At 47.7% G+C, this 113658-nt stretch overlaps 1 protein-coding gene across 3 annotated transcripts; it reads right to left on the reverse strand.

The window, feature by feature from the left end:
• Nucleotides 1–3742: 3742 nt before the first annotated feature.
• On the reverse strand, nucleotides 3743–84230 carry SCN10A (sodium voltage-gated channel alpha subunit 10). Of its 3 annotated transcripts, none has more exons than XM_037014325.2 (27): nucleotides 83964–84230; nucleotides 82499–82617; nucleotides 79566–79646; nucleotides 63773–63901; nucleotides 63164–63255; nucleotides 60927–61122; nucleotides 60444–60533; nucleotides 57417–57558; nucleotides 57102–57296; nucleotides 56260–56430; nucleotides 52871–53161; nucleotides 51226–51337; nucleotides 44022–44260; nucleotides 41316–41489; nucleotides 31739–32098; nucleotides 29851–30297; nucleotides 28359–28496; nucleotides 26655–26775; nucleotides 25555–25709; nucleotides 22534–22707; nucleotides 18479–18601; nucleotides 16992–17276; nucleotides 16211–16264; nucleotides 15243–15380; nucleotides 13259–13363; nucleotides 8097–8367; nucleotides 3743–5422 (listed from the first exon to the last, which is right to left on the reverse strand). In XM_037014325.2, the coding sequence occupies exons 1-27, from the start codon at nucleotides 84228–84230 to the stop codon at nucleotides 4218–4220; spliced, it is 5874 nt and encodes a 1957-aa protein (XP_036870220.2). In that variant the 3' UTR covers nucleotides 3743–4217. The 3 variants fall into 3 exon arrangements, with proteins under 3 accessions (XP_036870220.2, XP_036870222.2, XP_036870221.2); XM_037014327.2 differs by having other exon boundaries at nucleotides 28359–28499; XM_037014326.2 differs by lacking the exon at nucleotides 52871–53161 and having other exon boundaries at nucleotides 28359–28499.
• Nucleotides 84231–113658: the final 29428 nt, after the last annotated feature.

A 113658-nucleotide genomic window follows, 5' to 3' on the forward strand; every position in this document is an offset into this window, starting at 1 on the left:
TAATTTGCATTTCCCAGATTGCTAATTAGGCTGTGCACTCTTTCATGTGTCTACTGGTTACCTGTTTCTTCTTTTGGGAAGTGTCTCTTCAGATCTCTTGCCACTTTTTTGTCCTGTGTTTGTCCACTTTGTATTGATTTGTAGAAGTTAGTAAAAATCTCTGAATATTAGACTTTTGTTGGATGTAAGTGCTTTAAATATCTTCTTCCACTCTATAGGTTGTCTTTTCATCCTTTAAATTACATGTTTGAACAGATAGACATTCTACATTTTAATGCAGTCAAATTTGTAAGTATTTCTTTATTCCATGGTCATATAGACATGTTCCTCTATTACCTTCTAAAAGCTTTACAGATTTGCCTTTCCCACGTAGGTACACCTGAAATTGATTTTTAAGTACATTTTTAGGCAGAGGTCCAATTTTTGTTTCTCTCTTACAAGGACACAATTATCCTAGCACCATCTGTAGGAAGATACTCTTTCCTCACTGCTGTGCAATGACATCTTTGTCATACGTTATGATTCTCAGCTAAGTCATATGATGGTCTGAAAACATGCCATGTGCTTTGAATCCCTTGGAAACTTTTTGAATCTTATTCTGTGGTCATTAGAATTAATGGACTATTTTTGTAAATGTTCCCTAAGTTCTTGAAAAGAACATTTATTTTGCAGCTGTTTGATTAATATTTACCTGGTATCTCTTTCTCTCCTTCCATTTTTACCCTTTTGGTAAACTTAGGTTTTAGATGTGTCTCTGTATAACGTCATATATTTGAATTTGCTTTATTCTGCCTAACAATCTTTGTCTGTTTTTTGGAGTATTTAGTCTATTTACATTTAATGTATTATTGATATATTTGTGTTCCAATATACTACATTACTTTGTCTTTTCTACATATTCCATATTTCTTTTTTATCCCCTTTCTTAACTTACTTTTTTGATTATCTAATTATTTCTTAGAATATTCCCCCTGTCCTCTTTTGGAAATTATGTACTCTGTTTCTGGTGGGTTAATGACAATTCTTGTAATGAAGTCATGCATTCTTAACTTGCCAAAGTACATTAAAAATAAAAACTTTTACTTTCTTCCCAGATAAAAACAAAACTTTAGAGCCCTTACCCTTTTACATCCTTCCAACTTACATATTATTGCTGTTGGATATTCGTCTAGCATTTCTACTGTTTTCAATGCCAGGTTGATTCAAATAACCTAGCTTGTCACTACTGAAAATTTTGGAATTGCTTTCTTTTTTTTTTAACCTTCAGCCAGTGTTTAGTTCCAGGATGAAGCTAGGTCTTCTTGATTTTCCATCACATCACTAGTACTTGGGAAAGTGACACCATTTTTGTCTTAAGGTAATTGCTTTAGCACACCAAGGCTCAGTCTACATCTTCCCGTCTGTGTTGGTTGAATGTCCCTGAAAGTTCTTGGCCATCTATGTCTGTGTGTTACACTGTTTAATGGATAAAAAGTCAGGGTAGTGTTTATGGTGGAGGTATATGTTAAAGAACTTGCAGGTTTCAGGTATTTACACCATCAACACCAGTGTTCTGGCTCTTCTCTCCCTTTGGTGCTAAGGTACACTCACATATTCTGGGCCAGAGAGTCCACTGCCACCTCGTGTGGGTGAGGTTGAGAAGGCAGCTCTGGCTCTCCATCTGACATGGACCACTCAGATTTGTGCCTCTACAAGTCTAGTTCCTGCCTTGTAATTGGACCATCAGGTAGACTTTGGAACTAGATCTAGTGAAATTTTCAAGGGCTCACCGAGCGTTGTATTGGAGACATTTCTGAAAACACTGTGTAATACAAGATGCATATATATAATGCATCGCTTTTCCAATGGTTCCCATTATAATTTGGGAAATGCATCTGTGTGGGGAAAGATGTGGGATATGTTAGCTTCCTGGGGCTGCTGCAAAAAAATACCACAAACTGGGTGGCTTAAAGTAACAGAAATTCATTTTCTCACAGTTCTGCAGACCAGAGTTATGACATCAGTGCTGGTGGTCACCAGCAGTCCTTGGCTTGAAGCTGCACTAGTCCAGTTTCTGCTCTGCCTTCACACAGCTGTCTTTGATCTCTCTCTCTTTCTCTCTCCCTGTGTGTCTCTGTTTTTGCTCATATTTTAAAGACAACAGACATTGAATTAGGGCCCACTTTAATCCAATATGATTACATCTTAATTTGATCACATCTGCAAAGACCCTATATCCAAATAAGGTCACACCCACAGATACCACAGGTTAGGACCTCAACCTATCTTTTGAGGGGAGCCAATTCAGCTCACAACCTGGGGCAAAAAAAAATGTAACAAGAGTATCTTTGAGAAAAATATCACCTCCTTAATAAAACTAGTCTGACAGTTGGGTACATTGAATTCATCCACACGTAAATTAAACCAGCCCCTGAGCTCTCTGTTCACCCAGCTGTTGTGTAAACGCTTTGGGGTAGCATCCTCTCAGATGGCATTTCATCAGCTGCATGAGATTTAGATGCTTCAGAAGTGGCAGTCAACGTGTGTACACCTGATTCATCGGAACTAGGGAAGAAAAGCCTTTTTTTGCTAACCTCATCTTTTAGATACAAACCAGACATCTGGAGGACATCTGACATGTACCGATACACAGAGACTGTGCCTTCAGCTATCCCATCACTGTCTTGTTAACCTCCATCTGTGGGTGCTGGCAAACCCCACCAAGCAGCTGGAAAGCCTCTTTGGCCTCTGATGGGCTAACAGTGACAGAGAAAGGAGAGCACGGCCCCAGAAAGTCTGCATCCATGAGACACATGAGGTGGACCAGCCTCTAGGCTTTGTAATTATATAAATGGTAAATCTCAGGAAGTGATTGAATATATGCCAGTGAATTGACCTGATTCTTGTCACTGCGGCCAGGAATGTTCCAAGATACAATAGAAGATCATGGCTGTCCTTCAGATCCTTCTGTTTTATGAAGACACATGAATTTCTTGCTTTCCTTCATCTAAAGACCTGCCATATGCCTTTGGCCTGAATATTGTCCTCCAACAACCTGTACTCCCTTCACTACAAAAATCCAATGACAATTTTAGGGCTCAACTCCCATTATCTTTTGTGCTTAGAGCACTTCATGTCATGTAATAGACACTTAATGACATTTGTAGAATAGATTAAAGAAAATACTGACCGTACCTTTTATCTCCCAGATTATCTTTCTCAAAATGTTTGTTTTGTTTTCTTTTCTTTGGATCATGAAGACCTGGCCCAGGGAAATATGACAGCCTTCCTCCTTGGAGTCTTTCTGTGAGATGTGAGCAGACCCTGGAATGTATCAGAGGCTGCCTCTTAAGCTACACAGCAGGAAGATCTGCCCATTGCAGCTTCAGAAGAGAGTGTCTTTCTCATCTGAATTGGGACAGAGCACCACTGGGTTCTACAAGAGATGTAAGGGCTCGAGAGAGTGTCCATTCTGTCCCCCACCTCACCAGTTTTACAAGTGGGAAAAACGAGGTTCAGAGGGGAAAGAGATTGGCCCAGGTCAGCTGTGCAATCAGTGAAGGATTTAGGATTAGAACGAGCTCCCAGGACAGGGCTTCTTCCTGCCCCACTCAGCCTCGGGCTCCAACTGCAAAATGTCAGGAACCCTGAAAGTGAAGAAGTGACTTATGACACATGTCAGTATCAGATAATTTAAAAGATATAACATTGGTCTTGATATACCTTTAAAAATATTAATTTTAATGGATATCTCAAAGGCCTTTCATGACACAGACCACAGGTGTTTCCCTGGGCCAGAGCAATTGTCTGGCATCTCTCAACGTGCAGTCATGCAAAATCCTAAATAATATTGCCAATCTCTATGTGGCATTTCAGACCTTCAGCATTGCCCTATATCTTTGGAAGTTCTGGTCCTGAGGAGTCTGTCTCAATAAATGTAAGCGCTGGTCACAATCAAGGACCATGGACATTTTCTGGGAAATAAGGGAGCCTATCACCTGATACTGGAACTCTAAAGGGAAGTCCTGGTGGAGATGCTCTTGACTCCTGGCTCCCGTTGGTATGTGGGGGCTTCTCCAAAGGTGGGCACCAACTACATTCCCTGCCCAGTTCTGACACTGTGACCAGGCATGGGCATGCATTGATGAGGTGGTAGCTGGGTGCCACCTATAGTGGGAAAGAGTTATCACAGAGCAGGAGGTCACATCAGAACTGGTGTGTGCATGCTGGCATGTCCCCTAGGGCCCAGGGGCAGTTGCTTCCTTTCTGGTAGTTTCATCTTCATTCTGCATTGGGCTACATGTACTTATGTTGACTTGATCACTAAGGCCTCTAGTGACACTGTCATAGGATGGTGGGAAAGATGTGACAGAGGCAGTTTCAGGTTTGTCTGGGAGCACATCTGCCATGAATGCAACAAAGTCTTCATCTGGCTGTGACACAGCCTCCTCCTCAGCCCTGGGCACAGCTGGGGGGTTGGTGATTGTCTCGGAGCGGTGCAGCATATAGTTCCGATAGGCCTTCTGGATGACAGTGGCTGAAATGTCTTCTTGCTTCCACCGGAGGGTGGTTGCTATTGGTTCATAAGAGGCTTTTGAAAGATTGGTTGCCATAAACTTCTCTTCAATATTCGCCTTCAGAGAATCCAACTCCCCAGATTCTCCCAGAACATTCTTGGTGAAGGCAAAAAGGATGTCCAGACAGTGGATCTTATCTCCAGGGACCAAGGGCAGGTCCATCTGGATCAATATATTCTGATTGGGTTTTGGGATTCGCAGGGGGCCAGAGAGGGTGTCTGCAAAGTCTGGGAGGGCAGAAAAGGCAATGAACTGGGTAGCCTCCGGGTCGAACTTCTCCCAGGTCTCGTAGAACATGTCAAAGTCATCCTCACTCAGGGGCTCGGTGCTCTCCTCCGTGGCCACGCTGAAGTTCTCCAGAATCACTGCGATGTACATGTTGACCACGATGAGGAAGGAGATGATGATGTAGGTGGTGAAGAAGAGGATGCCCACGGCTGGGCTCCCACAGTCCCCATGGGAGCCGTTGCTGTTGGGCAGGTTGGGGTCACAGTAGGGGGGCCCGGTGTTGAGGATGGGGCTGAGGAGACCGTCCCAGCCCGCCGACGTGGTGATCTGGAAGAGGCACAGCATGCTGTTGGCGAAGGTCTGGAAGTTGAACATGTCGTCGATGCCAGCTTCCCACTTGACGTAAGCGAAGCTGGCCATGCCAAAGATGGAGTAGATGAACATGACCAAGAAGAGCAGCAAACCGATGTTGAAGAGGGCTGGCAGGGACATCATGAGGGCGAAGAGCAGCGTGCGGATCCCCTTCGCCCCTCGGATCAGCCGGAGGATGCGGCCGATGCGGGCCAGGCGGATGACTCGGAAGAGCGTTGGGGAGAAGAACTTTTCAAGTGATGTAAGAATTGCGGAAAACACCAGGCCTTAAAGGGGGGAAATGGTCTAATTAGTACTTGTAGTCATGCACCCTGACAAAGCTGGCTGAGCTCACACTCCCCCATCTCTGCTCTGTAGAGACCTCTGCATGAGCATGTGTATTCAGGGGCACTGGGTGCTCTGAGCCTGGCACACAGCTGGCACATATTAGGGGCTCAGGAAGTATTCACCGCATACATTCCTTCTCTCACAAGTCTGACCCTGCCTACCGTGTCCTTATCTTTCCCTCCACCCAGGATATCTTCTTCCTTAATGTCGTTGGCTGAAACCTTATCTCTGCAGCCTAGTTCAGGTGGGAGTGATCGCACCATAGTCTACATGCACACAGACCCCGTTCTTCCCAAGAATTCAGGCTGTGTGTTGTGTCTTCTCCTCCCCCAGTCCTGTGCTGTGCGAAGGCCAGGACCCCCTACGATTCATCCCCCTGTCCCCTACTGGGAAGACTGACTCAGTTCCTGACACATGGTCCTGTGGATAATTGTACAGAGCCTGATATTAATTATAATGGGGCCTGAGGAGTTGGGCAACTTGCTGACAGCTACAGCAGAATGCCTTTGAATGGCCAGCTGTCTGCAGAATGGCTTTTATTTGTTTCTTTCACTTCCCGCTGTGTCTGAGCTCCATGCTAGGGCTGGAGATGGGCTTTATAGGGTCAGTTACAGCTTCCCACCCCAACTATGAACCAAGGTGGAAAGAGGAAGAATGAATGTCTATGTGATAACTAACTTGAAGATTTGTGAAGCTTGATCTTGGGGACCTGTGGGGTCCCCTTGGGACCACCAGAGATTGGGCAAGGTGCTTGGGTCAGATGGGATTCAGAGCCTCTCAGGACAAATGGCGAGGGGTGTGGTGGTCACTCTCCCTCCTTGTCGGGGTCGCCTCGACCCTCTTCTCCTGCTTGCCTGTGGTCATCTGAAGGTGTGTTCACAGTATTGTGTGGGAAGGAGGAAGGAAGTGGGAAGAGACTTGGGAAAGAATTATAATTTTGGATTTTAAAATCTTTATGAAAGCCTCTCTTTTAAAGTCTGGGACATTTTTCATAGTATGAGGTACTTATGTATCTATACAGTTTACTAAGATTCAGCCAGCCAACTGGTCTACTTCCTCTTCATGGTGGAATCAGTCTTCAGACTTGTAATGATTACTTGGTACATGTCTTACTGGTGGGAAGGAGGAGGGGCGGGGGAAACAGAAGGATGGCTAGGCAGGTCCTTCCACTTGCCTCCTGGCTGTCTCTGCAAGTGCTCTCTGCCCTGTGGTTGGTGTTCCTGTGGGTCATGGGAATTGTGGTTAAAGTGTCCCCATCACACATGGAGAACTTTGAGTGTGTTTCATTTCTACAGTACTGATATGGGAAGTCACATCAGCAAGCTCCTTTCCCTAATCTAAAATTCAATGGTCTTTAGAGTCTCTCACTTGAGAAAGGCAAACGAGCAAACAAAACAGACCTTCCACAAAAAACAGCAGCAATGGGAAAATGAAACAAAACAAAAACAGAAATAAATTTAAAATCCCCCCCACCCCACCCCGCAAACAAATAAACACAACCCAAGGCTGTTTCAGCACCAGGGCAGGGAGATTGATTAAATGCTGCCAAGTTGTATTTAGATGCTATTAGCTCTTGACGGTAGATCAATGGAATATTAAATCTATAGCTAAGCCTTGACCTGAAAAGCATGCAGGCCATGACATAACAGATCGAGATGTATTTATAATGGAAAGTAAAGCTGGTGTGCTGGGATTTGGACTTTATAAGGCCTAACTTCAGCTAACGCACAGAAGGCCAGAGAGAGTCTCTTGGTTGTTGGTGGGAGGCAGCTAGTTTATTAGAAGAATATGAGCAAGGTCTAAATTTGGCTCCGCCCATTGCAAATGGTGTGACCTTGCATAACTTTCTTAATCTCTGAGGCTCAATTTTGAATGTATAAAATGAGGTTTTAAATGTATAAAGTGTATAACACCCCTTTGCAGGGCTGCTGGGAAGATCCGTGGAGCTCGGCCCAGTGCTCAGAGCTCTGCGAGCGCTCAGGTGTGGCGGCTCCATTCCCCGCCTCTGACGGTTAGTGTTCTCTGAACACCACTGACCCCGAACACTGGGCCTGCCATTCCCAACACCCAGACTAGGCCATAATAGCATCAATCTCCTGACTTTCCTACCCTTCCTATTCCCTAAGTGGACAGTCACACAGAGATTTAATTCCACTCTTGACTCAAGAGTGTCCTTTGAGCACTCTCCTCCCAGTCTTGCCTCCCTCTCTGGCAACCGCCTCCCTTTCCAGAAAGTATTCATGACTCATCTCACATCACAGCCCTCACTCTGCTTTGAAGAACGAAAAGATAAGGCCCACTGGAAACTCTGCCATCTTACGCTCTTGGGAGGAGTTCAGCCCCCAAAGTTCTTTCTGGCAATGGGCTGTGCACATAGTAGGTGCCTGGAAACACTCCATGACAGCATGGGGAGGCCCGAGGCCCCTTTACATTTCACGGAGAGGCCCAGGGGCATTTTAAATCTGCTGCTCTTGGTGGCCAGCAAATACTAGGCTCCTCTAACATATAACACGTGTCAACAAAGTTTCTTGGTTGTCCCCTCGGTTTTGAAGGAGCAGCCAAAGTGCCCCGAGCAGAGGCCGGGCTTCCCAACCACACGTGACGCTCACTTACTCCCGATGGAGAGGGCTACCACGATGAAGTCAAACACATTCCAGCCGCTGGTGAAGTAGTAATGCCGCAGGGCGAACATCTTCATGACACACTCGCCCGTGAAGACAGCCACAAAGAACTGGTTGATTGCGCTGAGGATTCTTGCCTTCTCCTCGCCCTGCTCATCTGTCTCCACCATCATGGTGACCATGTTGAGGCAGATGAGGACCGTGATGCTGATGTCGAAAGCCCGTCTGGTCACAATGTCAAAGACGAAGCCCTGGTACTTGTTCTGAGAAAACAACAGATGGTCCCTCAGAGCCTTTCGGCCAATAGAATCGAGGCATCTGGAGAGGCTGTGTTCTCCACAGATGGCTCTTTAAAGTTGGTTTGTTTTGCCTCCCTCACACTCCACATCCAAGTATAACCCCTGTCCTGCCCTTATTCCTCCCACAATCTTTCTCTGCTCTGATTCTACATCGTTGCCGCAGCTTGAGACCCCATGGCCTCTCCCGGGTCCTCGAAGTCACCCGGGGGTTTGTCGTTGGCCACAGCCTTCCCTCCATGCGCAGAGCCCTGCCAGTCTTGAGTGATCCGGCTTTTTCGAGCCCACTTCCTTTGGGAAGTTCCCCTTAACCACATCACACAACATTGCTCCACCTCCCTTTCGGGTTCCCACAGCTCCTACAGCTCTAGCATTTCACCTACGTCCCTCTTCTTCTCTACTAGACAACGAGCGATTTGAGGATGGGGCTGTGTCTTACTTTGTGTTCCTGAAGGCCATGTGTACAACAAGAGTTCAAGAAGTGCAAATTTACTGACTTGAGGGTAAAGTCAAGTGCAGTGCAACTTATTCCTGAAAGTGTCTCTCCACACCTGGGCTGTGCAGGTGGCCAAGCAGATGTGGGTGCAGGGTATGGGATCAGGTCTTGGTCATTGGCATTCTTGGAGGGAGTAGAATTGCCTGGACAACCAAGAAATCATTTCTACTTGGCTATTTTCATGGTGTTTTGACAAGTCCCTAGCAAGCCCTCCAATCTTTCCTGTGGTGTTAACCTCTTACTGGTCTGGCGTCCTTGATCTCAACCCCACTATCTCTCCTCACCTTCTCCCACACTCTTCTCCTAAGCTCTGTGGAGCTTACCTGCCTGGGTCTGCAAACATCTCCTCCTATGCAATGGCTACTCTTTCTCCTGGACCCTGCATAACCTGGGTTAGTGGGCAGCTGTGAGGCCTTCTCATTCCCTACTGTCACCTCCAGTCCTTTTCACCTCCTGTGTCTTGCAAAACCATTCCTCCTTTGAAGCTTGTGTCATCTAGTTAAGCCCACCTTCAGCCCTTCATCACTGCTGCCACTTACCAATATCCTAGTCCCTCTGCTTCATTACTGATGAGTGAGGTTCTCAACCACACTTGGCCACTCTTGGCTATTATCTCTCAGTGCCTTACGAAATTCCTTATGACCTAATTTTTCTTAACTTAAAGAAAAATCCTGAACTCGCATCTCCCTCCAGCTACCACCTTACGTCTGTCCCTACTTCCACAGGTAAATTTTCTGAGTTGTGTGCAATCACTGTTTCCCACTTAGCCCTCAACTGTCTCCAACATAGCCTTTGTCCCCATCCTGCCTCTGAAGTCGTTCTTGTTAAGATCACTAATGACTTCCAAGGTGCTAAACCCAAGGGCACGTGTTGGCATTGCTTGCACCCTTCCCCTGGGCCTCTCCTGTCTTGGCTCCCATCAGTTCCACTTCCCTGATTCTCCTGCCTTTCTGGCTGCTCTTTTTTTGAGTCTTCTCTACTCTGCCTACAGCTGTTAGAATTCCTCAAGACTCAGTCCCAGACACCTGTGCTTTTCCCCCAACCCAGTCTTTCTAGGCATCCTCACCAGCCTGTGAATTGACAGCTGTGGGATTTTGCTAACTATTTTCCTGAGTCACTGGACTGTGACCTGTGTTCAGGCATGAACTGCATTCTTCTGGCTCACTGCTCCATCCCCAGTGTCTCCATAGTACCTGGCATGCAGCAGATGCTCAATTAATTGGTGAATAAATGGATGGCAGAATGGACAACTCTGAATCACCCACACCTCAAATAAGGTAATAAGGCCACTCTCCTAGGCCTGATTACATTTAATTGTGTAGAGCAGTGCTTACTCAGTGTGACCACATGCAGGGCTCTGCATGAATGGTTGTGAAGAAGAGAGGAACCTGTCAAGAGTCTCGCCAGGGAGCCCCCAGGAATTGCAAGCAGGCAGAGGGGAGTGGGGCTGGGCAGAGGCTGGCTCCTGCTTTCTGCTTCATGGTGAGGATGGGTAGCTATGCTGTGGGGGTAGACAAAGAATCAGACCCAAATGGGCCTGGCTCCGGGCAGAACTGCTGGCTTGGAGGGGATTGCTGGGCCACTAAGAGCTTCCACTGTGTCACTGAAAGTGGTGGAAAAAAAAAAAGAGGTCCATTCATGGCCACATGACTTATAATTAAACTGTGGCAACATTACTAAGTTCTAGGCACAGAGTTTGCCCTGGGTATTCAGATGCTGGGGAGGGGAGCAGATTGATGGCAGCCCTTGGCTTAGCCTGCAGGCAGGCATCACTCCTTTGTAGCCCTCAGTGTCCTCAGGTGGTAAAGTTGGTGGCTGATGATGTGGTATTCCAGAGCCGTAATATTACGTGCCTATGAAGTAAAGTATGTGAAACCTGCTATTAGTGATTTTTCTATAGCAGGGGATGTTATAGAATAAAATTTCCCAGTCTGTGGAAGCCTTAGTCCTTGCTATGCATGGGCATAAGACCTGGAACATGGGCTTCGCCAGCAGTGAGGAGCAGTAAGCATGGGGAGTGTTGGAGGGTCCCCTGTCACGCAGAACTGCTGTGCTGATGCTCAGCTTGTCTGACGGGTTCAACCTGTTGGGATTCCTAAGGGGGGAAGGTGGACATTCCTATGCCGAGAATCTGGTCCAAAGGAAGCTAGAAGCTGGACCCGGCAAGGGGAACCTTAGGTGGGAGTGGGAATTTCTCTTTTTGCATGGGTTTCTTTCTTGGCTCTGGACTTTATGGAAGGCAAAGAAGCAGGCTTGTCCCTTGCCAAGATGTTGCCTTCCATGTGGATGCGGGCCAAGAGCTAGATGGGCCGTGGCTTATAGGCCCTGGAGGACAGCCATGTCCAGTTGCCGTTTGGGCTCTGCTCTTCCTGCTTCCCTTTTAGCACCCCAAACTTCTTGTTTAAATGTTCCAGCCTTGCCTCAGCTAGGAAAGAATGTTTTCTATGCTTGAACCAGCATATTAAACAGAGAGCCATATTCCCCTACTAAGGCTACCATAGTGCTGGTAGTTAATTAGTAATACACCCCTGTCCCATCCAAAGGGGCAGTGAATCTCAGCAGCACAGTTGGGCTGTGAGATCTCACATCCTTATCCATGCAGAGAACTTCCCCAGTGCCAGCCTTGGAGGGTCTTGGTTGTGGCTTAATTAAGAGAAATGGTGGTTTTATTGTAGGTCTTCCTGCCCAGCCATTGACTTCTACTCCTACTGTGTGCCTGGAATTCCCACATTAGGTTCCTAGCTTTGTATTAAGATAGTGTCCTCTCCAGGGTCCCTTTTGACATACAGTTCGCCCTGTTCCAAAGAAATTGTCTTCCTTGAGAGGAGGAAGCTCTGGGGGCCTGTGGGGTTGGCTGAGGAAAGGGGTGAAGCTGAGTGGTTATAGAGAGAGCAAACAGCATGCCGGGAAAGGCACCAAAATCTGTCATGATTGTGCCAAGAGTTGCCTAGCACAGAACAACTTGGTGCCTGGTTCAAATGTGGATTCAACATCCATCCAGCCTCTAGTAAAGACCACAGAGACTCAGCAGATTGGTCCTCAGAGAGTCTCAGCTTCCTGTTCCTATAGCTCCTGATTTGACTCTGATTGGCTGGCTCAGCCACTCACCTACATCTTTTATTCTTGAGCCTATTTCTGTGCTGTGGGCTGGTTGACAGAGGGACACTCCCTGAGGCTTAAGGACTTTTCCTCAGACACAGTCGACCTCAGTTATCTTGATATTATGGGCAGTTTGGAAGGAAACCTCTGTCCCTCCAGAAGTCTGGACATCCTTCACTCCCCATTGTAATGCTTTTGATCAGAACTGAGACTAGTAATACATTTATGATCACCATTTCCATGTAAAGTTCATCACAGGTCATAACAATTTTTTTTATCCTGTCAATGGTTTCAAGACTCTGTGCTCATGAAGTTTTTAGTAACTTATGCAAACCCCATGACTTGATTTAGAAATCCTAATGCCTTGACCAACAGAACCTATGTTTACTTCTAGAGAAAGGTTGTTTCTTTGTTGAAGGTCCTCTTTGTTTGGGGAACTCTACCTGTAGTCTTGTCATGATGCTTCATCTCAACCACAGACAGGTAATGCACAGGGACGCAGTCTCTGAAGTGGCTCAGCTGTCCGTTTCCAAAAGAGCTATGCTCCTGCTTGCAAACCTGCTCATCCACTCCCAGGAGGGACCAACCTGGGACTGATGTTTTCCATTTCCCAGCAGAGGGCTGAGAAGAACGTAGGTGATATCATGTACTGTTTGGGTGCTGCATTTAATGGGGGCATAAAAGGGCATGTCTCTTGGGGCCTTTGTGAATAAAGGAATCAAAGTGGAGCATGGCTGTAGAAGCATGGCATTCTCAGTTTGGGGCAAGAGAGCGGCAATTTTGGGTTCTTATTATGCTATCTGATTATGACCATGACTGGGCCCAGGGTCCCAGAGGGGTTGGGTCTGGGCTGTTTCCTCTCTACCTGTGGGCATGGGGTGGAATGTAGGAGGGTGGAGATCCATTAAAGCCCGATCATAATGCACAGCCACACAGATGTTTCATCTCAGGGCTCTAACCACCTTACTGTCATTTAGCCCAGTGTGCCCACAGTCCTGGGCTTGAGCCCTCACGCTGCTGGGGAACTCAGCAGCTCCCTAAGCACGTCTTTCTGGAGTGCGTGTAGGAAACACGGTCACTCCAAAGACCAGAGCTGCTTCTTCTAGACTTCTTATTCCCTGGGCTAGGAACTCTCATTACCTCATTCCCAAACCCAGCCTAGATGCCCTCCTCCACAGAGCACTGGCCGGACCCCACCCAGCACAGGACAGGCTGGCAGCATGGATTTCCAGACATGCTGGGCTAGAGGAAGTGCTGGCTCACCAGGGGCCGTGGGATGGGCTTCTGCGGCTTCTTGGAGCCCAGCTTCTTCATGGCGTTGTAGTACTTTTTCTGCTCCTCTGTCATGAAGATGTCCTGGCCCCCTAAGTGCAGAGGGACAATATATGCACCACCGTCATTAAAGTGACAGCAAACCCCAGGGATGTGGAAATCAGAGAATCTTGGCCCTTTCCCCTCTCTGCAGAGCAACATGTCAAGGCCGGGAGCAAGGAGTGTCCTGCACAGGTGCACACCTGTGACACAGGAGGGACTGAGCCCAGCTCTGACTCCCAACCTGGTCTCAGGAACAAAGCCTGTTTCTCTGCTCCAGGAACCGGGAGATGCTGCCTGACAGAGGGCAGGGAGGGTGTGAGAGCAGAACCCAAGGAGAAGATATGTATCAGTTCAATTCTGGGCCTTGAATCCAGCCCTCTTGTTCCAGGCCAAATTTATTAGGCTTCTAGAACCCCAGACTCTGCCAGGATAGGAGCTTCCCTCAGAGCTCTCTGGAGCAAAGCCCTGGACACAGCCCCCACATTCCACTCAGCAGAGGAAGAGCTAAGGGCAGTCACTGCCTTACATGAGGTCTGCAGAGGACTGTGACTGCCTCGCTAAATGCCTTGACAGTTGGACCACCCCCTGCTGCTCTGCTCAGTGCCAGGACCCCACCACTGACGGAGTGTTCCTCCTTGAGCCTTGGGCTTTCTTTAAGGTCCTTCTGGATTTCCTCTCAAGTCCTCACATCTTGCTTCCTGACAGAAGGGGAAAGCCTCATATTTCATTAGTATGTGTGTGTGAATCAGTCACTGCCAATGCTGGGGAAATAGGGTGAGATCTGTGGGCTTTGATAGGACATTTCAGGACATTTGTGGACATACAGGGCTTCCTGGGAGAAACATCTTGTGGGGATGGAGGCAGGGGCAGAAGGCTGGCAGGCAGTAAGTGGGGTCACACTGTAAAGTCTGGCCAAGGGGGCAGCAGAGACAGCTTCTTGCCTCTACATGATCACTGGCTTATCTCACTGTCACTTAACATGGCAGCTCCCCATCTGTAAAATGGGAGAAGGGATTGCTTGGATGGTCTCAAAGTCCTCTAGGGCACCTGTGACACTGCTCAGCACTTCACAGGTGTCTTTGTGGGGTAGAGAAGGGCTGCCCACTTCTCACACCCAGGGCTCTGGCCAACAGTTTCCTGCTGGTGGGACACCTGTGCCATTGGACACATACCCTAAGTGGTAATAGTAACACTGTTTTTCCAGGGCTTACTGTGTGTCCCACCTAAACCAGGGGCTTCCTCTGCAGGGTTTTACCTGCCTCTCATCAGAATCTGGGAGTAGGATTATCAGCCCCACTGAATGGATGAGAAAACTGAGGCTCAGAGAGGTTTAGCAAATGGCCAGGGTGAGCCATCCAGTGGGTGGTTGAATGGGGAATGCGAGCCCAGGATCCTATGATGCCGAAACCATGCTGCTCTCTCACTGCCATGTTATGGCTTACCCATATGACTTCTTTTCTCCCAGGGCTCAAACGGGGTCCTATCTACCCCCAAAAGTCAGCCCTGTGGAGGCAAGGGTCTTTCCCTTATCCCAAGGAAGGCTGGGGTTCTGTCAACACTGGGGTTCTGGCCCTTCTGGAGGGTCCTGACTCAGAGCTTGGGATCAGGGCGCCAGACAGAGGCAGTAAGTGCTGGAGCCCTTTATTTCCCTGCTGATTTTTCTCAAGGGTCACCTGGGGCACAGCCAAAACACCCGGTTCCAGCTGGGAACACCACGCGGCTACGGGTGGGGGAGGGAGCCCAGGCAGGGCTCCGGACCCCAGATGGGAGTGAGGGCTACCGTCAGGGGGCAAAGGTCCGTGTTGATGTTAAAGGCCAAAACTGGACTCCGGGTCAGGCCTGAGGGCTGCAAGGAGTGCTGGCTGTGGTCATGAGGCTGGGACGGAAAGTCTAAGATTCATCACTGTTGCAGGAACACCTGAACCCCACTTATCTTTCTTTTCTGTTGATTGAAGTTGTCAATTATGACCCCGACGAACAGATTGAGTGTGAAGAAGCCGCCGAAAATGATGAAGATGACAAAGTACAAGTACATGTACAAGTTCTCCTCCCACTTGGGCTGAAAGTTCACCTGTGAAGGGCAAGGTGGCCAGGGGGTGTCTCCGTGTGTGTTCACCCCGGAGGGATCCCGAGACAAGGCCCTGGGAGCAGGTGGTTTATTTGGGAGGTGATCCCAGGAAGCAGGAATGAGGGTTGGTTGGGGGGGGCAAAATGGGGTGCTATGAGGCAGGCCATCACTGTGGGCAGCTGGAGCTCCATCCACTGGGCTTCTAATGAGCCATGTGGCACCTTGGAACTGTCCCTCCAGGGGGACCCCGTGAGGTGGTGCATTGATCTACAGGCCCCCAGAAGTGATCCATGAGGGCTGCCCTGGGGACCTTCACCCCCTACCATTGGGAGGGGCTGCCAGCAGGCTGGGGGGCCTTGAGGAGAGTCAAATGCCAGAGAGACAATCGGAAAGCAGTTCCTACAGACTCAGAGGTGGGCTGAGGGCATGGGGGCAAGGGCATCGGCAGTGTGTCCACCATGGGAGGCACCCATCTGCCCCACTTGGCTGCCAGGGTGGCACCTGAATTGCCCTGTCCTGCCATCAGATGCCCCTTTGTCCTAGCTCCCACCCTGCCTGCCTCTGCCCAGGGTGCCCTCCCACAGGTCTGGGGATATCTGATTTTTCCTCACTGATGAGCAGAGGAATTGGTTAAAAAGCCTGGGGAGTGTGTGTGGAAGAGGGATGGGTGAGGCTGGCTTGAATGTCCAACAGAGGCCCAGCTGGGTGCTGCTCTAGGGAGGGACATGCCAGGAAGCTGGGCAAATGACCCTTCTGGGGCCAAGGCCACACACCCCCTTCAGGTGGCCTGGAGGCTCTCAGGTGAAGGCAGCAGGCCCAGTGGGCAGACTCACATCTCGGGAATCCACCGCCGCATACATGATGTCCATCCAGCCTTTAAAGGTTGCCTGGAAACAAGCAGAGGCCACTTGGTGTCTGCCCTCTGCCTACTTTGGGCTCTGTGCTGATTAACTTATTTGTCTGCTTTTCTCACAGACCCTGGGCCCCCTGAAGCCAGTTCTCAGTATTTCCCCAGGGCTGAACACAGTGCCTGGTATGCCACGGCTACTCAACGACTATTGGATGAACATATGGTGGAATGCAGGGCTCTGGTAACTGTGTGTGACAATTGTACAAGCAACTGCATCAACACTTGAATGAATGGAGGATGAATGAATAGGTGGATGGACACAAGGGATGAATGAATGAGTGAATAAAGTGTCAAAGTGCTTGATGGCATGTCACCAGCATTACTGATCATTACAGTGGCTCTGGAACATGGTCCTCACCCTCTAGGAGGTGATTTACAGCAGAAGACTGAACATGTGGTTATACCGCATCTATTCTAGACAAGCAGAGAATTCTAAGTCATCACCTGACACATCTCCGTAGCGGGCCCACTCTTTGCTCTGCTCTGCTCTGCTGGCCCACACTTGTCTCCTTGCACCGCTGTGAGAACACACCCACCAGAAGGCCCCCCAGCCTCATGCCGTAGTCTACAGGAATAGGGAATGATTGCAGCTCACACTGAGTGCTACCCCTTGCAAAGTGTCTATATAGTGTCTTCTGGGAGACTCTAGACCATCCGCATTGTCAAGCAGCCCAAGGAAGAGACACGCTGATCTCAGGACTCACCACCTGCAGAAGTGCGAGGTAACCCATTGCAACATTGTCAAAGTTGACCTTCACATTGACCCAGAAGAAGCTGCCAGTGTAGTTTTGATTTTCACACTCAGTCTTGTTATTCACAACAGATGAAGGCAAAAGAGAAAATCCTCCCTCGGTGTGGTTGATGCACCTCCCAAACCTCCCTGCGAAGAGGTTTACACCCATGATGCTGAAGATGAGCCAGAAGATGAGGCAGACAAGGAGGACATTCATGATGGACGGGATGGCACCCACCAGGGCATCCACCACCACCTGGGGGGACACAAAGGCACATGGAACCCCTCCAAGGCCCACCCTCCTTGCTGGATTCCTCTTTTTCCTAAGCTCTCTCTGGCTGTTTCTTGAGCCAGCGGCCTTCAGAAGCAGCCAGAAAAGTGGGTTAACTGGTGCACTAATTCAGTCTTGGAAGATGAGACACTGGGCAGCAGGAGAGTTTAGACCTTTTCCCTGAATTTCATTCAGGGCAGGTGTGAGTGTCTTTCTTCAGAGTGAGGAGATGATGAGTTCACAAGTGCACACATGCTCATGCAGGGGTGTGAGTGTGTGTTGTGTATGCAGACCTCTAGAGCGTGGCTTTGTTCTCTTTAAATACCACCCACAAGATACAGCTTGAAGTGTGCTTGGGTCAAGAATCAGCCGAAACCTAAATCCATATGCACTATTCATGACCTTGCTTTTCCTGTAAGTCAGCAACTCAGAGATAAAATAAATCTCAAACTATTTCCATTGTAAGCTCCTAGCGTTTGTAAAGGAACAGGTTAATTTTTAAAGTCCGCTTTGTGTTTGCAGATTTGACGTCTTCTTTGAGTCACCAGTGGGAGAAAGCCAAGACTCTTTCTGTACCAGGAGGCTTTTGTAATTATGAGGAAGGGGTTAGCCGTCCCTTTTATCTCATAATTCAAGAGCTGGGCTTGAGAGCACTCCATCCTGAGGAAGACAGCGAGGACAGGTGGAGGCTGTAGTGGTGGGTGCAGAAAGGGAGGGATGAAAGAGAAAAGTGGGCAGGACCCCATGGCAGTGTGAGGTCAGAGACAGATGTGTTCTGGGCGGGGTGGCTGGGGGCTGAGCTGATGCTGTCACTGCACCTAAGTGGAGGGTCTGAGGAGAGGCTCCCTTGTCATGGAAGGATGAAGAACTTGGGAAGTTCAGAGGTTTTGACAGTAAGGACAGAGCCAGGGTGGGGAGATTGAGCTAAGATTTGTGCGAAGCCTGAAGCAGGACCACCGCATGAGAGCAGGACAGAGCGAGGTCTGAGTCCTGGTGGACATGAGGTTTGAGGGGAGCTGGGAGCGAGCTCACAGAGGGACCTGAAGGAGAACTAGAAGGGTCAGGGCACTGCAGCATGCTAAGTCCCAGCAGGGAGTGGGGAGCAGGGACCCACCTGTAGGGTGGCCTGGAGGACACACAGGGAGGGGACAAGGCTGCAGACAGAACAGTTTGCAGACAGGTCTCACCCGCATGCCTTCGAATCGAGACAGAGCCCGCAGTGGCCGCAGGGCGCGGAGGGTCCGAAGGGCTTTGATGGACGCCACATCAGAATACTGCAGGGTCTTTGCTATGAGGCTTGTCAGCGAGATCTGAGTGCAGGTAGACAGCAAGAGTGCCCTGTGGGCTCCAGAAAGGCTGTCCTGGTGGGAGGAGACAGGAAATCCCTCCCACCCCCTCCTCTGTCTAAGCCACTGTCCTGGCTCCCACCTTTCTCTGGACTCCAGTGGGGGGTCTACAGAGTCCAATCCCTTGCCTTTTGTTAAAATGTCTTTCATTAACTATCTGAGCCTGTGGGCTAGATAAACTCAGTCTCTCACCTTGCCTGCCCCTAGTATGCAGGCAGTCCAGCTCCCACTGTATTAAATCAACCCTCCCTTTCCCCTGTAGGGGCACCAGTCAAAATTTCAAATGACCTTCAGAGATGTGGAAAGAAGATGACCTTTGTAAAAAAACTGCTTGGAGGATTATCAATAGAGACCCAATAGTATCTGCTCAGAAAAGGGGTGTGGAAGAGCCCCAGTCTGGGTGAGAGCAGTCTAGTTCCCTCCCGACCCCTGTTTTTGTGACCTTGGGTTAGTCCAGGTCATTCTTCCACACTTTATAAAATGTGGAAGTCAGGCTAAGAGGACTCTGAGGTCCGAGGCTCTGCAGTTCTTGGGGAAGAGTGCCTGGCTGGGTCTGTGAGGTCAGTCCAGACAGATGGCTGAGCCGTGACGACAACATCATGAGCCTCTGTTGTCTGCCACTTTTTCACTTTTTAAACTGTTGAACTAAGGACTGCAAAGGACACAAATGGGCAAGGAAAACTGGTCACACACCCTAGGAAATTCGAAGGTGCCAGGGAGATACCAGACTCACAGTCTTGAGCTTGCTGGAGACCCCATCCTGGGAGACCCCAGAAGCACAATGCCTGGTGGGCTGAATTCAGGCTTAGCTTGTCCTGGCAGCTAGGTGGGGATAGCATGTACACCAACTTCAGAAAGGGTGGGCTTACATTTGGGGGCTACAGCCTTAAACCATGCCTGTTCTCCGAATGGGGAGCCCCTCCCTTCATCCATGTTGGCTCGAGACATCAGCAGGTGGCACCTGGTGGCCTGGCTGACTGAGGGCAGGGAGGTTGGGGCCAGTTATGTGCTGGACTCTGCCCAGTCTTGCTGGACGCCTGGGCAGTTTGCCTCATGTACTAGCTCTGCACTTGGGGCAAGCGGAGCTGGGCCCCTCCACCAAAGCCCTCCCACCCAAGCCCACTTCCACTTGCCCTCCTCAGGCCATTGGCCTCTCAACTGGTCTCTAGGCCCCAGTGCTGCATCCATCCCACCCATTCTCCACTACAAATTCAATGGTGATCACATCCCTTACTCCCAACCTTCACTGGGGCTTTATCACCCTCAGGATAAGTTCTCCTTTGCCTGTATTATATGGCAACAGCCTACTTTTCTAGTCGTATTCCACCATTACACTCCACCCAAATCAAATCGCTCCCTAATGTACCTGTGTCTGTGCCTTTGCTCAGGGTCATCCTTTAATTACAACTGCCCCCCAAGTCCTTTTTGTACCTCATTGTTCTTGTTCATCTTAAGCCCTAATGCCACCTCCTGTGTGAAGCCTTCCCAACCACCCTGCCAGCAGAGTGGAAGCAGGCTCAGGTCTCTGTGTCCCTCAGACACTAGTTATTTCCAGCAATGATTACCACATCCTTTCTTATAGTATATGTAGTTCTGTCTGTGGCAGATTTTCTGGAAGATTAAAGTTTAAACTCCAAATATAGGGAGTTTTATTTCTTGGCTTCTTAGGGAGAAATGTTTCTTATTTCTCAACAATCCTATGCTCAGTAGTTATCGATAAACATGTGATAAATTGAAGAAAAGGTAGAAGCATGTTGGGATGAATGAATGGAAAGAAAGAAGGAAAAACATTTGGATGGAAGGTCGAAGGATGCTGGACAGAAGAATGGACTAAAGGATACAGATGGATAGGATAGAGAGTTGAAAGGAAAGATGAAAGGGAACAAGCAAAGGAAGGATAAAATATTGATGCATGGAATAGTGGACGGATGGGATGGACAGACGAACAGGTGGGGTAGGTGGGGTAAAATGACTGATGGATGGATGGATGGATGGATGGATGGATAGATGATGGGTGGATGGTTGGATCGGTGGGTGGATAGAGGGGTGGATGACTGGTTGCCTGATGGATTATGGATGGATGGATGGATGGATGGATGGATGGATGGATGGATGGAGGGATAGACAGTTGGATTGGTGGATATATGGATGGGAAGTTGAATGGATGGAGAGATGATGGGTGGATGGGTGAATGGATGAATGGATTATGGGTGGATGAATGGGGAGTGGATGGATGGATGGGTTGGTGGATGGATGGAAGGCAAAGGGATGAATGGACAGAAGGGTAAAGGGAAAGAAGGATAGATGGATGGGTTAAAGGGAGAATAGAAAGATGGAAGAATGAGTGGGCAGAAGAAGGCTTAGATGGAATGCATGTGAATGAGTGAATAGATTAGATGACTAGACACTTAGAAAGATGACTCAAAAGACAGAGAGAGAGAAAGGCAAAGAAACGAGTGATGGATGGATGGAAGGAAGGTTAGGAAAAACAAATGGGTGGAGGGACAAGTGTGAGAATGGAGGAAAGCAGGGAGGGAGATGACTTTGGAGAGGCCAGTGGAAGGAGTAAAGATGAGTGGATGCTTGGAAGGAGAGAAAAATGAAGGGTGGAGGGCTGGTATGGATGGAGGAAGGAGGGTCAGAAGGAAGGATTAGCTGGAGGATGGATGGCGTGAGCAGGTGGCCACCTAAGGAGATCAGAGCTGAAACTAGTGAGACCTGCCAGGTAGCAGTGAGTGTGCCCCTACAGGAGTGGGTAGCCAGAATAAAACATTCTCCCTTCATCTATGGATAATTACTTCAGACACAAAAGGATCATCGGACTCACATTTCAGGCCTCACAGCCAATCCCTGTGGCACACCCTGATGCTGCCCATACATTGGTGTTGGGAGAGAGAGCCGAGTGCACAGGGGACTGAACAGGATGCCCCGTGCTGGGCACCAAGCTTCCCAGATTTGGGAGGCAGCCCCATGCACAGACACATTTCCTGCCACCTCTGATGTGTAGGCCTGAGTGCTGGGCTGCTGGAATATGGGAGGCAAAGGCAAGCTGGTCCACCCCTGCATGTAGGGACCCTTGGTTGCATGGTCATGAGTCCAGGAGGCAGCCATCCTGCTAAGCCAAGAGGGCCAAGGCCTGGACAGAGAGGGTAGATGGTGGTGGTTAGGAAGAGGGACAGATCCTGGCTTGGGGGCCAGGAAGGCTCTCAGGAAGTCTGCTGAGGAAATCACAGGTCCAATGTGGGGAGGCACTGGCTGAATCCCTTGCTGCCCGGGCCAGTGAGGGTCTGGACACATGTGCTCCGGGTTGACACCTCCCCATCCCATTTCGTGCCCCTGGGGAGAAGCTAGTGGTGTAAGCTCAGTGGTTCTCACACTGGACATGCCCGGGAGCTTTTACAAGGTACCGATGCCTGGACTCCCCCAGGACTGGGCGGATCTGAGTCTCTGGAATAGTAGCGTTTGCTCATTGCATTCTAAAGAGCTCCCCAGGTGATTGTAAAGTGAGGACCATGGAGTCAGCAGCGGGCAGTCTCTGTGCTGCCTTTGGCCAGAGGCCCCATCAGGGAATCAAGGCCGTAAGACCCTGAGAGCCTCGCTGTCAGCTTGCTTTGGGTGTGAAGTACAGGGGGCAGTAAGGGGTCTTTCGGACGGAAGCCTAGAAGCTGCAGGCACATCTGAGGGTCCACTGGGCCAGAATCACAGACCACGTGGCCTTCCCATCACATCCCATTCACATGTGCAGGGCTATTCTCAGATTCTCAGACCCTTGTTGAGTGCTCGAGACATTTCTTTGCAGTCGCCCTTGAGGTCAGGCCTCCATGCTTCCTTTCTCTAGGGGCAGCCAGCAATCAGAGGTGACCCCAAGCCCCACGTGTGCCCACTGAGCCACTCACATTCACAATGAGGAAGTCCAGCCAGCACCAGGCGTTGGTGAAGTAATTTGTGAAGCCGTAGGCCACCCACTTGAGCAGCATCTCCAGCACGAAGATGAACGTGAACACCCTGTCTGTGTACTCGAGCAAGGCCTGCACCGTGGGCTTCTGGTCAAGGTAGTAGTCTTCGAAGGCCTGGGAGGAGGGAGAGACGGCCGGTGCCTGGACCCATGGCTTGGGGCCCAGGGGCAGGGAGGGTCCCAGCAGCCCTGCCTCGGCCCTGGGTAAGCTCGTGTGGCCAGCCTGCCCGTACGGTTTTGTGTTCTTTGTTCTGGGGAGGTAAGGTTGGGTGGCACAGGAGCCTGTGGGGTTCCAAGTAGGACATCCTTGGAGCCAGTGGGGACACACAGCCCTGCCTGTACTTTGCAGGGGAGCTGAATGCAAGTGGGGAAGGAAACTTTCTCCAAGAGGGTTTGGAAGTGAACCAAAGGGATCTAACAGAGTCTTGGTTTAACAATAAAAACATCAAAGTATGTTCACAAAAGCGGAATTAAGAATCAGCAGAGGACTCTGACAGGAATGGTCCATCTCACCGGTAATCAAGGAAATTCAAATGGAAAGAAGATGCCATTTCCTGTTATCAGATGGTGAAGATGAAAATGATGGGTGGGGGTGCCCAGGGTTGCTGAGGCTGTGGGGGGTGCTGCTTTTGTCCTTGGTTGGGTTGGGGGAGTGAAAACCAGTTCAGGCTTTCTGGAAGCCAAGGTGGTGATATGATCTAAGGTTTTAGGAACCCAGCAATTGTGCTTTTGAAAATATATCTCCAAGACACTAGATGCTCTGGGTGCCCCCCCAGACCATGTTGAAGGGGCTGGCATGCCTGTGCTGGGCTGCTGGGGTGTTGGCCCATCCACAAGCCTCCTGGGGCTGCAGGGGACTGCCTGCCTGCAGGTGGTGGTGTGCCGCTCGGAGGCAGCCTGCCGCCCAGACTGCCTGTCCCAGGGCCCTCGGCCTCGGGATGGGGCCACTCTGTGAGCCCTTTAGGCTTTAGAGCTCCCATGGGGTCCAGCTGTGGGGACACCCTTTCCCAGCGCCTTCCCATTCTGTCCTGCCTCCCATGAGGCCGGCTGTGCAAGCACCCTGCTTCCCTTCTGCTTCCAGCCTGAAGAGGGGAGATGAGCCAGACTCCAGGAGAACACAGAGGGAGGGCAGCGACCACCACAAGTAAACACAGGGATTGCTTAAGCGAATTAGGGCACATTCCTGTGATGAGATGCCCTGCTGCCCTTCATGGGGTAGGAGGAGCGGGCTCGCCGAGGGGCTGCAGAATGCGTAGTGTGGCTGCAGCGCTGTAATATTTATGTATTATACGCTTAAGGAAGGTGGGAAGAACACACGCCAAAATGTTTCAAAGTGAGATTCTCTTTGAGTGATAAGAAAATGTGTAATGTTTTTTTCTTTGCATTTCCCATAATTTCCAAGTCTTTTTTTTGCACTTTGCCAGATGAAAACTCATTTTATCTTTTAAAAGTATGCAGAGTAAAAGCGTAAGGAAGGCTAAACTTGGTGCCTGCCTGTTCAATCCCTTGGGGAAGGAGAGGGAGGTGAGGGGCCAGCAGCTGGTGCAGGATCTGAGCTCCCTGCTGGGAGGAGGGGAGCAGCTGGGGCGGGCAGAGGGGAGAAGTCCATGGGGAGACCCAAGCCAGAGAGGTGAGCAGGAAGCACCCAGTCAACAGCCAATGTGGGCACTGTTCTCATCAAGCAGGACAGGAGGGAGGGAAGGCTGGGGATGGAGAAAGCAGGGCCCAGCCCCCAACTCCCTACTCCCTGTGCAGCAGCCTCTGCACCCAGCCCTGCTCCAGCACTGCTGCCCCAGGTGGACAGTCACCGCCCTGAGCTGGCAATGGGCACCTTCGGACAGCCCCGCCCCCTCTCCACTCACCACGCCACTGGCCAGCCCCGCTCCCTGATGCTCTGCTCACCCTTGGCTGGGTGCCACTGCGGCTGAGTTTTCCTCCCCTCTCACTGATCGTGCCTGCCTCTGCTCCTCGTCAAGGCTGGGGCTGCACCCTGAGCACCATGGGCACACCCCCACCCAGGAAATCTGGCATTCAAGTGGGTGCCCAGATAGTCCACTGTTTTCTGGGAGTAAAATGCCACATGAGCAGGGCAGGTGAAAACACTTGGAGCTGTGAGTCAGGAGGGTGGGGCTCTAGCCCTCCTGTAAAGGGTTAGCTGGGAGCCTGGGCAAGGCCCGTTGTGTGTCCTGGCTGTGACTTCCTCATCCATAAACTGCAGACAGCTGGGATGCTTGGTCCCCTGGGAACATGGATTGAGAGCATGTGGCGAGCCTGAGCCGTGGTACAGAGGGCAGTATCCTTCCTGGCCCCATAAAGCCAGCATGGGGCAAGGGGCTTAGAAGGGTCTCCTGGCTCAGGATCTCTGCGCAAGGCAAAGCCTTGTTATTAAAGCTGTGGTCTCTTGACTGACAGCATCAGGATCACTGGGGAGCCTGCTGGAAAGGCGAGTTCTGCTGAACCAGAACCTGTACTTTGACAAGCTCCCTACATGAATACATTTTGAGAAGCGCCTGTAACGACTGCTGAGTTTGAGCAAGCAATAGTATTTGCAAGCAGCTTGATATGGTGAGGAAGGATGGACCTCGGTACTAGGCCTTCAGAGAAGACCAGCATGCTTGGGAGGCCAGCAGGTGGAAAGTGATGGGGCTTTGGGATCAGAGGGCAAAGTCCGGTTTACTGACACACTGGGTAGCCTTGGACAAATCCTTGAATGCCCTTTGAGTGTCATCTGCAGAGTGGATGCACGCAGCTACTGTTTGAAATGCTCGCAGCCAGGCTCCGCAGGCCACAACAGGGACCTCAGGGGCCACCGTGCCCGCTGCCAAGAGGAGCTGCCGAGCTGCCGCTCTCCTCCCCACACAGATGGGGACCTTCTGCTGGGGCCCGGGGCAATGTGCTGCTGCAGCCTCAGCCCGTGGGCTTGGGAGACCCCTGTGGTGACCGTGGGCACCAGGGCCCCTACCAGAGACCCGCTGCTGAGCAGGATCATAAAGATGATGAAGCTCTCGAACCAGCTGTGCTCCACGATGCGGTGGCAGGTCTTGCGCAGCTGCCAGCCCACGGCCCACGGAAACTCGGTGGTGTTCACTATGCAGCAGGGACAGTGGCGGATGCAGCCTGTGGGGAGTGTGGCTGAAGTGACTGATATCCCCCTGGGAAAGGGGCAGCATTTCTGCTGCAGTCTTGCAGGGAAGGCCCCCTACTAGGAAGGAGGCCTCTCCTGGGGGGGTGAGGGGAGCTGGCCCCTCTCAGCACCCTGGCCTCCACTGTCCCTCTCACCTCCCCAGCCGTCTTCCATCTGACATGATGCCCATGGCTACCCTGAGGCCCACCCATCTCTGGAAGCCTTACAAGCCACAGGGTCCCAGCCTGGTGGTGTCTGAGGGGCTGAGCCCAGAATCTGTGCTCAACTGAGGGGCCACCCCATGGCTGGGAGGAGCCCGGGTCCAGCCCAGCTGGGTCACGTGGAACTAGAAACTCAATGAAGTGTTTTGTGTTTGCCTTTTAAAAAACTTTTACTTTTCTGTCACTAAGGCCAGAATTACTTTCATAGTGCAAACTGTATGTATAACCATTTATTGCCCAAATATCTATTGAGGGTATAAGGTGCCTCTCCATCCAAACTTTGAGGACAAACAAGAATAAGAGGCAGCCTCTGCCTTTAAGGGTTACACGGAAGACTGAGGGACACAGACTCATCCTGGTCCCACTCTGGGTCCTTTGTGTCCCCAGCTAAGAGGGTTTATGGCAGTGACTACCTTTTCCCTTTTCAACCTCAGATGAGCTGGTTTATAATCCAGGGTGGTGTTTTCTGGGCCATGCGTCAGGCGCCATGTCTGTTTGCTGTCTGGGGGACGTAAGGTGCAGGTCCCGCTGCTGCGAGTGGTGGCATCTGTGTGATGCTGGTCCCATGAGCCTGGAGTGAGGCCTTGGGGGGCCCTGTTTATCTGTCCCCTGTGGACCCCAGGCCAGGACCCTGGACACAGAGGTCCCTGGGCACTTGCTGAACTGGATCCTGTCCTTAAGTAACATCCTCGGGAGGGGGGCCATGCTGTCCTTTACCTGCTGTGAAGCAGTCATCGGGTACTTTGAGGTCATCCACCAGCTCAGAGAGGTTCCTCAGGGCCTCAGGATCCAAGCAGTCCACCGTGCTGCCTTCTGAGGAGCTTGTGCTGTCCACTCCCTGCAGGGCAGGGGCCCAGGCAGTGAGCTCAGCTCTCCGAGGGGCCTAGTGAGTCCCCCTACAGTCCCTGCAGCTCTGAGATGCAGGGCTGCACCCCCCATGGCATCCCAGCAGAGGCCCAGTGATGCCCTCTGCAGAGTCCCAGAGGATCAGCCATGCGAGGCTTTAAACCTCTGGGCCCCTGATGGAGTGCTGGCGACGGCCTGAGACACTGTAATTACACCCATAAAAGCTCTCAACGCTCACTGGATTTGAATATTTCATCACGGAGCGATGCTGGGTGGGGGCTGCCGTCCTCCTGGCAGCTCCAGACTTATAATGTCTCCAGATGGATTCAATTAGGAATTGAGGCTGCTCTCATATTAGTAAACCTGATAGCTTGGCTAATGGACCAGAATGGTGGATGGGTCCCCATCTGTCACTTCCAGGCCCCGCCCTGGCCAGGGTCATGGGCAAACCCAAAACAAAACCCAAAACAAAGCAAACAGCCTGCAGCTGTGTCCCAAAAACATCCAGTAGAGAAAACTAGCCCATGGAGTCCTAGGAATGCTCAGCTGGAAACAGTGTCCACGTGCAGAAGGTGGCCTCCCTTACCCAGCCCGAACCAAGAGCTGGTGCTCACCCGGGGCCCCGAAATCCCATCTCAGCCCGCCCTCTTATCTTCCCCTGCTGTGGTCGGCCTTGCCCAGGGGCACACAGCCAGCAGCTGACATTCCTCCAGCTGAAGGGCTTGATAACTTTGGGCACAAATGATGCCAATGCCACCCTTATCTTTGCCCAGCCCAGAGCTCAGCCCTTAGTGGCTAGGTGTCAGGTTAAATTCCTGAATTTAATACAGTGCTATTAAAGACGCTAAATCTTTATACATGCTTCTCCTCCTGTAGCCTGTTTTCTTTAAAGATTTGTCATGAAAGCACCGAGTTTATTTTTACCCCCATGAGACATTCCTGAACCCCGATTTTTCTTCCCGTTCAGTCTGTGGAAGGCTGTCAGGGACTCTCACTGCAGATGGCCTCTCCAGAGAGCCCGGCTGTTTCTGGATGGAGAGGATGGTGTGGACAAAAGAGAGCGGGGGCGGAAGTCACAGGGAAGACTTTCTCACTCACAAGCAGCTCTGATTTTTATCTGCTGGCTCAGAAAGATCCTTCAGTTTCTCTGAGCACTGCCTTTTGTATCCTCTTCTCTTGGCTGTCATTTTCTGGGCACTTATTCCATTTCAGGCAGGAGCTAAACACTTGACAAGCAGCATCTCATTTAAGCCTCAAAAGAACCCCACCAAGTAGGCATTACCACTCAGTGTCATAGATGAAGACACCAAGCTCAGAGAAGTGGAGCTGCTGGGCCTCTGTCCCCGCCTGTAGAACCTACTCTTCCTGCTGAAATCATGCCCATTAGCCCAGAATTTGTGTAGGGGGGAGTTCAAACAACCCCAGGATGAGACAGGAGATTATGCAGTCAGCTGCAGTCTGGAGTCACCCCCTGATTCTCCAACCCCATGGCAGGCCCCCACCCTCTGGCCCCACTAGCCCAGTGGCTGGTGTCTGGGAGGCTGTTCATCCTCTCCAGGAAGCTCACATACCTACCTCTGCAGGGGCCTCGGCAGCAGCCTGGTCTTTCCACTCCTCACCCAGGTACGGAGCCAGATCCTGGGAGGATGTTCCAGAGCCTGGGCTTCTGGGTGCCAGGGGGTCCTGGTGCCCCCTGACATGCTGCAGCTGCTCCTGCTAGTGAGAGAGGGTCCCAGCTGGGTAACTGTGTCCACCCTTGGCTGACCACCTCTAAATTTGAAGAGATCTTGCACCTTGTAGTCTGTCAGAGTGGAGGACCTAATATATGCCACTAACATATATACATACCCTGTGGGAAGTGAGCATAGAGACTCTGCAGACAGGTAGATCTGTTTAACTCTTGGTTTCATTACTTAGAAGCTGTGTGACCTAAGGCAAGTTAGTTAACCTCTCTGATCTTCATTTTCCCATCTGTAAAATTGAGAAGGCAAGATCTGCTTCATTTAGTTCTTTTGATGACTATGTATATTAGTGTTTGTAAAACACTTTGCTCAAAGTGCTTGGCTCAGTAGATTTTAGCCATGACTTTTATTACTTGTCCAGAGGTAGAGTGACAGTGCATTTGGTCATCTGGAATCCCACAGGAATCCCAAAGTAACTGAAAATGCCTCTGAGTGGAGACAGCCATCACAGAGTTCATGTCCTTTACTCCGGGAATGGTGTCGCCCTGCCCTCGGCTGTCACCCAGACAAAGGCATGTAAAATATGGTAGCTGATAACAGCAGCTGCTGGAACACCAGAGAAAGGACAACTGCAGGAGAAGGCTCTGGAAGGGCTACAGACTCAAAGCACAACTGTCTGAGGCCACTTAGTGGCCTGGCCAAAGCTCTGACTTCCCCAGTCCCGCAGGGTTCCTGGCCTGCCACACCGGGCACAAGTGAGTGCCCCCAGTCACTGAAGGCTAATGAGTGTTGATGCATCAACTTAAGAAGGGGGGCTGTGCAAAGTGCTTAACAATATGTATTACCAAAAGGCTTCAATGTGCTTCAGATGCTGTAATGCCAAAAGGAACAAGCGTCCTTTCCCTGTGTCATCCCTTGTTGGGAAAAGCTGGACAAATGAGTCACACAGTGATCAGGACTCCCCAGGCTCCTGGGGGCCATCAGGCAGTCTTGCTCATGGATGGCTCTCTGTTCCTGGAGGAACGTCATTAGCATCTCAGGCACAAAGCCCAGGCTGGGTGGAGCGAACGGGGCAGCTATGTGACAGACAATCCTGAGCACCTCAAAGTGGTGGCCTGAGCCCCAGGCATGGCCCCATTCCCCGCTTGCCTGGAGGACTTCTGCCTTTTTCTTCTGGGCCCTGCTCCAATGCCACCTCCTCCAGAAAGCTTGGCCTGGCTTGTGCTTCCCTACATCAAGGGCTCCTATACCCAGCTTGCCCAGGGCTCTTCAAGGCTGTGCCAGCCCTGATGTTGGAAAACCTTGTTGTCATAATTTCCCTCAGCCCAGCCTAGCAGCCTGAGGTCCCTCCCTGCCTCCTGTGGCTGTTGCATAGGAATGCTCACCTGTCCTGGGGGGATGCTTTCCTGACTGCAGCTCCCAGCCTCCTCTTCCCCATCATCCTCCTGGGCATCAAGGTCAGGCTCACCCTCAGCAATGGGCACAGAGACCCATATGTTTGGGTTGGTGATGAAGTCACTGTTGTCACCGGTAGCATCCCTGGGAGCCGGGGGCCTTTCGGGGCTGCCCCCAGCTACGCTGGCAGCACCAGTGTTCTCAGCTTTGGAGCTGGACAATGGGAGTTTCACCACCAGCTGGGGCTCTGCCTTGGGCCACGGCAGCAGGCGGGGCCAGCCAATGGTGCTTTGAAGGGCCTTCCGACGGCAACGACCAAGCGCCCGGATCCGAGCCAGGGCCACATGCAGATTGTGCATCTCCCCGTCATCCTCTGGGGCTGTGAGGCTGTCAGCGCTGAAAGAGTTCAGTAGCAGAGCGATGAACAGGTTGAGCACCTGCGGAGGGGCAGGAGGGAAGGCTGCTCAGCTCCACACTGAAGCCCTCCCTGGCCCACTGGGAGGCAGCTAGAGGGCAGGCCAGCCACACCTGGGCCCCTTGCCACCCACCCAGGGGGCCTTCCCCTGTGGGGGAGTGGGCTTTCAGAGAGCAACTGAGGGGAGCCCTGGGGGTGCCCCAGGTGACGTGCCTCATATGGATAAGGCACACTGTCTACCAAAGGAGGGTTATCTCTGCTGAGCCAAGGACACTTAGGGACAACAGAGGAGCAGGCACAGACCTGCTCTGGGACCACCCTCATCTGCCCAAGCCCTGGGTTCCACTCCCCACTCTGGAATCCTGGGCATATCTCACAGCTCCCCACTTTGCATTCTTCCCCTGTGAGCAGGGAGTCGGGGCTCCCTCCCCTTGACCCTAGAGATATGAGTGCTCAGAGAGGTGGGCTTCCTGCCTGAGGGCCAGAGGCCCCTGTGGCTCTGCAGGGATGGTGAGTTCTGCTAGCAAGAAAGAAAGGAATTTTGGCCATCCCCTACCCAGGAATAAGGGCAGGGGGCACCCTGGGCTTGGGGACCCAGATGGGAAAGACTTTGAAGAATCTGGATTTGTTGTCTCATCTCCTCTCTTGGTTTGGCATCCTCTTGTCCATAAAACTATTACGGGAAAAGAACCCAAGTTGGTTGATTCCAGGGCCACAAGAAAGGGGCCTCTGGAAGTCCACATTCCCCTATAGCTAGCCAGGTCTGGGAAAGCAGCGTGCCCAGATCTACAGTGGGTGAAGGAAGGGTGCTGGGCCAGGTGGCAGGGAGGTCTCCAGAGGGGGTCCCCCCCCACCTGGGAGAGGATTTTGTTGTTGTCACTGTGTGTTGGATGTTGCCCACGACCTAGCCCCCTTCTCCTCTTGTCCCAATGTGCCCACCCCACTGCTCACAGCTGGGACCTGTGGCTTGGAGAGAGCGTCAGGTTGTACTGCCCCGAAGAGAAATATCTTCTGAGACCTCTCAACTCCAGAGTGGGGAAGGAAGTTTTTCCTTCAACAGCTTAGAGCTAACATTTATGAGTTTCTGCCAGGGCCCAGACACTGACTAGGCAATTTGCATACATCTCATCTCCTATACCTTAATTCTCCCAGTAAGCCCATGAATAAGCACTATTTTCTTGTTTTAAGGAAATGAAAGCTCAGAAAGATTGTCTTGTGCTACAGATCACCCAGCCTCACTAGCAGTAGATTTTCCTTCTCTTTCGCATGTGCCCATCCTAGCAAGCCAGGCTGCCTCCCAAGGGACTGTCCTGGTGTCTCCCATGTGACTGTGGGGAGTTTGAAGACTTTCCAGTCAGGGATGTGCCATGTGGACATGAAATGTGCCAAGTCCCTGCTTTTTAGGGTAACCTGGAAGTGTCTGCCCTGCCCATGAGACAGTTCCTCAGGGGTTCGGCCCTCACCACCAGGTTCCCCAGCACCAGCACGGTCAGGAAGAGGATGAGGCATATGGACTTCTGGCCGACCTCCATGCAGGCCCACATGTTCTCGATCCACTCCCCACAGAGGATCCGGAAGACAATGAGGAAGGAGTGGAAGAAGTCTATCATGTGCCAGCGCGGCCACTCCTCTCCGGGCGCGGAGATGTTGCGACGGAAGTCGCGGTAGTTATCCCCTAGGATCTGCTTGCCAACCAGCGCAAAGACGAAGACGATGATGGCCAGGATGACGGTGAGGTTCCCCAGCGCCCCCACTGAGTTTCCGATGATCTTGATGAGCGTGTTCAAGGTTGGCCAGGACTTGGCCAGCTTGAAGACCCGCAGCTGCAGAGGGACAGAGACGGTCAGGTCCTGGCGGCGTAGTCATCACCTTTCATCTCAGTCTCGGCCAGAAACCGAGGGCGAGGGCCCGGGAAAAGCACAGGCAGCTCAGGGCATTAACTCAGGAGCTCCCAGGGAGCTGCATTCAGAGGCCTTTCTTTCTATGTCAGTTATGCAAAAACGCCACCAGCCTTCTATGGCACCCATGTACCAATGTGCTTCACTGACTGGGGCAAAGTCAGGGGCCTTATGCTGGGATGGCAGTCCTGTCACATGTATGTTGTTCTGTAGCCTCAGGCTTCCTGTGTGGGGGCCTGGTCTATGAGTGAAGTGGGTATGGGAGTGGGTATGGAGCAGCAACACTGAGCAAGAGCAGCTGCTTCTGACCTGAAGAGAGGCCAGCCTCCTGCAGGTAGGGCATGACCCACCTCATTCAGGAGGCACTGGCCAGCGATCTCTTAGGGCATTTCTCATCTTGGGGCTATGGACAACATCTGTGGCTCCTACCAGCTCTGAAATGGCAAGCATTTATGATTTCATGGGCCCAGAATTCATGTTCATTTAATTGACCAACCAAGCTACTCACCTTAATGGACATCAGCCATGCATGTGCACGGCACTGGGCTAGCCTTGAGGGGCGTGGGAGGAGGTAGGTGGGCCCCTGCCCTTGTGGAACTAATGATTTAGTTACAGACACAGGCAGGACACCAAAGTCTTCATTGTAAACCCAAACATGCTAAGTCCCCCAAGAGAGCAGAGGTGCCATGCATAAAAAAAACAAAAAAATCTCCAACTTGTTAGAAAAAGACATCTGGACTTAGCTATCAGGGGTGTCATGGAGCACTTATTATGAGCCAGGCTGTGCCTTTGGTGCTAGAATGCAGAAGGGCAGCAGCAGTTTTATCACCGCACAGCAGCAAGCAGTCCCAAGGGAGGGGGCTTAATGCTCTTATGCAGGAAGTGCCATGTCCACTTCTCTATGTGAGAAGGGTTCACCTGCGACCTAATCTGGAGTCATTCTCCTTATACTAGAAGAAAGCTTAAAACACCTGTTCTGTGTACTGGACATAGATGCAGCTAGCAAGTAAAAGCTGAGTGCTAGCCACTAGATGGGGTCCTCTAGTGGAGGGTATTTGGCGCGTGCAGTTTCCTTAGCAGCATGACTGATAAAAGTTGCCATTCTCACAGTAAACTCTGGGCAAGTGCAAAGGCAGAGGCTAGAGAATGGCCCAGCGGGGATGGGGCCACCCACCGCACCACAGAGACTTGAGCAGCATGACTGGGGATGGCAAGAGACAAACAGGACACAGAGGCATGCTCAGGGCCATCTGAGCAAAAGCGCCAGGTGTTGACTCTTGCCTCGATAGCATCTGGCCATCTGTTTCCACTGGTCCCTCATTTATTTGGGGTGAGGGGTGGAGAGTTCAGAAATTAGTGTAAGCATCTCTTTAGATAGTACTTTCTTGTCCATAATTCAGCTTAGGCTAAACAGTAAGCAAATGGTGTCTAATTCTCATTATCTTGCATGAAGCAAGTCCTCTATTACAAAGCAAGAAAACAGAATCCCTCTGCTTACTGTTCCAGAGATAGCTGGTCTGGGGGTCCCCTCCTATAAGCTGGCCAGTAAGCATACATTTACAGAGCATCTGCTGCTGGGCTACTGGATAGAGCCTGTGTGGTCCAAGACAGCAGCTCCCCCGGGGCCATGCTCCCTGTGACCCCTGCCTCCACCCCATCCAATTGCTTGCTGAAGTCTCTGCCAGCTTAGCATTACATCAAAAGAATTTCTCTATATTACCATGTAATATTTACAACTATTCCTTCACATTTAATTAGCTTTTCTCTAGTTAATCTCATAATCAACATAAGAACTTCCATTTAAGAGAGAAAAAGACTGGAAAGAAATAAACTAAGTTGGTAAATGGTTATATTTGTATAGAAATATATCCAAATATTTCTAATCTTAGAGTTAAACTTTTCTATATTTTTCACTTACTTTAATGAGGATGCTTCACTTTTAGAATAGAGGGAAAGGTAAATCTAGTATCTGTCCAAGTGGGGAGGTCACCACTTAGTGATGAAATTGGCTTTACACTTATGAAAAATATCACAAGACAGGGTAATATGGTAGACTATGCTGGGTCCCCCTTAGGTTTCCCTTTCCCTCAGAATATTACTAAAATTGCTGGGCAATAAAATCTTAAGTGTACTGATGATCTGTCAACAAAGTAATTAGAATCTCTAGCCAAAAAATTAAATAAGTATGATAATTCAGAAATATAAATGGATTACTGAAGTCAACTTTTTCTCCAAAGACATTTGCAAAACTGGAAGAATCTGAGCATAGGTTTTCATGGTCTCATTAGGCATGGGGAGCATGAAACACATCCAGAGCCTGCCTAAGGTAGAGAGTCTAACAGGAATTTCTCTCCCAAGTAAGACTAGATTCCAAAGAGCTATATCATATAGAAAAAACAGAACCCAGGAAAATGCAAGGAAAATTAAATGTCTGGTGCCAGATACCAGATAGAGGGGAAAATTGACACCGAGAATAAAAACCAAAGTGGTGTTTATGCAGGATTTTAGATGTAATTCACAATATCTAGGTAGTTCAAGTGAGAATTTAATTTAGAGCAACCTTACAAAGGGCCCTGCAGAAGTAAATGCAAATGTTCTCTGACAGCCTGCATCCCAGTCTCAAGGCATTCCACACCAGAGTATCTAAGAGTTCCAGTAACAAACAATAAAAACCAGAAATAATGAGGCATCATGAGTGACTGAGATCCAAGAGAAACCACATATGTGGAATGGCCATTCAGTTTCTTCAGGTGATTAAATTATTAGCCAGAGATGATAGCATAATTAAATATGCTATGCTTAAAGAAATAAAATACAAACTTGAAGGTATGTGCAGAGAATAAGAAATTCCAAGTAATCCAAAGTTTTTAAAATTAACTAAATGGAACTTACAGAAATGAAAAATGTAACATATAACATTAAAAGCCCTATGGAGGAGTTTCACATCAGATTTGATACAGCTAAAGAGAGAGTTAATGAATTGAAGATATGTCAGAGGAAATTATCCAGAATGCAGCTAAGATATACATTGGAAAAATATCTAAATGATGTAGAGATATGGATGATAGAGTGGGAGAGTTTAACATACACCTGAACAAAGTCCAGAAATAGAAGAAATAGAATGAAGTGGAGGCTGTATTTGTTTAGATAATGTCTTGGAACTTTCCAGAACTGAAGAAAATCACAAATCTACAGATCCAAGAAGTCACTGAGTCCTAAGGATTATAAATAAAAAGAAAACCATACTAAGACACATAATAATGAAATTATAGAACAAAGATGGTGATTTCAAAGCATCCAGAAGGAATGGAGCAACTGTTAAATTGAAAGCCTGACTGCTCATCAGCAACAACAGAGGCCAGACAACAAGGAAATGGATATAAGAGGACTTAGAAAATATGGATCTGTGTTGCAGTAGCAAAACTATTGTCTGAAATTCTTCTGGGGCAGATCAGGATCCTCATGAGCCAGCAATCCGAGGAGAAGAGCTTATGAAACAGAGCCTTAGTACTGTGCATCAGATGTGAGTGGTTACACTTATGAAGATGTTACAACAAAGAGATGAGCTCAGAGAATATTTGTCTGATTAATAAGAAATAGTAAGAAATAGAATCCAGAAGTTTAGAACCTTGAAGATTTAGGGAAATACACTGCTTTAGATCCCCCCAAATAAGCAATGGGATTAAGTCTTTAAGTGTTGAAGAACGGTTAAATTTTTCAATGAAATGAAGCACATCTGAGCAAAGATTATATTAATGGTGTAGCTACCATTTGAGAACCAACAGCTGAAAAAGGCATGGGGATAAAGAGAAAGCAGAATTGAGGATTTTGTCAGAGAAAGCACTGTAGATGTGTAGGTCACTGAGGTCCGAAGCCAACTAAGTTCTGAAGGGATTGCGTTGCAAAGAAGCCATGAGCCCTGAACTGAAAAGCCTTTGAGTGTTTAAAGCTTAAAACAAACTTGGCCATCTTTCCACAATAAACTTCAAAGCATTAAAATCACACAGGATACGTTCTCTGATTATTATACAATTAAGCTAGAACTCAACAGCATAAAGATAACTAGGAATACCACATATGTTTGAAAATTAAGAACCATGCTTCTAATTAACCTTGAATCAAAGAATAAATCAAATTTGAATTTAGGAAATATTTAGAACCAAACAATAAGGAAAATCCTACTTTTAAAGCAGTTCTTAGAAGGAAATTGAAGTCTTAAATGAATGTGTTGGAAAAGAAAATAGGTTAAAAATTCCATCTTAAGAAGTTAGAAAGAAATAAAATGTATAGAAGGGAGGATGTAATTAAAATAAGATGTGGGATTAATTGAAATAAAAAACACCAATGAAGTAGAGGGGACCAACTGGCTAAAAGTTGGTTCTTTGAAAAGGCTAATAAGTTGACGATCTCTGGGAAGACTAATGAAAATGATGACAGAGAGCACACATCACTATTTTGAAAGAAAGAGAAGTGTAACATAAGCACAGGAGATGTGGACCCTTCAAAGATAATGGCAGAATATACACAACTTTATGTCAATCAACTTGAATATTTAGACAAGAAGGAAACCTTTTCAGAGAAATACCTTACCAAAACCAATTTGAGAACTAGAAAAACTAACCTGTTCCATAGCTGGTAAGAAAATTAAATCGGTAATGAAAAATCTTGACCTCCAGATGGCTTCATTTGGAAATTCTACCAAGCCTATAAGGGACAAGTAATATCCAAAGATTGGGTGTAGAAGAGAAAAATTTCTCATCTTTTTTTATGGAAACATGCATAACCTTGGACACTAAAGGACAGCTAGTTCTGGCAAAGATGATGCAAGTGAGGAAAATTGCAGGCCAGATATTACCCATATCAATATGGATGCAAAAATTTTAAACAAAATATTAGCAAACTGAATCTTCCAGTGTATAAAAAAGTCCATCAAGCTCAAGTGGGTTTACCCCAGGAAGGCAAAGTTGATTTAACACTAGAAAATTGATTAATATAATTCACTTTAACAGGTTAAAGGAGAAAATCATGCGATTATCTTAATACATGTAGAACAATTGTCTGATAGAATTAAATACCCATTCATGGTAAATATTAACAGAAGAGAACTTCCTAAACTGATGGGTTTTTTCTCATCTTAGAAAAACAAAAAAATAAACCTATAATGACCATCTGGTTTGGTAAAATACTGAAAGCATTGAGATGAGGAAAACAGCAAGAATGTCTTCTGTGCGTACTTCATTTCAAGTGTCTGCTGGACATCCTTAGCAGTGCAATAAGGAAATTAAAAGAACGAAATGGCATGAAGATTAGAAAAGAAGAAATAGAACTCATGATTTGCATATGATGGGATTGTGCTCAAAACTTTCAAAGATCGTAGAGATAAATCATTAGAATTAATAAAAGATTTTGGATACAAAAATATTAAAGAGCAAAATGCTAGCAAGAAAACAAAAAACAAAAAGCCAGAAAAGGACATTTAAAAAGTTTTGTTTAGAATAGCATAATGAACTAGGGAATATCTAGGAATAAATCTAACAAAAGATATGGAGAAAATTAAAAAACTTTTGAAAGATTGCTATAAATGGAGAGCATGCTATTTTATAGGTCAGATGACTACACAATGTAAAGGTCAAATTTCTCCCTAAATTGATCTATAATATTGCAGTCTGAATGGAAAAAAAACAACAGCTTTATGTGTGTGTGAGTATGTAACTTAGCAAGTTGATTCTGAAATGGATATTCTTGAAAACATGAAAACAAGGTGGTGTCTTGCTGTACAGACCCAGACATATGCAAGGCAAATGCAGGAATTAGGACGTGTGATGTTGGCTCAGCGACAGACGGATGGATTGATGGAGCAAGGCTGCAAAGGATGGGAAGAGAAGCCAGGTGAAGCCTTTTGAGAAGTAGGAAAAAGCAAGACCGATGACACAGAATTCTCATTCCTTCCTCCCTCCCTCCCTCCCTCCCTCCCTCCCTCCCTCCCTCCCTCCCTCCCTCCCTTCCTTCCTTCCTTCCTTCCTTCCTTCCTTCCTTCCTTCCTTCCTTCCTTCCTTCCTTCCTTCCCTCCCTCCTTTCCTTCCTTCCTTCCTTCCTTCCTTCCTTCCTTCCTTCCTTCCTTCCTTCCTTCCTTCCTTCCTTCCTTCCTTCCTTCCTTCCTTCCTTCCTTTCTTCCTTCCTTCCGTCAGCAGGTGTTTGTTGAGTTCCTGCTAGGTGCTGGACCTCAGGCCAGGTCCTTGGGATAGAATGGTAAACAAGAAAACTCTGGTTCTTGTCTCATGGAATATCAGGATGATTGGAAACTGACAGGCAGGTGAATTTGATGAGAGACTCCAATGTCAGAGAATGTGGTTGGGAAAGACCTCTCCGAGGAGTGGTGTGTGAGCTAAGTCAGGAAAGATGAGAATGAACGTGCAGAGAAGGGACCAGGGGAAAAACATTCCAGGCAGAGGGAATGCATGTGCAAAGTTCCAGAGGCAGGAAAGAGAAAGGAGGCCTCCCTGGAGCCAAGTGGGCAGGAGGAGATTGTTGGGAGAGGCAGGCAGGCCCTGAGTATGCAGAACTGTGTAGACCATGGCAGAGGCTCTGGATTTTAGTCTTGGAGCAATGGGAAACCACTCAAGAGGTCCTTGTAAAAAATGCCCAGCTGGATGTAAGATAACATCTTACCTCTTACAACAGAAGGGTGTGTATGTGCGTGGGGTACCACAGTGTGGATGCTTGCTCCCCCAGTGTTTGAGCATGGGTGTCTGTCTTATATGGGGGTTTCATGTGGTGTCTTACATTGACCGTTAGCTTAGGTGCCTGCCTCTTCTAGATACTTAGGGAAATTTGTCCTTCTGAAAGTGTGATTTAATTCTGATCTCATGTTTTTAGATTGTGGATAAAGAACCCTTCAGGCTCACTCTGCCTTCTCCTCCACGGACTGATGAGAGGCAGATGTCATCAGTCAGTGGTACATGGCACAAACGTGTCCCAGGACACACTTTGTTTGGTCTTTAGAGTGTTTTTTTTTTTAAAAAAAAACTGGATTAGGATCCAATATTGGAAATATTCACATAGCAATCTGGATTTCTGGGTTCTTATGAAAAATTGGATACTAGGACAATCATGGGTAGAGCCACCTCCTTGGTCTAAGTCACACTGATGGCTGTCTAAATGCCCCTCCCTGGTTTTGAGCTCTATGTTGGGTCTGTCTGGCAAGACTGGGACAAATGTCCACGGCCGCATCTCTTCCTTGGCCAGCTTTATTTCATCTCCAGCCTGTCCCTCTAGGCGTCTGAGCTTGCCACCCTGATGTGGGCACCGTGTCCAGCTCAGTGCTATTTCACCTGCTCCCGGGTCAGACCCCAAGCAGGCTTCCTGGCCTAGAAGTGGGCTTGGTGAGATGGCGGGGCACCTTCTCCTCCCTCATCACCTCTCTCCAAAGCTGGACTCTGGGCCCCAGTGGGCCGAGAGTATAATGAGCAAGGGGCCCACGTTAACAAGCCACGCCATCTCCTCAGGCACTGCCCACTCCCTGGAGCCAGCAAGGTGCCACATGTCCTCCAGATGGGGCCTTGGGAGACCCTAGTGACCCCAGACTCCCTTCTGGAAATTTGACAAATGTGGCAGATGTGGCTTTTGCGAGAGTGAGTGGTCCATGGGTGATGGGGCACCAGCCACTCGAATGGGGGACTTCTCCCATGGAGCATGTCCTGGAGCTGAGTTTCCAGAGGAGCTGGGCCGTGAGGCTAGCAGGAGGCAGTTTTTGAGGGGCGAGAGACATTGGGGCTATGACTGGGGGCACCAGACTCTCAGGTGGGAGGAGCTGGGGCTCGAGCAGGCAACCTGGCTTGGAGATGCGCGTCTGTGTTCTCTTGGCACTGGGAGATGTTGGGTCTCAGTTTTTCCTCATCGATCCAATGGAATATTAGAAACAATTGTCTCTCAGGGTTGTTTAAGCATAAAATGCGGTGTGTTATGTTAAGGGGTTAGCACGGTGCCTGACACTTTGTTAGTGCTCAAGAAACAGTAGCCAATCTGAACAGATATTTTTCTGAAGACATACAGATGCCAACAGGCACATGAAAAGATGCTCCACTCTGCTAATCATCAGGGAATGCAAGTAAAACCTCACACCTGTAAGAATGGCCATTATCTAAAAGACAAGAAATTACAAGCATTGGTGAAAATGTGGAAAAAAGGGAACCCTCCTATATTGTTGGTGGGAATGTAAATGAGTGCAGCCACTATGGAAAGCAATATGGAGGTTCCTCAAGAAAACTAAGAAATACCATATGAGTCAACAATTCTAGGAATTTATCTAAAGAAAACAAAATCACTAATCTGAAAAGATACATGCACCCCTACATTTATCGCAGCATTGTTTACAATAGCCAAGATGTGGAAACAACCTAGGTACCCATCAAAAGATGACTGGGGAAAGAAGATGTGGTACATATACACAATGGAATATTATTCAGCCATAAAAAGAATGAAATCCTGCTATTTGTGACGACATGGATGGACCTAGAAGGCATATGCTAAGTGAAATAAGTCAGACAGAGAAAGACAAATGCCGTATGATTTCACTTACATGTAGAATCTAAAACTGAAACAAACAAATGAACAAATAAACAAAACAGAAATAAACTCATAGACACAGAGAAAAGACAAGCGGTTTTCATAGGGGAGGGGTGGGGGGATGGGTAAGACAGGTGAAGGGAGAAAAAAATTAGTGAGGAGGTCTGGCATCTCTATCTGGGTGAAGGTTGCATGAGTGTACATACATGTCAAAATTCACAGAGCTGTACACTAAGAGTTGTGCATTTTATTGTATGTGCCCCAGTATAAAAAATTTAAGAATGTTTAAAAACAGTAGCTGTTATGATTATTGTTGGCATGGTTATTTGATAAGAGAGCAGGAGGATACTGGGAAGCCCCCTCTTGGTGCATATGAGCAGACCCAAGCCTGGAGAGGAGAAGGCCCCCACGGGAGAAGGGGAAAGCACCAGGTCCAGGCTCCCAGAGGCCATGCCCTGTCCTTCCCCAGAGACAGGAGAGGAAGAGGGAGCTGGCTGGCAGGGCCCTGAAGGACGGCGTGAGGCCAGAGGTTTGCTGCCTGGGTGGGGGTCTCTCCAAGTCAACAGGAATGCCTTACCAAGCGGAAGGTCCGCAGCACCGAGAGGCTTCCCTTCTTGGCCGCGCCCAGCTCTATCAGGCTCACGGTGACGATGATGCAGTCGAAGATATTCCACCTTTTCTGGAAGTAATAGTAGGGGTCAAAGGCAATGATTTTGAAGACCATTTCAGCAGTGAAAAACATGGTGAAGACCTGCAGACAGAAACGAGATCTAGTTCAGCGGGGGGCCGTGGAGCCAGGGGCAGTGAAATGCCTGGTTTACTAAATAGCAAATACTTTTGCCTTGTTTGTACTCATTTCTAAACTATCTATGGGCTCCTTTCTGTGTTACTGGGGTTGGGAGCACTCATGTGGCCGCAGAGGGAAACCTCTGGACCAGCGCTCGGGGGATGCGCATCACAGCCCCGCTTCCACGTGAGAGGTGGTAGATGGAGTAAGTGCGTAACCACTGGGATAGTAATTATCGTATGATCATATAGACAAGAAGTCAACCCAGTTCAGTACTTTAAAAGCATAGATTGGGGGACAATGCAGACCCAGATAAAATCCCACCTCAGCCACTTCCTAGCTATGTAAACTTGGGCAAGGAAGCATCCTCCCCACCTCAATCTGCTCACCTATATAAGGGGCATAAAATGAGATAATGCGCATACAGTTTTTAGCAAAGGCCCTGGCAGATAGCAGTTCAGTAGTAAGTAACAGCAATTAGCAAGAATGATAGTAATACACCATGTGCAGGATTCTTTCAGCTCTGAGTGTCTTTGTCTTTACAGGAGAGAGTGCTGACGCTGAGAGAGGTCAGGACCTGGTTCAGGTGATGCAGCCAGCAGGGGAGGCGGACAGGTGGGAGGGAAGCCAAGGCCAGGGTCAGTGCCTTTCTCTCATTTGCTCTCACCAAAGCCTCGGCCAGCCTGAGAAACGGGTGACTGATCCCCTTCACAGAGAAGGGAAGACTGAGAGCTTAAGCAACTTGCCCTGGCTCCGCCTTCACCAGCTGTGCCCCTGGGAGGGGTTGTAACCTCTGAGCCTTGGGGCTCTGTAGTGACCACCCTGCAGGCTGTGATGCGGAGGAACGCATCAACACCTGATCCGCTGTAGGCACCGAACAATGCCTGCCTGTCTCTTTCCTTTGAGAAATAGCACTGTGCTCTATTACAGCAGCAAAGGCCTTTTGTCTTTGTGCCTCAACTTCCCCAACAGTGAGAGGAGGGCGTGAGTCAGGGGCTTTCTTCCATATGGCCCGCTGTGGCCTGTGCTGACACCTTAGAAATAACCTCCCCCTTCTATTTCCATTTCCCCGTTTCATACCAACTTTAAATCAAAAGGGACCTCTGCCTAGGTGGCCCCCAAGCATAAGGCATGCTGGTTCCACAGTGTTCCAGAACCTACTGGAATCCTTTTCATGTCCCTGGATTCTGGCGAGGGAGGAGATTTCTAGAGAAGAGTAGTTGCATTTCCTCTGGGACCCTACTTCTCCCCAAGTCTGCAGGCTACACAGTCAGAGACGCCAGACGGCTCTGGCAGACATGGCAGACCACTCTAGTGGGTCCTCAGGGGTGGGCATGCAGGTGGGACCCTGACCTCCCTAGCTCCCATTGTCATGTGTGCACCCCCTGCCCTTTGCTCTCGTGGACCTTCTCATACACTCACACATGCAGATTCACGTGTCATGTGGACAGGTCCTGTGAGGGGGTTCAGCTCAGGAGCCCAGACAGGTGAGCTCTGGAGCCTGGGTTCAAGTCTTGAAGCTGCCACTTACTCAGTTCTATGACCTTGGGCAAAGTATTTAACCTCCTTCCTGTGCCTCATGTTTCCCTTCTGTGAAGGGGATGATAACAGTGCCTACCATATTGGGTTGTCACGGAAACAAGCTGAGATAGTCCCCGAGAAGCGTCTGAGGACACGCTGGCGTGCAGTGTTGCAGTATTCACATGAAGTTGGCTACCACTACTCGGGACAGCACAGGCTGAGGACAGGCACTCTCCCTCTGAGTCAGATACTTTACTCAGCAGGCAGTGAAACCCAGTAAGGATTTTGTCTTGTTAAAAGCAAGAATACTAACCAGTAATGGAGGAAAACCTTAAGTAGCATCATGTCTTCCCCAGATACAGTAGAAAAGTTCTGGCTCCCTGAGGCTTCTGTCACAGCAGCGGCCATGCCTCGGTGTTCCCTCCCTCTCGCTGCACCACTCCCCTCCCGACTCTTCTGCCCTTAGATGACAGCATTGGGAAACTACAGCTATGTGTTTTGTGGTCATAGAACAGAGTGCACCAGGAGACTGCAGGGCAGGCAGCTTTATTCTTCTAATGAAGCTGGAATGAAGCTTGCCAGTCCATAGTTTGTTCTTAGATAGAAAAGTGACATTTTTCCTCATTTCAAGGTAGAGGCAGCTGAGATTCAGAGAATTCAAGTGGCTGCCTTAACTTCTGCAAGGGAGCAGCCAGCTGCCCCCAGGCCAGGGCTCTCAGTCCACTCCCTGGGCTCCTTTGTCCCAAAGCAGCTGTTACCAGCTCGGCCTGGTCTGGGCCTTGACTTCTGGCACTCAGAGTCCAGAAGTGCTCCTATCTGCTAGTGACCATACTGCAACGACTGAGCGCTCACTGCCACCCTGCCCAAAGTCCTCTGTGACAGCCCAGCCAGCAGCCAGTGAACTCACAGTGTTGCCTACCTGGAGCATGGCTAAGCCCCCCGTGACAGCCCGGCCGTGGCTGCCAGCACACTCACGATGTTGCCTATCTGAAGCATGGTTTCAAAGGCGAGGCTCATGCCGTGGTGCTCCATGGCCATGAAGATGGTGTTCACCACGATGCACAGGGTGATGGTGAGCTCCGAAAAGGGATCTGTCACAGCCTTAAAGAGAAGTGTCTTGAGTTTTATCCATGTGGGGCAGCACTCCCAGATCAGATACTTCTGTGCCAACCTGGTGAAGCAGGGTGGGCACCTCCGCTCAGACTCCTCGAGTTCTGCATCACAGGTGGGGCAATGAGAGCTGTCAGCCATGCACCCATCACCTCAGACCCCCATCCCTGGCCATCCACTGGTAACTACCACCCCAGCCTCCACTTCAGCAGTGTCCTCTGGTGACCATTTCCCATTTTTTGAGCCCCTTGTGACAGCAACTGCCATCCAGTCTCTGTCCCCATTTGGTCCTCTAAACCATGGAACCTATGCTTATTAACTGCCCATCACCTACATCATGTCCTTCTCAAGTACCCAGCTTAGACTTCATGTCCACCCTCTGTGTGGTCCCTTGCAGATACCCTCAGTTCCCTGTCCCCCTTTTCCTCTGTCATTTGGCAAAACCCCAACCCTGAATAACACAACCTGCAGCCGCTCTGTGTCAGCACACAACCCCCTGCTGCACAACCTGGTTGGTAGAATGCACAGCCAAGCTGCCTGGTGCCCCTGGGCAGCCACAGTCCCTGCTCCTCATTCCAGAAGTCCTGCCACGTTTCTCTGTTGCCATCCACTCTCTCAGTCTTCAGACAGCCCGGCCTCCAACCCCCAGCCCTCGCTGTCAGGAATGAGCTCCTTCGCTTTCCCTCAGATATAGCCACGCTCACAAAAACACTTCCTCTTCTTTGCACCCTGGACTAGTGTAGCCAAGGAATCTGTGGCCTGGTAGCTCCTGATCCCCCGCCCAGTGCATGGCCTCACCCCTTTCCTCCCTCCTGGGCGCCAGTCCCACCTGCATGTGAACTGCTGTGCTGATCTCTCCACTCTGGAAGGTCTCCCAAGACCCCGTGCTATCCTTCATCTACTCTCTCCTTAGCAAACACCCCTCTCCACTTCCTCATGTACTGTTCCCTCCTCAAGCCAGGAACCTGGCTTCTACCTTTCAAATCCAACTCCCTTTCCAGTCCTCACCTTGCTCTGCCTCCCACCGCATGCATAGGGTTTCTATTGCTCTCCTGGAAACCCTTTGCCTACCTGGCTTCTCCCAGGTCACTGACTGCTCCTTTGTGCTTCTGCTTCCTGTCTTGCTGTAAGGGTTGGGGAACCCACAGGCACTGGGTGCTGGGTCTCTATCTCTCCCTCTATATCTCATTGAGCCCCGTGGCGTTAAAGCACCATCTCTATGCTGATTCCCCTCTAGTTATGTGTCCTGTTTCTGATCTCTTCCTTAGGCATCATGCTCATCTCTACCTGCTTCTATTAAATGTCTGCTTGGATGTGCAACTGGGGCCGTCTCACGGAAGGCATTGCGCCACTGGAGGTCTATCTATGAAGCCCACTGCAGAACACGCAACCTGCCCATGCGGCACAGAGAAATGATGCCCACTGTTTATAATAATTTTTAAAAAGGGAAACAACTGGTAAAGTACATTATGAAAAAGGAGGTGGCAGATTTATTTATGGAGATATAAAACTTGATTTATATATGCGATGTGTGTGTGCTTATATATGCATAGAATACTGTGTGAAGGGTACAAGAGCGGGGTTTTGGGAGTGCCCTGGAAGACTCAAGGACAGGGAAGATTGTCTGTGGGAGGAAGACACAGTTTTCAGCGTATACACAGTTGTAATATTTGAATTTTTTAATTATATGCATTTTGTAAAAGAAATGAGTTTAGAGAAATAAATGTATGCTCTCAAATTTTGCTGTTTCTTTTTTCCATAGGTAATTAAAAAGTTAATATGTAAGCAAACTAACCAGATTTGTTCTTTGCATTTTCTTGCCTTCATACTTTTCTCACTGCAAGGTTTTAAAAAGACCTATCAGTGTCTTCCTCTACTTTTGTAGTTTCAAGCTTTTCACTCAAAATTTTGGTGCATCTGGAGTTTATTTTGAATAAGGAATAAGACAGTGATCCAGCTTATTTTTTCCAATCTCTGGTTATTTATAGCAACACTATTTAAGGTCTAATAACTCATTTTCCAAAGGATTTGAAATTTCATTTGGTCGTAAGTTGTTGCCTTATTTGTCTATATATTTTCATACACACATGTCCATTTCTCTTCTGTAAGCCAGACTACTTATTTTCACTATCACACCATTTCCATGACTTGCTGGGGATTCATAAACCTTAAAACATTTGGTCAAAAAAAGCAAGAAGATAACTAAGAGAAATAACCATAGCTCATATCACAGAACAAATGCTGATTTTATTAACATATAAGAACTCTCAAAAATCAATGAGAAAAAGACTAACCCAATAGAAAAAATGATCAGTTTCTGAAAAGAAAATTCAAATGGTTTGCAAATATTTGAAAAGATGGCCAAAAATACACAAAATAGAAGAAATGCAGAATAAAATTGTACTAAGATAGTATTTTCACTGATCAGATTTGCAAAGATAAAACAGTTTGATAATCGTGTTCAGGAGAGTGTGACTTGAAAGGCAGTGTCATCCATCAGGTGGATGAAAGTTGGCACATGTATGGAGAGCATCCATCATCTTTCAAAATTAAAAATGCATGTCTCCTTTGACAAAGAAATTTCACTTCAATTCCCAAGCAAATTCCCATCAAGAAGTGAAGTGGCTAAAAAAATTATGGTCCATTCATATCATGTAATACTAATAGTTACTAGAAATCATAAGGGTCTTACCTAGAATGATTTTCAAAATATGGTAATCGAACAACTTGTGGAACAGAATAGTATATGTTATATGCTGTAAGTTGCAAAGAAGAAAAAAGATTATAATTTTTGATTGCACATACATAGAATATTTTTGGAAGGAAACACAAAAACAACTGGTTTGCATATTGTTTCTAGGGAGGGGAACTGAGTGGACAGAGGGATATGTCCCTTTTTTCATATGTCCTTTTGTATCTTTTAAAATCTGTCTAATGTATTGCTTACTTAAACAAAAATGTTCTACATAGAAATGTGATATAGAGATTCTATTTAAAATAATGGAGTAAAGAATGTACTGCTCTTTCTGCTTCCAGAAATCATCAAAGGCATCAAGGCTACTGAGAAATACAAATGCAAACTCTTGGAAATGATTTTTAGATTTGACACCAAAAGTAAAAGCCACAAAAGTAAAAGTAAGCAAGTGGGATGACATCAAAAAAGAGTTTCTGCACAGCAATGGAAACCATTAACAAAATGAAAAGGCAGCCCACTGAATGGAACAAAATTTTTAAAGATCATATATTTGATAAGGGCTTAGTATCCAAAATATATAAAGTCATGTAACTCAATAGCATAAGCAAAAACAAAAACAAAAAAAACAACAAATAATCTGATTTTTAAAATGGACAGAGGACCTGAACAGACATTATTTTCAGAGATGACATGCAGGTGGCCAACAGGTACATGAAAATATGCTCCACATCACTAATTATCAGGGAAATGCAAATCAAATCACGATGAGACACAACCTCACCCCTGGTAGAATGGCTATTATCAGAAGACAAGAGGTGCCAAGTGTTGGCGAGAATGTGGAGAAAGGGAATCCTTGTGCACTGCTGGTGGGAATGTAAACCGGTACAGCCACTATGGAAAACAAAATTAAAATTAAAAAACAGAGCTACCATATGACCCAGCAATCCTACTTCTGGGTATTTATCCAAAGGAAATGAAATCAGGATCTCAAAGAAACACCTGCACCCCTACAGTCACTGCCGCATTTTCCGTCCTCCCCACTGCCCTGCCCTGGAGTCCAGCTCTGCCATCTCCCACCTGGCTTCCACCTCCCTGGTCTCCCTGCCAACACTCTCCCCACTTAATTCTGTTCTCTATACAAATTCAGAAAGAGCAAAAGCAGCTTCCCAGCCTGCACTCCTTCAAAGGCACCTCACTGCTTTTAGGATGACGTCCAGACTCCCTCTGTGCTGCCAGAATTTCTGCAGGCAGGCCCAGCCCGCTCGGCCTTGTTTGGGGCCCTTTTCCTCCTCACGCTCTTCTGCTTCAGAACCCCTGTCCTTTCTGCCACTAGTTCCTTAGCCCCAGGATTGACTTACCATATTTCCCTCAGCACCTGAATGCTCCTCTAAGGCCCTCAGCACTAGGTGAGGAGTTGCCCGTGTGCTTCTCCCCCCTCCCCGCTCAGCACTAGGGCAGAGGCTGGTTGTGTCCACTGTGGTCCCCGGCTTCAGGTCTCCTGTTCGCACTGCTATCAAGTCTTAGCTTGTACACCCAGCACAGGCGGTTCCCATGCCCTGAGCAGGGAACTGCCAAGTTGTCCCTCAGGCACAGTCACTCCCAGAGAGGCGGCCTTTGGAAATCCTGTCACGACTCTGACAGCATCAGCACCCCTTGTGTGCTCCATGGCATAGTGGGTATAATGTCCACCTGGACTCAACCACACATCTTCTGCCCCACACTCAGAAACTCTGACCTTCTCCCTAACCTGAGGTTGTCTTTACCCAAATTCTCTAAAGAATGTCAATGTTTCTCCTGCCTTTCCCTCTTGGAGGGATAGTCTGTCCTGCTTCAATGTATCTGACTGCTCTTTAGTGTCCACCTGTTCAGGTCATCATGACTAACAACAGCCAAAATATCCCCCTTGTGCATCACATTCATTCACCATTCATTGGACAACTGTTTGTTGAGCGCCTACTATATGCCATGCGCTGCTCTTCGGCTGTGAGCAATAGGCATACCTCTGCCCTCATGGAGTTTGCACCTGGAGAGTGAGAGCAATGGAGTGCCACCCATGGATCTACATGACAAGTGTAGGCTGCCCCATCTAATCCTCACAAAACATTGCAAGCACATTTTCACCATCTACAGCAGAGAAAACTGAGACACATAGCAGTTGATGGAGCTCTAAGGGTGTCCTGTTTACCCTATGTGGAAGAGCCAGCAGCCCAGGCAATTTGGGGGTCTGGGTCCTAGGCTACTACCCTCTCACTTCTCATCTATCCCAAGGCCTCCTTGTTCTTACCTCAGTTGGGATGTGTTTAGGACACTCGTGTTGTTCATTCCTGTCTCCTGCCTGCAAAATGCATTGGAGACCAGAATCTGAATGAGAACCTGGGGGTCGGGGTAGAGGCCAGATTCTCATTCAGATTCCGGTCTCTGTAAAGAGAATGGCTTTCTGCAACTACCTTAGGTAAAATAGACCCTTCTGCAGCCCCCTATTCACCATCTCCTTCCCTGCTTAATTTTTTCACTTACTTTTTATCACTACCTAGGTATCTATTTGTGTTTATCTGTATATGCTGGGGCCCAGGCTATAGATTCCATGAGCGCAGGCTTCTGTCTGGATCCCTAGCACCTGGGACAATGCCAGACATGGAGTGGGTGCTCAATAAATGTTTGTCAACCAGTGAATACATGAAAAAAGGAGAGAACCAGGAAGCCTGATAGTTCTGGGGTATAAATGAAAAAGCAAGCTATTTTATTTAACATTTACTGTCTGAGGGCTGATAGAACAAAAAAATCCAAGCAACCCACTTGGCCAAAAAAATCATGGGTATAGCACATGGTGGAATTCTACAGACCATGCGAAATGCTAGGCCATGCAGACACTGTTACAATGAAAGTGATTATTAAATAATTACCAATGAGGAGAAATAATATAAGAGAATATATACACATTGCTGTTACTGGAATGTGCACCTTTCTCAAAACACAAACTCAGGTATGTAAGGAATGCGACTTCAGGGTTTTTTCTCCCCTATAACTGAGTTCAGTTTATACTCCCAGCCCCCAGTGTGGGGGCTTTTTTTTGGTTAATTCAGTGTCTACTACTCCTTCATTGTCTGAAGCTGTGTCTGAGTTCTGGGGGCTCAGGGCTGGCTGGCTGAGGGTTGAGCTGGCCCTTAGCCACTGCAGGGTATATTGCACAAGTCCTCACGGTCCCTGTCTGATCTTTGGGGGGCGAGCCATGGGGATATGGAACCCCCTTTGCCCTCCAGGTTCCCTCTCTGGCCCTGAAGGGTCTCCTCCTTCAGTGTTGGTGAGCTCACCCTCCAGCTAGTCCCTAGGGCTTCAGGGCATGCTCTGAGGCTGCCTCACACCTCTACCCTGTGCCAGCCTGTCCTACTCAACAGTTTCTGTGCCGAGCCGGGTAGGTGTGTCTCTTCCTAAGGCTTGCCACCTCAGGCTTCACCTATAAAGTAAGTCACAGATTGGCTTTGTTTTTAAATCCATGAACCCTTTTTGTTCCTATTACCCACCACATCCTGCCCCCCAGTTAGGGTTCAGCCCAGGGCTGGGAGGAGAGCACACTGGGCCTTCTCAGGAACACACCAACATCCAAGCTCCCTCCTCCATCCTCCAGCCCAGGACATTTGAAATCTGCCCAGGGACTATCAGTAACAGGAAATGACCGACACCATGTTTTCCATACCCTGAGGCAAACTAAAGGCTGGATAAGAAGATAGGCCTTATATGGGGGTGAGAAGGATGTAGCCATGCTCTGTGGGAACTTGAATGTCAGTGGCCAGGACCTAAGCCATTCTCTTCCACTCTTGGCCTGGTGTAAGCAACTGGAACTTAGATGCACCCATCAGGTAACTGAGTGGCCTCCCACTTGACTGATGGAACCCTGAGTTAACAGGATTTAAATTGGTTGAATAATTTACTTACATTGTCTTCCAATGCTCAGCATAATGGGGGCTTGAGATAGAAATTAGATTGTAACTATAAAAGTTACAGCCATGAAAAAGGTCAGGATAATTTTGCCATGCTTAAAAATTGAAGACCGCAAAGTTTTTTGTATACCCAAGTGGTAGCTTAAAATACTATGGTGCCTGCCTGATCCCATTTAAGATCTAGTTTTGTGAATACAGCTGAAGCAGATGTTAATTTGAACAAGAGGTGAACTAGGGCATTTTGTTCATTGGATTCGATTGTTTTTGAAAAATTATCCACATAAAAAACCACATTGATAAAGGGTATGGGACCAAGGGCATGAAAACGGGGAGCAGTCAGGCCCCTAGGAGACAGAGATGGATGCTCTTTGACCCCTCTGCCAGTCACATGGGACTCACCGCAGCCAGAGGACACATTCCAATGAGCAGGACTCACCCTCGAGGACAGAAGTCATGATGCTGACAACACTCATTGCCCTTTGGGCGGGGAAAGGTTCATTCAAGTATTCTGCAGATAAGAAAGCCGCCTTCTGTCCTGCATCAGCCTGCTGGGACACAAACAGTCAGGACGCTGCCTTACTTGAAGTCCTCAGGGGCAAATGGCCTGCTCAGCCTCCGACAGAGCTGGAGCACAGCCAGGGCCTGAGTTTGTAGCTAACAGACTGACTTGAGTTCACCCAAAGCTCTGCAAGCTCCTGCCCCAGGGCAGGTACCTGGGCACCAGGGTGGGCACGGGCTGCCTCCAGGGCCTGGAAGTATCTACCATAGGTGGGTAGGAGCTGCAGGAGCAGTGGGCCAGGTAGTCATGAGATCCCCTCTGGGCTGTGCACAGGATGTGTACAGAGTCCCCACTCCACTGTAGGCCCTCTTGACCTCCCTTCCATCGGACCAATATTCCTCCTTGACCTACCACCCAGTTACGATTCCATGGTCTCTCTCTCTGAAAAATATTTGTATATCTTGATCATCCATTTGTAAATTGCCTTACAATCCTTTGGTCCCTTCCCTCTGGGCCGTCCCTGAAAGCTCTGTCTGGGTTCTGTGCTAGGCCCCCACTTCTAGTCATGCCTGCCCTGCAAGTGGGGGGCCCCAGGCCCACCACAGCTGACTGAGCACTGCACAAGCTATCCAGAGTCCAGACTCAACAAGCATTTATTGAGCACCTGTCACAGGTGATGCTCAGAGGTACAGAGTAACAGCTTAGTGCATATAAAGATAGTTTAGAATGTTCCAAGCATGAGGACTCAACCTGGAGCCTCGCAGCTGCTGTTATTATCTGCCAGACAAGTGCATGTCAATGTAGACACCTCATGGTTCCATTGGACTCTCCAGCTATCTGGAAACCTCCTTATAAGGGGGGACATGGAGGCTTGAAGAATTTAAGGGACTTGCTGAAAGTTAGTCAGTAAATAGCCCAGCTGTGATGGAAACACAGGTCCAAGTGACACGGGAGGGCTTTGAGAGTTCATCTTGACTAGCCAAATAATTTAGCTAAAATGAACACCACCTCAGGAAGCACTTTGTTAAAGCCGAGCTCCCAGCCCAGTGAGGGGTCCAGGCCTGCCATTGCAGTCTGTGATGGTTCCAGGAAGAGTGCTGGCCAGTTAGTCACATTGCCTAACTTGTATGTTTTGGTGAGTTACTGCTTCTCTGAGAAAAGCAGGGGGACTTTGTTCTGTTAAGATCTTCCCAGGGCACCCTCAGGGTTTCTCTGGGTCCCCATTAGCTCAGGACAGTTTTCACAGAGCTACAGGCAGGAAGACGAGAACTTTCCATTTTTCTCATACTCATGCAGGAAGCACGCAAGCCTAAAGCAGTGATAGTGAGTGGGCACAGAGAAATGCTGAAAAAAAAATATGGGATCCCCTGAAAAATAATCTGTGTCACTGTGTTGCAGAGAAAACCAGAAGACCCGTGTGAGCGCAGGAAAACCCAATCTCTCTCTCTGGGTCTCACCTGCCCTGTCTGTAGGATGGGAGTAGCTGGCAGGCGTTGACAGAGCGCTGTCTGAAGGGCCCTCCAGGGGCACACTCAGGGCTGTGGGGGCAGCCCAAGAGAGTCAGGAGCATTCTCAAACTCACCGGGACATCGGCGACTCCAGGGCCAAGCTCACCGGTGGGCAATGCGGGCTGTCCTTCTTCATGCACTGAGCCAGGGGTGGAGGGCTGGGGTAGTGGGCTCCCAGGGAGGGGGCCTTGCTGGTTGGCGCCTCCACCCAGCAGCAGGGAGCCCCGATGGCTTCCACTGTCTCCAAGAAAGACTTCATCATCTGTGGGCCCCTCAGGGAGTGAGATGTCTTGACCAGGGGCCCGGAAACGGAACACACTGCCATGGCTAGCCCGGCGTCTCCCAGAGGCACGGCCTAGGAAAGACTGGGCCTGGCCAAAGGATCAGGGAAGGAGGTGGGCTGGAAGCTCATCCTGTAGGCAGACCTGGACCTCAACACCTCCCCCCATGCACTCCCAATTTCCCTGCCATATTCTCATGACCGCCCAGTTGAAAATTAAAGACACAGACCTAAGGGGTATTCTAGGTGAACGTGGGGAGAGAATGGGGAAAAATAATATTCTTACTACAGCCTGGGAGAAGACCAGGAGAGATGAGTGATTACTGGTGCTTAAGATCAGCATATAGGTCACCATGGCCAATGACATGTTAGAGGACAGCCTTGTCACCGGGGTGGGTCAGCTGCTTACCAGCCTTTGACTGTAGGGCTAGACAAAGCTGTCTTAAGTTCCTGCTCCACATGCAAGTTGTGACCTAAGAGGTGAGCACGTGCCAGCCCTGGAACAAGCTTGGTCACGGCTGCTGGGTGACTGAGTGCGCTCATTGTCAGAAAATTAGGTTCTGCGACTTAGCAGATCCGGCCCCTCCAGGCAGAGAGCGTGTGGAGCAAAGGAGACAGGAGCTCTGTAATTTAGCGGGCTTCCAGGGTCCCCTGAGGCCAACTTTGAACAGTCAACAATGGGGAGATTAGGGGAGAGCTACAGCTTAATTTCCTGGAAGGCTAATGCCATTCCTCCAAATCAATAACCATTTCCCATCAGACTCTTCCTCTGAGGGGACCATGTGGCTTCCAGCTGCAGAGGGGAAGGGCTGATTCATAGGCCAGAGCCCCGGGGAGTTAGCGTGCAGGCTGGGCCAGTTCCCGTGGCCACCATGGGAACCTGGCCATAGCAGGGTGGTCAGTTCTGTCTCAGGTCAGATAAAGTACTTCTGAAAACATTGGCTTCTTACCAAACTCTAAGCACACTGCTGAACCCCCCTCCTTTAATCCCTCTTATTATTGAACTACCAATATTGGGACATCTTGTCCATCAGAGTCCCCCTTACTTACCCCCTACCTCACAGAGCCATAGTTTCCTTTGGTGGTGATTGGAAGCCCAGTCCTATCCAGCAAGCATCATTGCAATTCTGCTATTGTAAACAGAGCACTCTGCCTAGAACATATGTCTGAGGACCATGGAGTTCACAAAAACCCACAAATCCTTCCCACTTTTGAAGCAAAGCAGCAGAGCTAGCAAATCCATGTTAAAAACTAGGCAACTGAGTTATTTGCACTTGGGTGCTAAGTAAACCAGTGAAGAAACTAAGGAGAAAATTTGGGTCCCATTTTGGACAGGTAGTGCCTCCCTGGCTACCTACCAATTAATGTTTCAGACTTAACTTACTTGACAAATGGTGGGCAATGACCTCTGAATCTAAGTATTAGACTTCCCTTAAAATGCATCATCCTAGCGGGCCACCAGGTTACCATGGGTTCCCTGAAACCCCTGCCATGTCTCTCCTAAACTCTCCTCGCTGCTGGTTGGAAAAGGGTTTTGTATGAAAACTGCCCACGGTCTATTTACCACACGGACGGACCTGGGCAGAGAGGAGGGGGTGCCTTCCTAAAGGGACTGAGCTCAATCAGCACTGAAGAAGTGCCCAAAGAGGGCTCCCTTCCTTCTGCCTGGAATGTACACCTCCCCAAATCCTCCCAGCCCTCAATTGCTGGAGGAACCCCACCCACCCATGTACTAGGCACTTCAGTTTTCAGTTTTTCCCTCCTCCATGAAGCTTTTCCTGATATATGCCATAGGAATGGAGGTTTCCTCTTCTATTCCCAAAGCACTGTGTCTGTGTCCTGAATAAAGTATTTAACACATAGATGTTTTTTGTCTGCCTCCCCACCCAAATGGGAGTCCTCAGGAAGCAGGCCGCGGTTCAGCCATCTCCTGTACAAGGCACCTAGGACTGCTGAATTAACCCACAATGTGCCTCTTTTTTCCCTTTTAAGGGAGCCTCACTGGAGAGACAAACACACGTGCTGGATAGTTACTGGCCATGCAGGTGCCACCTGTGTGGGGCTATTGCAAGGGGGGAGGTAAAGCCTGATTCACAGTGACATGACATTTCTGCGGAAGCTGTGAGTCCTGTTCCAGGTCAGAGCCTCGTCAAACCCCCTCTGAAATGTCTTCTGAACTGGGCCCAGAGTGCGCCAGGTGCTGCTCAAAAGAGGCAGAGCAAGGAAGGGGGGGGTCACAGACCCCGAGAAATGCTCCAGCGTGGTGTGGGGCCAGTGTGTACTGTGAGTGTACGTGCCATACGTGCACACACAAGCCTGGGTTGTAGAGATGGGATTCCCAAAACACCCTTCAGATGAGCACAGAGCATGAGCCTGAGGGAAAGTGGGGGTGGGGAGGCCTGACGGACAGCCAGGCTAGTCCCCTGTCCCGCATGACAAGTGTGGGAATTGCTGCTCCACAAAGGGGCTATGACCTCTTTGGCCTGTGGAAAGGGCATATTTGGGGTACACAGGACTCCCAGGGGAGAGGGAGGTGGTGGGAGAGAGCTCAGGGTGTTCAGGGAGTCTTGGAGTAGCAGGGAGAAGGTCAGGTGGCAGGCAGAGCTGCCACAGCGTTTGAAGTCATCCCCCCTGGGTGTGTCACGATGGGCCCGCAACAGTGAGAGTGGCAGAGGCGGACAGTCAGAAAGAAGTTTGTAGATGTCAGCAACAAAGGCAAGGCTCCCCACCTGCTCCAGAACCTCAGATTTGAGGTCAGAGGGAAGCTGACCCCTGATGGCCACAGGTGCACAGACACCTCAGAGGTTCCCATGCGGGCTCGACCTTCCCTACAAACCTGGCTCTGCCTCCAGTGCTCCTGTCCTGGCATCACCATCCAGCTGCCCAGTCCTGAGTCCTGGGGAGTGCCTTTGAACTCCTCTCTCCTTCTTCCACCCTGAGTCCCAGTCTCGTTGAGCCTCCCATGAAATCTGCCCCTTGACCATTCAAAAGGTCCCTGTCCTAGTTCAGGCCACCATGGCAGGGGGTGGGTTGGGAGAGATCCTGGATTGCTAAAACACCCTACTAATCTCTATGCCCCAGTTATCTCCCTGCTACATGCCTCTTCCCACCCCAACCCACTGTGCATGGCAGCTGCAAAGGTGGGCAGTCTTTAAGGCACAGACCTGAGCCCTTACCCCTTACCTTTGTGCGCTGGGTGTAAGGGTCAGATTGGGGTGACCTGTTGTTGTCTATGGAGCCCTCTGACACCCTTGGCTTCATTCTGTGCGTTTGCTCGCTGGCATTTTTGGAGCCTAAAGGTGACCCATTGTGGGAGTGGAGAGAGGCCGCGTCAATCCCTAGGGCTGCCAGCACCTGAGGAGAGAGCACAGCTGCTGAGGCAAAGGTATCTGGTTGAGCTTAGCATAAATGTGTCCCCCAGACACACATGGGGTGTCATGGTGATGGCCCCTGAAACAGAGGACGTCGGGATTAGGAGCTGGGGGACTGAGACATGGCAGGAAGAGTGACATCTGGGTCACGTCTCCCAGGTTCACCCTGCAGTAGACTCTGCCCGCATTCCTTTCACCAGATCAGGAGGCTCCTCTCCAGCTGCGTGAGCGGTAGGTGCTCAGGACCACAGCTGCAGCATTCTGCAGAGATTTCCTGACTGTACGTTTGGCTGGGGCAGTGGAGGGGCCCAGAGGCTGGCCCTCTTGCCTCAACACAGGGCTAACTCTGTAACAGTCACATCCTAGAGTGTCCCTGGCCATCGGACGTCAGGTAGTCCAGCTGAGGCCACTTTCCCATTTAATTCTTCCCTCCCGTCCTGCATCCCTCACCCCTCCTGAGGGCACCCCCTTGACAAACTGCTTGCATGAGGGCTTCACTTAGGTTCTCCTTGATAAAACCTGACCTAGGATGGTCTCAGATACTCTCCTTGCAGTTCCCTAGGATGACAGCCTTGGTCTAAGAAGCTGGTCCAGACCTCTGCCAAGAACACACAGCCTGCAACAGACGTCACCGAGCTCCCACCCTTCACAGACCTCCTGGTCCTTCCGGATCATATCGAGGGTCTCCAGGAACTTCTCCTTGGCTTCAATTTCATCAATGGTTGCCTGGTTCTGCTCCTCATAGGCCATGGTGACCACAGCCAAGATCAAGTTGACCAGGTAGAAAGACCCCAGGAATATGACAAGCACGAAGAAGATCATGTACATTTTCCCAGAAGCCCTCAGGGTCTGCAGATTGAAGAGAAAGAAGAAAGAAGACCTCCTCAGGCTCCTGTGAGAAAAATGGAGCCATGCAGCTGACCCCCCAGGCTCCAACCCAAGTCCGTGTGGAGACATGCAGATCGACACCTGCTGGTAGAGGCGTTCCCAGGAATCCTGTGTCATGAGGCGGAACAGGGAGAGGAAAGCCCAAGCGAAGGAATCAAAGCTGGTGTAGTTAAAATCCGGGTTGTCAGATGTTTTAAGGCACAAATAACCGGTAGGGCAGCGGCTGCAGCAAGAACACAGAAGGTCATCAATTGCACTGTCCCCTGCTTTTGGGGGGCAACGCTGCCCCTTCCTTCCCTGCAGCATTGGGACTCAAAGATTGGAAGACTTCCTCTTTGCTGGATGACCTTTGACTGTCCCTTTAGTTCTCAGCTTCTCTTGCCATTAAATGTGGATGATAATACTTCCACTTCTGAGTTTCATGCAGAGGGGAGTGGCCTGGGGAGGGCCAGCCGACTGCCCAGACGTGGCGTCACAAGCTCTTTGCATGTTCGCATGAGGGGAAGAGATTCAGGGTGAGTAAAACCTGAGCCAGCTGCATCCCCTGCAGAACTGTCTATCAGAGGACAGCTCACATGAGCCAGGCTCACTGACCAGTTACACAGAACGTTGAGAACCTTTCCCTTTCCTGAGTTACTGGGTACATCTTTCTCTCCTAAGAGTTTCACAAACACCATGATTCAATCATCCCAACAACCCCTTTTTACAGATGTGGAAGGTGGGGTTATGAGAGAGGAAGTCCCTTGCCTAAAACCACACAGATACCAAGATATTTATTTAGAAGGTGAAATATAACTGTCCAGTAGCCTGTGAAGACTGAGTTTTGCAGGAAAGCCAAATGGAAGGTGACTGCTTGGTGGTGTTTGGGGTGGGGAGGGCTGGGCTCCTCTTTCATGTAAGCAGGTAAGCTGATGTTGAGATAAGCTCACGGCGGCATGTGGGTTGCTCTCACCCACCCAGCCCAGAAGGACAGCCCGGTTGAGGACATGGTAATGCTGAATTCAGAATTCTACGACTCCAGGATTCCTCCAGTAACACCAACCCCTGGGCATCTCCTTATTCCAGACACCCACGCAAATGAACAATCCAGGGACCCATACAAGTGAGGACGGTGTTGGCACTTTGATTACATTCACTCCCAATTCTTTCTCCAGAGATCTGTGAGTTCCCAGACTCTGTAGACTCGCACTTAACGATTGCCTCTTCCTTTTCTCCACATGCTTGCCAACACCCGTTCGGTCTGTTCTCCCAGGGAATCAACCCATTCCCTGTAGGTTTGCTGGTTAACTGAGGGCAGCCTTGTTTCTATGTCTTCCACAGAACCTGCTGTAGCTGCCAATCAGCACCGAACTGCTCGAAGGATTGCATGATCCCTCCGTGCAAAGTCTCTTGCATAGTGCCTTCAGCATAGAAAATGTCCTATGTAATGCAAATTTTAAAATTCCTGCTGTTTTTAACCTGAAGCTACAAAGGGATGGGCTGGAATAATATGTGTGAAAGAATGTTGAGAATTATTTAAAAAAAAAAAAAGAGAGAGACCAAGGAGCCTGTGTTGATCAACTTGCATATTGGTCTCACCCCTCAGCTCCACCTGTGATGGTTTTCCTACGAGCTGATTAAGGCAGAGCTCCATGCGGGTCCCACCCAGATCCACTTGGGCCATACGGGGTTTAGCCTTTCAGGGAGAGGGGTCATGTGAGCACAGGGTTCCAGACCCGCAGCCATGGAGACTTTCTGATCTGTTGCCTGAACTCTCTCTGCTCACTCCTGCTCCAGTGGCCAAAGCAGCAGACAGACTGAAGGGTCCCCTATCCCGTTGCTTTGTGTCACATTCTGTTCTGTCACTTGAAATGGCCTCCACCCAAACCACCTCTTTTCCACCCAGCCCGGAGACATTGTCCTGACCCTCAGTCCTCACCTTCACCACCTCCAGAAAGTGGTGACCTCCTGCCCTGCCTCTCTACCTCATTGTGTTCCTCAGCCATGGAGCCATGGAGCTTCCTCAACAAAACTGGTAGGAATGTAGCAGCTTTATGTATATGCATCAGAGCTCACCGATTGGCCGCTTGCAGGCTGAATCGGGCTTGCAGGAATATTTTGTTTGGCTCACAATATGTAGACTTTGTTTTTTGGCATTGGTAGCCAATGTTTATAGTTGGGAGATTTCACATAAAAATATATTTCCTGTCTCTGTTTTAAAAGTTGGAAGAGCTGAAAGCAGTGGACCCACATTTCCACCTGGCAACCAAAAAGCCAGACTGAGCAGTGGCTGCCCTCTTTAGACAGGCCATGAACTCACATGGCCATGGTTCCTGCCCAGCCTACTCTTCTCATTTGTTGTTATGTGCCTGGCCCCTTGCAAGAATTCGCAATCACAAAGTCTGATGCACGTGTTTCCTCCTCTGTTCTGTGAGATCATGAAGCCCTGTAATGGAGTTGTGATGATTCAATGTAGAGCATTTGACACAAAACACACTTACGTTAGTTCCTTCCTGGGTAGCTTGTTTGCAAGAACAGCCACAGTCATTCCCATCCCTGTGTTCACACTCTCCCATCAAGAGATGGAATCTATTTCCCTGTCCACTTGGAACCTTTTCTGTGATTCGTTTGCTCAATAGAATAGCGACCGGTGCCAGTCCTAATCCTCAAGGAACCTTGCACACCAGCACTCTTTGTCTCGGAACTCTGCCTCTTCTGCAAGAACAAGACCAGGCTGGGGGATGACAGACCATGTGAAGGAGAGAGGCTGCCCCAGGGAGGCCATCCCAGATGGGCTGGCCCTCAGCCAATGCGTCCACTGTGGCTGTGCAAACGGGCACAGTCAATGCCAGAACACTTGGCTGATCTCAGCCCGATGTGCTGACGTGCTGAATGCTGCACTAGGTAAATGGCTAATGTTGTAAGCCACACAATCTTGGGGTTGTTTGTTACAGGGCAAAAGCTAACTCATAGATGCCGTCCTCATGATCCTGGAGTTGTCAGAGACCATGACTTATTCATTTCTACATCTTCCTCAGGACCTGCAACCCAGTCTCTGCTCAGAAAGTGATGATGGCAAGGAGGAAGGACTGCAGGGCACTGGTGCTCTGTCCGGGGCGGGGCACTCACCCTGCGTCAGATCCATTGCCACACAATAAGGGATCAGCAGTGCCATTCTTCTTGAAGTAGAAATCTGAAAAAGAAAGGAAGACATGAAGCCTTGTGCTTGGTGCTGAACCCTCCAGCTCAAGCCCTGTGCAGTGAAGGCAACAGCGTCTCAGCCTTCTGCCCGAGCAGAGTGGGCCCTTGGCTACACGAACCCAGCGGTTGCATTGGGACACTTGCGAGGGGAAAAGTCCCATGAGGGAAGCTGAGCAGTGGATGTAGCTCCAAGCCTCCCCCAGGAGAAGCAGGAAGACTTGTTCTTGGATTTATAGTTCATTTCCTTGTAAAAGGGACATTGGGCCCCAGAAAATGGGAGACCTGGAAATAAGTCACAACTCAAGAGAAGCGTTTCAGCAGGAAAAAGGAATCAATATCTGTCTACACAGGTGTGCAGAGATTTCACACCCCTCGCCAGCCAGACCTTCATCTAGGTGGCAGGGATTCCACTTGTCTTTTCTGTAAGAGGAGGAATTGGCTGTCTCGTTGAGAACTATGCAATTCTTGACACATTTGTTCTTGAGGTTGCCCTTGAAGAGCTGCAGGCCCACCAAGGCAAAGACACTCAGGCAGAAGACGGTGAGGATGGTCACGTCTGCCAGCTTCCGCACGGAGTGGATCAGGGCCCCAACAATGACCTTCAGTCCTGTGGAAAGACGACAGTGAGAAGACCATGTGAACAAGTGCCACACAGAGCAAGTGCATGCCCACACACCTGCACCTTAGGGTGCCACCCCCACAATACAGACAGTGTGGGGCAGTTTACAAACTGTCAGGCAGCTCCAAGCCCAGTTCCTCCTGGGAACCTCACGGTCAGCAGAGAGGGAGGCGGGCAGGTGAGATTACTGTCCCCTTGTATAGATGAGGCACCTGAGACCCAGCGATGTGTTTTTCATCGTGCTGCGGCTGATCAATTCCTGACAGTAAAAGTTCAATTTAAACAGTAATCATCTGGTACCTGCTCCATTCCAGGCACCGCACAACTGCCTTTCTGCGCTCACCCCAGCTCTGCAAAGTCGCTGGAGGCTGGGGTCACATGAACCTCACTGTGTGTGAGAATGAGAAGTTGGGGCAGGAGATGCTCAGGAGAGAGAAGGAGACAGAGAGAGAAAGAGACAGAGACATGAAGGGAGATGAACAAAGCAACAGGGAGAGACACACCATGAGTGACACTGGAGTCATGAGACAGAGACAAGGAATCTGAGAGGCGGGGACTCAGAGCCGAGTTCAGCGGGCATCACAGCTGGAACCCTGCATGTTTAAGGGGGTGGTTTGTTGCTGGGGCACATGAAACCACCTTAGGAGAGCAGAAGGAGCTCTGACTTGGGAAGCAGTCTGGGATCCATCCAGTCTTGTCACCTGGAGCACCAACTGAATATCGGAACCCACTGAGCACCACCCGTGCAGTCCCTGGCTGGGGCCGAGCAGGGGCTAAGGTGCGGGCCTGCGCCGGGGTTGCCGGGCAGCTGAGGGGCAGTGCCACAGCATTATCTGGCAGGTGAGCATACCTGGGAGCAGCCCCTAGCCGAGTTTGAGGGATGGTGGGATGGGGGGAGTGTGGTGAAGTCAGAGAAGACCAGGGCACCTCCTGGAGGAGACCAAACCTTGGCCGGGCCCTTAGGACCGAGTCTGACTTGAGAGAGGAAAGGAGCAGAGCTGTCCTGGCAGAAGGAGCAGCTTGGCCTGGGAAAGGCTAGAAGATGAGCAAAGGCATGGGGTCCTTGGGGACTCACGGGAAGATCCTGGAGCACCACGCAGGGCAGGTAGAGGAAAGAGACAAGGCAGGAGACAGAGCCTGGGCAAGCCAGGTCTTGGAAGCAAGACTCAGGAGCTTCCTAGCTAAGTAGGTGAGGGTGACAGCAAGTGGTGGGGCTGAGCACCTATTGGTAATGCTGTCCCATGGAGAAGCTTGTCCAGTGCAAGGGGTGATGTTCCAACCTGCCGTGCAGAACCAGATGGAGAACAGCAGACAGGGCTTCCGCTCCACGCACAGGCTGGTGTTTTCCAGGTGAGGGAATGGATTCTCAGGGGTGGGGGGATGATCCTTCAGCCACGGGGATGACACCTGGAGTCCTGCCTTGGTGCTAGCTGGCCTCTGCCTCACCGTCCCCCCACCAACCTAGGGCCGGATGAGGATGTCACTGGGCTACTGGTGGCAACAAAGATCTTGGAGGCCCAATAAGATGAAGCTGACAGACCACTCTTGTTTCAGAATTCTCCATAATCAGGAATCACCCAATTCTTTTCTCCTCTGTGGGATCTGTGGATCCTGCCCTCCTGTACTCACCTCAGTTCTATGGAAGGTGAAGATGCTCCTAGAGCTCAGGGCCTTCTCCCTCCTCCTTACTCCCAAGTTGACACCTTTGGTTTAAGGTTAAATGAGAATCTGTCTGGAGGCTTGCCTGAACCCCACCACAAGAGCATAGAGGAGGGCATGGCCCCTTGTCATTCAGTGATAGCAAGGCTGTAAGCAGGGGCCTAGGAACCCCAGCATTAGTGTTCCAGGCAACACTTGGCCTCTTACTAATGATGAGGACTTGGGATGGGTTTCTACTCTCTGGGCCTCAGTTTGTCCTTAAATGGGGACAATAGCCCACACACTCAACTCTACAGGGCTCTTGCGAAAACCACAGGAGGACATTAAGCTGTATGCTCCGTGAAGTGATGTGCTGGTTAAAGCAGCTCACCCGGGATCACAGAAACAGTCTTTAGAGCTCTCAGAACACGGAACGTCCGCAGGCCCGAGATCCCTCGGAGATCCATTGCTTCACCAATGTACCTGGAGGACCAGAAGTCGGTCAGCATCCCTGCCAGGAGAGGGTCCTGGGGATGCAGGCACGTGAATAAGGACAATCTGGTGGCACATCCACCTGTAGATGGACACTAACTCTGGCTTAATTATGACCGTATCTTCAGAGTGGCCCCTTTGAGAAGGCGCTTTGTGATCTAGAGGGTTCCGTGTACTACATGTATGGATGGTTATTCAAGCATGTGGGCTTGGCCCACCAGTCTGCTGGCTCCTCAGGGAAAGACCTTCATGTCAGGCAGACAAGGTGGAATCTTGTCTGATCCCCCAGACAGGCCCGTTATCAGCTCAGATTTGAGGTCTCTGGCTTCTCCCCGAGCGTGTGAGACTAACTTCAGAAAGTGATCCCTGGGCAAGAAAAACCCAGGCTGTGCAGTTCCAAGTGAAGGAGCTGACGGAGCCAAGGGATGACCCCCAGAGTGAGCCTGGACACACGCGGGAGCCCCCCCTCACCTTTGGACACAGTGCAACAATTTTGAGAAATACTCACGCCAGGGTGATGACGCTAAAATCCAGCCAGTTCCAAGGATCTCGCAGGTAAGTGAACTCATTTAGGCAGAATCCTCTTGCCAGTATCTTTATCAAGGCTTCAAAGGTGTATATGACAGTGAAGACGTACCTGGGAGGGGAGTGGGGAAGAGCATTCACCGTGCGGGGGAGACAGCACAGAGGGAAGGGCAGACGAGGGCTCCAGAGGGAGGCCACAGAGGTCACCAGAGGGCGGGAAGGGAAGGGGCAGCAAGGAGACCAGACACAGACCACGGAGCTCAGAGCGGCTGCCAAGCGCACGGGGTGAGGAGGCACCGCGAGCCCCTGACACTCCCCATGGCATCTGCAGCAGGAAGGCAGAGGGCAAGAGCAGGTGAAGAACCTCCGCCAGGTTCAGAACAAGGTCCTCCTGTCCCCAAGGCTCCCAGAGTCCCTGCCCTGAGGGAAGCCGGAGGCTCCTCCTCAACCTGGTGATGGCTCGAGGGGGAAGGACAGGCCCTGCTTCAGCCCTCCTCTCCCAGCCTCTCTACCCCACCTGTCTTTTCTCACACTGTGCCTGCGTTTCTGGGATCCCAGTCCAACAGCTACTTGAGGCAGGAAACAACTACGCGTCATGGAAGAGAAGCATGCCTAAATCCATAAACATTTTCTCAGGACGATGAAGCCTAGTGAGGAAGTCGTCTCAAAACAGCCCTTTTTTGTCTGCTGGGCACTTTGTGTTTGAATTTGACAAGACAGATCTGGAGCTGAGGTTGAGAGTAAGGTTGTGTTTTCCCTGATCACCTATCTACTGCAGTAGCTTTCAAACTCTAGCAGGCTTCTAAACCACCTCGGGGGCTTGTTCAAACCCAGATTTTCAGACTCTGTCCCCAGAGTTTCTGATTCCACAGACTTGAGTAAAGCCCAAGAATTTGCATTGCTGACACATTCCCAGCTAATGCTAATGCGCTGGCGGGAGAACTATGCTTTGAGACACTGACCCAAGAAATGCAAGTGCACATGAAAATCATATATAACTTTAGAAACATTAAATTGTTTTAAATTATGAAATTATAAACATAAACACTGATATTAAATATGGGAAGACATTTGATTAAATATGACAGACTGAACATATACAGTTTCCCCCATCATTTCTGAAATCCTTCTTAAGTGATAGTACAAGGCTTATTTTAAAAATCATAAGCCCATCAGGACAAACATAATGAAGAACACAATAACACATTCTGGAAACTAGAGAGCAGATAAATGAGTGGTAACGGACAGAGCAGAGCCAAGAAAGCTGAAACCAGAGCTGGGGCGGGGAGTCCCCTGAAGCAAGCTAACCCACACTGCAGAGCTGCTCAGGACCTAGAGATGCTAAAGGCCTCTGAGGAAAGCAGGGTTTGGGGAGAGGTGGCAAGTGAGACAGAAAGAACAGATTGTAGGTCCTTACAAGAAGAAGCTGGGCTTTTTAGATCCCAGTCCACGCCCCCTATTCAGTAAGGGATTTCCTCCTCTGCTCTAGAATAAATTGAATGTTCATTCTCCCAAGAACTGAGCGAAAGGAGAGAATTGCATACTGAAACAGGAGAATAAAGGAATGTACATACCAAAAAGCAGACAACCCTCCCACCCCCTACTTCTGCCTCTTAGTACATTTCTAGAAGCCTGGCAGTCAGGTTAATAGCCCAAGAAGTTGCTTTACTTTTAATGTGGACAGCTTGTCAATGGGCATCAGGAATTTGAAGGATGCTTCCAGCACAAGACTAAATTAACCAAATAGAAAGGAAAGAAAAGGAAAAGAGACAATGCAGGGAACAAAAGAAAAGTTAGGGGAAAAAAATGTCAGTATTTTTAGAGTTAAGAGATGACACTATTCTAAATACATAAAACAAGACAGAAGGCTATAAACAAGCATATTCAAAGAGCAAAACAGAATTTATAAAAACAAAAGCTATGACAGTAAAATTAAAACATTAATAGGAGTAGAAGAAATAAAATGGAAGAAATCTCACAGAAAATGGAACAAAAAGAGAAATGGGTAAGATGTGATTAAAAAGTATGAAAATTAGAGAATCAGACCAGTGGATACAATGTCTGACTAATAAGAGATCTAGAAGGAAATCAAGATATAACTAGAAAATTACCAAAGAAATATTTCAAAAAAATTTCTCCAAACTGAAGGATCTAAGTATTTAGTTAAAAACACACTTAAGTGTTCAGGAAAACAAATGAAAAAAGCTCATATCAAGGCAGAACATCACAAAATTTCAGAACATTGTGAACATTATAAAGAAAAGAACTTAATCTTTCTGACTGAGTGAAAATCACAGGTCATATGCAAAGGACTGAGAACCAAAATATCAGATTTCTCAACAGTAACCTTGGAGGTTATAAAACAATGGGACAACACTTTCACAATTTAGGGGGAAAATAATTTTTAATTGTAGAGTTTTCTCCCCAGCTAAACTGTTAATAAACTGTTAATAAAGACAATTATAGATTTAAAAAGTCTCAGAAAATTTACTCCCCCTCAACCCTTCTTCAAGTTACTAAAGGATATGCTCCACCAAAACAAGGAAGAAACCAATAAAGAGGAAGATCTGGACGCTGGTGAGAGACAAATGGAATCCAAATGAACTGGGAGAAGGAAAAATCTCAGGAAAAGAGTTGTGCATAAGGCCAGGAAGACCGAGGCAGGAGGTGGAGGACTTCAGGAGTGATTCCCACCCTATCCCCAGAAAAATGAAAACTGATGGATAACTTAATGTGTTTGAATAAGTTGAACCTCTGGAGAAGAGTTTGGGAACAAAGTAATGATAAGTATATAGAAAACTGAGCAAATGAAGCAATTAAATCCTTATTAACTCCAGAGGAAACAAAAACATTTGTACAAAAAAGAAATGCAATAAAAATACACCACCTGACACAACTGTGAATACTCTATGCTTAGCAGCACTATTTTGTAATCACATATGTAGTCAGATAATGCACACATTATCTGGTTCTCTACCCCAAAGCTATGATATAATGGCAAGATGAATGCAGAGGAAATGAGTATGGATATGTGGACCTAATTCCTTCCTTCATTCATAGAAAGTGAATAGATAACATCTATAATGGAAAAAAATAGTAGTATGACTATAATATTAGAGACAGGGAGGTATAGAAGAAAGATAAAAAGGCTGAGTGTGGCTGCCTTTGGAAATACGGGATTAGGGTGAGGAGAAGAGGAACAAGAAACTGCTGTTTTTGTTAGAATATTTATAGAACTCTGTGAGCTTCTTATCCACAAGCCTGTATATCTTAAATAAAAGTAAAAATCAAATTAAAAAGTGAATAGCAGATGGTAACTACACTAGGCAGTGAGCACTTAGGAATGTTTGTAATTGTCAAATCACTGTTGTACAGCTGAAACCAATATAAATAATATTGTATGCCAACTATATTCCAGTAAAAAAGTAAAAGAAACAAAGTAAAATAAGAAAATTTTAATGGAGAATAGAGTGACTAGCAATAATGTGTTTTCATTTCTGTGAGAGCAGAGGCAGTATTTGAAATCCTTCCCAGGGAAATCTGTAGCTCTCTGGGTAGCTGCTTGCTGTCAGCTTCCATATCTTATTGGTTCCTCCCACTCTTTATATTTTCTAAATTAGAAAATCTTAAGTCAGAATTACAGGTTGTGGGGAAGGCTTACTGGATATTTCTGGCTTCTGAAATCAAACACAGACCCAGATTATGCAGGGGGTTCTCTCCAGGCTGTTTTCAGTGTTTCCCCAGAGTGGCCCACCTGGAAGACGGCCGCTGGTAGAGTCACGTTTTCTCTCTGGTGGCATTTGGCTCAGAAGGTGTTTCTCCACGTTCAGTTGCAGTATTTGGATGTGATTTTTAATATGTAAGACATATCTGGAGTGCTTGTCCTGATGAACGAAGATATTGGGGATTGGAAAAAAGTCAAGCTCTCAGCCATTGAACTTTGGGCACCACTGGTCACCTGTAAGAAATCCTGATGTCTAGTGACCAGGGGCTGGAGGCCGCGGACCCCCACTGTTTCCCGTGAAGAATGTATGAAGTATGTTTTGAAGCAACGTTTTTCATTTGTGTAATGGTTCCTTTCTTGCTAATCATGAGGCTGGAGCTTCTTCAATACCAATTTAGCCTATCTTTTTTCAGTGTGGTCAAATACGCACAACCAAAAATTTACAACTTTAACCATTTTTAGTATACAATTCAGCGGCATTAAGTACAACACAAATTTGTGCCTCCATCACCATCATCCATCTACAGAACTTTTTCATCCTCCTAAACAGAAACTGGATTCAATACACACCACTCCCCACTATTCCCTGGAGACCTCTATTCTACTTTCTATCTTCACAAATTTGCCCATTCTAGGTCCTCAAATAAGTGGAACCATATAGTATTTGTCCTTTTGTGTCTGGTGAGTTTTACTTAGCCTAACATTTAAAAGGTCCATCCATGTTGGAGCAGATGTCAGAATCTCACTCATTTTTGAGGCTGAATAATATTCCATTGTATGTATGGACCGCATTTGGTTTAATCATTCATCTGTTGATGGACAGTTGGATTGCTTATACCTTTGGCTACTGTGAATAGTGCTGCTATGAACAGGGGTTTACAAGCTAACAGGTCTTTGTGAGTCTGTTTCATAGCTTACAAACTAAGCTTTAAGTCAGAAGTCTCTTCTTTTAAAATTAGCTTCATGATAAATAGGACAAAAAGTCATTGTTTTTCACTTCAGGGTGAATATATACTGACAATTGACTTATTAATAGAGTTAATTCAACTCTAAAGTTAAATGTCTGCTCATTTACACACATAACAGTCATTGATTTTAAATGCCAATCACATTATGAGAAATCCAATAGTTCTGATACAAGAATTCTACCAGTTGTTTCCTGCTTTCTTTCCAACAATAATATTTGTCATTGATTTGGAAGCTGGTTTTGTATTTTACCAGCAAGACTGTAAATGTACTTGTTTTTGCTATGAGGACAAATGATGATTTTATACTATTCATCTTTTCAACCTTTAACATCAGATTTTGACAGCTTTATACTAGAAAACCTAATTTTGTTTTTGTACTAGCAACAGTCAATTGGCTTAACACTGAGGTTGATAAGCCTTATTGGAAAATAATATGGAAGTTTTCATAGCTTTATATTATTATTTGATCAAAATGTGAACAGATAATAAACTGGGTACTGGGACAAAAGGGTCATGGATCCAATAAAATTTCAGTTTCATTTTTCATTGTCATGCTCCCTGTTTTCTATTTTTTTTTATCTGCCTTTGAGAGATTATCCCCATCCATTGTCCACTTGTCTCAGGACATACAGATTCAAGCTTTATATTTATGACAGAGCCCACTTATATTTGTGACCTTATTTCACATTCTATGATTTCCTGTTCTCTTTTCATCATTATTGTTTTATTACTGAAAGCCACTTTTGAAATAATGGCTTATTTTTTGAATTGTGATATTATGCCATGCAACAGTTACAATGACAAATTCAAATTTAACAAATGTAAACAATAACTGTCAGAGGACAATAAAGTACATTAATTAAGATAAATTACCATGATTAACTGCAGGTTAATCCATAACAACTGAGTCAGTCCTTGAAGCACATAGACTGCTTTTAAGAACATAAAAAATAAATTCTATAAAAATTATGATAAACCTTACATTTCAAATGTCTAAATTATCTGTGTATAAAATGATTGCATTTGCTTTTCCTTCTGAACCTGTCCAGTGAGCTAGAGACTACTGAGATCCTTAGATCACTTTTGAGAAACATGGTACGGGAGGGAGAGAGCTGAACTGCTCTGCAAAACAGATTGAGAAGAATTGAAGTTCACAGAAGGAAAACACCAAAGCAGACAGATGGCAAAACCACCCAAAGGAATAGTTTGTGAGAAGATCATAGGTCAGTCTCACTTACCAACACAGATCAAATGAAATACTGGCAAATGGAATCCAGCAATGATGAAGCTGGAACCATTAAAAATTGGCCAATTTATTAATGTGACTTACTGTATTAACAGATTAAAGACTACAATAATCTTAATAAATAGAAATATTGATAAAAACCAACACCCCTTGATAATGAACCTCTAAGCAAACCAGAAGTGGAAAGAAATCTCCATAACTTGACAAAGGGTAATGAGAACTCCATAGTCATCATGATAATCATGAAACATTAGAAGCATACTCTTTAACATCAAGAGCAAAAGAAATGTGCTCACTATTGTAGCTTTAATTCAGCATTGTGCTGAGGCCCTGGCCCATTTAATAAGGGAGGAAAAATAAACAAGTAGTATATGAATCATAAAGGGAGAAAAATGTTCATCATTATTTTCAGATGATGTAATTGTTTAAATAGAAGACCCAAGAGAATCCACAGAGAAAGGCTGTGAATTGTTAAGTTCAGCAAGGCTGCTGGATGCAAAACCAATATACAGAAATTAATAACATTAATATGTCTTAGCAATCAAAATGAAAAAAATTCAGAAGGACAATCAAAATGATAATATACCTAGGGATAAGAAAGAAATGTCAGAACTTTACATGAGGTGTTATAAAATGTTATGAAAGAACATAAAAGAAGGCTATAGAAACTGAGAGATATGCCATGCTGATGTGTGGTAAGGCTTGTTGCTATAAATGTGGCTATTCTTCCTATGGTCGTAAATCAATTAAATGCATTTACAAAGTTTCAACAGAGTTGTAAGAGAAAAGCTTGAAAATAGAAAAGCTTGAAAATATGACCCTTAAATTTATGTGGACAAGTAAAAAACTGGGAGGAAGCAATACAATATTCAGAAGACAAATAATGAGAGTTGCTAAGATCAACCTGGCCAAATCTTCTTACAAAGTGTTTAGATCAGTGTGGTGTTGACTCAGAGAGTTAACAAGTAAATTACTGGAAGAAACAGACTTCGATATGCATGGGACTCTGGTGCATGACAGAGGGAATAACTCCAAAAATGATGATCTATTAAAACTGGAATTGGTATAACCTATATAGGAAAATATTAGAGGCCTACCTCATGCCATGCACACCCACAAGTCTAGGAGAATGCAATAGCTAAATGTAGAAAGAGGTAGTATAACTTTCAGAAGAAAATGTGAGAGAATACCTTTGTGGAATATTATATGCAGTAAAAACCAAATGAAATAAGCCTACCTGTATCCATTTAGACAAATCGCAAAAATGCATTGATTTTAAAAAGCATCAGTTAAAGCATGCAGACAATATGGTATCATTCATATAAATCTTGAAAGACACACACTTTCTGTACACAGGGCCAGGCACCCACTGCCCCATTTGCCATAGATTCGTCTTCATTTCACCTGTTCTCTTCAGGCAAGAAAACATTTAACTTTCCACTGTGTCCTTCCCTACGTCCAAATTGAGGCTTTGTGTTTTTGTCAGATGTTTCTCCAGATTCTTGGTTTGGGTAGGGATGGCATCCAAGGGCCATCCCAGGGCCCCTTCAGTGATTCCCTGTGAACTCAGGGAACAGGGCTGGTGGAAAGCTCTGCTCTGGTCACTGCTGACACTTTTTGCACCTCGTGCATTTTTCATCTTCTCCTGGGACCCGATCTGACATATCCTTCCCCACTATAGCCCCAGTGAATCTCCAGTTTCTTTCCAAGAGCAAGAAGAATTTTTAAAATGGAAAAAACGTATATATAAAATCTTCCCACAAGAGACAAATAGGCAGGCAGCTGGGGTCAGGGACCCACCTTTACCAGCAAGTAACAGTGCAAAGCTCACGTTCAGGGAGATACGATGGCAGGGAGGGCAGATGAGGGGTGGGAAGTGCTTGTGTCCAAAACACTGTATCTAGAACATGGCAGTAGGATTGGCTGCTGACTCCTCAATGGTTATGATTTACTTTTACTCAGAAACTCACAGCATGATCTTGGTAGCCTCAGTCTATCCCAAGGACATTTATGCTTTCTTTTGGCCTTCTAGCAACATAGTAAACAACCAATGACTGTTATCAGTTTGCATCTCAAAAATAGAATCAGGAATCTGATAATTTTCATGAGGCCAAGGATGCTGGATACCATCCAATACCTGCCACACACATTTCAGAACCAGGACCAGACAGGTGGGTTTTTATCTTTAATATTTTTTCAAACTGCATTTATAAAGAAAACTTTGTCAACAGTTTAGTTAATAGAAAATTTGAGAAAGAATGGATTTTGTAATTAGTGGGGACAGCAAATGGTACAACTTGGGAAAACAATTTGGCAATATTGCAAAAATTAAAATTGTACGTCACTTGGACCCAGAAATTCTACTTGTAGGAGTTAATTCCTCACATTTACCCACGTTCTGTGTGCAAAGATACATGTACAAGATATTTGCCAAAGAATTGTGGTGGCAAATATGAGGATTATGGTGATTGGGATCAACATAAATGTCTATCAATAGGAAATAGTTAAAATAAATTTTGCTTCATCCATGTAAGTAAGACTGATTCAGTCAATTTCTACAAAACATCTGCTGCTGGGATTTTTAAATTGGGATTTCTATAGATTAATTCAGGCAGCACTGAAATTTTAACAATAGTGAGTCTCCTAATCCATTAGCGTAAAATATCCTTAAATTTACTTAGATGCTTTAAAATTTCTTTCAATAACATTTTATCTCCACTCCTAGGAATTTACCCAAAGAATACAAGTTCTCAGAATCAAAGGGACATATGTACCCCTATGTTTATTGCAGCACTATTTACAATAGCCAAGATATGGAAGCAACCTAAGTGTCCATCAGTAGATGAATGGATAAAGAAGATGTGCTACATATATACAATGGAATATTATTCAGCCATAAGAAAGAAACAAATCCTACCATTTGCAACAACATGGATGCAGTTGGAGGATATTATGCTCAGTGAAATAAGCCAGGTGGAGAAAGACAAGTGCCAAATGATTTCCCTCATTTGTGGAGTAAAACAACAAAGCAAAACTGAAGGAACAAAACAGCAGCAGACTCACAGACTCCAAGAAAGGACTGGTGGTTATCAAAGGGGAGGGGTGTGGGAGGGTGGGTGGGGAGGGAGGGAGAAGGGGATTGAAAGGTATTATGTTTAGTATACATGGTGTGGTGGGTCATGGGGAAGAGTGTGTAGCACAGAGAAGGCAAATAGTGAATCTGTGTCATCTTACTACACTGATGGACAGTGACTGCAATGGGATATGGGTGGGGACTTGATAATATGGATGAATGTAGTAGCCACATTGTTTTTCATGTGAAACATTCATAAAAGTATATATCAATAATACCTTAATAAAATAAACACATTTACCAAGTCACAAGAATAACCAAACAGTATAATACCTAGTTTATTAAATGTGTATAGCAAATCTAAATCACCAAAGTGACATCTTTTGCACCTTCCTGTGGCATTCCACAGAAAGTGTATAAAAATATAATTGAATCACTATAACATCTTTCTATTTTGATACATTATAATTACACTAGAGGGGGTAAGGATTTAATAATATGGGTAAACTGTTGAACCACAGTGTAGTTCACTTGAAACCAATATGAGACTGTATATTAATGATACTTCCATTAAAATATATAAAAATATTCCCACAAAATTCCAGACATAGATGACCTCACTGGTGAATTCTACCAAACACTTAAGAAGTTAACACCAATCCTTCACACACGTGAAGGGCTGAATATTTCCCATGTCATTCTGTCAGCCAGTGTTACCCTGATACCAAACAAAAAAGCATGTCAAAACAAAAGAAAACCACAGACCAACATCCCTTAGAAATACGGAGTAAAAAATTCTTAATAAAACACTAGCAAACCAAATTCAACAACTGTGAAATGGTGACTGATGCAGAAATGGGGGAAAGGTTGTTGAATGGGAGAGTTCAGGGAAGACCAGTTTATAAGTTTCCTACAGCTGGCATAACAGATTACCACATACTTTCTGGCTTAAAACAGAAATTTATTCTCTTCCAGTTCTGGATACCACAGGTTTGAAATCAAGATGTTAGAAGGGCCACACCCCCACAGAGGCTGTAGAGAAGAATCCGTTTGTATTAGTCAGGGTTCTCTAGAGAAACAAAACCAATAGGATGGAGAGGGAGATATATTTATATGTAATTTATTTATTTATAATGATTTATTATAAGGAATTCCTCATGCAGTATTGGAAGCTATTAAGTCAAGATCTGCAAGATGGGTCAGCAAGCTAGAGACCCAGGGGAGCCAGCGGTGTAGTCACAGTTTCAGTGTGAAGGTCTGAGAACCGGGAGACTGATAATGTAGTACAGTCCAGGTCTGAAGGCTGGGAAGGCTTAAAACCCAGGAAGAACAAATGTTTGAAAAAATAATAATAATAATAGTGTTTTCTCATTTTTCAGTATAAAGGTCTTGTGCATATATTTTACAATAGCTTTTAGATTTGTTAGTTCCACTGTTTTTCTATTTTTTAAATTCCTTGTGTTTTTATTTTAAGTTAATTCTTCTTTCCTGCTTTCCTTTATTGTTCTTTTTTTAGTTGCATGTTAGGTACTTAAATAATTCTTTTCACTTTTTTACTGAAATAAATAAATACTCTGTACCCCAATGCTGTGGATTATCCTCTGAGCATGTCTTCAACTACATCCTATAGGATCTGATTAAAGAGTTTTAATTTTTTCTTCCCTAGAAATCAGACATTTTTAGCTGGTAGTTTGTTTCATCTAAGAGCTCTTTTAAGAGAGGTTTTTAAAATGACCAAATACAAAGGCTTCTCTTTTTTCCCCCTGGTTTTGTTATTGTTTTATTGTAATGTGTGCAAATAATGTTTTTTCTTTTATTAGTCCTATTTTTTGGAGCTTATTGAAGCTTTCTTGTGGTAGTATCTGGTTAGTTTGCATGGTTATTTGAAAAGGCAGTATATTCTCTATTTTTCAGGGAATATAGTTTGATAGATTCAGATCTGTCTTATTAATTACATTACTCAGGTCATCTATATTTTTACATACTTTTGTGTGTGTGTGATTCTGACGTTAGAAGTTTTAATTTTAGTTCTGGTGGTTGCCTTTACATGCATAAATTAATTATAGTTAAAACTATAATGCATTGCCGTTAGTCTGCTCTCTCTTTAAACAATATTTCTTATTTCCAATTGGTAATTCTCTTTCCTTCCCCTCTCACTCTGTCATTTGATTGTATTTAATAGTATCTCTTTTGGGCTTACCTTTGTAAAGTATAATTATTTTCCATTCCTTCATCAATTTAAAGAATACTTTTTAACTTCTTGCTATTACAGCAGCAGCAATAAGGGAACATACTCTGCCCTCCACCTTCTTTCCTCTTTGCATTATGTCGGCGTTTTCAGGGCCTCTGGGCTTTCAGAGGTTAAATGTCTTCGTCCTCACTCTTGCCCCCTCTGTGGGCACTGTGGGTTAAGTAGACCCGAGCCGCTGAGTTATTTGCCAGCCCTCCCCCGCCTTCAATCTCTGAGATGATTTTGACACCTCTCATCCTCCGCCTTCCTTTCTCCTTCTCTTTGTTCTTGTATGTTTACACTGCTTTTATCCCCACGCTGTCATTTTATCGGCATTTTGTGAGGTTTGGGGTAAAATGCATGCCTGCCATCTCCCGTATTTAACCAGAATCCCCAAATAACTTACTTTTGAGAGAAAATGCTTTGCATTGAAAGTTTAAAGTAAGGACAGATTTTACGTGCTGTATGATCTCGGTATATACAGAGAGAGACAGAGACAGAGAGACAGAGAAAGAGAAGCACATTAAATACTAAATATACCAAAACATTGATTTCTTTGCCTAGTTACTAACATATGATTCATATTTTTTTAGTATTCTGCATTTTATACAATGGTCATTTAAAAAAATTGTCTTGTTTTTAAGCTTTTTATTATGATACGTAACATGAATAATAAAAACCCACATGAGGCATAAATTAGGTGTAAAATGAAGGCCTGTGTAGTGGTCAGCTTGGGCTGTTATAACAAATACCGCAGGTTGAGTGGTTGAGCAACAAAATTTGCTTCTCACTGTCCTAGAAGCTGGGAATTGGAGATGCAGGGCTCCCTTCCCAGCTTGCTACCCACACTGTCTGCTGTGCCCACATGGTGCGGGAGCCCTGCTGTCCATTCACCAGCTCTGTGGGGATGTGGCCTTGTGGTCCCACTTACCCCACATCACCTCCCTGAGGGCTGCTTCTCCAGTAAGCACATGGGGGTGCAGGGCTTCACCGTAGGAATTTGGGCAGCACAATCCAGTCCCTAGCAGCTGTGTGACATCTACCCACGTCACAAAATGGAACACTACGAGGACCCCACACATCCCTTCCCAGTTACAGCCGCCCTCCTCTGCCCAAGGGGTTTTATTTCTATCTTTACCATCTAACTGTTCACCTGGAAACAAGAGTTTGGTTTTGCTTGTTTTTGAGTTTTGTGTGAATGACAAAATGGAATCGTACTTGGGTCATCTTTCGGGTCTGTTTTTTGTTGTTCATGCTCAATACAATATTATTGAGACTTGTCCTTGTTGGGTGGAGCCATACTTTATTCATTTTCATTGCTGTAATTATCTTATTTAAGACTATAACAGAGATATTTAATGTATTAAACAATTCAAGGACATTCGGGTTATTTCCAAGTTCTGGCTTTTATGGGCCCTGTTCATAAACTTCCTTGCTGCTGTACCCTGCTGCCCATAAGGGCCATTTCCCTTGAGCGCGTGCACCTGCAAGTACAAGTGCGGTCATGCGCATGGGTCTTCTCCTTTACTTGGTAATTAGTACCCGCTGCTTCCCAAAGAGGTCGCACACATTTACACTCCCCCAGGCATTGTATGAGCTCCTGTTACTCCTTATTTTTCTTAATATTTGGTATTATCACACTTTAAAATTTCCCTCATCGGATGGCTATATGATAATCTCTCAGTGTGATTTTAATTCACATTTCCTTGATTAAGAAAAAGGTTAAGACAAACAGACACAGACTCAGGGACACAGAGAAGAGTCCAGTGTTTGCCATGGGGGAAGGGATGGGAGGATGGGTGAACTAGCTGAAGGAGAAGAGAACTAGTGAGGTTGGATGTCTTGATCTGGGTGATGGTTACACGGGTGCATGCACATGTTGAAATTCATTGAGCTGCCAGAGAAATAAGTCACGCAGAGACAGACAAATACCAAATGATTTCACTTATTTGTGGAGTATAAAAAAAAAAGGTAAATAGAAGGAACAAAAAAAGCAGTAGACTCATAACACTGAGAGGGGACTAGTGGTTACCAAAGGGGAAGGGTTGGGGAGGGTGGGTGGGGAGGGATAAAGGGATTAAAATGCACTATAATTCACAGTCACAGCATAGGTAGGTCACTGGGATGGTAGTACAGCACAGAGAATACAATTAGTCACTCTAACATCTTACCACGTTGACAGACAGTGACTGCAATGGAGGGGGTGAGGGCTTGAGAATATGGGTGAATGTTGAATCAGTGTTTTGTGTATGCGAAGCCATCATAAGATTGTATATAAAAAATCCTTTAATAAAATTAATTTTTTAAAAAAGAAATTCACTGAGCTATAAACAGATTTGTGCATTTTATTGTATGTGTCTCATGAAAAAAAAGGTTAAGAATATTTGCATGTGTTTATTGACCATTTGGATTTCTACTTTTGTGAAACATATATGTAAATTTTTTGCTTATTTTAACATTGGTTGTTCTGACATATTTCCAATGGATTTGCAGGGGCTCATTATTCTGGAATATTCACTTTTTAGGTATATGGTCGCAAATATCTTCTATTCAGTGGGCTTGCTTTTTCACCCTCATTATTTTCTGATGAGCAGAAATTTGTAATTTTAGTATACTAAAATGTGTCTTTTTTCCCCTCCATGGTCCATACTGCTTGTGTGATGTAATAAATCTTTCCCACATCTGAGGTCATAGTGATAAGCTCCTTTGCTTTGTTTTGTTTTTCCTTCTAAAAGCTCTGCCTTTGTCTTTCACAAAGAAATTTGGACTTTACTTCACCTCGAACTGATTATCGTTGTGAAGTTGAATGGCCGGTGCAATGGTTCTGTTAGGGTTCCTCGTCCTTCAGCACCACTGAGACTGCCCTCTCCCCACAGCTCCCCAGTACCACCTTTGTCAGGCTCACTGTCCGACGTGCACTGGCCTATCGAGGGGCCAGCTGGTCGACCGACCTTGGCCAGAGCAGTGCTGTCCCACTGCTCAGGGCTCACAGTCAGTCCTGACAACCAGCAGGGCAGTTCCTCAGCTCCCACCTTGTTTTCCATCCGCAGAAGTCTCTTGGCTATAATTTACTCTCTGCATTTTCACATCAATCTTATAGCCAGTTAATCAAGTTATACCAAAAAAAAAAAAAAAAGCCTCATTGTGATCTCGAGTCCAGGAATATGATATATCTCTCCATTTCTTGGGTTTTTCTCTCATATTACTCAATATGCTCTCTACTTTACTCTGTAGAACTCTTACTCATGTTCTGGTGATCTTGTTTCAAGATACTCGTTATTTTTAAATGTCAGTGTAAATGTTATTTTTAAAAGCTATTTTATTTTCTGGTTGTTGTCAGTGTATAGATATACAATTGACTCATGCAGATTAATTTGTACCCACAATCTTGCTATACTCTCTTATTAATTCTAATCATTTAACTCTAGATTATATTGTCTATCTTGTGCTCACAATCATATTATCTGTAAATCACAGCATCGTTGGTCCTTCTTTTATTTTTGTTTTATGTCTTCTCCTTGCCCTGCTACACTAGCGAGCATCTCCTTTACAAAGTTCAATACAACTGATGAAACAGACATCTTTGCTTTTTTCCTTCCTCCGATCTCAAAGACAAAGCTTGCCATGCTTCACAATTAAGTATGATGTTTGCTACTTTCGTTAAAGTGGTTACCTTTTATCAGAGTACAGCAATTCCCTTCTCTTCCTATTTTTCCAAGAGTTTTTAATCATATATCAAATGATTTTTCAGCATCAATTAAGTCAACCACATGATTTTTCTCCTTTATTAATAGAAATAGAACATATTTCTTACTGTTGCATGTATTAATGTTATAGTCAGCAAAAAATAAAAATAAAAAAGTTGGAAAAGGAGAAAGCACTACAGAGCTCCTGTCATACCAAAGGTACGTCAGGCTTCAGCTGGGCTGGGGCACGTCTCCCAGATGTGTAGGTGCAGGCTGTGTTTGGAAAGGCCTCACATTCTGAAACTACAGAGCTTCCACCTTCTAACCCAGAGAGGTGGAATGATCTCAGGTCACTTGAGGTATGGGAGCCATGATCACTTAAGCAGCTTCATTCATGGGTGATTCTGTGGTTATATTCCAGAACCATTTGTTCTTAGTGCTGTCTCAATTTTGCCCATGCCTCCCTTTCAGAGACACCAAGGCTAAACTTCGTTCATGCTGCACACAGCAGGTAAATGTGTGTCTGGGGTGCTAGCTGCCCAGGCCACCCAGATCAATGAAATCAGGGCCTCTGGAACTAAGACTCAGGCGCCAATATTTTTAAATCTCCCTAGGGATGCCCATGCACAGCCAAGGTTGAGAACCACTCATCTATCACTCTTTGGAGCTGCATACCATAAACATATTTATGAAACAAAGTCCACGGAGAAGTCTCTAACCATTCCGAAGTCAGACAGTGGGATTCTGCATTCCCCAAACAAGACCTGGCAGGAAAACTAACAGGGAAGACTGCCAAGTGAAGGAAGAGGGACAAACGGGAAGGCATGAGAGCGAAGCAGGCCTACTCACTCGATTCTGTCCGGAAGTTCCGTCTGTGTCATGCAGGCACAGTTGGCCAGAATAGTGACGGTGATGAATAAACTGAACCACCTGAGAGGCCTGTGTTAAGGAAAAGGTGGGAGTCGCCCTGCTCCCGATGCTGTCTGTGATCACCTTGATGCCAAATGACTGAATTCTGAACTCTTCAGGGTCTTGTACATAGTAACGCTAATTTCCTGACATGCCCTGGCTGAGAGTTTTATCCACATCATTTCTCATGTGACTAAGCTACAGGTGGGCTTTATCATCTACATTTTGTATCTAAGAAGACAGACTGGCAGAGCTTAAATGATGTGTCCAAGGTCACACAGCTAGCCAATCATGGTGCCAAGGGGTGGACTCAGAGAGCCTATGACAGAATCCCGGGCAAGGTGGAAGGACACAGAATCCCTTTTCCAAAAAGTCCTTGGGCCCTCAAGTTTTCATCTCACTACATTTAGGGCCTGACCACTCATCCAGAAAATGTCTCCTTTTTCCTAAGACAAAGAGAATTCTCCTAGGAACTTAGAGTAAGGAGAGGCTCCATGCCTACCCGGGAGGTGGTTCAGCAGGGTGTTTTCCCAACTTGCCTGCCCCTGGGTCCCTCCTGCTGGGACAGTGGGGGAAAAGCTCTGGGATGGGAAATGCTGGCTCAGCAGAAATTCCAAGCGGGGTCAGGCTGTTGTGGAGAACCCTGGATAGCCAGGGAGGAGAAATCTTAGAGGAGGGGCTGCACAAAGGTGGGTGGGGAAGGAGACCCCGCCTGAAAAGGAGGGTGAATGGAGGGAGTAAATAATGGGAATATTGGGAGAAGAATAGAGAGATTTCTGCCACTAGACAGTTTTCTCAGGACTTAGTCGGGTTCTCAGCAATCACTTCCTCAGGAGAGACAAAACCTGAAGATGGGCTTGACCCACAGACACTGAACCACCCGTATTCCATAATTTCAATGTGAGCAGAAGCATTTCAATCTATTTTAGTTTTCTGTTTTCTGTGAATGCCTCTAATGTGCCCTGCTTTACAGTTACTTAGGAACACATCCATGTGGAAAAGGGAAATTCTACTAATTAAACTACATCTTCCTGTTGACTTGCAAGTTAAGAAATGTGTTCACATGGGGGAAAAATGTTAACCCAAGGATTAAATTAAAGCCATATCTCTGACTACACAAACCTTTAAAAGCAATATGATATGTATGACATCACTTGTGAAAACAGAGTAAATTTGATTTAAATTATAATTTTGGTGAAATATCAGTAATAGGACACTGAGAATTCCATACATTGAAGAGTATCTTTTGGGGCTGCAGTTACCAAGTTCATGAGATTTAAATATATAAATGCAGACTTTTGTGGGAAAGAGACCCTCCACAGCTCCACAGCTTTTGTGTCCAGCTATGACTGCACTCAGCAATTATTTACTTATCAGATTTCATGATGAAAAGGACATTCATTGGTCACTTGGTTTTTCAGAGGGATTTTATTTCTAATTAGTTGTTTCTTACTTTTCTGGATATAATTCAGCCAGGATGCATGGAGAGGAGTTCATATATTTACTATTTTTCTCTATTTGTAATTCTGATGTAAGTGTATATATATGTATTTTAAAACACCCAAGTACAGATGACATACTGAGAGAATAAATCACCCTAATTCACTCCCATTAACAGCCTGCTTCTAATTTGTTCTAGGCAGAAGGCAGGCTGGACCTCTTAACTAGCTGTGTGTGTGACCTTGAACGATTTACTTAATGCCTCTGTGTGTCAGTTTCATCATCTGTAAAATGGGAGTGCTGATCCGTTCTTCAAGGGTTTCTGTACCTATACAGTGTTGACCCTTAGGAGGTGGTTAGTAAATGGGAGCCTACTACTATCATCAAACACCCTTCTAAAGAATCAGGGAATCCAAGATTGAATCAGGGAAATATAATTTCCACTGATTGGCCATAAAGATAAAACACGTGAAGGGAAAATGCAATTCAACTGCATCGAGCACCGTGGTCCCACGTGCAGCAGACCATGTGCCAGGTCACCAGCTCTGAGTGCTGCCAGCCTGGAGTGGCGAAGAGGTCCTTTTATGGAGCCTCTTAAGGCGAGGCTGGCTGCCATCTGTCAGGCAGCTGAGGCAAGGCTGTTCTTGCAAATCAAACCCGGGGAAGCCAGGGCTGAATTTGTCACTAGGAATTTCCAACTTGGACAGTCACAGGGGAAGATCCTTGGAAACCAAGCCAAAGTCTCTTTTTGCCCTAGTTGGCTTGCCTTGGAAAAACAGAATCTGATGCTACTTAAGCAAATGTAATACAGACTTTTGACCAATGTGTTTCTAGTCATTACTACAGTCCTCAATGTCTGTTGACGTTTCTAACCTGCTGGTAGTTTTGAGTGACTTGTGTTGGCAGTGCCCTGGGACCAACATGGTCCTATGGAGACAACCTCTACTCTGCCCATAAGGTCCGGTCTTCTTGCCCCTGGGAGGTGCTGCTCTTGCGCCCCTAAGCAGCCTCTCCAGCACAGCAGGGACACAGAGTAACACACCATGCCTGTCCCATCTGCCCAAAAAGCCAGCGGTCCCCTTGCTGGAGATGAGCTTGTGGGAAGAGCAGCCCACCAATGAGAAGGATGTGCCAGGGCGCCTGAACCAAGCTCCCCTCACAAAGAAGACATTGTAAAGTTGAGCACCCACAGGTGTGTCCCAACTAGTCTAGGTGAGCCCTTCCACCCCCAGGCCATAAGCATCTCCTCTGTCCTGGGACTGCTTTTACATGTTTGGACACATTAAAGGCACAAACTTTTTTTTCAACTTAATGATCTCATTTTTTCAGGGTTCCACTGCAGGAGGACTATATTGCTAACTCTGAAGAAGGTATGGACACAGCAGGCAGGGCCTGATTCTAACATGTAGAAGAAGCAACCGTATGAAGGATATGAGTGGACAGACACTTTGATGGCTGTTCTTCTGATCAGGTTGAAAGGGCTGAATAAACACAGGGCCCGAGTGGCACTGAACCGGGAAATGGTCCTCCGTTTGTTCAGGACCATAAATGTCTAAAATAAAACAAAACAGAAGGCAGGCCTCCAGTGAGAAACATGTCACTTCACACAACCATGTTTTTGAGCATGAATGGTATCAGGGCGAGAAGGCCTCTGGGAACACATGTCAGTGAGAGTCAAACGGAGGGACAGAGAGTCAGGGATGTCATGGTAAAGGCCAGGCCCACACCCTCCTAGCGAGGCCACCGGCTTGTGGCTGATCGTGTGCCCCACTGAGAGTGCCTGACGAGCAGGCAGCTGACCCAGGGCTGTTACGGGCTGCTACGGCGCACTGTGCCCTGGCAGCAGGAGGATGGGGTGCTGGTTGCATTTAACTTCTCTCTTGACTAGTGGGCCAGCCCTGGTCCTGGGATGTTCCTTCTGTTCTCCACCTCTGAGGTCTCCCCTTTTAGGCCCTCTACAGGTTCCCAGCTCTGAATGTTCAGATGGATGAGGGCGCTTAGCAGGTGAGAGGAGAGACTAAAACATTCCAGGGCCTTTTCGTTTTCTCTACAAACTATCTTAGAGATGGCTGATCCAGTCCTGTGCCTCCCAGGTCCCCAAAAACGGACACGCCATTTCCTCGGCTGTGTAGAACATCCAAGATACAACATAACCAGGGTGACTGTCATGAAACAGCTCTTGTTTAAACCAGTAGTCCTCAGCCTTTTCAATTTCAGGACACTTTTATATTCTCAAAAAGTACAGAGGACCCTAGAGAGTTTTTGTTAATGTTTACAATTTTTGTTTATACCATATGTGTGTGTATTTATACATGTGTATATATGCACATGTGTGTATATGTGTGTGCATGTACACATATGTGTGTGTGTACGTGTAATACTAGAAAGTAAAAGTGTAGGGTATTTTAAAATATAGGTGTGAGTAAGCATACATCCATGGCTGTTAGGCTAATGATGGCATCTGCCACCAATTGCCTCTACGTCCACTACTGTGTATTCACAAGAGTGTGAAAAAGACAAATGACACCTAAGTATTATTATAAAATAGTATACCTCCTGAACCCACTGAAAGGGTTTTGGGAGTCTGGGGCATTCTGAGATCACACCTTGTGTTTAAACTACTGGTTTAAACCAACCTGGTTTCTGCCGTTTCCTTGTTTCCCCCTTACCCCAGCCTCTAGATCTCTGCTCCCCTCTTGCCAGGAAAGCCACCCCCTCTGGAGACCCTAAGCCAGAACTCATCCAAGGGAATAGCCAGCTTCCTTTGAAAACTCAACAGCAGTATCACTGCTTTTGAGGATTTGGGTTTAATTAACCTCTACCGTAAATACCAGAAAGATCCAAAGAGAGCATCAGAGAGGTGGTCAGAGGCTTCCTCTCCCAACCAGCAGCCCTTACCCGGTGCGTGCTGTAGAAGGGGTCCAGATCCTCCAGGGGCTCCCCGACCAGCTCTGCAGGGAGTTCACCATAGAACTTGGGCAGCTGGTTGCAAGCTTTCAAATCTAACTGGGGCCGTGGCTTCTCTTTGTGGTCCTTCTGCTCCTTGTGCTTATCTTTGGCTTTCTTGGCTGCCCGCCTGGCAGCAATTCGCTTTTCAATCTCCACCAGGGACTCTGGAGTGAATCGACGGAAGTTGGTTTCCAGGGACCCAAAGGGAAATTCCATCTTCTCATTCTTCGGGAAGAATGTATACTCTTATGAGAGTGGACATACCATGGAGAGGTAACAGCCTGCCCACCAGCCCTCTCCCTCCCAGCCCTCCCAGCTTGCTTGCTAGAACAGCCCCCCACAACCTCTCCAGTTCCTTCCTTAACTCACACTGAGCTCCTCGCAGGACCCACTGCCCCTACAGTGCTTCAGGGGAGGCCGTTTATTATATCCAGCACCTCAGGGTCATGTCTGTGTTCTCCATGAGGTGAGTCATCGCTTCTTTGCCATTGTGTGATGCACCGTCACTGCCACCATCACTGTCACCACCACCGCTATCACCGTCACCACCACAGCACCACCAGAAGTAGCTGTACTGCCCTCTCTCCTTGTTTCAGTGTCCACTGAGCCACAGGCACTCTTTTGTGGTCACCAAAGACTTTGGTTCATGATCTACTATACCTTGAATCTCACCCTACTTTCTGATCACAACCTTTTATTTATTGACATTTTTACCATTTCTTCTCCTCTCTGAGTTCCATTTGAACCCCCAGGCTACTTCCCCTGCCTTTGTCTGTGGCTGGACACTTCCCTCCATATCCAGATCAGATCCAGTGACCCACCATTTGACCACCCCCTTGTCCTTACCCCCAGTGCCAAGCCTGGGTCAATCTAGGGGAGTCTAATTCAGGTTTCTCTGAATCTAAACACTGAGGGGGTGATGGGGAACATCAGTGCTGCTTGGGAATTGTATAGTTACCCCAGGCAGCAGTTGCGCCTAGTCTGATACTTCAAATACTGCTCATCTGTTCTGACTGTCCCCTACTTCCCCTTACAATAAGACAGTAATCATGTTCCTTACCTCATGAAGGAAGCAGAATGCCCTCAACTCCAGGTCCCCAAACCTCCGGCTTACCTGCACCTAGAGTCCCCCCTCTCCCTTCCTCCTTTCACAACCGCATGTCATCCCTCCTGCCTGTGGCCGGTCTTTTCCCTCTGCTTTGGATCTTATCCCATCATCACCTCATCTCTCTCTCTTTACTTGTCTTCTGCTTCCTTCCTATGAACATTGAGAGGTTCTCAAGTCTCTCTCTTTAAAACTTACTTAATACACAGCCCACCCAGATCATCCCTCTTTTCTCCTCCCATTCTCTGCTGAACTTCATGAAGGATTTGTTTCCGCTCACTGTCTCCAGTCACTCTGCAGTCCTAGAAACTCCGCTTGTGTCCACTACGTCACTAACACACCCTCTGCAAGGACACCAGAGACCTCCTTGCAGCTAATTGCAGGGGAGCCTTCTAAGTCCTGATGGTCCTGTTAGACCACTTCCTCCTTCAAGCAGTCTCTCCCCGGCCGCTGGGAAGCTGGATGCGCTCTCCTGGTTTCCCTAACTCTCCATCTACTCTGCTCAGTCTCTCCGTCCTCACTTTCTCCTCTGTGTGACTGAATCTTGGAGCTCTGTGCTATGCTTTTTACATTTTTGAATAATGGCAGTAGTAATAACATAACAGTGCTGATGACAGCTAGCGTTCACAGGGATTCCACGATGCTCAGACTCTGGATTAAGCAATGTGAGTGTAGTGCCACGTTAAATGTCACTGTATCCTATGAGGGACTCTCTCATATATAAATGAGAAATCAGAGTGATAACATTAACTTTCCCAAGATCACAGTACTAACATGTTGCAGGACAGGTACCCAGTCCCAGGTGTTGTGATACAGTCTCCTGAGAACATCTCATTCATTCCCATATCCCATCCTTAACTGCATGCAGATGACTCCTACGTCCATCTCCAGCTCTCATTATGTCCTTGGGGCTCAGACCCTAATTTGGCATCTCCACTGGAATGTCTTGTGGGCAATCAGGCTCAGGATTGTTTCGCTGAAGGGTAAGGATACTGAGGTTTTGTCTATTTGTCCCACCCTTCCATGGTCAAGGGTCACTCTAGGAAGTTTATATCAGTAACCAAAGAATTTGTAGAATTTAAAGCAGTAACCAAAGAAAGCCTTAGGCAGAGAGAGATTCAGGAGGCCAACATGTAAGGGAAATGTCTGCAGGTGACTTCTGGGCCCCTGGAGGTAGAGGCAAGGTACAGATGCTGACTGCTACATTCCTGTTCAGCGGCTTGCAGCCCTAATCGGGAATCCTTATTTCTGGACCGTTTGAATGTAGTGGAGCAGGCATGTTGTTTGTAAGGTGGCCATATGGGACCTATGTGTTTCAGGATTAGTCCAGATTGCTCTCATCTACTTATACACAACCAAAATTATCATTTTCATGCAGGTAACTCTAAAAATATGGATCTTTCTTCTGAGCTCCAGACCTATTCATGCTTTTGGACAAAGATCCTCTTGAATGTTTCACAGACCCTGCAAAATCGTTGTCTGTCATGACCCCTCCATGTCCTCTCCACCCCAACTACTCCTCTTCCCATGTTCCCTACTTCAACAAATCTAAGACGGAACCTAGGGGTCCTCTTTTTTGTCTTTCCCCCTCAAATTTTCCTCCCTTATACCAGCTTACATTGTTTTAGACCAGAGATACAGTAAATCTGCTATGGGTCCATCACCTTTGGGAGCTTAAATGGGTCTCAGCCAACTTTTCCGGCCAGTTTCCCTGACAGACACTTTCCAGAGGAGAAAGACTGAAGTTATGATAACAACACGAGCAGTCTGGAGTCACACTTGAAACATAAACCTAAATTTATGTTCCCAGCCCAGGCCTTTCACCTGCATTCTAAATTGCTACATTCAGCTGTCCACTCATCACCTCTCACCTGGATGTCTGAGGTATACACAGCCTGACTCTTGATTTCTTTACCCCACATGGGCTCCTCCCTTAGTCAGCCTCACTCAGTAAATCAGAGCTTCCTCCTTCTTGTGGCTCAGGCCCTAAGCCTTGAAACTTCAGAATTGCCCATTACTTTTGTTTTCAAATCTCACATTGGGTCCCTCAGAAAATTCTAATGACCTTGCTCTTGAAGCATAGCTGTCCACTTCTTATCACAGCCACAGCTTCCACCACAGTTCAAACCTCTATCACCCATCTCTGCTGCTACACCCATAGCCCAATTCCCTTCATTTCTTGGTTGGCCCTCTGTTACATCCTCTCAACATGTCCCACTGGTAGCATTCTCTCAAATGCTTCCTGAAGCAATAAGAGTGATGATTTAAAAGCATGCCCTGAAATGTGTTCTCTGAGCTAATTCACCTCATTTTCTCCCTTGCTCATTGGAACCCAGTTCTATAGAGCACATTGCTATCTCTTGGATATATCAAGCACTCAAGGTTTTTGGACACATCAAGCACTCAAGGTTTGGACTATTCTCCCTGCCTTTGTCTTCTCTTCCCATTTATAACCACAGGCTTACTCAGATATCACGTTGCTAGGGAAGCCTCTCCAACTATCCTTTTTAAAACAACAGCCCTTGGCCACTCTATCACTTTACCTCTCTTCATTTCTTCTCATAGCACTTTTAACTAGTATTAACACTTTTATTTATTATCTCTGTTCTTCAACTAGAAATTTTGCCTCCTGAAAGTATGGATTTTGTCCATTTGTTTAACTATTGAAACTTTAACACTGAGAACAGTGCTTGGCACATACTAGATGATCAACAAATATTTGTGGGCTAAATAATGAATAAACTCAAGAGACCATGGATGGATATGGATCAGATATTACAGAACATTGCTGGGACTTTCCATCTGCCAGCAGGATTAAGTTTGGGGAAAACAGGGAAGAGAAGACCCAAATTCCTAAACTGTGATACCAGGGTGGATAGAAACGGATCATTTCCCATATTATTGGAAAAAGAGGCTTTCTGTTCAATACAGTTTAAGGCTTAGGATTACTAAAATTCACCATTATTTGAACAAAATTTGTTCTCTGTGGTGGGAGGAAAACATGAGGGCCAGACTCTGGAGGACTGCAGAAGAAGAAAGGCAGTGAACATTACAGGATCAGCATTAAAGAAGCGGCAGGAAGATGAGTTTTAAGAACTGTTGGGTCTTGTTCTAGACATGGGACTGGCTTTAGTCATGGGGACCACAGAGTGGAAAGAATGTGCCTAGATTAGTTGAGTTGCTGAAAGAGGGTGGTTGGGATATGGATGTAAGTGAAAACACAATAAACTCATTATGGGGGTAACAAAGAGCAGGACTGTGATAATGAGCTGCTTCAGGTTCTGCCACCATGGTTGGCTGCCATGTGGAACAGCAAGCGTGTCATCTGAGAATGTGGTTGGACTTTTCCTGGCACTGGATTAGGAGTGTGGCCGAGCTGGTCCTGAGAAATAACAAAGCCATTCACAAATCTGAGTGAAACTGTTGTGCAAGGTGCCAAGAGCTTGGCAAAACTGTCTAGTTCATGCAGTGAGCAACCAGGCTAGCTTTAGTTCTGGAAATATCACTGGGCTTTCCATGCTAATGGACACATGGAATTGAGTGTCCCTTTTTGGGGGGATGTGGCTAGACTAGTCAAGGCTTAGAGAAATTCCTCAGAAGTCAGCATTTCATATAGTCAGTGATACTGCCATGTGTCTGCCTGAGCTGTGCATTGCCCTGAAAATTTTAATCACTAGGCAAGTGATTGGAGCAACTGGGCACTGGACATGTAAGTAGGCTCTCCAGGGAAGAGATGGGATTTAAATATCTGTGACACTAGAAAAGCGTAATAAGCTTTTTTTTGATGATGAAAGTGAGACCACATGACCCTGCCCAACAGTCAGAGATTGAGCCTTGGCTATCTGAGCTACCAGAAAAATATCTCTGAGCCATCTTTGAAGTTGAATAGCCCTGAGTGGTGCCTGGTGCTAAAGGTATATGGGGCTATGGGAATCCTTGCTGAACATAATTTATCTCCAAAAAATTCAGAGGTAATAGCTACCTGATCTGTCGTCCAGGGATGGAGTACAACACAGTTAGTGTGGAAGAACATGTGTGCTGCCCATGGTTCTGAAAGAGAAAGGCCATGGCTAGTGTGTGAGCTGTCTGTGGTGCTGAACACAAACCGTGGGCTGGGTGAGATGTGGGTGGGGATGGTTTTCTGTGTGCCCTGGAGAGGAACCCATCTGTTTGTAGTGCTGAAGGAGTGTGCCAGGTTGAAGTGCTGAGAATAACAGGGTTTCTTTGGAGGCAGAAGTAGAGGAAGGTGTGATGAAAGGAAGAAAGAAAAACTGATTTGAGGAAGAAAGGGCCTAAAAGGCATTTAATTAAAACTCAACCCACCAGAATGGAGATGCAAATAAAGTTGAAAAGGAGGAAAATATTCCTTTATCAGGGATCTTTGCCTCCCTACTATTTCTCCAACCCACTGAAAATGAGATCAGAAAGAAGGAGAAGCTTTTTGGCATTAAGGAAGAAAACAAGTTCTTCATCACATGGTCTGGGACCCAGAAACTCAGAATGATGGGTTGAGTCAGCTCTAGAGATTTTGAGTTATAATTATTAAAAAACCCAGATAGGTAGTATGGTTTTGTCGAAATAGCACTGGGCTCAGAGATGGGAAGCTTGAGTTTTGACATTAACTAGGTTTTTTGAAATCTCTGACTCTCATTTCTATGGTTTGTAAATTGGAGATGAGAGCATCTGTCTTATGAATACGACAATGTTGTTGGGAAAATCAAATAATGTATGTGAAAGCATTTTGTAATCTAAGTGCTGTACAAATGCACAACATGGACTTTAATAATTCCCATTACACATGCAATTTATGAACCAACAGCCACTTAGCCTATTTCAATTCCATGCCACTAGCTCTCAGCAAACAAACTGAATAAACATGTCAGATCACTTACAATTAAACACAATATAAAGAACTCATAATGTTTCCACTTTATTTCTCCATCCGCCACCTTTAGTGTGTGAATACGTTTGAACATGGTTCAGCTGCCCCAAACAAAAGTGTTTACTTATGAGGCAATACAAATAACCATAGACTCAAGAATCTGAAGGTAATTTGCACTGTGGATAAGAATTATTTAAAACATACAGATTCTGCTTTCTTTCTCCTATACCCAATACACACCCCCAACAGAATTTCTGCACTATTCAATAAGACCCTGCCAGAATATATCATTAACAGACCTTCAGAATTCTTGGGAGAAGGACACTGGGAAGCACTGGGAATTCTTATAATTTTTTAAACTACGGCTTAACATCCCCAGGAATATTCAAGTAAGGCAAGTATTTTGTAAGGATAAAGTATAAACTTGAATCAACAGAATATTCAGGTTACACCGTAGACAATGCTTAGCCATTTATAAGGACAGTACAATTGGGCAGTCAACTTCATAACTGATTAAGGTTTCCTAGGGATGCTGGAGTCCCCTAGCATCATATTTAACTAGATGGCATAGTATCAGAAAGGACATGTATGACAAATACCTCTTATAATACATGTCATTACTCCTCAACACACTCTCACATGTCTCTCCTGGCCCCGTTCATTAAAGCTTTTACTAAATTTTAAGTGACCTCCAGGTGCCAAATCCAAACAGACTTTTAGACCTTTACTTACTAGACTTCTAAGCAGGGTTTGACACAATTTACCATTCTATTTTTCTTGAAATCCTCTCCTTCTGTCTGAGACTTCCTTGAAAGCTTCTTTTCCTCTCTGGCCATTAAATATTGAGCTTCTCTGGGTTCTGTCCTGGCCCTCTTCTTCATGCTGCTTCATGGAAATTTAATTTTCTCCTATGGTTTTAACTTCCACTCAAATCTCTCTTCTGTGTCAGACCTGACTACCTGCCTGGGTTTTCTTTTTATAAGCCCTCCATCTGAATTGGCTCCTTCTCTGTCCCCTATCTTGTTAAATGGCACCATCAAGCATATAGTTGCTTACACCATAAAGCCACAGGCTCTCTCTCCTCACTCTGCACATGTGCTCCAACCACTAAGCCATAGGCATCTCTTATCTGGCCTCTTTGTTTGCTTATTAACTGGTCTCTCTGCATACTCTCTTTGCCTATATACAGAGCAACCAACATCATATTTTTAAAATGTACATATGATCATATCATTCCTCTGATTATACCTTTCAAGGCTTCCCCAGCCCTTCAGACAATGTCTAAATTCACACACAGAGCCCATGAGTCCTGGCATGATCGGTCCCTGCCCATCACCTCCTTCCATGTTGCTCTTTCCCTTGCTTTCCTCCCAGGCATTACCCTCGTCTTCGTTCCCTTCCCCAAATCCACCCATTTCCTTTCTGCTTTGGTAGCTTCATACATGTTTTTCTCCCCCCTCAATAACAATTTTGCCATCCCTTTCCCCCGACTGGCTTCTATTTTCCCTATTTTAGTTTAAATATCCCTTCTTCAGAGCAGCCTTTCCTGGTCAGACTAGTTTGTTGCTATTCATTTGCACATCAGCACTGTGCTCACATGGTGACCATTTATTTATTGCAGCGATTATTTTTCAGTGCCTGCTGCTGTGCTAGAAAGTAAGCTCTTTAAATGCCAGGGGCTATGTCCATTTCCCCCTGCTGTCCCCTTGGCACCTGGATAATGTGCCACATGTGTTTGGTAAGTATGTGTTGAGTAATGGAATAAAGACCAATGATGGCTTTCTCAGGGACAGACTGTTTTAGAGGGGCATCGTGAACAAGACCCGTGGTTATTTGGTCTAGACTTCCTGTTGGCAGTGAACATGATTTGACCTTAGAGTAAAAAAGATTGTTCCCACTCTCCACTGAGTGGGCTTCTCTGGTGTAGAAACAGGATCCTGGAGCTGTACATGGAGGCAGGGAGGCTGCCGTGGGGGAGAGGCTGAGTGCAGAAGAGTCAGTGCTGTTGAACAGGACAGAGTGATTGTGATAGAAAGAACCACGGGCTGGGAGTGAGGAGACTGTCTCAGCCCTGGGCCTTGTGCCCACTGGCTTCCTCGTGCTGAGTGTGGTGTTTTTCAATTTTTGTTTTTGTCTCTGGGAAGCACTTACCACACACAAAGATGAGGAAGTGGTCTGAGTTGATCTTTGTGAGATCAAATGCCTTATAAATCTGGAAGTAAGGCTTTGACTTATTCTGATTCTGAGCTTGTGAGAAAACTGTGACTTTTGTCTAATTAAGGACTCTGTAAGTTCCATGGAGAGAGGTTGACTTTGCTTTTAGCAGAACTGGGGTTGACCATGCACCTGGCAGCATTTCTCCCTGACATGTTTGGTCTGTTCAGTTGCCTTCTGGGATGCAACTCCTGGAGCCCTTCATATTTATTTTGGTTCTTGACTCTGTAGGGAATGAGAAACAACGTATCTGTGTTCTCTTGGCCACAGTCAAAAGTGAACATGGCCTTGTACCTCTAAAGTTCAGGGACTTCTCTCTTGAAACTGCCGTCATCTGGATGTGACTGCCTGACCTGCCAACGTTGCAGGGTAAGTCAGGAATACAAAACTCTCCCTCGTTCTGTCAAATATTCAGGAATTCTCTCATTCTCAGTAGTCACTGAAACCTACTGTGCATTCAGCACTACCAGATGTTGGGGAAGATGGTGTGGTATGGTGGAAAGAGCCCCAGCCCTAGGTCTGCAATAAACCATGTTCAGTCTTTGGATTTCTTCTCCCTCTGGATTTCAGTTTTATCATCTGTGCAATGAGGGGATGGGTCTGGGTGCATAATGAAGCTCTTTCAGCTTGACAAGAAGCCATGTTTCTTGTTTTGGACATCTTTGTGTCTCCTTGGAAACAAAAGGAACCCTTACAACCAGAAATTAATTAGAAAATAAATAAGGGCTAAATTGTGTGGTTTTGACCATAAAGTTTTAAGCAGCAAAGACAAGTGCCTCAAAATGTTAAAGAAGGGAGGGACCAATATGGATGAGGGAAGCTGGCAAAGGCTTCCTGGAGGAAGCTGTTTGTAGAGTGTCTTTATGACTGTACTTATCACAGTGTGAATGACATGTGTCAACCTGGGAGAGGCACAAGTATGCACTGGGCTCTGGGACCCCAGACAATATGCAAATGCGCACCCAGGCTGAAGGCTCCCACAGGGGCACTTTCTCTCTGTGTCTGGCCTTGGCACCTATATGGGGCCCCTTTCCATAGAAGCAATTCTATGGCTGTTAATCTTCTTAAACATTAATTAGCTTAGAGCCAAATATGTTTCTCATGAACAATAAATCCTTTTTTTCTTTTGCTAAGTTTCTAAAGAAAAAATATGCAAAGTCTGACAGGTAGAAATGGGTTTTGGACGAGGTTCTCAGGCAAGAGCACTGTGAATATTATGTAAATGCCAATGAGTACAATGCAGCCCATCAGTTTATTCCAGGGAAGCAAAGGGTACTCAGAAAATCTGCTGCTGCTGTGTGGCTGCTGGCATTGAAGGAATCCATCTTTTGTCCACAGATCACATTCTGATTTGGTCCTCAAATTCCGCTTCCAAATGGCAAATACTGACAAAAATAGTGCATCTCCTTTTAGGCTGTCACTGAAATGTCACGTCCTCAGAGAGGACTTCCCTGATCTTGCCTTTCTAAATTAGGGGCCTTCAAGATGACCTCCCTAAAAGTCCTGTTCTTCCCTGACATGTGTCAAGCTTATAATTAATTATCTCTAAACTGTACATCCTGGGAGAGCAGAAATGAAATGTATTCTGTCCACAGTTAGGTGCCCTCAGTATAGCATGAGATATTGCCATTATAATGGTAAAAACGGGGCCTCAGGGAGATAGTCACATGTTAAAAACTATGTACCATATACTTAGTGTTTCAGACCTTTCAAAATGCATTGTGTGGTTGCATCTGATATTGGAGTCCTCTAAAGTTATTTTTCCATGTTTTTACTTAGCACATCTCTCCCCCAAAACAACAAAATATGTTCTGTTGATTAAGAAATCAATATGTAAGGAGGCGACATAGTGACATAGTGTGATGGTTAAGTTCTTGGATTCTGGAGCCAGCCTATCTGGTTGAAATCCCTTCTGTACAAATTACTGCTGTGGGACATTGGGAATTTACATCACTTCTCTGTCCTCAGTTTTCTCATCTATAAAACAGGCTTAATAATACCACTGTGAGGTGGTCATGGGAATGAAATAGTGTTTAGAACATTGGAGGCATTATATTAATTTTGCTGTCAAGGCTATTATTCCCCAAGGGAACATAACTGTTATGTAGCTGGCCCAGAAGTACTACACGATCTGCCTGATTTCACATTGAACCATACCATCTCCCTGAGGTTCAACCACCTCTAATTGGCAGGTGAAGAACTGAGACTCAGGTGGGCAATGGGTCTTGCACAAGGACTCCAGCTAGACAGGGGCGGAGCTAGGCCAAAGGCCCATATTTTCCAGTGCCTTTCAGACTCCAGAACCAAAGCCACCATTTCCCCAGGATTTCCTTCCTCCTGGCCCCATCCTGCTTTCCCACAAGCCAGGGTTGGGAGTGGACTGGAGCCTGCCACAGCGTGCAGCCTCTGGGCGAGCACTGAACCAGGGGGCTCTGAGCCCCTTTCCCCTCTCTGGGTTACAACCCAGCAGATGCTTTCTGGGAGCCTGACTTGTGCTGCCTGCTGACAAGCTCTGCAACAGCCGCAACCCTGAACACCACAGACCCACCTTGGCCTGTGATTGCCCACTGAGCCAGTCAGTACTTTTTAAAATAATTTCACTGCAACATTTTTTTTATTTGTTTAATAATTGAGTCAAAGTAAGAGGATGGTCTTACTAATAAATATGTCTTCCTGCCTTCTCTGTGCTGGGCGTAGTGCTAGGTGTTTTACGTACATTGCGTCATTTATTTCTCATAGGATCATAGGAACCAGCCCTATCACTAACCTATTTCTGTAGATAAGGCACTGAAGCCTTGAGGTTGGTTGAGCCAAGGTCATAGCTACTGGAGATCTAAATCATTATTTTCATCTCTTCTGCCCAGAAGGTAAAGCATAAAAATATTAGTGCTGATTATTCTGGGGGACTTTCTTCCCAATAGAAGGATAATATACATATACAAAGTAAATACAGTGCCTTAATCTTAACCTTAGAGTTTGATCTGACTGTGGCTCTGACTTCCGTTGTCAGCACTTTCTAGGTGCTGCTGACCCTGGGCCTGTCACCATGTGTGGGCACATGGTGACGTCCCCTATCCACATCTCCATTGTTTGATTCTCCTATGGGACCCTCTGATTCATCCTACTGACTGGCTCTGTTAGCCCCTCAAAATAGTAAAAGCAATACCAGGGCACCCACCTCCTTTGCCCTAGGGCTGTGTCTAATGCCAGGCCAAGCCCTCACACTGCGCCTGAGGGCCTCGGCCCCTCCCAAGGAGTGCGGACAAAGAGGCTCCAGCAGAGCCCCCTCCTGACACACCACCACAGGGTGAGCAGTGTGGGGAGGGGGCCTCAGGGTGGGCAGGGGACCTGGGTTACTGCTCCTCATGCCAGCAGCTAGCCATGTGACCCTGACCGGCTCACTGAAACTGAACCTCTAGGTCTAGGAGTTTGGGCATCAGACTACCAATAGGAATAGTAGCTAATCGTCTGAACCAAGGCCTTTTTGCACCCCCTGTTTAACCCTTGAGAAGGCTTGTGAAATGCTATCACTGTGGCCATTTTACAGTTGAGGAAATGAAGAGATGGGGAGGAGATTGTCCAATGGACTAATAAAGAGCAAAGCTGGAACGCTCACCTAGTCTGGCTGGGTTCACAGGCCTATGCACTCAGTCAAGGCAGTCTACACCTGCCTTGACCACTGTGGCTTCCTTCTGCTTGTCTGAACTAGTTCCTACTCTTCGAACAGCCAGGGACTAACAGGACAATGAACAGCAAGGTAAGAAGAGGGGCCGTGGGCTCTGATGAGCCAGTGAGTGACCTCCTCTCTCAGGATGAGGAGGTACCTCTCAGAATTGGTGCTGGCAGCTGGGGGAGGTGGGAAAAGAACTGCTGTCATATCTGAATCTTCTTCCCATGTGATCTAGGACACCCAACCATGATTCTTATTCAAGAAATACTTAGGAGCTGCTATTTTAGTGTACGAAGTTTGATGGAGGTATAGAAATCAGGGAGGCCAAGACCCTGCCACTCACGAGCTCACACTGCCGTGGGGAGAGAGGCTGAGAGAAGCCTCCCTCTACTAGGAGACGTGCCCCATGCAAGTAAGCGTGGAGAGGCAAGGCAGAAGCAGGGGGGCCTGTGGGAGAGTGGGGTCCACCAGGACTGTGCAGAACACGTAAGGTCTGCCTGGAAGTGCTGATGCACAAGGGCGAGCCCAGGGTGAAGGAGGCACAGGAAGGGCATGGCAATCCCAGAGGGGACATGCTTTCTTCACGGGTTTGTCAGCCATGTGCTCCAGGCTCATGGCACTGGGCTCCAAGTGGGGCCCAAGGGCGGTCTGCATTCTAAGAGCGGGGCCTAATGGGGGATGGGGGTGCTGCTCCTAACAGAAGCTGAGGCCTTAGGGGTCTTCTTGATCTGGCTGAGCTCTGACACGAGGTGACACACGACTGCACCAGCCAGTCACCACCCACTGGCTCCTGTCCCCCTACAACAGCGTTTCCTTGGCAATATTTGCTTGTAAAGACCCTTTATCAACCATTTACCATGACAGTCCCATTCTCAGCATCCTTTCCATTTCCTTCTGAGGGTGATTTTCTCAAAACCTTCTTGTCTATATGCTCTTCCATATGCCCCGGGCAACAAAAAGAATGCTGTTTTTTTCATGCTTGTTCATTATTATTATCATTACTAGCACCATTTTTCACCTGCTAAGTGAGTGGACAGGGCACTAATAAATTGCTTCTAACCACTGTAAAATCCTCCTAACATTTCAAACCAACTTTAGGCCGTTTCAAAACAAATTTTTCCATCAGACTAAAAGCAATTCACTTTCCTGTGTCATTTCCACCTTCTTCCCACACCATGTGGCTAGATAGCTCAGCCTTTTGGCTTCTGTTACTCAAAATACACACATAGGGTTGATTCCACCTGCTTCATTTTGCAGGTTCAGTAAAGCTGACTTTAAAACTACATTTTAAAATCAGAGCAGAGTTTTCTTTGCCTGGCATTGATCCAATCAGATAATCTTAAAGAGCAAAACCCTGATCAAGAATAAATTTACACCAAGTGCATTTGAGCTCTGAGGGCAAGAGCCAAACAAAGCCAGAGCCACAGACATTTCTGAATGAATCATTCTTCTAGATTACAGATTTGGGGCAAAAAACAAAGCATATGTGGCTTTGGGCCTACCTGCTGTCGCTTTTCTGAACACATATAAATGTTCCACTGCGGGATGGAAAATACTCTTGGTTACCTGAGCTTGTCTTTTTTTATCACAATACCTTAAAATAGAAGTTCTTCACATCAGAATTTTCTGGAGTGCGCTGAAAAGCCATCGATTCCTGGCTGTCACCCCGAGACATTCAGATTCGACAGGCCTGAGTGGCGGGCATCTGTGTTTCTAAAAGTTTCTCCAGTTTTTCCTGACATGTGACCAAGGGGGGAAACCACTGCTTTCAGCCTTGCCCATACTTGTCCAGAAGAGTACTCGTTGCCTTGAGTTCGGAGCAAAACTTATCTCTGAAGGAGTGTATCATCTCCTGCCTAAAGACTGGAATGCTCTGCTTTCCACACCAGTTTTTATTTAGCATTTACATTTTTATCAGTACTCTTAGGATGTTTCCCCTCTGTTGCTACAGCTTTGGTAAAACTTCTGAAATCACATCTGCTAATAAAATATCTATATCTTTGAGGAGCATAAACTTGACATTGACATGGCACATAGAAACTGATAATTTTGGGGTTTTGCTCTAATTTTTCCCCCTTATCCTTCAGAGGAAAGGAAACAATGGGAGTCTTCTATACACGTATTCATAGTTACTATTTTTCTAAGGACTATGGGTGTTTGGGGAAGGTCATAAATATATATTCAAACAGCCTGCAAAGCGTGCTTCATTTTTGGCTCATGGATAAAACCTATAATTCTTCCCATATAACCTCCATCTTTACCCCCTTAGTCATAGACTGGCCCCCGAGTCCCACAGCCAAACCTTTGCTGGCTCAGTCTTCCTTGTCTTCCTTCTATCCCAGGTCGCCTCCACCGGAAACCATGAGCTGGAACACACGTTCAGCTTAACATTCGAGCATGGCAAGACCAGAAAACTCCACCTGACATGTGCTCCTCTGAGAGGCCAGTGAGCAGCTCTGATGGGGAGCAAGTCCAAGAGCCCCTGCTCTACAAGGACGCACACTTGCTTGTCCCCCTCGGGGAGGGCAGGTCAGCCCCGCTGACAGGAACCAGGCTGCTGCTCACAGAGCTGCAGGGAAGTGTGCTTGCCTGGGTGCCATTCCCATTTCCGCCATGAGTCGCCCTCCCTACCCCCGGCTGGCTGGGGCTCCAGAAAGTACACTCCTTGGATGCCAGCTGGGTGGGAGGATTGTGGGGAGCAGCTTCTGTGTGATCAGACCATAAAGTAACAAATGTGATTTTAAATGATCTCATGGGAAATGCTGAAACCTGAGGCCGCGGCTGCACTTAGATAGCAGTGCCTCTGCGTCCGCCGCGGGCTCCCGGCCTGGAGTGAGGCTGCGCTGGAGAGCGGGGGGCTTTTTCCTACCACTGAGCCAGCAGGGCAGAGCTCTGCCCACTGCGCAGGGTCTTCCTCGCCTCCAGGCCCTTGTTCCAGAACAAACACTCACGTTTATTAAAATGCTGCTGTTTCCCTTCCCCAACTGAAACCTGCAAATGTGTGTTCTGCATTTTGGTAAAATTTAATTGCAAAACGCGTCTGAGTTGTTTTCATATTCTTCGTGTGTACTCAGTAACAGACCAGGTCGTATGAAACAGCAGTTTAAAATGAAATTACGCAAAAAGTCTCAAACCTCAAATTCAATAAAGAAAAGAGCAGGAGAAAGCAAGGCCATGGGACCTGGGGTGGGGAGGTGATGCAGAGGGAAACAGCCTGTCCCACTCCTTGGGGCCGCCTGTGCCCTTGGGGCTGGCATGGGGGTCCCTCAGGGCCTGTGCATGCTGCAGGCACCCAGCTGGTTACTTTACTGCATTCCCACTCCATTTACTCAAAACCTCCCAAATTAAACAAAAACCAACTTCTTCAGGTCAGGGTTCAGATCTTAGAAAGTGTTGACCTCTTCCTATGGGGGCCCTGACTTTCAGGGGGTCAACACCCCTGCTCCAAGATAGAGCTGCTAGGAAGGGTGGAGGCTGGAGGGTCTGGCCATCATGACCACTCCATGGGGAGCAGAGGAGCTCAACAACCTAAAATGCTTCTCTTGTGGTGCCTCCAAACGATGGCGTCCAAACTGACTCAAAAGACGGTGCTTCCAAAACATTTACAGATGGGATGGCATGATGTCCGGGATTTCTTGCAAAATAATCTAAGGGGGTCGGTGATGAAAATGAAACAAGATTGGCCATGAGTAAATAATTGTGGAGTAGGAGTAGGGAAGGATTTTCTATACCATTCTTTACAGTTTGGTATATGCTTCAACTTCTGTAACAAACAGTTTTTAAAACGTGACCCTCATGCAAAGGCATTAACACTAGACTGTTAATAGAAAGTGGATTATGACACTGTAGTGATCCTAACTCAGTGAAAAAATAGTCTAGCTATCTGCAGAAAATATTGCCTGGGAGGAAAGGCACCAGTATTTTGTGTGCTTGTGTGTATATAGTGGAATTTTATGAGTAATTTTAATTTTCTTTTTTGTAACCTCTTTGTATTAACTGTCTTCTCCAACAAACACTATTTCAGGAGCGCGGTGAGGACGCCATCTCCCAGGATCAGTGTTCTGCAAGTCTCGATCTGGGTAGTAAGGGAAGGCCTGCTGGGGGTGTGGGCTGGGGAAAGGCATCCTTTCATTGGGGGGTCCCTGAGTGCCCCTGGGGTACATTAGCTCATCATCGCCACTTGAAAGACTCTGTCAGGCTAGAGAATGGCTTCTCTCTGCCTGTAGAAATCACCTCTCCCCTTGCTTTCTCTCCTCCCAGCTTAGAGCCTGAGCTTCAGAATCCTCAGGGATGGCATCTGAGGGGCAATGGCCTTGGGGTGGATGTCAGGGAGGAGGGGCTCTGCTGCTTGCACGTCTATGTCTTTGGACAAGTCACCTAGTTTCTCAGGGGCCGCGTTTTCCCCACTGCCACACCACCACTCTCCAGGACACTCGCCACACAGAACCTAGACTGTTCTTTATAACAGACGTGCAATCAGAAAAACACCTCCGCCAAAACTCTGACTGCCTGCCCCTTGCTGTTACAACAGAGTCCCAGATCCCAGAATAGCTCGGAGCTCTCCCCGGGACTCACCTTAGTGACATGGCCCCACCTGCCCCAGTGATAGGCCCTACTTTTGATGCTTGAACCTCCCACACTCCCTTCCAGCTGGGAGCCCTTGTAGATGCCGCTCTTTCTTCCTTACATTCATTTCCCCCACTTCTCTTCCTAATACCTCGTCATCCTTCCTGCCCTCAAACTTAATGTCACTCCCTGAGGTCACATTCCCTGACCCCCCCAAACCAGGGTGGATACTCGTGGCATGTGAATTCACTGTTCATTCATTCAGCACGTATTTACTGAGGACCCAGGAACCCACAGTTTAATGTGGGAGAGAGATACTGACAAATAATTCTGAACGTGAGTGCAATGGTGTGCCCTGTGACAGCACACCTCATGATAATGCGAATTCAGGCAGACCAGGCAGCTCCCTGGCAGCTGACTCACCACGGCCACTTCATGAGCCTCGGGATAATGCAATGCACATTCTACACAACCAGACTTGGGTGTCACATAGGGCTACGGCAGCTTCACTTTGTGAACATGAGGGAGATGAAGGGCTTCTGTCACCGAGGGGATAAGCACTTCTTCAAGCCATTTTATAATAAATGGGTGACAGAGAGAGAAAGCAGTTTCCTTGAGTTGTGAGCTGCTCCAGAAAATTAATGGAACCCAAGGAGGGGGCATGAGACCCTGACTTATTCCAGTTGGTCAGAGACACAGGTAACACCCTGGGCTTGCATCAGCATCTGAAGTAGAAGGCGCTGTCTAAAAGGAGACAGCAGGCCCCACATGGAGTCCCCTGTGCTAAGCCCCCATCCACAGACCAAGACTTCATAACTAACCTAATTGCAGTTCCAACTCCCCAGGAGTGGAACCTTTAGCCAGTCGACCTGATGTTACCTATCAGCTCTAGTGACATAATCTTCCCAATACCCAATAGACCCTTTCCATTACTCTGAGGAAGGCAAACTTGCCTGAAATGTGCATTCTTTACTAAAAATTTCCTTTTTGCTCCCCCTTTCTGCCTTTAAAAAAAACCTTCCTTTTCTACAGCTTGGCTGAGCTCCCTTCTGTTTGCTAGGTGGGATACTGTCCTATTTATTAATCATTCAATGAAGCCAATTACATCTTTAAGTTTATTTGCTTGAATTTTTGTTATTTAACAGAAGGCTTGTGGACTGAGCCCTTAGCTGGAGGAATCTGATCTCCAGGCACTGCCAGAATTGAGTGGAATTGTAGGACACCAGCTAGTGCCAGAGACACACTTGTTGGATATGAGGGAACCCCACCCAACACACATACATGCACACACACATACACACGCATACACATTGGAACCTGGTGCTCAAGACACCTTAAGTGTATTAAAAGAAAGAGTTACTTTCCAGAAAGCAACATATATTGCGAAGATCTCTTCTGCTCCAGACAACTGGAGAATTATTGTATGACACAGGCTGTTTCTCACCCCCTTTGACTACACCTCCCCTTTCCATGCTGCATCCAGGAACCATCCTATCCCAAGTAAAGGCACTGGTCACATCTTCTCCCCCAGTAAGTTGCAGCCATCCTGCTGTGCTTCGTAGGTGTGTGTCTCGTGTTCACCTCCCTAAGAAGTTGTATTTGTGTTCCTTGAGAAGAGTGTGACCCTGCCTATTCAGGCATGCTTCACAGTGCTAGGCACATAGTAGGTCAACGAAGAGCCCTTCTGTGAGGCTGGAAGTCCCTCCGGGGCAGGATCCATCACTTACTGCTGGGGCTCCAGGCCCTGGTACCAAGCCAGGAACAATGGAATTGTTCCTTTAGATTCACCAGCCATTCACCCTGCGTGCATTTGCCTAATTCTTTTGAACAGACGTGATGGTTCTAGTTTGCTCTTATGACAGTCCCTTATAGGAACAAGGGCTTTCTAGCTTACATGTTACTTTTGAATAAGAACACCTGAGGGCTATCTGGTAGATCAAACAGTCCTTGTTTTATACGTGAGGAAACTGGGCTACAGAGGTTGAGAGGTTTCACTGGTAACACCTGCTTTCAAGCACAGGGATGGGGAGAGCTCGGGGTCTCCTGAGGTTCTTGCTACTATGATTTCCCAGGTGTGAATGACTCTTGCCCCTTGACTACTGCTCTTTGGGCAAGCCAAGTCCTGCCAAGCAGCAGCCAGATGAAGCAGGAGTGAGGGCTCCAGGGTCTGTTCCTTGATCCCCAGCTTCCCTGCTCCTCTGAGCCCTGTCTTCATCTCTGTTCCCTTTGATGTGCCCTGGTCACCGGCCTAGAGGGTGACAGGGAACCCAGGGCTGAGGTGTTCTGTGGTATCGGGCCTCCCTGTCAGAACTCCAAGCACCAGGAAAGGCGAGCAGCTTGGTTTCCATGGCAACCTGCCCACCCAGGCCTGCAGCTGCAGGCCCTTTCAGGCCCTGAGGCGGGGACTGCGGGTGGCGAGCCAGCCCTGTGCTACATCGGCCCCCACAGGGTCCAGGACCAAGCCAGGCTGCTCATTCTGAGCTGAGCTTTGCCTGACATGGTTCCCATGGAAATGGCTGTGGGCATACGCTGCCTGGGTCAGATCCCCAGATCAAAACGGCCGTGCAATTCAGGCAGCAACTCCTGGGCTCAGAGCCTCTGGAAGAACGATTGAGTTTCAGGTGCCCTAGTCCCTCCGCCCACCTCCAGCCGAAGGAGGCTTTAAGAACTAGGCACAGCAGGGCTTTCTGCATTGTGTACAGGGCATCCCTCTGTGCCAGGGCCTAGGGACATCAAACTGACTGAGGCCAGTGTCCCCCATTAAGGAGGGAAAAGAAGATAGCCCATTGAGCTGGTAATCACAATGCTGCATGGCTGGCAACAGTGGCTCGAGCAACAGGAGACAGGAGGGGATGGTCAACTCTGGGATCACAGGTGGGAGCAGAAGGCATTTGTGCACAGAAGTATAAGCTGTGTGATAGCAAAGCTCAGGGTGTTCTGAGAAGAGGGGGAGGAGGAGGTGCAGCTGGGGGAAAGGCCAGGAGCCCCAAGCCCAGCTGCCCTCTGCAGAGGCTGTGGCGCTCAGGCTGTCCTAGAGGGAGAGGGGAGTCATTTTACACAGAAGCCAGGTGGCTGGATTTGCAGCTCAGAAAGGCACCATGGATGCTAAGGGACTGAACTGAGGCAAGGGCACCTAAAGGAGGGGACGACAGTGAGGTAGCTGCAGAGGCCCAAAGGCTGGTGGCCACTCTCTCAGTCAGGGGCCTCCTTCCATGTGTGGGGGGTGGGTCTGTGCCTTTGTGCAGAAATGGCAGGAACCCGGAGCCAGGAGACAAGGCTGTCAGCCAACAGGTGCCTCACCCAGCTGCTGTCATGGGTCAGATTCTCAGGAGGACTCAGAGAGGGAGGCGGGCCTGCAGAAGTTCCTGAGGGCTGGCCCCCGGGGACCTGCGGAGGAGGGGATGGTGGCAGGACTGGCGGGGGAGAAGACTAGAAAGTCCTCTCAGGCCTGATCCTAACCTGTCAGCCTCTGAAGCCAGGGAGGAGTAATAACAGCTGAATAGCTACCTGAGCGCCCACCAGTGCATGTGGCCCTCTGCCCTCCTACTCTGCTTGCACCATCTCGCTTCACCCTGTGAGGTGGTGCCCCTACTAACCCATTTCACAGAGGAGGCTGGAGGGGTCTCCCAGGCCACAGCCCCCAAGAGGTAGTCAGTCCCTGGACTGAGTGTCTGTCCGCCAGGTGCTGGGGGCTCCTTCCTCACCAGCTCCCGCAGCTGCACCAGAGGCCTCTGCCGGCATGGCGCAGAGCTGCAAAAGACCTGGTGGATGAATATGTGACTGTCCTGCAAGTATGAGTCAGCCAACGAGGGTCTCCGCCTCCCAGGAGCCCCGAGCCCAGGGAGGAGGCTGGCAGCACCCTGTCCCCGACCTGCCCACCTCCTGCTCACATAGCCACATCCAGGGCCTGGGACTGTCCTTGGTGCCTCAGGGACAGCAGTGACTCAGAAAAGAAAAGACACTGCTCTCAGTCTTTAGAGATGCCCCTGTCTGGTTCCCAGGTAGACGTCCCTCAGCAGGAGCACGGCAGAGGTGTGCAGCAGATTCACTGGGCCCATCTTGCTCCAGCGCCTGTGGCCCCCTCTGCAGTTCTGTCCCCCTCTTCACCTCCTCCTGGCAGCTAACTCCTTAGCAGGCGGCCAGAACCTGCCCAGTGCATTCCAGGACCTTGTCTGACCCACCGTAGCCCAGCTCCACACAGGAGCAAATCGAGTTCCAGATGCTTCAAGCCACTTGTCTGGATCTCACAGCTATTGTCACGCAGGACTTGAGTCTGGACCCTTCTGTCTGCAGTCAGGGTGTCGAGCAGATTGGGAGAGCATCTGGATAAAGTGGCAGAATGACTGTCTTGCGCCCCCCTCAGGAAGGGGAGGAAAGTTGTGCAGAGCTGGAGGGATGTTCCAGAAGCCATGGCAAAGGGAAACCCTGAAGCGGGATCCTGGAGGGACATCCCAAGTCATGGCAGAGGGCAACTCAGACGAGCTGGCTGGAAGATTACAGCATGTCCTGGAGGGGGCTTGAAAGGCAGTGCTGGATGACCCTCGGCGAGGTATGCAGGAGACCTGGTCTCTGCTGCCTGGGTCTTGGAGTGCCCTGGTGCTGGGCTGGGGAGAGATGAGATGGGATGTGTAGGACAGTGGTTCAAATGTCAGGGTGCATCAGCATCACCCGTGGAGCTTGTTAAAACAGATTCCTGGGTCCCACCCAGTGATTCTGACCACAGGGGTTGGGGGCAGCTTGGGGTTCCCCATCCCTAACGAGTTCAGGGTGTGCTGATGCTTTGGGTCCTGACCCTGCTGTGAGGAACCCCATGGGCCCCTCTGCAGGCCCCTCCCACCCTGACGTCCCAGCTGTCTGAGACTCAGAGGTGGGCTTCCCAAGCGGGAGCCCTCTCCCTATGGGTGGCCACTGCCAGCTCAGGCAGGACAGAAGGATCCCTCTTGCTCCAGGAGCCATGACTGAGTGGCTGCCACCGTCTGTATGTTTTTTGTCCCAACATTGCAGATAAGAAGGCTGGAGCTCATGGTGGGGGTGGGTTCCCAAAGGTCACACAGCCGATAAATGCTAGAGCTGCAATTAAATCCTTGAACTTAGCTGAGATCTGGGAGATTAGCCACAGCCACTAAGGGGACTCACCTGAGACTCTTCAGGACCCAGGGTCCTGAATGCCCAGTGCTCTGGGAGAAGGTATAACAGGGCACTGGTTTGGGAGGCCTGGGGCTCTGCAGGCATGACAGTCACTGAACTACCTCCCACCCCAAACTTCTGAGGTGGGATAGGTCACTGGGAAGAGAGAGGAACATGCTGCATAGGGGTCAAGGAGTCGGCTGGAAGGAATTCCTTTCCCTTTGGGAGCTTACCAGGACCTGGACGTTCAGGTTCTTGAACTTGGCATGAGCAGACAGCACGAGGCAAGAAAGTCCCCTCACAGGGAACAGGATGGCTCTTGGAGTTGCACGGAACTGAATACGAAAAAAGATATGAGTTCATTTTGTACCTCAAGCTCCTGTTACAATAGGATGGGTGGGGGTGGTGCCGGGAGGGGAGATACACTCTTGCTCGCATTATCTTTGCAAAAGATTCACATTCGTTTAAATGACAATTATTTTAGTGTCATAACTGATACCTGTTTTCATAATTGCAAAGTAAGAGGAAAAAATAGGCAGAAGAAGAAAAGATGCCTGAATCAGTAATGGCAGAGAAATCACGGCGCTGTCCTGAGACAATAGAGTTTCATTTTACTATTCAAAGGAAAATGTGCGCTGCCTGATCTGGATTCGGTAGAAGTTAGCCAAAGAGATTTTTATAAGAGAAAACATTTGCGTTCTCAAACCTCTTAGCCCTCAGCTGGAGAAAAATCTCAGCTATGGGCTGAAAGAGGCAGGGTGTCTCTAAGAGCCATGGCATGCCCAGGAGAATCGGGGGCTCGGAACACAGTGTAATCTAAATGGACAAAAGAAATACGGAATGGATGCTAATGGATATTTCAATCCAAGATGAAATATGAGTCCAAGGAGCATTTCAATGTAATATATATTTAATTGAAATGAACTACATATCTTAAATCAAAAATGATGTTAGCAATTCCATGCAGAGTGGGAATGGCTCTGTGGCCTTTGTTTCCTGCCTCTCTGGCTTACTCTGGGAGAGAACCATCAACCCAAGTATTTGCTGAATGAATGATTGAATGAATGAATGAAGTTGGGACTGGCAGAGGGGGTTTTTGAAAATGCACTTTTAATAATGCAGTTAATTTCCTGTGCTTTCCAGGCTTTCTATAGTGAAAAGATGTCTTTGATAATTAGAATCAGATTAGAACTGGGTGGGAGGGCTGGTTTGAAGTCTGTTCTCTTTCGAGGGAGCTTTTGGAGGAAGACGACTGCTCTCCCAGGACACAGATCGTGCCCCCCTGATTCATGAACCAACCACAGGGTAAAGATGAGGGTAAAGGGTGGGCAGCACTGTGGCAGTGAGACAGCGGGGACTGAGTTTCTCCCTGTCAGGAGCTGTGCATGGACCTGGCATTCCAGCAGAGGGGCACCCAGCCTCTCCTCAATAAGCTCATAGTTTGGGCTTGAGGGTTCATACACTTGGTGCATGTAATTCCAGAATGACTTGTCTGTGTTTGTGGCCAACAGAGATGGCAATGCAGAGTGGAGCTGAAGGCCAGCTGGCAGGTGGGTGGGAGCTGTGTCTATTGAGAAATTGCTGTTGATGTAATGGAGGGTGCGTCCTGGCCCAGGACCCCTCACTGGTCAGCAACAACTGGAATGTAGTAAGCCATCTGCCATCTCCCTAGGGTACACTTACTGGCACTCAGAGCAGGAAATTCACCCAAGGATCTCACTGGAGGGGGTCAGAATAGGCTGGAGCTTTCCTGGAAGAGGCTAGGCTGTATCTGGCTCTTCTAGATGGGGAGGGTGGAAAGGTGAAGTTGGGGGAGGCCCAGCCATGGAAGGGCAGCAGAGTGTCCTGTTCAGCAGCAACTGTCAAACTTCAGGAATTGCCTGGGAGGGTCCTAAAATGCATAGTCCAGAGCCCCATTCCTAGAGATTCCTCCCAGAATCTTTCTGGGGATCCAGAGTCTCTAAGAACAAGCTAGCCACAGAACATCTGTGCTGGGGAAGGCCGGAGCCACTCAGTCTCCTCATTCAGAGATTGGCAACAGAGGCCCAAAGAGAGCAGGACTCACCCAACGTCACACGGCAGGCTGCTTACAAGCAGAAGCTGATCTCTGAGCCCCTGACTCCCACTGCTGTGGCCCTGCTCTTCTCATTTTTGCCTGATGTGCACCTGATTCCTGTGCTCCAACTAGATCTTGTCATTTATTTTGTTTTGCTAACCATAAAATTGCAATGCACTTCATCAGAAAACGCACAGTCCATCTAAGAAGCCCAAGGGAAAAACATGCACATGCACACATGCACACGCACACAAGCATACACAGCACATATACACATGTGTGCAGGCATATGTACACAAGCACACACATGCATGCACACACAAGCATGCATGTGCACACACACACATACACACACTCTGCCACTCCAGAGTAGCCACTGTTAGCATTGTGGGCCACATTCTTCCAGGACTTGGGGAAAATGCCCAGCTCTGAGCTCTGGAATGCAGTTAGGAGACCAGCTTTCACGTTTCTTCCCCACTCTCACGAAGAGTGTGGACCTCTGCATCCAGCCCTCACTGCTGAGCTCAGAATGGGAATGTGTCCATAAAAGGGATACCCCTGGACCACAGAGTTGGGGGAAGAGATCCCAGGACTCTCCTGCAGCCCACTGGGCTCAGCCGAGAGTCTGTGAGCTTTTGGGAACATGGAAGCCCCATCATTCGTATCCTTGCACCCTGGCAGCCGTGCGTCTGCCCTGGGCATGCTACAGCCGAGGTGGGAAGGCAGGGGACCTCGGGCACTGGCCCTCTACAGCAGCCCATGCTGGCTGGTGGAGGAAGGTGAGGGCAGGAGAGAATGGCTGCTCTGGTGCTCGCCAGGTGCCAGAGCCTTGTGTGGCTGATCTCACCAAGTCAGACTGGAGTGTGGACAGAGGTGCAGACAAGAGCTGGGTGCAGGGCTTAGGGGGCCGGGGTGGACGGGGTCCCAGCTGGAACAGGTGGAACAAAGGGAGCAGGGGAGCAGGGTGACCGCCCGGCCCTCTGATGAACCCCCACATGGGCTCCAGGCCTTCCCCTGAGCCACCCGTGGACCTCAGCCGGCACTCTGGAGCTCCAGGGTGTCTGTCCCACTGGTCTCGGTTCCATCACAGGGGTAGAAAGGGAGTGAGGGCACTCTCGGGACCCCTGCCTTCCTGACTCTGGCACCCAAATCAGGTGGGTGGGCAATTCCTGAGCTGGGCTAGTACCAGGAGAGGCAGCCAACAGGAGCTGGGGCAGGAGGCAGCTCTCAGAACGGGGGGAACAAAGGCTCACTCAGTCCAGTTATTTGTCCAGAAGGCAGTGCTGGGGGAGCAGATGGGCCCCCGCTAGACACTGCAGGCAGCCCCTGTGCTCACTGCCTCACAGAGAAGTGACCCATTTGTTCGGGTAAGTGTTGGCTGCCTCCTCCTGCTTCTCCCGTCCTGCACCAGAGGGCTGCCCCAGGTCCCAGCGGCCAGGGCCCTGCAGAGCAGCATGGGGGGCTGGCGGGGGGGCCCTCAGCCTCGGAGCTGCAGAGAAGGAAATCTGAGTTGGGCCGGGACTGCCAGGTCACTGAAGGAAGATGGACACAGACTGTCACAGCTGTTGCCCATAAGCCTCCTTGGGCCCTCACAGCAGCCCTGAGAGGCCAGCGGCTTTACCTTTCCCAGATGAATGCCAAGGAAACTGAGTTAGGGACACACTTTTGCAAGTCACAGAGAAAGGCCAGAGGAATCTTGGGTGGCCAGTCCTTGAAGAGCTCTGCACACAGCGGAGCGCGCTGGACAAACCCACGTAGTGCTCACGCTCGGATGCCCAGGCAACCTGGGTACGGACTTCTGGGACAGCGTCCACCCAGAGGCTTGTGGCTGGGTTCTGGGACAGCAGCTGCCCACAGGCTTGCTTCTTCCTCAGCTTCTGAGTGATTCCCTGGCAAAGCTTCAGCAACTCTCTTCAAGGAGTGACTCTGGGGACTTCTTGGAGGAATGGGCCTTCTCTTTTGTTATCTTGGTACACCCATCCTGACCCTTCAAAATGTAGCAAAAATACATAAATAATTATTTAATACATAGTAGTAATACTGGAGACTAATTGAGCTGTGTCCCATCTGAGGGTCACAACCATCGCATGGAGTAGGTATTGCCATGAGTGTCTCCATTTTTCAAATGATTAGAGCCACAGAGAGACTGAGGAGTGGGTTCAAGGTTGCCTGCTGCTTCCAGGCAGAAAGAAGGAGGTGGTGAAGGATAAAATGGTGTTTATCAACAAATTGAGCCCCCTCCTTTAGGAGTTTTCCCAGAAGCCTCAGCTGGCAATTCCACGTGTAACTCATCAGCCAGAACTTAGTGCAAGCTTCCTACTAGTTTCAAGGGACAGTTAGAGATGTGTTTTTTTAAGGTGGTCCCTTTGATACCTCTTATAAAATCAGATTTCTTTTACTAAGAAGAGGAGAATGGACATCAGGACAGCCCTACACCACCTCTGCCACACTTTGTTTTGCCTTAGCCTACTTTGGTCCCAGGCGTGGGGCCCTGGGAGTGTATGCGTGGACACCAAGCACTGTCTCAGTGAGTGGCTGGGCCACAGAAACCTGGGATCTGGACCCACTCTAAACTCTCTCCAGTAGCTGCCACCCCAGCACGCCCGCCTCTGGGCTGGCCTCAGGCAGGAAAGCACCTCCATAGGAGGGTAGATTACCTTTGGCCTGGCCACGTCCCTTGGCTGCTATGATGAGGTGACAGTGCCTCACAGCCCCTGCACTGCTGCTCTTTCCAGGACCTCACTTTTAAAATGGGGCCCAAGAACCAACAGCATTGGCATCACCGGGGAGATCACTGGAAATGAAAATTCTCAGCTCCTCCGAGACAGAGCTGGCGCTTTCACAAGGCTGCAGATAATTCAGGTGCCCGTGAAGGTTTAAGAAGCACTTCCTGAAGAGCTGCGGACCTGTATTGTGGGGAAGGCCAGGTAACAGGCTACCAGAGAGCTCGCCTGAGACGCTTCCCCCAGCCTGAGTGAGCCTGTTGCGAAAGTCACTCTCCCCCTCTGGGTCTGTCGTCCACGTGTAATGGAGAGGTGTACACCAGACCTTGCTCCGTACAGTGTGGTCTTGGCTGGACAGCATTGGCATTGCCTAGTAGAAATGCAGGATCTCAGGCCCTCCCAGGGGCTGAATAAGAGCCGAGCCTGCATTTTTGCAAGTCCCTCCGGTGATGCATCTGCACATTAAAGTCTGAGAAACCCAGAGGCTCTGTGTACCCCAAAGAGAGAGAAATCAAAGTGATTTATGCATCTGGTGCCAGGGGCCCAGATGGGCATGGATGAAAGGAGACCACTGATTCCTCAGCTACACGGGTGGCCTGTGTGGACACGAATTCCCCTGGGAAGCTCAGCGGCTGGCAGACCACAGGGCCAGGAGGTGTCATGAGCCACATGGCTGGTGCCAGAGGTGCCTGGGCTAGGCCTGGAGCAGCCCTCTGGCCGGGGGCTGTTCATCTGGCCGCTCTCCCCAGAGCTGGATGGTACCCAGACGTGGAGGCAGGAACTGCAGTCGGTGCTGTGGCATGGCTCTGGGCCACACCCCCTCCCCTTCTGTCCCTCCAGAGCAGGTGGGCACACCTGAGGTAGAGGTGGGCAGTGAGCATCAGCCCTGAGGCAATGCCATGGCTTTGGGAAACAGATCGACCCCACCAGTCTTCTTGCCACTGAACACTCAGTTATTATAAAGAATCCTTTAAGACTGCTTGATGTTTTTGGACTAAATAAAGCTGTGTTCCCACTCCAATTCAGCTTATAATAGTGTCTAATTTTATAAAGAAGCCAATTAATGGCTTTGTAAATAGAACAGACAGCATCTCTGCTTTTTTTCTTGACCAAAAGGCCCCAGAAGTTAGTTCTGTAAAAATGTCAACTCTTATTTTAAAGAATGGCAGGACTTCTTGGAGGAAAATAACAGGAAATGACTCAGGAGGGCACCCCAGGCTGCCCGCTATTCAAAGGGGCCCCAGGCAGTCCTGTAGGCTGCTGGCCACTGCAGGAAGGAGAGATCCCTGCCCACAGTGGGGGTGCCGGCCCTCCAGGCTGGGCTGCCATGGGGGCCAGGGCATGCTGGTGTGCTGGCTTGAAGACAGAACAGCCTGGGAGGCTGAGAACCCGACACAGTCAGGATTTGGAGCTTCAAAGAAAGCTCGCCTAGAAATAATGCTAAGTTAACCATACAAACTGCCCACCCAGGAACTCTCACCTGTACTGGGCCCTCTCCAGCTCTCCCCTTGGTCCCTCTGTTAAGCTAGGTGGGATCCACTGCCCAGCAGGCAGGGACCAGGAAGATGCCTCTCCTGGTTTTTGTGGACTAACTGTGGCCTGATCTTCTATTTGCCACCAAGCTCCCTGACTGCCTCCCCTTCCCCCTCCTCCTCTTTCCCTACGCCTTCCTCAATCCCTGGGCCAGCCCAGGCCAAGCCTTCCCTAAGGTCAACAGCTCTGGCCCAGAGTCCCAGATCTGCAGGTGATGGATGGGGAAGAAGATATGCAGATGGAACACACTGGTACAACCACAGCATGGTTAAGATTGGGATTCTTTTCCAGGCCATTTAAGTGGCAGTTGCCTTTAGCCCTTGTATTAGTCAGAAAGCAGAACCCACCTCAGATGGTTTGGAAGTCGTTGAGTGAACTCTCTGCTTCTAGAGGCATGGATAGAGTTGTATTAGTTATCTACTGCTGTGTAACAAATTGCCCCAGCATTTTGCAGCTTAAACTAACAAGCATTTATGATCTCACAGTTTCTGAAGGATGAGAATCTGGGAGTGGTGTGGCTGGATGGTGCTGACTCTGGATCTCTTGTGATGTTGCAGCCCAACTGTCCATAGGGTCTGCATTGTCTCAAGACTTGCCTGGGCTACAGGATCCACTTGCAAGCCCATTCAGAGGATGGTTGACAAGCTGCAGTTCTTGCTGGCTATTAGTTAGAGACCCCAGATCTTCACCATGTGGTCCTCTCCATAGCACTGCTCAGGAAATGGCAGCCTGCCTCTTCCAGAATGAGTGACCCCAGAGAGAGCAGGCCAGAGGGTACCCAACACAGAAGCTGCAGTCCTCTGTAACCTAATCCCCAAAATGACATATCCCCATGTCTGCTGTTGGGCATGCCAAGCAAACCTCGGCATTATGGCTGCAACGCTCAGCACTTGGAGCAATAACAGCAGAAGTGTTTCCACTCCCAGACCTGACGGGCCAAGGGGAAGCTGGTTATGGGAGCCCAGGGAGAGCTACGCCCTCGGGAAAGGCGTGCACAGAGGAGTTGAGGCATTGGAGGGATACGGCCACTGCTGGAACACAGCTGGGAGCAAAAGAGAGCAGGAAAGAGCACGCCCTGGCCACTCGCCCTTCCCTGCTTATTAAGACGAGGCCAGGGGGTAGTCTTCCTTCCTGCCTCCTCCTCCCCATGTGCTGCTTGCTGGTGCCTCCCACTGGCTGAGCCAACTGGAAGTCAGGTGGCAAGCGAGTCCAGCTGATGCAGCCTGAAAACCTGCCTCCCTGGACACAGAACAAGGCAGAGAAGGACAGAGAATGGGGATGGGCATGTGGGTAAATGATTCTAACTAGCATCCCAAATGTCTGGTGGCCCATCTGCTCTGGCTCCTCCCCTGTGACCCCTGGCCCCAAAGTGTCCTGTGGTCTGACGGCTGAAGAGTCACACTGGCCAAACCTCTAGTCCTGCCCCGTCCGCGCTCTGGCCGGTCCTGGCCACCTCCAGTGCACAGTGACATGCAAACTGTTTGCTCAGGGCCCAGACCTTACCAGGTTAAATATTTTCAAAACCATCTCTGGCCTGAACAGGCAGCAAAGGGAGTAATTTGACCGATGCAGAGAACGATGGCCCAGGAGGAGTCAAGTAGGGAGTTCCTTCTAGAAAGGGGTTCCCGGTTCACACACTGCCCCACATTTCTGAAGCAGCTCAACCAGAAGCAGAATCTGGCTGCTGTGTCCCAAGGGAAGGGCTCACCTTTCTCAGAAGAGCCAGCTTTTTGGATTTGGGATGAATTTCTCAGGGCCACCAGCCCTT

The sequence above is a fragment of the Manis javanica genome, chromosome 15 (genome assembly GCF_040802235.1).
Source record: "Manis javanica isolate MJ-LG chromosome 15, MJ_LKY, whole genome shotgun sequence".
Lineage (NCBI taxonomy): Eukaryota > Metazoa > Chordata > Mammalia > Pholidota > Manidae > Manis > Manis javanica.

What these genes read in the sequence shown, in the direction of transcription:
- SCN10A (XM_037014327.2), bottom strand. Translation starts at nt 84,230, where the DNA reads ATGGAATTTCCCTTTGGGTCCCTGGAAACCAACTTCCGTCGATTCACT. An exon ending in ACCTCGCACTTCTGCAGGTG is followed by an intron (nt 16,265 to 16,991) that starts GTGAGTCCTGAG and finishes GCTTGTTTCCAG; the next exon opens with GCAACCTTTAAAGGCTGGAT. An exon ending in CGGCGGTGGATTCCCGAGAT is followed by an intron (nt 15,381 to 16,210) that starts GTGAGTCTGCCC and finishes TGCCCTTCACAG; the next exon opens with GTGAACTTTCAGCCCAAGTG.